The sequence below is a fragment of the Wyeomyia smithii genome, chromosome 3 (genome assembly GCF_029784165.1).
Source record: "Wyeomyia smithii strain HCP4-BCI-WySm-NY-G18 chromosome 3, ASM2978416v1, whole genome shotgun sequence".
Lineage (NCBI taxonomy): Eukaryota > Metazoa > Arthropoda > Insecta > Diptera > Culicidae > Wyeomyia > Wyeomyia smithii.
The window spans coordinates 183575379-183719557 of record NC_073696.1 but is presented as its reverse complement, the minus strand read 5'-3'; the positions used below and the strand labels follow the sequence as shown (position 1 = coordinate 183719557).

The window sequence follows — 144179 nt, the reverse complement described above, 5'->3', positions numbered from 1 at the left end:
TCGATGTAGTGCGGTTAGACGTAGTCCTACGTCAAAAAATATCTTGTATTTTTATTTTTTCAACACATTTTAAAGTGTGTTAGAACTCATTGAACACTATTTTTTTACCAAAAAGATCGCTAAATGGATTCAGAAAAGATCCAGTAGCAATGAAGGATGGGTGGAAATTTCCAAATTCTTCAACGCACAATCTGTTCCCTTTTTTGAGCTCGCACAAGTTTCTGGATGTTTCTTTCTTGAATATGCTGCCTTTAACGAACATTTTCGGAGACGACTAACTGTTGGTAATTAGAGTGTTCTGTTTAAACTTTGAGGGGCCCTGTCACATTTATACATGCACAGAGTTCAATTAGTTTTTGGAGACTCAACCGAATTAATTTTAATTTAGAAAATTGCATCGCAAGAAATGTATTCATCCAAGCAAGAAGCTGAAAAACCTGGCGTAGTCAAGAAACAGGCTTGGGTTTTGATTCCTGTTATTTTGTTTCCGTCAAGCTTTGATGAGAATATGCAGCGTTTGATTAGTTACGGGTGTTATTGACTGACTATCCAATAAAGTCGAGTTTTGAAACATCTCACAGTTTATTTTTTTGGTATACTTAAGTATGGCAACGGTTGACTCAACATTGAATCAAAATAATTTAAAACCTACTTCGAAGTCCTACCTTGATCCAAGTATTACTTGTTTTTGTCAGAGATATAAAATGACATAAAATGTAAAGATTGTATTCAACAAAAAATGCAACACTTTCATTTGTATAAAACATTTTATTAAATAGGTAAAAAATGAAGTAATTCAAGGTTTACCTAGTTTGGAGAGTTATGTTTATCAGCTGAATCGCGGCTCTTTCAACAGAAGTTTGTAGAGAACCGTATTTTGATTAATTCTTCCTTGGATATGAAGTTAGTACGTGATGCATTTTGTGAGAAATTTAGCAAATAATTTAAAAAAACATGATTTACAGCTACTTATAGCATGTCGATGAAGAAAACCCTGAAAAATCTCGAATTTTACGATACAGATATATCAAACAAAGTTGAGGTATGCGTAACGGCTTTTAATAATTAGGTAATTCGAATTTTAATTTTATGGTAAACGCTCTTAGCTAACATTGCTTGCTAAAAAATGGCCGCTGGCGCGTCGCACGCTCGTTTTTGTTTTTGATATTGTTAACGTTTGGGCGAAAATTGCCCATAAAACTGTTTTGTTCCTATCTCTATAAACACGAGGGAACATTTTGGTTTTTGAATGAGCGCGGGTATCGGCAGGGATACCATTTCAAACTCTACATAAAGTTGAAGAGCCAAGTATTTTGTTATACTTATTTTGTGGAGGACTTATTTCCATGAAACATTTCTAAAAAGGAAGTTGAAGTTGTAGAAGTTGAGAAGACATGAAGTTGTAAGGCCATATATGTAATCAATTAGACACTATTGTAACATTCATTACTACTTCTGTTCTGTAATAAATCACTTGGGTAAACAACGTAAAAATAGAGAAGTCGTCAGTCCACAAGAAGCCTACTAAATTAAATGTATGACAACATTAATAATCCTAGCATTCTGGTGATTTTTCACTAGCTTAAACCCTTCAGAAATAATTCCCGAAGAGGGCTTGCTCGATGAATTAAATTGAAAAATTAACTTTTTTCCGACTATATGCAATTCCAGACCACTGTGCAGTCCCACGAAGGTGACGCTGAGTTTGATATCGTGCCATTACGAGATATCAGTGATGGAGTGGTACGATATTATTTATGTGCCGAAGGAGGCAAATCTGCCAGAAAAAAGTTAGTTGATTTTGAAGGGCAAGTTCCGGGAAACAGGAATGCCTCCAGCAACAGCCAGGATCTGGAGAAAGAATGAATCAAAATGTGTAAAAAAGATGGCGCAAGTGTTGCATATGTTGAATAATTCAACTTCGCAACTCTGCTGGGACATTCAATTAGGGGAACTGCTCCATTATTCATCTGATTAAGCCGATATTCACGAAGAATATAAGGATTAAACACCAAATTTTCACGAAATCATCGAACAAATAAACTAAATATGCTTACGTACTCTTATGGAATCGTATAGCATTGTATATTTAGTAAAATTAGCTAGATTTAGACTGAATTTTGTGAAACAAAACCATTTTTCACAACGCTTCCATATCCATCTTAAAACTCGAATCACTGCTCAATTATTCATCTCACGACGCTCCCATATTCATCACACTGTTAATCATGAATGAAACACATTATCATGAATGAACGTAGCCGCAGCCCGTCGTAGTAGGTTACCTAGATATCCGCTGCAGTTGTTTACGTTCAAAATTGGTAACCTAGGTAACCACTACAGTGCTGTAGATTTATGTCAATTATGTCGGAATAATTCAACATTTTCAGTATGATTTTTTCGTGTTAACAGGAACTGATTTGGCAACTCTTGATTTTCTTCAACGCAGTTAAAACAGATGAAAATACATACAGTTGAAATTTAGGAATTGTAGAAATTCAAATCATGTATTTCTGCTAATTCAAGCTTGTTTTAGGAAATTTGAAGTGAACATTTCAAAGATTAAAGTATTCTTAGTGTAGTAAGTGATTCTGTTTAGTGATTAGAATAAAAAGTGGTCCGCTAGTGATGAAAAAAACTTTGGTTGGCTGCTGAACGAGTCCCGTTGTAGCCGTATAGAACGATGCGCGGATTTTGATTTCTGAGGTAGGTGATTTAATTAAATGAGTTTTCGAGTGCATATGCCCGACTATAATATCAAATTTATTGCTTTTAAGTGAGTTTTTGAGGATTATACTTTATGAGGAATGTGAAGTGAACTAAGAAGAATCCATTCCATGGATTGTCAGATTAGTTTAAGAAGAAAATATGCGTTTTTTCCTGTTTTCAATTATGTTTACATGTTGAATGAGATGAATATTCGGGTTGAGATGAATAATGGAGCAGTTCCCTTACCACCGATTACCAGTACATCATACGCGTGTCTGACTTTATTAAAATACCATTTAAGACGCACGAACGAATGGTGATGGCGTTGTTTGTGGGTTATTGTGTGAAACACAATAATGAAGAGCCGCGAGAATCCAGCTTCGCCATTAGCAGCAGTCATAACCTGACCACAGGCCAGAAGCTCGGCTCGATGCATGTCGTTATTCAATTAAATTTTCGATGAGATCAGAAACACCACTCGATATGCCGTCCAGTGTCTGTGTGAGCATATATGCAATCTCCGCGTTTACCGAGTCAGTCTCCCATTTTCAACCTGCTAAAATTCATTATTGTTTCGATTTTGGGGTGATAATGTTTATTTTTGTGCCATAGATAATTTGGTTGAATGGTACATAGTAGCATTTTGCTGCTTTATGTTGAACTCAACAGTGGTCTATCAATTTCTAGTGACTTTGTGTTTATTGTTGTTTCTTTTTTGTTTGTTGAAAAATTAGTGATTATGATACACATATCGAGTTACAAGGTACCATAGTTGGCATGAAATGGCGATAGTGCTACATGTGGCCCAACCGTATACTGCCGTGAGATGACATTGTGACGTAGATCCAAGTGACCAGTTTTTCAGTACGGCCCAAAAACGAAAGAATTCTTCGTCACTTTTGTATGGAAATGTGTGCCAACGTCACTTTGTTTTTTTTTTGATATTATGCAACGTACGAATAAGTAACAACGAAAAGGAAGGTACCAAAAGATAGATCTTCGAATAATGAACAAATTGGCATGAAAAACTCATATTCGAGAAAGTGGCACTTACGTCACTTTGTCATCTCACGGCAGAATAGATGTTGTTCGTTCGCATGTTGATTTTCGATGGATTCACAAAAGTTAAAAAAAAAAGCAAATCCGACACCGACTTCCCAGGCAGGTTAGCACTTCGAGGGCAACTGAGGGAATGTTGCAATGTACAATTTATGCGTTTCATAATAAAAACCCATCTTTTCTAGGAGAGTTACTTTCATAGGGCATCCAATATTACAATTAATTAGCAATCATCAATATAAATGTTGTCCACTGAATGAATTCTGCTTAATCAGTAATTTAAAGGAAGTGATCATTTCATGCACTATTAATTGAAGCAAACATTAGCCATAGCCTTCAATAAATCGTTTCATATGGGGCTTACTCCATACCCAACGTCTTCTGTATTGTACCGAGTAAAACCCACACCATACTCAGCACGAAACGAACATAGTTAACAGGTGCTCATTGAACTTGAAACTCTTCTGTCCCAAGGCTAAGTATGGCCATACCCGCTGTTGATTATTAAACAACTCGCGAGTGCAGTAACCGGCAAGCAAGAACAGATATGCAAATAACGAACAAACTTTAAAGAAAATGCATACTGATATACGCCAGCCGATGGCGCGATGGCTAGCTTTTTGATTTCTAGCTTCACTCAATGCTACTCTACAGTTCTATTAAAAAGTCTGTCAAGGATTATTTGATTAAGAAATCAGAGCTACACGCTGCAAATTAAACCAACCGCATTGAACCAATAAAATGCACCAATTCAATGGTATAGAAATGTCTGACCCCGGTACTCGAGACCTAGTCGATCAACACCATCGGCAAACTAACGAAATTCAGCAGTCTGTTTTACTGATTATGTGCATAATTGGGTGCATTCAAATGGATTCGGTTGAGTAACTAAGACCCAGCACTTTCGTCAGGCCAATTTGCTATGTGTTTACCGTCGAAGATTATATTTACATCCGCCGTACAGAGACTGCAAGTAATATCGGTTTAAATTGTGTCAAATGGATGATCGATGTTTTTATCAATTGAAAACAACTACACAGTAAACTAAAAGGACTTCATTACGATAAGCTTTATTTCAAATCATTGTTAATCTATAATAGTTACGCGAACGTTGCGGGGCGCCACCATAAGATGATATATTTTACGGCTTACCAGTTTGACACATACGCATGAGCTGGCGCTGCTATCGTAATAATAGACGCGACTTACAGACTGCACAAGATGCTCCTCTTGTTGTTATATGCGTAAAGAACTGTTATTCTTTGAAGGTTAATGATTGTTGTGATACGCAGTAACTTACCTGTTAATCTGTAGCATCATAAGCAAAACATGAATAAAACTAAAAATATGTGTTTGAGGGTAAAACAAAAAACTAAATACACTGGGTTCGCTTTTTACGCGGTTGGTTGTACCGCATTTAAAAGATTAGAATAGATATATTCATACTAAACTTATTTCATACCGCGTACAAACAATGTTCCGAATCGAGTAGAAATAATCCGCGTTATTGTAATAATATCCCGTTCAAAATAACGCATATAAACAACCCGCGTAAAAAGCGACCCCAGTGTATTATAGTAGCTTAAGGTAGGAGAAAGGAATAATTATAAGGATGTTGATTTTTACAACAAAAGTTTAAAAACGCTTCCCGATAAACAATTTTGTTGATTTGCAGCTGGTTAAGCTGGTGCAGCTGGTTAAGCTGATTCCGGCTGAACGAAAGCCTAATAAGCTGATACACAAGAAAATTGTTAGCTGGGTTTGACGAACAAAAGGAATTTTGCTAATTCTCTTTTTAAGCAACTTTCAAAGGCTTATATTTTATTACGTTTTATCACTGTTCGTCATATTTTCTACTGTCAACGTCTTATCTGCTTTGTTTCAAAGGTTTTTTCATCATTCGCGATAATAGACATTTTTCAAACTTTCATTCATAATATTTTTATTCGACCCTCATTTTTATATTTTTTTTTATTAATTTTTACATTTTAGAATTGTTATTGTTAATTCAATTTCAACTAGAGTTCTGTTGTGAAGAAATTTCTTCAATATCCTTGTACGGTGCTACCATCTTGTTTAATTTTTTATCTGGCGAGCAGCTTTCAACGATTCCCGACAAACAACGTTGTTGATTTATAGCTTGTGAAGCTGCCATAAAACAAGTTACGGCTGAACAACAGCTTAATAAGTTGTTATATAACACGATTGAACCTTCCAGCTGGTCTTGAGATACGATGCTGGCCTAACAAGCCAGTCGTCGTAGTAACGAGTCCCGGCTCGGGAGAGACTGTTAGTGTCAGTAGGATCGTAGCGCTAGCCCCGCAATTTGGTTGTTTATCAGTATTTTATATCATCTGAAAGAACTGCATTTTCTAAGCAAAACGTGATTTTTGAAAATTTTCTATCGTTTTCCCTCAATTTTTAAATCACGAAATAAAACTGCTCGAAATCTGCTCGAAATCGCTACAATGACAGTTCGCCCATATACCAACTGTCATTGTAGCGATTTGACACGTTTTATTCTTTATTTAAAAATCGAAGGACAATGATATAAAATCTTAAAAAATCACGTTTTGTTCAGAGAATTACACTCTTTTAGCTGATATATAGAAAGCAGTAATCCGTGAATAGCTAAACCCAATTGTCCAGTACACTAAAACAGTTGGCTGTGATGTCTGTGTATGATAAAACAGTAGGTCGAGTTCCTAGTCGGAATGTAGCACCAAGGCTTTGCTTTGCTATAACACGATTGTTTGCCGGGTTGGTATGATCAAATGCTTTGTTGAGAGTATTTCAATAATGAGTCATGAAGTCTACTGATATTTATTCAAAAAAGTAACTCTTCATAAAATAGCCCACATGGATTTGTGCAACTCGAAATTGTTGAACAACACAACTGAAGACGATTTCTCAACAGCCCAATTTGCAAACAAAAGTCACGAATAAACGCTTTTATATTATTAATACGCTTTTTGGTTGGCAATCTATTAAAATTAAGTTTCCATTTGCATCCAGAGATTTCGTATAAGAGGTTGATAAACTCATACAAAAAATTTATAGCAGGCTGCATATTTATTATTGTGCCTTATAGATAGGTATTCACGATGCTTTACGATTGACTTTTTTTAGCATGGTTATTTGAAGAATGGTTGCGTGCGTCGCTTTTTGCTATTGACAGTAATCTCACGTGTATTGTATAGAACTGGGATGCGAAAAATTCATGACCTGCTTCAATTGAAAGCAAGTGATCGTTCCTAAAAGGACGGTTGGTTTAATTTTCTACAAAGCTGGGAATCAATCGAATAATACCTTTCTCCTGTGTTCTTCAAAGGAAGAATAATTAAGATATTCGGAAGAACATTTCCCCGGGCAATTAGTGACGCCGGATAGAAGCTCGTTCAGTTTCTCGTCATTGCGAATTGCTCCTTGCAGGATGTTTTTAGTTCTATTATCGCTAGTAGCGTTCCACACCAGTTCCAGCACTTCCATAGCAAGGTACAATACAGCCGCTAGATCGATAGGTGCTCCTGTACCAACCCGCATAATTTACGGGTATTAACCATGACGTCAGCAGCCTTAGAACTGGCTGTGCGTCTTCTCCTACGTTTACCACCCACGGAATAGGAACGTAATCACGAACGTGAACTAGAAAGAACTGATTTTAAAATATACTCTCGAATCGCACGAAAGTAATGAAACGAACCCGTACGATTGTATCGAATACCTATGGAGAGAACTAAAACGATAAGTGGGCGGGGCCATGCATACGGTATTATGGAAGAAAGTTTAAAAAGATTGGGCTGCGCTGCGCGTTGTTTTTTTAGATATAAGGACGAACGTTGCGCGCTAAGTGCATAAATTTTTCGTCAACTGTTCAACCGTTAACAAGCTCTTCATTAAGATGGCACCGAGGACACAAGCGGGCCACAGACAACCGGCAGGGCAGCCCAGTTGAGCCTCCCGTACTATTGCTGTCAACAGGAGAGCTAGCCAAATACGCTGGGTCCGAAGTTAAAGCTATTACAAAATACACTAGCTTAAAATGAATTCTTTCGTTCCCATTATCCAAAACCAATTACAATTGGTTTTACTCAAGGCCACAAACACATTTTCGAAGCAATGCTGAATTTTCTTACCATACAAATTATGAAATACCATTTTTTTTTTCAAGCGATTAAAAATTGTGTTTCACTAAATGATTTGTGCGATTAAAATTGTGTTTCACTAAATGCGATATTTTTTTGACTATCGAGCTAGTTTGAATTATGTCTGAAATGTGTTTGTTGTTGTTATTGAGTCGTTTAGTATCTGGAACACAAATTAAACAGCTAGATTATTGCAACTAACGTTTGCGGTAAAAAATTGGCCAAAAATTGCCGATTTTTCATGGATTTACCTTTAACCGCACTGACGAAACTACTCATTCCTCATCAATCATAGTAACCCATGAGTTAGCAAAAAACTTTTGACAGCTCTATCAGTCAAACTCTAACTGTGATGGCGAAAAAAGCGAAGCTACTCCGTTCAGAAGTGTGCGCGTTCAAAGAACGGTATCCCGCCGCGTCAAAAATAGACATCGTGCGGCACTTTGTGGACGCCGGGTATGCTCGTTCCGGCATCTACTACATCTTGACACTATTGGACAACAGTCAGAGCATCGAAGGAAAGCCCGGTTCCGGACAGCCAATGACTCTGAGCGACAAGAAACTTCAAAGGATGCTGAAGAGGAAGACCGAAGGAAAAGTGGCTAAATCGCTGCGCGCCCTTGGCCGGGAGGTTGGTGCATGCGGTAAAACTGTGAAAAAGTATCTGGAGAACATGGACATACATGTCAGGAAGCGGCAGTCCCGTCCACTGGTCTCGGAGCTGCAGGCAATGACGCAGCGACAGCGGTTGAGTAAGATGGTCAAGTCGATTTTCCCGGCAGATCGCGACATAGAGATGGACGACGAGACCTATCTCACCCTGGATGGCAACGACTGGCAGGGTACTTCGTATTTCACTTCTCCCACGAAGGAAGTGAGCTCCGAGGTGAAATTTATTTCACACACCAAGTTCCTCAAGAAGGTGCTGTGGCTGACAATCAGCGAGAAGGGGATGTTAAAGCCGCTCTTCTTTCACTCCGGGCTGGGAGTGAACGGGAAAATTTATAGTACGAGGTGCCTGCCAGAAGTTGCGTCGTTCATCAAGAAATACCATAAAGGCTAAGACACTGTGTTCTGGCCAGTGTCTTAGTCTTCTGGATGGAATGGCTGAATATCGATGTGTTACCGAAGTCGGCGAATCTGCGTGATAATTTCTGGGCAAACTTGAAGCGCAAGATCTATTCTTATAATTTTGTCACGAAAAAGGAGGAGGAATTAATGGAAAAATACGAAGAAAGAGCTTAAAAACATGCCTACGCTCATGTTTTCGTCCGCCATGGCGAATGTTCCGGTTAACTGCCGAAAGGCCGTTTGTAAGGGCGTAGAATTTCTCTGCAAATAAGATAATATAATTACCATTAATGGGAAATTTATCATCTGAAAAAAGTTCATTTTTTACCGTAAACGTTACACAACTCGCAAAATATTTGGGAAACAAGTTTTAGAAAAACATTGGTGTGTCATAATATAAACACAGTATAAAGATACAGACGAGAAAATAGTGGAAAAATTATGAAATTTTCGATCATTCACTCCGGGCTGGGAGTGAACGGGAAAATTTATAGTACGAGGTGCCTGCCAGAAGTTGCGTCGTTCATCAAGAAATACCATAAAGGCTAAGACACTGTGTTCTGGCCAGTGTCTTAGTCTTCTGGATGGAATGGCTGAATATCGATGTGTTACCGAAGTCGGCGAATCTGCGTGATAATTTCTGGGCAAACTTGAAGCGCAAGATCTATTCTTATAATTTTATCACGAAAAAGGAGAAGGAATTAATGGAAAAATACGAAGAAAGAGCTTAAAAACATGCCTACGCTCATGTTTTCGTCCGCCATGGCGAATGTTCCGGTTAACTGCCGAAAGGCCGTTTGTAAGGGCGTAGAATTTTTCTGCAAATAAGATAATATAATTACCATTAATGGGAAATTTATCATCTGAAAAAAGTTCATTTTTTACCGCAAACGTTACACAACTCGCAAAATATTTGGGAAACAAGTTTTAGAAAAACATTGGTGTGTCATAATATAAACACAGTATAAAGATACAGACGAGAAAATAGTGGAAAAATTATGAAATTTTCGATCATTGCTTTTACCTTCTACGGTAAAAAATTACCACTGAGAAGAAGAACGAGATTTCAAAGTTTTTATCACTACTAGCAACGTCTATAACGAGTGGTAGAAACATAATAATTACCATGGAACGGGGCGAAATTGATCAATTTTTATAACAATTTCCAATTAACTAGCTTCATGTACATTTTTCCCGAAATAGTATAATTTTAAAACAAGTACTGGTATGTGCTTCAGTAAACCTCTATTGGCTATTGGTGAAATTTCTATCGTCTACTTCATGAAATAAATTCGATAATTTTGTAGATTTATCGGCCAGTGGCAGGTTCTTGGATTTTAACTCGTTCCACCCGCTTCATCAAAAAATAAACATGGCCAAAAATTTCATTCGACGAATTGACAAACTATCCACTCATTTACAAGACGCCGACAAAGCCCGTATCATCCATCAACAATTGAGTCTCAACAACTACCCAAAATCGCTCAGGAACAGCCATACCATACATTCCAGACCTGTCGAACCGAATCGACAAACACCTGAAAAACGAATACAAAAACATACGACTAGCACACCGCAACATAAAAACAGTTGGACAATTACTCACAAAAGTTAAAGACCCCGTCCCCCAGGAGCACCAAAACAACGTCATATACAAGATACCATGCAAAAACTGCGACGCCTGCTACGTCGGAATGACAACAAACATGCTTAAAACAAGAATCAGCGGACACCGAACGTACTACAACACTTGGGACAAACTACTACAGCAAGGCTACAACGCAACAGATCCACAAATTAGTTCACTTAAAGAAAAAAACAGCACTAATGTACCACAGCATCACACAAAATCACAGATTCGATTTTCACCAAACGAAAATTATAGACAGACACGATAAACCACACGCTCTACCGTTTATAGAAGTATGCCATATTGCCAACACAGAAAATAGTATCAACAAACGCACAAACACTGAAGGACTCAACACTGTATATGCTGGTATTATACACACAATAAGAAATATCAATCACAACAAAACCGATAAACACGACATCAAATATGCAACCACAACCCAAAGTTTTTAGCGTAGCTCTCCAACACACTCACAACAAACTGTCAAGAAATAGTAGACTACTGGAAAAGACGCAAAACCTATTGCTCTGAATAATTAAATACCGCTCGAAGTTATATAGTGCTAGAAAAAGCAGTGCTAGAAAAAAGTGATAACTGTTATACAGTATAGTGCACACAAAAATAGAGACATATGCAGTGAGTACAGTTTGTTAAGAAACAGTCGAATTTAAATTTAAGAAAATCTATTTTTACACATAGCCAAATTAAGACGCCATTTGCAATACACACCAGACAACCTATGTTGGACACCAACACACTGAACAATAAAACGATAATCTTTTCTGTAAGTACAAACACATACAAAAAACTCAAAACAGTAACAGAAAAAGGAAAACTACACGTATTGTATATTTTTAGACTCCTTGAAAAAGGTGAAATAAAGTCACCGAAACTGTCGGATTAAGAAACAAAAAAATCGTTTTTGCTTCTGTACACGGACTGATTAGGCCGATAAATCTACAAAATTAACCGCTACAGTCGAACATAATAAATGCATAATTGTTCCATATGCAAGAACTGAAGGTTGAGATACAAGCATTTATAAATTTATTTTGCTTTTTGGCCATTTTGATGAGACAATTTAGTTCAATATTTTTATCGATATTCTCAGAACAAAACATATTATATTGTCAGTCTATTTTGTTTCAATTAAATTTATTAAAGCAAAAAAAAGAGAAAAAAATCAAAACTCCTCCGCAACTTCAACTTCTGGCAGGTCTTGCCAATACGTACGCTTCTCTGCAGGCATCAACGAACACGATTTGCGCAGTATAAAATCTTTTCGGCTTTTTTCGATTCCGGTACACGCTTCGCGGTAATTCAGCGTCAATTTGAAGTCAAAACTGTTCTTTCGAATCTGCTTCAACTGCTTGTTGGTGAAAACAGAGCAATGTTTCCACTCCGTCGAAAAATCGTTCCGATAGTGAAATTCGTACGATCCCCTCGAAAATTTCACTGTTTTTATATTGGCTAGCTTTGGTCGGTCCTTCAATCTGCTAATTACCGACGGCTTAAAATGGAAGGTTGGTTCAAAGAAGTCATTATACTCCATGGATGTAACAATCGGTTCTGGATCACCGTTGGCTTGTTTGATGCAGTTTACGAAATCAGGATATGTATGAATTTCCCCTTTGTTGAACAAGCGCATCCTTCTCTTCACGGCTGCGTGAAATGCATCGGCCGACATAAAAGTATGGCCACTTTCCAAATACTTGAAGGTTACATCTCTAGTCGATATCATCGATGAGTTGACGATCAGAATCATATGGAGCATGAGGTCCCAATTTTTGTTCTGGCTTGAACAATTATCAAGCCAATAAAGAATATGCTTCTGATCCTTGTTAACAAGTAGGTTTTGCGTAAAAGAACTAATAATGTCGCATGCCTTCCGACCACTAATTGTTTCGTTCCAGACGACAGCATGCGTTGGACCATTCTTTTGGCCTCCCAAAGGTGCAAAGGTTTCGTTCATAGCGATGATACGTCTGGAGAATATAACCTCCTTGAAACCTTCCATTCTTGGCAGCTGAATCACCTGAAAATAAGTCAAAATAAAAAAAGGAACAGTTGAAATTATTTTAACATACTTTCTGTAAATCTACAGATACAGCCAGCCCGTTGAACATAGTCTTATCTATGTCATATTCACATCTTGACCGAATCGCCACATTTTTGTGCTCCTGCCACTGCAAACATTTGACACAATCCTCCGGAGGGTTCACACTGCTTTCTTCTTCTTCATCCACACTAGAATCTGCGCAACATCAGGATACCCTTCTTCGAGGAAGTCAGATTCACCGGTGGTTTGAACGACGTGGTTAGCCAATTTCATGTGTATTTCGGCTTCGCGGCATCTTTCGCACAGTTCATGCCACAATTTCGTGAACCTTATATTCATTTTATTTAGCTTCTTATTGTAAAATGAAAAGCTGCACGATTCGAGAGATTGTTTTAATCGTTTGTCATGGAAAGAATCATACATAGCTTGGCAAATTAAATCCGTCGGCAGATACAGAACGTTGGGAGCATGTTCTCTACGATAATGGGATATCGTAGGCGAGTACGACATGATGTCGTTCTTTACAGCTTCATCCATTTGGGTTGATCCTGCTATATTTCCCACGTTTTTCGACATTTGATTGTCGTTGGTCATAATTGTCATGTGTTCTGTAAACGAAGTTGCTAGAAAAGATAAAAATTAGCTCAATTATTCTGAAGAGCTAATCTCAAGATTCAGTAAACACCGATTTTGATTCAAATTACCTGCTAGTGATTGGATATCCCAACGTATTGAGAAAAAATCCCAAACACACCGCTTGGTCTAACCCATGTTCGTTTGCAAGAGTTACGAATACGAATATTTCTGAGAAACCGTACTTGTGTATTTATTACCTCGATGACGATTTACAGAATGTCGACTGGAATGTTTCAAGATGAACGATCGTCTCACTTCCAAAGATGATTTCCAGTAAAAAGAGTTTAATTGATTTTTTCTGTATCGACTTATTTTTTTTTAGCAATCTAGGGCACATTCACAATCCGCTTCAACCAGGCGATGGGTTTTGATTCGTTTTTGCATAGTTCTGATCTGAGCCTTCTTCCTCTTCGTTAGGTTCCACGTACCTGGCAGATCAGTCTCGTTTCCGCTGCTATTACAACTGGAGGTCGGTAGTCCTGCGTTTTCCTCAATTGTTCCAGAAAACTCTTCATCTAAATCTGAACCGTAATCTCTAATCGACGCAAGAGCCGTTTTAGAACTCATGTTTTCAACGATGGAAAAAAAAACAAAACAACTGCTGCAGCGTGTTGACCAATGTTCTCATGGCCTCCTGCGCGCATTCTCAACCGCAACGTCAGGTATGCAGCAAATCGTTGAAAAAAAATCTTGATTTCCATGCAAAAGTGACGTTGAGCATAGAATTTGCTTTTCATGAGAAGTAAAACATTTTTGAATTAGCTGTTTATATCATACTTCTATACGTAGTAGAATGAACAGAGCAGACTTCGACAAGTTCTGCATGATTTGTTTTTACATGAAATATATTTATGTGGCCCGTACTGAAAAACTGATCAAATGGATTTACGTCATAATGTCATCTCACGGCAGTAACGGAATACTGCAATCAGAGTGTGTTGCAAAAACCGCATAAACATAAAATCGTCGCAATGAAGACTTAATTGTTGCATGCCCACTTTAGTATGTGAAAAATGACAGTTATAATTCCGGTGGGCGTGTTTTTGTGCACTCAAACAAAGAAGCGAAATAAGCAACAACAGACAGCAAACAAATCGTTAACAAAGTCAAAATGTTGTTAGATATACTTTAGTGTCGGCTGTACTGGGACTCCATCATTGTGGGCACGCGATTGGTTGAACTATAATCAAATTGACTATGAATTTTAACCTCTTCTGTGAAAAAATGTCTCAAAAATTGATCGCATCAACTAGAGAAATGTTTCACCTATCCAACAAAATCGATGACTGAAATCCGTTCAGCGGTAACAAAAATGTAAGCTTGTGAAAACTTTCATTCTGCCGTTTCACTCTATTTTCGATATTTCGGAATGGCATCCTATTGAAGTAAAATGTATTCTACGTCAAAAACACACAATCAATTTCGAATTCCTCATCCGTAATTTAGTCTACGCAAAAAATAAAAATAACGTGTTCTCAGACGCAATCGGTTGGTTTCAAACATTTTAACCCTTATTCGAATTTTTAAAATAAGTAATAAATATTTTAAAAAGTTAAAAATCAATGAAAAAATAACATTTTCAACCGCGCAAATGAAACAGTGTGTTATTATTATTTACAATTCGCCGAGGTTTCATTGTCTTCTTTAGCTTACAATAGGATAATAGAGGAAGCTAAATTGCTTCTGCTCCATTTTCATCCGGCATAACAATACCGGGATTTATTTGTTTGTGGGTATTCTACTTACACTATGCAAAATAAATTAATTATCAGTAATAGTTGGCATTCAGCTATGCAACAAACTCTCTCTGTGGAAATTAATTAAGTCCCTTCCAGTAATCTAATAAAGATATTTTCTATGTTGGGTATAATTAAAATACGTTGTTGGAATATTAACAATTTTACTAGCAATGCGAGAACTTTTTACAGTGTCTAAAACCTGACACCAATCCAATTAGTGTGAAGAACAAACCACTTCACAGTGAATTTGTAGCAAAAGCTCTCGACCAGTTGGGTAGTCTCTCTCACTCGCCAGCCAGTCGTAAAAATGCACGACGGTTGGGTTGCGGTAGCTTTTATCGGTAGTTTGGAACCCAGGAACGGTGCTGTGAGACTATGCATCTCGTTGTAGTCTAATTTGAGGCGCGAGAACACGGTTTGCGTTTTGTTGGCGAAAAGCTTGTAGGAAAACGAAAACCCCTGCCGTGGTCGTAATCTTCATGATACTTTCGTGACCTAAATGCTTTGCCGTTTATTTTGTTTATCTATACGGGTAATTGTCAAAATTGTTTTATGCAAATTGTGTGGAATTACTCGTCTACGTTATGAGTGTAAAGTAAACTTATGACTTATTGACAAATTAATTTCTGACGGTTGCAGCCCTTTTATGCATTTTTTCAATGTTTTTATTTTATTATCCTTTCCTGATTCTACGCCAATTTTTTTTAAAGTGCGTATATAGATTTTTTAGGATTGTGAACGTTCTTATGAATTTGAAGTGTTCTACCAGGTAACGCTTTGTTACTTTGTTAACCATTGTTTAAACATTATTCAGCATTTCAAATACTATTATCGATCGATATTTGACCACTTGGACGACTAGTGGCCGTTCCTGTCCCAGTTTTTTTGATATGCCACAAGCTAGGCCTCGGAACCATTCCCAGAATTTCCCAGATTTCCGGAACTCGGCCAGTAGTGGCCAAAACACGCCCAAATGGCCAAATACCGATTTCCAATAGTGTTGTTTTGCAAAAACTTGAAATTTGATATGTCGCAAGCAAGGTTTCGCTGCCGTTTTCAATCAAGCCTGTGTCTCTGGCTGGAAAGGTACTTACCCCACGGTTCCCCTCGATAAATCCGGAACGACAGCAAATTTCGAAATGTCCCCTACTGTCTCAAAAACTATGATTAATTTGTGATCTTTAGAAAAAGATTCGATCAAAATCGGTTCAAATCTTGCGGAATGGCAGGTATATCAATTTTTATTTTTTCGGCTCCGGAGGGGTTGGGTGCTTAAGTGTTAATTACACCATTGTCGCATTTTATGATGTATCACGTTCATGAATGTTGCAACAGATTGAATTGACTAACCTGTCAAATGCCAATCGTTGTAACAAGAACAACATGGAATTCGAATCGCCTTTAAACGAACAACTCCAAGCTGCGACATGATCTTTCTATTACTTCCCCTCAAATGAACAGCTGGTGCCTTCGTTTTCTTAAGCGTCATTAGAAACTGCTTCTTACTGCATCAGTATCTTACCTAACTAATATCTATCTAGATCGCAAGACAATATTTGCTTCTTCGCTTGGCCAACCGTACTTGCCAAGCTGGCAATACTTGTTTTGCTCATAAAACTGAACTCAAGAGACCATTCTAGAAATCTTTATTATGGTACACTTTCTTGAGTTGCGTTTGCGTCACTAAAATAAGGTAATAATAGTATGAATTTATAATTATGATGATCATAAAAATTTGAATCAGCTGTAGAGAGGAGACAAAGAGAAATCCAAGTACCTAGCTGAATAAATACGCATATTGATTCAATGAACTGGTCTTCCGCCAGTCACTCAATCACGGCAACATAAACTTTGAAGGTCATTCGGAACAGAACAGGTTCAACAGCAGGAGTGCACTTCCACTCAAAGGTTGTTGACAGTGTCATTTGTAGGAAATAACCGTTCAGTCTGCGGTGGGCACTCCATGGGTAGAATTTTATTATGTTTATTTGCATAATTCATGTTTTGTCAGAAATTTCGCGAAGCGAATCAAATATTCGTTTTATAGTGGAAATTTGCATCTAATGTTTGTGATCAATATTACATAACTGGTTGGTAGGTTTTTTGTTTTCATTCCTCGCATGTTTTTTTCTTTTTGTGATATTATTTCACAGTAGTTTCTTCTATCGTTGTATGATCTACCTATTTTCCTTTAATCTCGATTTGAATGCACATGCAACCGGCCACTAATCGTTTGTACCACGAATTAGGAATTTGTATTAATTTTGAGCAATTCGTGAAAAAGCGTTTTGATTATCTAAACAAAATTTTACACACGATATCGGTGTAAAAGACTTTGTACTTTGCACAGTTGAAAACCTTATTTTCACCAATGAATAGTTTGCGAAAGGTCACATTTTGAATAATTCCAGTTTGACTCTGCTAAGTTGAATCTCTCATTTTCAAACGCACTCCATTCGGGTTGTTTTTCTTACGACACACCAAGAAATTTTTGTTTGTTTTGCCGCGATTTTTTTACCAAGCCGGTTATTTACACCTACCCTCGAATCGCGAGTGCTTAAATAAGAGGTAAAAATACCGTTCGCGATTGAGAAGGTCCTTTCCAGTGGCGCGGCACTGCCAGGAAGGCACAAAATTTACTCCGTAATATTAACAAATTTGTGACAGTTTAGGAAGTTTAGAAAATTTTAAAGGAGTAGCCAACAAATTATACAGAATGGTAAAATAAGAGATGGCGGAAAATGCATGGAAAAACGGAACTGTCCCGTTCATCGTTTACATTTTACGACCGAGCACTTCTGATCTTGGAGAAAGCTAGCTGCTTTCGAGGAGTGATCTGCTACTGCATATTGCGCTGTTCTATAAGGGTATATGAACCAATTTGTTTGCTGGGTGGTGATAAACGACGAGACCTTGGATGGCAACGACTGGCAGGGTACTTCGTATTTTACTTTCCCACGAAGGAAGTGAGCTTCAAGGTAAAGTTCATTTTACACACCAAGTTCCCCAAGAAGGTGTTGCTGTGGATGACCATCAGCGAGAAGGAGATATCAAAGTCGTACCGAAAATTCTTGCACTGTAGATGTGTCTCCACTATTCGTTCAGGTTCTCTCCCACTAGATCATCCATCCACTCATCAACTTTCTGCGAATATTATGCAACCACTCATCCGTAATAAACGCTGGACGGCTTTGGACAACTGGGCGCGGATCTTACAAACCACACAATAACAATCCGAGTCAACGCGCGGTCTCTGGACGACCTTACGTCTGTAACGACTGAGCAATACCGACCGTCGATCAAAACATGTTTAATCTGAGAACTTGCCACCCCATATGGGGGTATCCAGGTGTGCTTTCAAATATTCCTGCGTACAAAATAAGTGCAACAGATAACCATAGCTTTGGCTGCAGTGAAGTATCGTTCGTAGAAGAGTGGAAGCTTTCACTACCAATTACGGAGCGGATGAAGTTTCCTGCTTGGATCTCCGATGACAATTTCGTTATCGTGTCCTGGGCAGGCATGCCAATGGTACATTTTTTTTCACTGTCTTCTAAACATGTGTTTGCTGTTGCACGAACAACGTGATACCTATTCGCGCTGATAGTCCGATAATCACATTGAGAACGTATTGGCAACAGAGCATCACAAAAGGAAACGAAGAATGTACTCCGTGTGTCTATTCGGCATTATTTGGAAGATTGTCTTTGGGATTGCGAATGTAGAAAAGAGAAAAAGCTATTTTTTTATACAGACGTTCGTGTCCGCACTACACAAACAGTGTGTTTTGGTAACAGCCCGAATCCACGGGGACATTTTCTCTTTTTTTTTTATTTGCCTATGGTGGATGTCGGGTGACGGCTGTTAAAAAAGGCTTTTGGAAGCAGAAGCGTTAGGACTGCCCGGCAACTCACCGACAGCCTTCGTGCAAAGAAAAGCAAACTCGGCAATAGAGCGGCTGTGCACTGAAGGATGTGTGTATCGCATACCGAATGTTTTATACAACCACACATGCTATCGTCAACATGGGAATATGGTGAACTAGACGGCAACGTTATAGTCGCAATATATTTTTCTGTCGGCTGTCTTGATTTTGCCAATGCCAACACTGTCATAGAGGGACGCTCTCGGATGTAATCAAAAAACTGTCATCGCTCGGTACATTTTTTTTTCCTGGCCCTGGGCACTTACGGTTCGTTTTTTGAAGAAGACCATGAAACTTCTCCATCGAGTTTATTATTAATTAATGCGTACACTTAGATTAGGGTGTAATTGAAGAATTTGTCCTGAATTCTCATCACGCATATAAGGTCCTGTGCGTGCTGGTTCGAGTAGAGTCCTTACATTGTAAGTACCGAGTTTCCAACAATCGTAGTTCTTTTTCGGTCGGCTATGTTATTCGTACCCCGATCAGCACATCGCACAGTGCGTTGAAAGTAGGGTAAGACGGAACAAAAATCAAAACTACACACTTTTGTTGATAAAATATGTTGATGTAACAAGGAAAGTTGTTCGTTACCTTCAGAGCTACTAAATGCATAAGGGTCTTATGTGATTCACTAAATCACAAAACTGTCCCAAACGCCAACGCACTCATCCTATACCAGAAACCGTTATTCTCTTTGTAAAAGTTGTACATTGTAACGAAAACTGCGGTTTCTATGTTTTACTTACTGTTGAATGATTGCAAAAGTGACTTAAGCGCAATTATAACGAAAAAAAGATTAGTTTAGGTATTCTTTTAGATATTTTTTTATGTATTATTTTTATTATTTTCTATATATTTTATTACCAGAGTTATAAACAATTTTAAAATTCTTTAAGATGCATGTTATATTATCAAGTCAAGTTTTAGGTCATCTTCAGTCCAATTGGAAAAGTTGTTCGAAACGGTAGCAGCAAATACTAGTTCTTCTGGGGAGTTATTTTCAAAGAGCTCTGCAACTCGCCGTGTTTTGATTCTGGTGAGCAGCTTTCAAGAAAGTTTCTGAGGATGCCCACGAGAAGAAATGTGGTTTTATTCATAATTATTATTCTCACCGAATCGAGGAAGAGCAAGCGGTGACTCCAACCAAATTTCATGCTTTTTCATGAAATACTTTTTTATTCTTTTGCATTTCTCCCATTTCGAGTTCAATTTCGAATAATATACAGCAAAAAACTTGTGCAATTTTTTTATTAACATGCTCTACTGTGTCTTCTGGTAGAGACGATGTCAAATATCGAGATGTTCTTTTGCTTACATTGCAGTTCTCAAAAATCTGCCGGTTCACGAGCGATCGGCATTGACATACGAAAAATAAAAAATCTTGCAGAGTTGCAGGAAGTTGCAGCTAATTTTTAAACATTTTGTAGAGGACACTTCAAGCAAACTTTTGATATATGTTTTAGAGAGGAACTCGGTGAAACTTTTTTTAAAACGCTAACGAAAGTTTGAGTTCGCGTTTTTTCAAGGATTAATACCTTCACCAACTCATCCTACCGATTAATCATACACGCAATCGAAACCAAGTCTCTCTACCAATGAAACATATTGCACTAACCTTGATTGTTATTTTCCATTTTATTTTACACGAATACACGAAGTAATTAAGTTTTACCAACGTTCAGAAAACGCGTGACAATTTAGCTCGAAATGTGAAACTAATGATTCCTCTGAACGCTGATGCTTGCTATGCTTGTATTAGTATTTGTGATGCTTCCCAAAGCATACCAATTTTTGTTTACAACCCAAGAGATATCTGTGAACACTTCTGGGTACTTGGTGCATCCAAATAAAAAAGAAAGAAAAACGATTTTTGTCTATGGCTCAACGCACTGTGCATCGTAGAGATTGGAACAGGAGTTGTTGAACAAAAGTGGATGATCACAATAGAGTCTCAAGTGACACGTGTTCAGCCGTTTACAAACCATTCGAAACACATATAACTTCAAAAAGAAAACTGTTGCCCCATACGCAGGGCAAAAGTTCGCATTAGACTAACTGTGTCTAATACTCAGAACCCGATTTTTCATTTTTGTCTGAACAAATCCCTGAAAAGTTCTAGTGACCAGTTCTGAAAATAAGTAGTTCATATATCAAGCGGGTAGCGAGTCCAAATTTTATGATTCGTAACCAATTTTAGGCGCGGTTCTGACCAGGTTTTCCTTTTACATTTACACTTGATGATAAACGAAATGCTTGCTTTGGAATCAAAAGTCTTTAGGGTAAACAGGTATAAAACACCCCCCATAAAGAACAACGTCAATATTGTAGTTATGATCGCAAACAACAAATCTTTTATACAGTTATATACATTTAGATTAGCCCCTACTATAGCTCATTACACAAAGTGAAACAGCACTTGAAGTCTCAAAAGTAAACGCTTATCAGCCTGACTAGAGGTGGGGCATATCGCCCGAATCTGCAATGTAGTAGAAAACATTATATATTTAAACAAATTATTCAATTCTTACCGTTCTTCGCTTGATACAGCTACTTATAGATTCAAACGAGATATACCAAAATCCAGTAAATAAACTTTACAAACTGGTAAAAAACATTTTGTTTTCCTGTTGGATACATTTTCCACTGCGACCAGTTATTTGATCTATTGTGGCGGGGCCCGTTTGTTGTAAGCCTCATCAGGGTGTCCTACCTCTATTAGATTACTGATTTTTTTTTTTATTCTCGCTTATTTTCCGTCGGTCTAGTTCCGCCACTGTTGTGGCCAATCACCGACGCCCAGGGAGACGACTCCACACCCAGGACCCTAACTCACGACCCGTTTGTTAACGGACCGGCGCCAACGGCTTTACTTCCTCATGCGATGGAAGGCGTGATCCCAGAGATTTTTCGCCTCAGAAAATCTCCCGGTGTCGGCTAGGATTGAATCTAGACCAGTTTGGGTTGGTTGTGAGTGGATCACGCCACCTCACAACCATCGACACCTATGTCGGCGGTGGGATTCGAACCCAGGCGTCGAGCGTGGTTGGCGGAGACGTTACCAACCACACTAGGCCCCCGCTCTATTAGATTACTGATTATAGGCATCGTCCCAATACGGTATTACTGAATGAAAAGTTCACTGTCTTATCGGGAGAAGTTATCCGAACATCTAATGGTTGTAATAAGCTTTCATCAAAAAATTGATTCCTCTTTTGGAAGAGTGCTTCGCAGTCACATACACTGTAAAAAATGTCATGGCAAGTAGTGCGAACTCAACAGCAAATCACTTTACTTCGACGTGGTTTTTATTTACAGTGTAGTAAATATTCCGAGGTTTCTCTATGTAGGTTATAGAAACGACAGGCATCATCTTGCAATTTAACCTATCTGCTATAAGTGATATTTGCTTGAGCAGTGACCCGTCACACGGCCACTGAGGGTACGTACAAAGATCTTTTTTGGAGATATTTCTCATCGGTGAGGAGCGTCGTCAGGTGCTCGCGGCGAATGGTCCGGGCAAGATCCGTGCATCGCACGAGCCTTTTCATTGTTTGCGTGTCGGAAAGAACTGGTTTTTTTCTCTGGTATTTGTATGGAAACAGTTGTTGTTGTTTTCAATTGTTTTAACTCAGTAAACTATTTTTATTTCAAAAGTTTTCTCTTACTTCCTGAAACATGGTTAACAGTTTTTGTTCCTTCTGTTGCAAAAATTATGGCGCACCCTGTATAAGGAGCTGTATCGAGTGAAGAAATGGTAAGAATTATATAATTAGCTTCAATGTTTATCCCTTTCTGCTACACTACAGCTCCGGGCGATATGCCCCGCCTCTTCGGGCTGATATGTTTCATTGAATTAGCTATTACTACTGAGACTTCAAGCGCTATTTCGCTTCGCGTGCTGAGCTGTAGTAGGGGCATATGAAGCTTATGTATGGGGCATATTATACTGCATCTGGGGCGTTTTGCTCCGGTAGATTGGAAAGCTTTCAATTTAATCATTTTTGTAACGAAATCATGGCGTTCGTATGTAACAGTTAATGAAAAACAAAATAATAGCATTGCATAACCATCTAAATAGTGTATCCAACAGCATAAAAGATTCGTTGTTTGTGATAAACATAATTACAATATTCACGTTGTTCCTTAGTGAGGGCGCTTTATACATGTTTACCCTACTTTGTGACACCCCATTGAAGTTCTTATTTTTCTGATCCAGCATTAGACCGAGGTGGTTCATGCTGTTCTGTTTATTTGACGCTGACTCCCAGCTCAAAAAAGGGGCAGGATGGACAAAGCTCAAGTCCCATCAGGATCTTAAAAAAAATTGAAATAACACCAGATCTCGATATTTCATGCAATTCTAATACCTTTGGCATAACAAATTTATCCCCCTTCGCACATCCTTCATAGGTTAAAAAAATTAAATCTGACGGCCTTGAGAGCCCACTTAACGAAGCTAGATTGACTTCAAATTTTGCATGCGGATAACAAGAAAACAAAGTTCTGTCTTTTTACATTGAACAGAAAAAAGCTTTTGTAAATAATACCGAATCTAAGAAAAATCGGCTTGATGCAACTGCGGCTTGATGATGCAATATTCTTTTACCTTGACTGGTCAACACAAGTGTGGTCCTCAAGCTAAAATTGGAAAACAAATTAATAGCTTTTTAACCATTCCTGTGAATTTTGGTGCCTCTGGCCTCCAACATTTTTTCAGAGACTTAAATAAGTTTTCTCGTAAACAAAATATTAGAGCGACGAACCCGGGAGCGCCTTAGGGCGCTTTTGTTGACTAGTGGTATATTTCTCGTTGTTTGAAGTTATCTTTTGGGTAAAGTCTCTGGGCTTACAGTCACCACGAAACAAATAAATGTACGATATTGCAATGCCATGTTTCGTATTTCGTATTTCGATACAATTAAAAAAAGGATTACTTCGAAATTCAAAAAAATGTTAGGCAAGTATAAAAGAAATCGAAATATACCTGTGTAAACAAGTTATTTATAAACCCAGTATGTTATCAAGTATACTTATTATGCCTAACGATCGTGTGAAGAGCAGGTGTATGCCTAATAACAAAGATCATAGGTATGCAGCACAACTATGGAATTATGAGTAATTAGTTTTTGCGCTTAGGTGCCAAGAGTAGAAAAATACTTTTGATCAGGGGTAACCAATACCAACAGTAGCTGTATAATTCTGCAAAACTCATCGCTAGCTGAAATGCAACATCATACAGCACGCATATTCTATAGACCCCACTAAGGTGGTATACAGCTGAACTACGTGACTGACCACCACAAGCGCACGTGTACACAGTACTGCCGGGAAAACCAAATAGATCGAGGTGGCAGCTAGCTTGAGACATCCACCAAAAGTACAATTTGTATTTGGCCGCTTTAGTCTGAACGCGGCTCGCGAATGGCACGGTTCGGGTATTAGCATCAGTATCAGTAGTCGTTCTCCAAGCTGCTGAGCCTTGAAATCCATCGCCATTTCCATCAACGAAGAGGTTAATCCAACACATTAGATTGTGAATTAGACGTCATTGTCTAATTGTCAGCACAGCAGTTACCACTGTTCGAGTACCGCACTGTTTGTTTTATCCGCCACCCGGGATTCTCTCAACGCGAAGTGGCGACGGATATAGTCAAAAACTACAATTAAAAAAATGGAATTAGAGAAGGTAGGTAATAAACAACCTCCCCATAGGGATCGCCCAACGTCTCGTGCGTGTAATTAGGAATGTTTGTGTCGCCGTCTATTCTAAAATTAATCCCTGTGATCGTGCAAAGTGCTAGCAATTTGCTGAAACCGAAAGTGAAAGGATGTTGTATAATGTGGTTCAAAGCAAATAGCAAACATACCTCTTCTTGAAACCGGTATTAGACCGAGGCGAACAAATAAAGGCGTGTGAAGTGCGCCAATCAATATACGCTATCGAAAGACGCCATTGATTCAGTCCAAAACCAATGAGGTCGATTAGGCATAGAACAGGTTCTATGGCACCGAAAATGCAATTTGAATGTTTAGAACAAAACAGCACGTTATTGAAACGTGATTTTAGGTTCTCAACTGTTGTAAAACCTAACTGCGACGCGTGTGTCTGAAGTTTATCTTTGTTTTTATTTGCATCATGTCGCTATGTGGATGCTTTCTTTACTGTAATCAAATGTAGGGCACACACAAGTTTAAAAAAAGGATGTTTAAATCAAACAGCTACACAATTATGCAAGAAACCGAATTGCATAATATAGTCAAAAATAAAGTGGGAAAAGCTTTTTAAGTTTAGGTTTTGAAGTCTGAAGCACACTTTTCACACAACAAACGAAATGAATCGTTGAGTAATAATTCAAAGCTTCTCAAGTGGAATTTAAGCCGGCTATATAAAGAAATAGAAATAACTAAAAACGTTCTTTTTGTTTGAAATCGGCAGCATTACGGGTTATTTGTCGAGAAACCCTGCGATTGACCTGTCAACCTTCGATTGAACTATCATCATTCAACCTGTTTCCCAAAGAAGTTGTTTTTGTTTTAACTTATGAGCGCGAGACATGTTTTTTTCGTTATGTGAATAGTTGTTTTTGTCAACTGGAAGCGAAGTCCGTCAGAAAGTTGAAACCTTCAGAGATGCTGCAGCAAATACTTTAGTTTTTTATGACTTTATCTTCCGTCTGCGCTGTAGCCTGTGTGATTGATTATAGATTGTGTTTGCGAATCCGCAACTGCTCTCCGTTCTTTTTGTTAATCGTGTTATGATTCTTCATAACAAGATTTACAACCTGTTCTATTTATAATTCTAGTTTCAGTTCTAGTGTTAGTTCTTTTTCTAGTTTTAGTTATAGTCTTATTTGTAATTCTAGAGTCTAGAGTTTTATTTGTAATTCTACAGTTTTATTCAGTTTCCATTTCTAGTACTAGTTATAGTAGTTACGGTTATAGTTACAGTTAGGTATAATTCCATTTCTAATCCCAGTTGCAGTTGTAGCTCTAGTACTAGTCTTATTTCGAGTTCTACTCCTAGTTCTAGTTCCGATTCTAGTTTTAGTTTCAATTAAAGTTCTACTCCTAGTTTTAGTGCTTGGACTTGTGTTAGCTACTACTAGGACTAATGCTAGTACTATTACTAGTACCACTGCTGCTGCTAGTGATTGGTGATTAATGGTGGATGAATGGGAAGCTAGTATCTATTATATGGACGCATGATCGCGGTGTAAAGCTGCTGATGTTTGATACTTCAATCGACCATCGAATAACTAACAAATTGATAGAAACTGATTTATTATTTGACCGAATAACTCAAGCTTAGGATCGCCCTTGTTTAGCATAATCAACGAATCAGACACGTCCGGAAATCGAACTGTCCGGAGACTATGAAAGTAAATTTCGTCAAAATAACTCAAGGTTAAACTGTTTGTTAGGAGCATTAGCTATTAGCTATCATTTTTAAAAAACATTATCAGCTGTCATTCAAAAACCACGTATCTGGATTACAAACATATTGATTGGAAACAGGAATAATGCTATTGATTTTCAAGACTGTAATAATATTAAAAATGCTAATAATATTGATTTTTATTACAGTCTTAATTCGCTAAACCGCTAACCAAAAAATAAAACGTCGATAACACTGGTCAACAAGGGCGAAAAAAGTAGCTCAAAATAGTTGCCTTAAAAGATTATAACCAGTCCAGTGAATTTTGGTGCTCCTAGTGCGGCAGAGTGATTGCTAGCCGGGTTCGTCACTTCTACGTAGGCTCATGGGAAATTTCAAGTCTCTAATGTCGAATTCGTTTTCTCTGTGTAGCTACACCGTCCCGGACTACACTTCGCGGCTAGAAAAAAAAACATTTTCAGTGTAGTTGCATTGGTATGCGTAATAATAGGGATAGCAGTTAGTTTGTTTTGTATTGGTCATCATCGCCATCAACTTTTTGTCTCGTTTCCATTTATATTTCCATTTCGCAAATGTGCTGAAAAATATTTACCTGACACTTTACCACGTGGAACGAGAACCAAAACAAACCAGTTTCGACACATACGTGTAGATGTGTTGGTATCTCCCAAAAGTACACTCTGCTTCTTTCGGGTGTAGTCCGGAACAGAAAAAGTGTAGTCAGAGACATAAAAAGTGTAGTCCGGAAAGTGGAAAAAAAACATTCACAGGGTAAAAAGTGAAGTCCCAGTGTAGCTACACCGCAAAAATGAATTCGACATAAAAAGGTCATCTTTTTAGGGAGCACCAAAATTCACAGGAACGGTTAAAAATTACATATAATCATTAATTTTTTTTATTCAGATTGAGCTCTAGGGCAAAACATGTGTTTACCAGTGTAATCGATTGTTTCTAATCACTAAACGCGTGTACTTGTCTAACTTGTCTAACAAGAAAAAGCAATAACCGACGGTACCAAGAGAATTTTACTGTGTTCGAATGAAAATCAGAAAACCCAACTAAACTGGTGAACACTACTTACAGATTTTTTTGCCTTCTGCAGTAAACTTAGCAATTTAGCGGTTATTATTTTGAAGTCTTAATTTTAAACGACGCTAACAGTGTCGCTAACCAGAACAAAAATTAGCAAAATCACTTTTTCACTCGTTGGAAATTCGCTAGGCGATAGGTAGTTTCATATTCAGCAACAACGAACGAAAATAGGATTCCAGATAAAAACCGTTTGTTAAACCGTTAGCGTAATTTATTGAAACTGCGTGTGTAACCAGACGTAACTCTGATAGTCATACGGAATAAACACACTTTTCCAAGCCCGAAAGCACTCCCCCGAAACAATACGTAGAACGATTCAGGAACATTCTTCCTGAATCGTTCTACGTATTGTTTACGTAAATTGATTACTACCTCATTTTCATCGAAATAGACACCTACTCGCTAATGAAAATCAAGAAGCCGAACATTTGCTTAGTAAGAATGAAACGGAACACTCAATTCAGTACTATACTGACACTTGTATGCTCATCACTACTGCGAGCAGTGAAACTAGTTAGAAATGCAAATATTATAAGTACCTGTGGGTAATTAAAAATGCTCATTGACCTAGCTACTGGCCTAAGCTTCGATGTAACAGAACTGGGCGTTGATATTATCTCGTTGATGTTGTATTGCTAGTGTAATTAATGAGTACTCCTTTTGTGTTTGGAGGAGTATGGTAATTTTTTAGGTGGATTAGTCAGTCAATAACATTTCATTATTATATTAAATATTAACTCTGCTGTTTACAAAATCTTTTTGGTATACATAAAAGATGATCCAATTATTTTCTCATTAACTTGAAAATTATGTAAATTGTTTTTAGTAAAGCACCTTTGAAATTCTAGACATGTAACTCGTATAGTTCAACTCGCCAAAAATAGTAAAAAAAACTGTTTAAGTCTCAAGTAACTTACGACATAGTATACTTCGACATCACATACTTTGATTTCAAAACATGCAACAGCCTGATGTTTACATGCTTCCACATGGTGGTTTGATCTTTAACAGCATCACGCGAAGCATATAAAACCAACACGAGAACAGGTTTTCTTTTTCTTACCGACTCTAATATTCCGTTAACATTTAAATGCGTTTGAATGCGGCGGCCTATTGACACTAAAAGGTAATACCAACATACCGGTTTAGCTGTTCGTTAGTATCAACGAGAAGTTATTATAAGGTTTTTTTTTCAACCTGTGTCAGCTAAGAGTAGTGAAAAACTAACTGATTCATCAATTGCACCTACACCACCTCCCACTGGGAAGGCTGATGGTTTAAATCACAAAGTTCAACTTGTCAACTCAAATTTTATCAACTTTTTCCTATTCAAATGCATTCAATACCGAGTTTGCTTCTGGTGGTCCAGCGTTAATGCATTCGGTTTAAACTACCTAGTTATGAAATAAAATTGTAACCAAGAAATGTAAATGTTACGAAGCTCAAAAACTTGCTCACATATAATGCTTACAGTTTTGTTTCTTATGTGAAATTTTACAAAGAATATCATGAAACTATCAAATTTAACATTTTTTCTGGATTCTTTGCTCAATTTTCTTTAAAAGTCATCTATCAATATTTTTCGAACATCTTACGTCTATGGATTGTAAGAGAAAGAATAAAGAAATTCTGAACAAAAAAGCCTCATTTTGCAACACAGGTCCTGGTCCAATCGAGAATCGCTTTAAAATTTGGGATCTTTTTAAAGCGAACCTAGATGAATAGTTCCCTCAACTTTGAGCAAAATCCGCAATGGTCGTTTTGAGTGGCATGAACACTTTACATGTAACGAGCACCCTGTTTTTGAAAGATTGAAAATTTCACGAATGTTGAATACATTTTAGATGCACGAATATTTGCTGTTTGTTTTAAAACAAAACGCGCCGAATTCGATGCCGAAGTCGTCGATTTTTGTGACGAATACGGCGCGTATTGTTTTAAAAGTAATAGAAAACAGATTTGACCGTTATAAGATCGAATAACCGGTGAAATATTACGGAGTAAAGTAAAGCACATTTTATTATAAGATCGATAGTTTTAGGTTAGATAAAGGAATATGTTGATAATGACATTGCTCAAAAGGGATTCCGACACAAGGTCGAATAAGGGATAACAAATATATGTCGAATAGAGGAACTGCCATTCTTCAATATCCCTGCTCAACTCAGGTATTCCTCAACCCGAACATCTCTCGCAGCTCAACAAACGTAGAAGTTGGTAAACCCTTCGATAGAATATCTGCCTGCTGATCTACCGAAGGGACGAACTCAATCAAAATGTTTCTCTTGCCCAGAACTCCGGTTGTATAGACACGGATCGTTGTCACTGGGCCTAAATCCAATGCTGGTGACGAATTGACGAAACCGTTCATTCCAGCCCCGCGCAGGTTGCTTGAAGCTATAAATAAAGTGGTTGAGGCGGCACATCTGATCGTCGCCCTGCTGGAATCCGTCCGGTTGGACCATATAGATTTCCTCTTCCAAATTACCATTTAGGAGGACTGCCTTCCTACACAAATAGTCGTTCCAGATTCGCTACTGCCAGTCTGCTCTTAAAGAGTTCAACCTGCCCAGCGGTGCATATATTTCGGTGTAATCATATCCGAAGCGCTGTGTGAATCCACGGGCCACTAATCTTGCCTAGTAACGGAACGGCTCGCCATTTGCCATTTTGGCCAGTCATCACGCTTCCGCATTTCTTCTATAGTGTCCGGAAAGTCCTCTAAAAACCCGATAGCACTCATGTCAAATCCTGCAAAGTCCGTGTCGAAATCCTTCTGCCAGATGGGAGGTTGACAATTACGACAACTCCGACCCCATCGCAATAGGATACACTTTCACGAACCAACTCCAGTTTCCAGAGTGACAGGCCCGCAAACGTCGCTGTCACTTGACTTTGATGTTTTGTTAATTTCGTCGACCATGCTGGTCTAAAAGAGACGCGCAAAGTTCTTCTGGTTCAGGTGGCCATGCCAACGATGCAAGAGTTCATCTCACCTACGCACATCACCACACGAGTACAGTGATTTTATGTTCATTGCCTTTTCGCCCACGTAGAACTCAAGTTCATACAGTAGATCCTCGCTTGCCGATCACGACTGCCTCCGAATCTTTGAAAATCTTTACCGTTCCGCTTTGTAAACTCACCGACATTCCCGCACTTTCAACCTTCCTTACTGGGAATAGAATGCACCTTGCTTCTGGTACGAAGAGTACGTCTTTCACTTCGCAGGCGATCTTTTTCTTCCCAACAACGGAATTCACAACGATAATTTTCGCGTACTTCGCATCGGTACGTTACGAAAGATGGTGATCTTTCACAATAGCAATGGTCATCGGTCGACCAAGTAATTTTAGATTCACGAACAGGTCCCGATTGTTTGCTATGTGTTCAAATGCACCCGAATCTACTAACCACTAGATCTTTTTCATCGTGTTAGGACTTCCGTTATTAACACAAGCCCTTGCTTTGTTCCGAGAAGTGGGCGGCCTCATGATTCTTTTTCTTTTCCGGACACAGCGACGCTTTATGGCCAATTTTTTGGCAGTAAAAACACTTTATTTTCTTCACTTTGTTTTTCGGCGGACTTCCATTAGAAACTACTTGCAAACACCGCCGGGTCCCGTTACGAAATACCACTTGCACCAACGTCTGAACATAGCCTAATTCCCTGGTCTAGTAGCTGAAATTTTGTGGACTCCAGCGTGAGCGTTTCTTCCAGCTGTGAGTTCATCGTAGTAACAATAGTTGTGTAATGGTCACCTAGACTCAGCAGCAATCCACACACAACATTGACGTCGTCCTGCACAGCATCGATGCCACGCAGCTGCCGGACAAACAATTCGTTTCGCAGGAAATGCTGCTGCAATGGTCCGCCTTCGTAACTCAGCTTTTTTAACTACCGACTAAGATGCATTCTTTTCACAACACTTTTGCGCTCGAACATGCGAGAGAGTATTCCAGATGGCCTTTGGAGTGGCATGCCCCTGCACGTACTCGTACACGAACTGGCTGTCACTTATCCGAAAATGATAAGGGATTTACATTTACGTTTCCTCTTTTTCTCCTATTCCAACTCTTTCCTTTTCAATGCCTTCTCCTCTGTCCTTGTCCTTGATGACCAACTCCTACCGTTACCGTACTTCCGTTGTGATGAGATCCAGTAGGTCATATTCTTCCAAAAATACTGTCATCCAATACTACCACGTGGTATAGTTGGTCCCGTCGAAGAGCTGCACACGATGCAGATCTTTTTCCTGCTTAATCCCCCACTTGTTTACCTTTTCTGGCAGACGAAAACAATTCCGAACTTATAAATCGCGTAAACTGATGGGAAACGGATTTTGCCGTGATGAGATCGAATAGTCAGAGAAATATTTCGGATTGAAGTGAAACACGTTTTATTATAAGATCGATAGTTTTAGCACAGACTAACAGACATAACACGTCGAACAAATTTCTAATAAAATCATCGTTTGGATGATTCCAGTACTTACGTTAGTAACACTAGCACCATCTGCTGTCGTGTTCGCGCTGCGTCATGTATTTCGACATCAGCGCCAGCGTTAATGCATGTGTCAAATGGGGAACTACAAAATAAGTATGAGATTGCATGACAGCGCTCCAGGCGACGTTTTCGCGCGATGATTGCTATTCGAATGAAAATTTGAAATGAACGTTATTTGTGGCGATGGAGCTAGGTTTCAGTGTTACGTCTGTTAGTCTGTGGTTTTAGGTTAGATTAAAGAATATGTTAAATTGATATTAATGACTTCAGCGAAAAGAAACAGAAAACATAGTCAAAGGTGGGAAGTAATGACAGTGAAAATCAGTCTAAAGGTGTGGAAGAAGGAAAAACTCATCAGCATAGACAGCAAACCCACAGCAACGATATACTCAAAAACAAATCGGATCGAATAATACGGTTCTTTTTGTGTTTGTGAAGATCACGGCTAAATCTGCTATTATTTTCACAAATTCCATAATGACGAGTTTTCAGTCTGTAACCTGTGCGGTTACAATTTTAGCATCGAGTGGAAAATTTACTTAATTATGTGTAACGCTGCAAGAGCGTGTACGCGTAAAAATAACCCTAACTTTGGGTACTGCTGCGAGAGTGTATAAGTGAAAATTTCCCGCATTTGGGCACTCCCGCAGCAGCGTGTACTTGTTATGACAGTTCTCACCACTTGCGCTGAATATCGTTCACGTAAATTCGTTTAAATTCGTTCGTTTTTTCGTTTGTGAACGATATTGTCGCGTTAGTTAGGTTTGATAATTTTTTATTTATGTTTGTGAATTAATGTTTAGGGTTAGATAGGCCGGAATTTCCCTCTAGCTGTGGAAAAGTGGTGTGCTGAATGCTGACTTCGACGTCACGGCGGGTTTGTTGTGGTCGGCAACAGAGGCATCCATCGCGGGAAGAGATCTAGGGATGGGAAATATCGACTAAAACGGCTATTTATAATTATCGATAAACTCTCTAATACCATCGATAACTATCGATAGTTATCGATAGTTTGACAGCTAGAACCAGATGAAGAAAAACAACAAAGTGTTGCTCCTGTTGTGGACAGGAACAATATTTAAAAGTTTATTCGTACACATCATTCGCACTCAAGCGAAATCTCGTCGTTGTCCGTATAAGGTAGAGTGGTAGATTTTCTAACAATTTTGAAGATGATTTCATGTGAGAGCGAACAATCATCGAATTCTATCGATAGCTGGCAACTATCGATACTATCGATAATTATCGATAGGTTTCCCATCCCTAAAGAGATCAGTTTAGCCTCGACCACGGTAGGACATACACGTCGCGTGTTGTTACTGTTTTCTCAGTGCGCGTTTTTACTGTTTGTTTACAGTTTTGTTCATTCGATTTGTGTCCCATGAAGCGAAGGTTGTTCCGCTTCTTCGTTATAAGACCAGCGAAGGTTGTTCCACTGGCCCGTGAGTGCGAGTGCTACGAGTGGTGTTTGCTCGCCGGATAGGGTAAGCTGCGCTATTAGCTACCCCCGGCTAAGTGCAAAGGAGCAGAGAAGATACCACCCCGCTGATGACCGTTGAAGCAGGAGCTGTTGGATACCGCCAGACCGACAACGAGCGGCAACGTCGCCGCAGCCTCCCCTTCCCACCACAAAACAGCCAGAGAAAAAGGACGGAATAAACGCGGATAAGTTTCTATTTTATTTATTTGTTGTTGTTTTTTCTTTTGTGTTCTAGCAAAAGTTCGAAAGTCCGTTAGAGATATCTGGCCGCACTGTAAGGGTTTTGCCGGGCAAATTTAAGTGTGTACAGGGTGACCCCCTGTTACAATTGGCGCAAAGCGCAAAAACCGCACTAAAAAAAAAAAATATTTTTCTTAGGAAAAGTATTTTTTTTCCTTTTGAGTGTGGGGTACCTCTATCAAAAATTGGATTTTTGCTAGAATTTCTGTTACGCAAGTGGTGAGGTTTCTTCCGCAATATTGTTCGCGGTCGTATTGTTTATTTATTTTTCAGTGTTATTTATATTATTTATTAAATATTTATTGTATATATTTATTTATTTCTGAATCGGTGATTTTGCGTTGGTTTTGGTGGAACTGCCAGACGAGTTGTGGAAAGCTTGAGTTTTTTCCAGTCAAGGTGGTTGCCAACCATAAAATATTTACATTTTTCAATTCCGCTCAAATTCCTGACAAAAAAGGGAATCGTTAGTGGGCGAAATAACAATACAAAGTTTCTTACCGTGTTGATACTGAATGCTTTGTGCTTTCGAGTTCTTTTCCGGAAACATTGAGAAAATGGCAATGATGGTTGAAAAGCTCAACAGAGCTTATTGGTTGATGCGGGTTGACCATTTGCATTTCGACGAGCTAGATTTTGAGTTGAGCTCGCGGAATCTTGTCATCTCGGCTGATTCGGATCCATCTGGGGTTCAGCGGCAGCGTCGTTTACGGGGATTGTTGGCTGAAGAACGGTCTTCTCCGGTGGAACGCTTGCGCGTGTTTCATGGGGATGCTGCGGAAGAAATGGAGATCTGCCTTGGGAAGTTGAGTTCCATTAAGGATCCGTTATAGATGCCCAAACAAGGAGGTTTACCGCACAAGGTTACTCCATCTGGGGTCTAGACTCCAGATAATCCACAAATACACAGCAGGGGAGGTCAACCAGGAAATTTTGGGTTTGTTGGCGGAAGTTGCTGCTACATATCAAGAACATTTTGATTTGGCGGCAGTGCTTCCTCCAATTGAAAATACTGGGGAAGGTGGAGCAGGTTTGGAAGATTTGCTAGACACGAACGTGCCACCAACACAAACGGCACCCATTTCCCCGCAAAGTGTAGGATCTGGTCCGCTCGTAGGAGAAGATGTTGGGTCTGTCTTGAGCGAGTTAAGGGACGAGATTCGACTTTTACGTCAGCAATCCCAACGAGATAAAGCTCTAGCGGCTGAGAGGTCTGATAGCCTTTTCGAAGCTACTCAGACGCTAATGGGCGGGATTGCTTCACTGAACACTATTGCTTCAGTTTTGCGAAAGACGGTTCAAGAAGTTGTCTCACTTCGTGAATCCGTCAGTGAACTTCGGGCGCTGGTACATTCTTAACCAGCTGGCGTTCCCGGGATTGATCTGCAGACCGATCTGGACGAAAGACGTGAGACGGACGAAATCGACGAGCCAGTAGAACCGGAAGTACATGATCCACCACTGGCGCCCACATTGAACCAAACCGTGGTGGAAAAGTTACTCCTGGACTTCCTGAAAGAGCGATGTCCGTCACTTCCGATTAAAAACACGGAACCAGCATTACCAGTCATTCAGTCCCAGGCCCCACAACACCATGTGAATGGAAGGTCAAGCCCGACAGGTGGGCGTTTTCCTTTGTCCAATCGTACGGGTAATGAAATACCATCCTGCTCGGGCTACCATTACAATCGTCGACCACAGCGTGTCTCCGATTGGAAAATTGAGAAATACGCTGGGACAGATGATGGGCTAGGACTGAATGAATTTCTGGACTCCGTTGAAAATTATGCTCATTGCGAGCAAATTTCAGAGGAGGAGCTGTTCAATTCTGCAATGCACCTACTCACTGACAATGCTCTTACTTGGTATCGGGCTATGAGATCGCAGAACAGGCTTTACAACTGGAACCATTTGGTTTGTGAGCTTAAGGCAAATTTCGTTCATCCGGAACTTGACGCCGCTCTCAAATCAAAGGTTTCCCAGCGCCTGCAGATTCGAAACGAGTGTTTCCTGGATTATTTCCAGGAAATGGAAAAAATATTTCGTGCTATGACGGTTCCCATGACACCGAGCCAAAAACTCGACGTGCTCAAGCGGAACCTCAGGCCGGACTATAAGCAAATACTAATTTCGAAGCCAGTGAGTACGCTTGCAGAATTGATGACTTTCGGTAAATTGATTGACACGTACAAAACACCGATTTACCGAAAAGTGTTCGGTTCTCAAAAAGAAGTCGCTGCTTATTCGGTAAATCCGCCGGTTAACCCCTCGAAAAAGGACCAACCAAACAGAAAGGGAGGTGGTTCGAATAACAGCCATGTTGAAACCAAAACATTTTGGAGCAAAAATTTCCAAAAGGATAATTTTGCTTCCAAAACGCCGTCTGAAAACAAGAAGAAAAAGCCAGGTGTTCAGACGGAAAAGAACCTTGTCGAGAGAAATTCGAAACCGGAATCCAAACAAAAACCGGTGACTTGTCTCGACTATCTTGTGGAGCAGCATCGACCTCCTAGTCTCGGAGTCTGTTACAACTGCGGTGGTACTGGACACGAGCATGAGGCGTGTAGAAATCCTAGACGAGTCTTCTGTATTTTGTGTGGATTCAAGGGTTTCGATGTCTCTCGCTGTCCCTACTGCTTAAAAAACGGAATTCGTACCAACTAAAGTCGGAGTTGTGTAAGGATGTGCGCCCCATAGAAAGCCTAAAATTAGACCCCCAAATTTACAACAGTTTTCGACCAGCTCATGATGAGGATTATCGTGATCCGTTGTTTGTTGAAACCATCATCCTCGATGATCCGTCCGATAATCGTCCTTTCGTTTTTGCCGTAGTATATGGCCATTCCTTCAAGGCTTTGCTCGACAGTGGTAGTAATGCCACCATTATCACCGAAAAGTTGTACCGAAAGTTTTCCAAAAGTCCTTTGAAAGGTTTGGAAAGGCCAGTTGAACTTCGTTCAGCAAATGGACAGACCTTACCGATCCTTGGACAAATATATCTTCCGTACACTTTCCAAAACAAGACAAAGGTTATTTGCACCCTTGTAGTGGAGCAATTGACAGTTTCTTCAATACTCGGTATGGACTTTTGGCGCGCCTTTGGAATAACACCCTAGTTGCAAACTTGTGCTCTGTTGAACTCAGGTTCGGAACGGGACGAAGAAGTAGAGATCGTATTCAATTTCAAGCGAGGTCGTATTCAATTTTCCGGGCACTACAGCCTGAAAACAGGTCGTAACCTGTTCGATACAGGCCATTTGTTCCGGAGTAAGTATAGACTCACTCGGAGCTCCGAGTGAGTCTATACTTACTCCGGAACAAATGGCCTGTATCGAACAGGTTACGACCTGTTTTCAGGCTGTAGTGCCCGGAAAATTGAATACGACCTCGCTAACAGAGCACAGGATCGTAATTGAGGAAGAATTTCAAAGTGCCGCGCCTGTTTGTCGATATCCTTATAAAATGAGCCCAAGAAAACTGTCTAAAGTCTGGGAAGAAGTCGACCGTTGGCGTTCTATGGGTATTATTGAGGAGTCAGATTCCGATTGGTCTTTGAATATTGTCGCTGAGACCAAACCAGACGACTCTATTCGGCTTTGTCTAGATGCCCGGCCTCTTAATGAGCGTACAGTACGTGATGCATACCCTCTGCCGCATCCCGGGCGCATTTTAGGAAGCCTGCCTAAAGCCAAGTACCTGTCTACTATAGACTTAAAGGAGGCTTTTCTCCAGGTTCCTTTGGCTAAGGGCAGTCGTAAGTTTACTGCTTTCAGTGTGCCCGGCAGGGGTATGTTCCAATTTACTCGTCTACCCTTCGGTCTCGTTAACAGCCCTGCCACTTTGGCACGTCTGATGGACCAGGTGTTAGGACGAGGAAAACTGGAACCGTACGTCTTCGTTTACCTCGATGATATCATCGTGGTAAGCGAAACGTTCGAGCATCACCTACAGTTACTCAAAGAGGTGACCAAATGTCTAGCCAAAGCCAATCTGACGATAAACCTGGCTAAATCCCGTTTTGGGGTTCCAGAGTTAAAATTTCTTGGCTATTTGTTGAATCAGGAAGGTCTAAAGGTCAACCCTGACAAAATTCAGCCGATACTCGATTACGAGCGGCCGGTGACGGTTACTAAACTGCGCCGATCGGTTTAGTGAGGTAACCGCACCTTTGACCGACCTCTTGAAAACAAAGGCCAAGAATATTGGCTGGAACTCCGAAGCAGAACTCGCGTTCCTGAAGGTAAAGGAACTTTTAGTCACTCCTCCAGTGCTTGTCCCGCCAGATTTTTCGAAGGAATTTATTCTGCAGACAAATGCCAGTGACACTGCTGTCGCGACTGTTCTAGTGCAACAACATCAAGAGGGGGAAAAAGTGGTAGCTTATTTTTCACATAAGCTAACCACTCCCCAACGGAATTACCACGCTACCGAAAAGGAAGGTCTGGCGGTTGAACACTTCAGAGGTTACTTGGAAGGTTATCATTTTCGACTTGTCACTGATTCATCAGCCATTACCTGGATACTGAAGACCAAATGGAAAACCAGTTCGCGCCTGAGTCGGTGGAGTTTGGAACTACAACTCTACGACATGTCCATTGAGCACCGGAAAGGTAAGGACAATGTCGTTCCGGATGCCTTATCCCGTGCTGTAGCTGCCATTTCGGCATTGTCCACTTCAGACTGGTATTGTTCCATGAAGTCTAAAGTTTCAGCTAATCCTGATGATTATCCTGACTTTAAAGTCGAAGATGGTAAACTTTTCAAATACGTGGCCTCGAAAAGTGTACCATTCGACTCTCGGTTTAGTTGGAAATTGGTCCCAACTCCCGAGTGTCGAGAAGAAATCGTGCAACGTACCCACGATGAATTGCTTCATGTGGGTTACGATAAAACGATTCACGAGGTTCAAAAACGCTATTTCTGGCCTCGTATGGGACCAGAAGTTCGCGAATATATTCGCCAATGTGGGGCCTGCAAAGAGATAAAAACACCATTTACCTCAGTCCAACCAGAAATGGGTCAGTCACGCACAACCGGTGCACCGTGGCAGATGATTTCGGTGGACTACATAGGCCCACTTCCTCGAAGCAAACGGGGCAATCAACACTTGCTAGTCGTCCTCGACGTCTTCAGCAAGTACGTAATGTTGACCCCCGTTCACAAAATTTGCAGTGCCTCACTTTGTGCGACCCTTCGCGAACAATGGTTCAACCGCCATGGAAGTCCGGAAATCCTGCTGAGCGATAATGGTTCGACGTTCATCTCCAGAGAATTCAGCCGATTCTTAAAAGAAACAAATGTTACACATTGGCTGAACTCGAGATATCATTCGCAGGCTAACCCGGTAGAACGAACGAATCGTTCTATAAATACGGCAATACGCGCGTACGCCCGCACGGACCAGCGCAACTGGGATGCCCGCATCTCTGATGTGGAGTGCATCCTAAATACTACGGTTCATTCTTCTACCGGGTTTAGTCCTCATTTCGTCGTCCATGGTTGCGAAATGGCATCAGGGGATGACTACTCCAGGATTTCCGGGGAGGGTGATCTAAAATCAAGACAGGACCAATTAGGGACAATTCGGGGTATTGTGGTTAAAAATCTTAGTAAGGCCTCAGAGGGTGCTCGACAGCAATACAACGGGCGACATCGCAAATTTGCGAACTCATTCGCAGTCGGTCAAATCGTTTACCGACGAAACATGAAGTTGTCGAACACTCTCGAGCCTTATAACGCTAAAATTGGACCACAATACTTACCGGCGAAAGTTCTCGCCAAAAAAGGATCTTCGTCTTACGAGCTGGTTGATCCTACCGGGAAAAATCTTGGTGTCTGGCCAGCAAATCTTCTCAAACCAGCATAAACTGGTACAATTTTGTACCGGCGGCCTGCCTTTAAACGGATTGTTCATTTGGGAACATTTCAAAGGCGACCGCCGGATTACATTTGGACTGTAGATCCATTTATGCGTTGCTCTACCTTCTTCTAGTGCATAGTAAAAAGAGAGACTTACACTGCTGTTAGAAGGTTCTTCATTACCTTCGTCAACGTTTTGCGTGCTTTGCACTAGTGGCGGAGTAATAAATCGTTCCGCTGAAGTTTTGCCTTCTGTTCCAAAATCAGTCGTGACGGTGTAAAGTTTAATTTTTGCCGGAATAGAATTCCGCGCCTTTTGGAAAAACACCTACGCACTGGCACTTGGAAACAGAAGGCAAACAACCGAAAACACCTCACTTCGCCTTGTTTGGTGCCATTGACTTAGTTTTCACCCCTCTTCAGCGGGGACTTTTTACAATTTTTTGCCTTGTTTGGGCGATTCTTCTTCGCACAAAACACTTTTCCCCTTTTCTATAGGGATAAACACGCACGCGCAACGTATTTTTGCCGCGAGAAACCGTCGCGAAAACCAAAAAAAAATCACAGGAGGGTTGTGTGCAAAGCCACGACCGCGAGGTTGAAGTAGAATACTTTTACACAGCTCTACTTACGGCTGCACATTAACCTACGGCCGGGCGAAACGGTTCACGCCGCTTTTCGCGTTTAGCCTGGCAGAGGCATAATGTGAACGGCCAACACAATAGAAAGGTGTTTTCACATTGAAAATTAGACACGGTTTTACTGGAGTAAGTGTTGTTAAATGCATCTACCGCTAATACCGCCGCTATCGTACGAAAGCGCTTCGTTTCATGTGGGGAATAATATCAACAACGAAAAATTACACGCGTCTAAGCACACCCGAACTGTTTCGCCATGCCGCTTCCATTTACTTCCTTATAACATCCGCCTCATGGAAGTACCGGCTGCACCTACCGCTGAGGCTGTTACCATACTGCTACTGGTACCCAAAACTATTAACTCTTCAAATTAAGTGTTTTATTTGTCCACAAAAGAACAATTGTTCAATTCCCTATCGGATATAATGCAATCGCAGCTCTGTAATATTACCGACAGTAATATTCTTCTGAACAAAATGATCCAACTTTTCCATTAGAGGAAGTGCCGGCTGATGTACGCCAAAAATCTCGCCCGATCGCTCGCGTTGGCGTTCGTTCTCAGGCAGAGGCCTGAGACGTGGTGACCAACCACAGGGCAAGTGATTTGTTTAATTTGAAGGCAGCTACAGGCGCAACCCGCTGATATATTCTGTTACCGCTGAGTGCTGATATCTGCTGCTGCTGCTGTCAACGTTGTGGACGGTCCATCCAGCTCACCTTCCGACTAATGAATGTAGCTAGTTTTCCCAGAAACACTCTTTTATAGCCGAAGGGTGCTACGTAATAGGCCACGCTCTATCAGTTCAGTTGTTCCATTCCCTAATGTTCTTCAGACAAATTATTCCACAATTCGCATTTGATTTTTGTATCCAGCGAATTAACACCGATGGTGCTCTCACACAGGCAACGATTTTAACTCGTATCTTATTGTGGTTTGTAACATCAAGCGGTTTCGTTTGCACGCTGTTGCGTGTTGCATCATGTTGCAACTTGGCAGCTGGGAGACGACGAAATTCTGTTTATGCTGATTGATTGAGTCGACTTCATATTAGCTCTGCATAGTCGAACTAACTGCTTTTGTGCGCTAACTGCAGTCTTTGCGCTGCCCCTACAGTGGGGGGTTTACTAAATAAAGTGAAAATTAGACAACTACAACAGAATTTGATTGCATCCCGCACAGAATGTCTGCTTGTGTTGATGCCAGAAAATTATTAACCTTCAATTATTTTTTTATTTGCCTTGAAAAAAGCATTTTGCGGTTCAAAATCGGTTGCTAATTACAACCTTTGAGCTGCCCTAACATTGGGGGAATTTAGATACACGGACAACATGCACTGAGGAAGCTATTTTACATTCAGTAAATTCGACGGGTGCGACAAATTTAAATTGCTAGGATGCAACACAGAATGCTTGCTTGTGTTGACAAAAATTATTAATTTTCAATGACTTGTTTATTTGCCTTGAAAAAGGCAATTTGATTTCCAAAATTGGATTTCCTGATGGCAATCTTCATGCTGCCCCAACACGGGGGGAATAATGGCTGTCTGGCGACACACGCTGAGAAAAACCGCGCTGCTCCTGAGACGTGGTGACCAACCACAGGGCTAGTGCTGTTTCTAAGGAAGGACGACTGCTGTTGTCGCTGTCTAGAACTATTATGAGCGGCTCCGGCTGAAACAGGCTCTTATATAGGCCAAATAGCATGTTTTCAACTGCATGGTATATGATCCTGTCGGCCGTGCTTGGGAAGCAAGCATATAACGACCAATCAGAGGTCGAATTTTTCGTTTTGACAAGACTTGGCTATTTTCAATAGTACAATAGTGTGAATAATAAAATTACAATTATCTTATTTTGGGAAGAATCTTAGAAGATTTTCCAATCTATTGCTGCAAGAACGAAGGAAATCCATCGAATACTAACCGATTTATTAGCGTTTGAAATTGGACATATTTTTCACTTTTTTCGGTTTTAGATTTTCATTTCACATCCCTATGTAGCCGAACTTCCTGAGAGAAGTATTCTACTTCAAAATCGCGAAAACCGGAATGTGAACGGCGAGTTTCCATTCTGGCTTGTTTACATAAAAAATTCATTAATCATTCCGCATAGGAATACGTCATCGCCGGTTGACGTCTCCAAACGATGCCGTGCTGCCAGAAACGATAAGATGGATTCGGATTAGAAACTGATCGTTTGTGGTAAGGCAATGTAATGTATGTACGGTGCGTCCGGAGGTGGATATGTATGAATGTGCGTCATCGCAACCGAATGTTGTGTATTCGGAGTCTTGCATAATACTGGGGTTTCAGATTTTAACCACCAGGGTGATAAAATTGAATTCCTTAGGGAATATTTTTATTATTTACCGCATTATGCGAGAGACATTCTTTGGTCCCTCTCAAACGTCTCAGTATGGGAAATGCTTTTGAGATGAACAGGGACAGAAAGACATGGTCCAGAATGTTGACGATGACGTGGGATGGGTGCCAGACGGAGTGCGTGAATGTGTGATTGGATATGCATGAGTGGACGAATAAAAGTTGGTGTGGTTGATTGAGAAGCAATGTTCTAGAGTTAATTGAAAAGGTGAGTCGAATTGCAAATGGCGATTGGAATGAAAGGGTATGTATGAAAGAGAGAATGGAATGAGTGGTTCGGAAATTAACTCTAGCTCAGGTATCGAGTGTCGGCACCGTAAGAACACGAAAGTTGGACAATCGATGAAAAAACCCGACAACCGTTCCCCTGCAAGTCAGAACCGTACAAAATTAGTACTGGGACTTGCAGTATTTCGGGAAGATGAATTGTCTTGAAGAATGGATTAGAATTGGATTTCAAGTTCAGGCCTTGATTGGGTCAGATGATAGCTGACTGCTTCTCGCTTTGCGAATGCTTTCAAAATTAGCACTTCACATCAAGACCAAACAATTTCAACGATTCGGAACTCCGGTCGATTAGTTTTTGGAATTGTTTGCTTGTAAATTACGGAAAGAATGATGGGGATAGTAGATTTTGTACGTATTTATTTATTTTTTTGTTTATTCATTTATTTATTAATTTATTTATTTATTTGTTCATTAACTTATTCATTCCCCGTTTATTATTGTTATCGGTGTTAGGTGTTAGGTTAGTAAAAAAATTGCTGTCAATTTTTTTTCCACTCGGTGTGGGCGAGATTGTAACCTGTGCGGTTACAATTTTAGCATCGAGTGGAAAATTTTCTTAATTATGTGTAACGCTGCAAGAGCGTGTACGCGTAAAAATAACCCTACATTAAGTACTGCTGCGAGTGTGTATAAGAGAAAATTACCCGCATTTGGGCACTCCCGCAGCAGCGTGTACTTGTTATGACAGTTCTCACCACTTGCGCTGAATATCGTTCACGTAAATTCGTTTAAATTCGTTCGTTTTTTCGTTTGTGAACGATATTGTCGCGTTAGTTAGGTTTGATAATTTTTTATTTATGTTTGTGAATTAATTTTTAGGGTTAGATGAGCCGGAATTTCCCTCTAGCTGTGGAAAAGTGGTGTGCTGAATGCTGACTTCGACGCCACGGTGGGTTTGTTGTGATCGGCAACAGAGGCATCCATCGCGGGAAGAGATCAGTTTAGCCTCGACCACGGTAGGACATACACGTCGCGTGTTGTTACTGTTTTCTCAGTGCGCGTTTTTACTGTTTTTTACCGTTTTGTTCATTCGATTTGTGTCCTGTGAAGCGAAGGTTGTTCCGCTTCTTCGTTATAAGACCAGCGAAGGTTGTTCCGCTGGCCCGTGAGTGCGAGTGCTACGAGTGGTGTTTGCTCGCCGGATAGGGTAAGCTGCGCTATTAGCTACCCCCGGCTAAGTGCAAAGGAGCAGAGAAGACACCACCCCGCTGATGACCGTTGAAGCAGGAGCTGTTGGATACCGCCAGACCGACAACGAGCGGCAACGTCGCCGCAGCCTCCCCTTCCCACCACAAAACAGCAAGAGGAAAAGGACGGAATAAACGAAGATACGTTTCTATTTTATTTATTTGTTGTTTTTTTTTCTTTTGTGTTCTAGCAAAAGTCCGAAAGTCCGTTAGAGGTATCGGGCCGCCCTGTAAGGGTTTCGCCGGGCAAATTGAAGTGTGTACAGGATGACCCCCTGTTACAAGTCTTAGCACTATTTTCACGCTATTTCCTCATCTACAGGTTGCAACTCAAATCTGGGAATTTTTTTCAACTGCTGCCAAGATGAACCTACTATAGAATATTGAATAAATTCTCATAAAGGTACATTCATTATCTTCGAAAAAAGTAGGAGGTTGTATCCAAGACACGACCGCATAAATGACGTAGAACTACGTACACTATTAACAAATGCATTAAGTGTTTCATTACCCTAGTAACACAACTGGTTTTATCAAAGTTTCATAGCGCTTTTTTGGCTGTATTGAGCGCTATAAAACTTTGATAAAACCAATATTTTTACTTGGGTAATGAGTTATTATGTCTACTAATGAAGGATTGTGAATTTCGTGAACCGGATTCAGCAGTTAGCAGAACGTGCCGAGTTAAAAACCATACACAGCACACACACAAATCATACCATATCATAGACACACACATCATACCATATCATACAGACACATACACATCTCCCAGCTGGTCTCGAGGTACGATGCTGGCCTAACAAGCCAGTCGTCGTAGGTTCGAGTCTCGGCTCGGGAGAGACTGTTAGTGTCAGTAGGATCGTAGCGCTAGCCCCGCAATTGTCCTGTACACTCAACAGTTGGCTGCGAAGTCTGTGTATAATAAACAGAAGGTCGAGTTCCGATACGGAATGTAGCACCAAGGCTTTGCTTTTTTTACAGACACATACATATCATACCATTTGATACAGACACACACAAACAAATCATATAATATCACACACACACATGATACCATATCATCATACCATACACACATCATACCATATCATACACACATACACACATAACACCATATCATACACACACAGCAAGCAAGCGACCAATCAGAGGACGTTATTTTTATTCCAACAAGGCTTGACAATTTTCAATAGTGCAATAGTTCGTAGATTCAAACAACATTTTTCTGCATTTGGGCAGGTGCGTGTATAATTTTCCAATCGATTGCTGCAAAAATGAAGAAAACCGGTTGAAAACCAACCGACCTATAAGCATTTGAAAAGGGACAAATTTCGTCCCAGTTTTTCAGTTTGCGTCCCTGTGTGGTATGCTAAAGTAAAACGTAGTTCTACGTCAAAAGTTAATGAACATTTGAGACCGGTCCGTACCGGTTTTTTCACGAAGCTCTTTAATGAAGCGGTAACAAGAGTGGAGTACGGTCTTTACGATGACTTTTCTAATGCTAATTATTTCTGTACACCAAGGAATTGAAAATCCCAAAGAAATCTTTGGTTGAACTACACTGAGTCAGATTCATTGGGTCGCACATTTTGGAAACAAATAGGGGTTGAATGGTTGTTCAGGAAAGTTATCTTTTTTGGCGTAATGGGATGATGCTTTATCAGGCTAGAGCATATTCCTTTGTTTTTGCAGAAATGGAATCAAAAGTTTTCAGGAACATGTGTACATATCTCGATTCATAACCAAACTAATGGGCTTGAACCATGATTTAGACAGAAAGTCTTTTTTGTCCATCACTCTGGCCGGTCTTTCCTAAATACATTTATTGAGAATTATTTTCGAGGTTTTCAGGAAACTATACACGGTCAAAACATGAAGATTTTCACTTTTTTAATGGTTAAAAGTGAACTTTTTGCCAAAATTTTGCTTGCTCAATGCTTATCGACGCAATTGTGAACAGATCTGAACGTGTATGAACAAAACAACAAATACTGGCATAAGGAGAAAAAAGCCAGAAAGAGAGATATAATGTTATTTCTGTTGTCTCTGATCGTGTTTGTTGTGAAGTAAGACAGTTTTAGAACAAATCCAAAATTTTAAGTTATTACCCGTTATGTTTACTTCACTGGAAAAATCCATCAGTGACGGCTTTTGAATGGCGAAACTTTGTGAGGAAAAAGTAAAAAACTTACTAATTTTTTGGTTAACACGATGGGGTAAAATATGCATTATTCATTTTATGATTTATTTTAATAGTTACGAGCTTGAAAGGGAGAACAATAAGTACTTCCCTGCTTTTCAAAAACAAAGATGTACCTATCTGTGCTTTCTCTAAATTTTCCATGTTGTGCAGTTTTTGAGCCCTTGGGTTCACACTGACAGCCTTCTTCGAGAATTTCTTCGTCATATTAGCTCTCTGTACATCTCGGTCTTCAATCTTTCTTCAATGTGTAAAGAAATTTCAAAACATATTACTGAATTTTAAAGCTCGTTCCACCTCATACTTATAATATCTTTAACTAAATATTTCAACACATTTCTCCTTTGAAACCCAATACATGTTTCAAAAATTTATATTGATCGTAATACTTATTCTGTGGTACATAAAAAATCTACACATGAGATTGACTTTGCACACTTGGGGCCTCGTTATGACGGATCATTTGGAGTTCTTGGCCTCAGATGAATCTGTCTAAAATTTTAATCAACTGAGCTAATTTGCATGAATACCATGACAAACAAAAAAGCTCAATTAGAACCAAGAAATTGCGATGTGTGCACGGCACAACCGTTATGTTGAAGGTTTATATCTACTTTCAACGTTCGTAGTTTAAGATATTCTAGAATTAAAATATGGTCAGTTCAGCAACTCAACCGCAACGGCAACGCAATAAGAATCGCCAAAACCGGTTTTGTCATCTGGAATGAATAAAAACATTATATTAGCCCGTAACTTAAACAACTCACAATACCTTTTCATGTTCATTTCAAGTCACAAAAAATATTCTTATAAGGTCAATGATGTTCAGTTTTCTTTATTGCACACTCTATTCTAGCAATTTCATAGCCACAGGCGCAGGTTGGAAATAAGATGTAAGGAGATATTACTCAATCATCAATATACACTGTTTTTAACGCTAGACAATTCACCTGCGATTCACTGCCCTAACTAGCTTAGAAACCTGATTTGATAACTGCACTGATGATCATTGCATAATAGTATTAAATTGATTTCATTTACAGATGCCATTCGATCTCGGTTATGATTTAGACGAGGCTCTCAAACGAGAAGAAATCTGCCGAGATGACTTCAAGGCTCTGCGAAACCCGCCAATCGAGGGAGCGCCAACAGATATGACCGATAAGCAACTGGCTTGCTTTTTAAACGCATGCAATAAAAACATCGATCAAACCCGAAAGGTCATTAAAATCTACTATGCAGCCCGACGGGACGCTCCAGAGCTGTTCAATGATACCGACCCACTCAGTCCGAAGATTCGACAGTGCTTCGAAAACCAGTAAATTGCGGAATTGTTTCAAGTCTACCTGATATAAAAGCAATAATCAATATTTCATTTCAGAGACTACTTCATACTACCAACTACACCCGCTGGTTACTCGGTAGTTTACCATCGGTTAAACAACCCGAAAGCATCAAACTACAACTTCGACGAAGCAGTTAAAACATATTTCATGCTACTGGATTCCTGTATCTACAGTGAAGGTCCACGGCCCGGTTTGATTTGTTTGTTTGACATGAGCAACGTTGGCCTGTCACATCTCCTGCGAGTCAAGATCAGCACGGTGCGAAAGTTCTTCCATTACTTGCAGGACGGGCTCCCTGCAAAACTAAAAGCCATTCATGTGTTGAATGCAGTTTCGTTTTTCGATAAAGTTTTATACATGATTAAGCCTTTTATGCACGCTGAAATTTTGAAAATGGTACGTAGTGCCACACGCATTCGAGTGAAAGGATATGTTAATGATTTTTGTTAATATTTTCAGCTATTTCTGTATACCTCCAATGCCAATTTGGATAAATTCTACGAGGAATGGATTCCTCGGGAGTGTCTACCTTCGGATTATGGTGGACACCTGAAATCAGTAGCAGAGCTTCACAAGGAGCACATAAAGACATTCGAATCACTTCGGCCCTACTACTTAGCCGAAGAGCGTCAGAGAAATGGAAAATGCAGCTTAATAGAGGAAACGAATGCAAAAATGAAATCTTTGGAAATTGATTAGTATAATTTTAGTGAATCTGGTGGGTTTGGATCTGATTATTTGTACATTAGATAGTTTGTGCCAATTTTTCCGATGATTTTCTCCCAACAGTATGCGTACACTACAGACACAACATGAGTAAAATTACAATGTGATATTTTTTACTTGCCTTTAAATTTCCACTAATATGAGCATGGGTTCGGTATATGTACAAAGTATTAGGACAACGGATAATAGATTTTATTTTTACAAATACTATAAACATGTTTCGTCTAAGAAAGAAAATATCTCATAATGTACCTAGTTACAGTATCAAAACTTATTGCCACGGCACCACTGAGTGCTCGGTCAAAAAAACAATGACAGCTGTCACATTTTTCGTAAATCTTGGTTCAACCTAACTAAAATTTCCGCATGAAGTATTATCGAGCTATCACTATCGAGATTACGGATATTTTGTGCCAAAACTTCAGTTAGGTGAACGGAGATTTACGAAAAAATGTGACAGCTGTCATTATTTTTTCAACCGAGCAAAGTGTGTAAACCTTAAGATGAGCAAAAATACCATGTTATCTCTCAAATCTTCACCATTTCAAAAATTGTCAGAGTTTCGTTCAGTGAGGTGAACATAGAAAAAAAATACCTTGAGAAAAGTGCCCTCAACTTAATATTCTCATTGGGTTTCGTTGTCATCACTTTCCTTCACATTTACAGCTTTTGACAGAGTAATAAATAGACGAAACACGCGTTTACCAGCTTCTATGTGAATTTATTAGCTATTTTCTTCACCAACGTATGTATTTGTCAATGCTTATGTATTATCGAGCTACTACCACAGCCATTATATATGTCGAAAACGAAAATATTGCTGAAAACTTGGGGTGAAAATATTTCGAAGCAAAAATAGTGAAACGTCAAAAAAATCCTTCAAAACTATTGCGATTTTCAATTAAAATTTAAATAATAATAGTTAATAAAAACTTGCTATGACATTATAGGACCACAGTATGTTCTTCATAGAAACGGAGCCAGAAATAAGTCATATACAAACCCAGTGCAGTACCATAGGCGCGTCTAAGGCCTGAATTTTGTACAATATGTTTGAGATACGGAATGTCGGTCATTTGGATATCATCTGGGAGAAATGGATACGAAGCTGTGGGAGTGTCAAAATAAACCAGAATGAGCTGACATTGACTGTCAATTAGAACCAAGGGAAAAAGAGCATTTTTGCCTTTCTCCTAGGAAGGTATAGCAATCACTTGCAAAACCGAAAGTATAAAAGTGGTCCAAAGGGCCGAATGGCATATATCACTCGACTCAGCTCGACGAGCTGAGCATTTTCTGTATGTGTGTGTGTGTGTGTGTATGTGTGTGTGTATGTGTGTGTGTGTGCAGATTTTTATTCTCACTAACTTTTCTCAGAGATGGCTGGACCGATTTACATGAAATTAATTGCAAATGATAGGTCTTGTTGTCCCATAAGACCCTATTAAATTTTATTGTAATCGGATTTTTAGTTTAGAGGTTATGTATCAAAATGTAAAAATCATGAAACATCATTATCTCGAAAACTACACAACCGATTTGAACAAAATTGGTTTCAAATGAACGGGCTACCTGAAAAACCCTTAACTTTTGAATTTTATAAAGATTGGAATTGTGGTTCAAAAGTTGTGAAAAGAAACGTGTTCTGAAGACTGTTTAATCTCACTCATGTTTCTCAGAGATGGCTGGACCGATTTTCATAAAATCAATGTCAAATGGAAGGTCTAGTTGCCCCATAAGACCCTATTGATTTGTTTTGCAATCGGACTATTACTTTGCCTGTTATGTTTAAAAATGTGAAATCCAGCTATGAAAAGGAACATATTCCGAAGACTACTCAAACTCACTCACTTTTCTCAGAGATGGCTGACCCGATATCCACAAAATTAGTGTCGAATGAAAGGTCTAACTGCCTCATAACACTCTATTGAATTTTACTGTAATCGAACTGTAACTTCGTCTGTAATGTACCGAAATGTGAAAATCACGAAACTCCACAACCGATTTGATCAATATTATTATCAGATGAGCGGGCTAGTTAAAGGTTAACTGATGAATTATGATTGCACACGTGGTTTCAAAGTTTGGCTGCCCTATACGTTCCCATTTCATTTGATTATAATCGAACTTAAGCAACCGTTATGTATTAAATTGTTAATAAAACAACGAAAGTCTATTATCTCAAAGATTACATGACTTATTTGAACATAACTAGTGTCATACGAACGAGTTATCTCTCAAACTTACAAATAACAAAATTCATAACAATTTGATATGTGGCTCAAAAGTTATGGAAGGAAAAGAAATTCAAAGACTATTTGAAACTTTTCTCACTTTGATCGATATATGTGGCCGCAACATAATTTAAATGTGGTGTCGAACTATTTCAACATTCCAAATTCATTGATTCCTTGCGACGTGTTTAAAGTCTGCAAATGCACGACGAATCGATCAAAGTCAAATAACAAATCGTTTGAAATGATTGGTTTTATCGAAATGACAACATCCTCGACTTTTGGCTTCTGTACATCGCCTCAATTCTGAATATATTGGGTGGTATTCGGTCATTTCCAGCAGATTTGGCTTCAACCTGGCACCGGAAATACCCATTTTGGGAGGTATTTAGTTATTTTGGTTGTTTTCCAGAAACTAAACGTGAACGTCTTTAAATTCAAAATGGTGTCCAGGGTCAATGTTTGGTTTCTATGCATAATCTCGATATCCATATTGAGTATTATTCGGTCATTTTCGACTGTTTCCTAGAAGTTGCCATTAAGCAATTCAAAATGGTGCCTGATTGGTTATTTTAGGCTCTTTTTCACAAACCGGAAGTCGTCGTCTTGGATTTCAAAATGGTATTTTCAATGGATTTCAAATGGTAGCGTCATTCTGGTTGAAGAAACACCCATATAGGGTGTTATTCGATCATTTTCGGCTCTTTCCCAGGAACCGAAAGTCGCCAACCTAGAATCCAAAATAGGGTCTGTGGTCGATTTCAGTTGCTGTGTATCATTCTATTTCCGGAGATGCTCATGTTAGGCGGAAATCGGCCATTTTTGGCTGTTTTCCAGAAACCAGAAATTCATTATGGTGTCTGAAGTCAATTTTTAGCTTGCAACATTCTGGCTCCGGAGATACTCATATTGGGTGGTATTTGGTCATTTTAGGCTGTTTTCCAGGAACCGAAAGTCGCCATCTTAGAATTCAAAATGGCATCTGTGGTCGATTCGAGCTCCTGTGTATCATTCTAGATCCTGATATTATTATATTGGGTGGAAATCGGCCATTTTTGGCTGTTCTCCAGAAACCGGATGTTGCCATCTTATAATCAAAAATGTTGCCTGAGGTCGATTATGGAACATATTCGTTACCACTAAAAACTTTCAACTACCAAATATGGTTCCATTTAGTTGATTAGTTCGCGAGATGTGCAGAAATTTGTGCAGAAACATGTGCTTCCAGAAGAGGGAGGGGAGTCGAACCATTATGGACATATCTGTTACCTCTAAAACCATTCTCATACCAAATTTGGTTGTATTTTCTTGATTAGCTCTTGAGCTGTGCGAAATTTGTGTTTCATTTGTATGGGACCCTCATAGAAAAGGGTGGGGTGTCAAACCATTATGCACATATTTGTTACCTCTAAAAATATTCACCTGCCAAATTTAGTTCCATTCAGTTGGTTACGTCTCAGAATGTGCAGAAATCTGTGTTTCATTTGTATGGCACCCCTCTCTTCCGAAAGAAGGAGGGGTGTCAAAACATTATGGACATATTTTTTTTTACCACTAAAAACATTCACCTGCCAAATTTGGTTTCATTTAGTTGATTAGTTCTCGAGATGTGCAGAAAATTGTGTTTCATTTGTATAGGACCCCTCCCTTCCAGGAGAAGGAGGGGTCTCAATCTATCATAGGAACCTTTATCGGAATCAAAAACCCCTACATACAAATTTTCACGTCGATCGGTTCGGTAGTTTTCGAGCCTATATGGATCAGACAGACAGACAGACCGGACTGCATTTTTTATGCATAGATTACAACATCATTTTTTAAGAACCTTAAGAATGAATATACATTTATTGGATTGAAGCGTTCATGTAAATCTATTTTTACAAATAATAAGTTTGAATGAGAAAGGCTGGGTCTGACCGCTAGGTGGATTAATTTAGGTTTTTTGTAATAAGTATTGTTATAACTAAAAGGTATCGCATTGCTTGAAAAAACATTCATCGCAAACAGTTGTTAAATTCATTGAATATATTTGTACGTAAAATAATAAATTTCATAAGCTTTCAGTAATAATCATGATAGAATACTTCGATTATTAAACTTACGCTTTTTTAGATTGGATCAGGGTCGAATGTTGATTTTCGTTTCACAAAATTTTTACAACTGCATGAAACCCCGAAAAAGCTGGCTCACAGTTACGCTCTTGCACACATTTTCAGAGAGTCTGCGCAAATATATATAAACTCAAAACTCCGAAGAAACTTTTATACAACGTCAAATGAAAAAAACACAGACTCGAAAAATTTGTGTTTTACAGACAAATTTGCACGCTCATTATTCCTGATGTTACTATTTCATCAGCCAAAAACAATAAATTTGAAAGATTTCTTCTATTTTAGATATTACAATTTTATTTGAATTTAGATTTTTAATTTCATTACAAGATGATCCCTGTCACCGTATCGATACAATAAGTTTCAGGATCTGTAAAAGAGTTGTTTTATTGTTATTTTAATATTAAATATTCAATAATACTTACTCTCAAATAAATTGGTAATCTCTGAGGAAAATGTGCTGCTTGCGTCGTTCACCACCATTACTATTTTTGTTTCGTTTCATGTTTTTGACGTTTACTTTACTTTACTTTACTTTGTTGGCTAACGGACCGTTCACCGGTCTAGGGCCGAACGAGTTAGAGACGTCCAGCTTCTTCTGTCTTAGGCAGCCGTTCTCCAGTCTTCTCGTACACCAGCAGGTCGTGCAGCTTTTTCCACCGCTCACAGCCACCGTGTGCGAGGCCTACCACGGAGTCGACGGCCTCTTCTTGGTTCTCTACTGAAGATAGTTTTGGCGGCTCTCTCGTCAGGCATTCTTGCTACTGCCGTTCTAAGCATAGTTGTCTCAGCGTGCATAAGATTTGTGTAGAACATGGGACTACTATGATTGGAACGGCAGGCTACATGTCCAGCCCACTGAAGCCTGCCCCGTTGTATTACCTTCACTATATCAGCATGTTTGTATACCTTGTACAACTCGTGATTCATGCGTCTGCGCCACACTCCATCTTTTAGTTTACCGCCAGGTATCGATCGCAGAACTTTACGCTCAAAAACTCCGAGCACTCGTCGATCAGCTTCTTTCAGCGTCCATGCTTCATGTCATCAAGAAGACTGGGAACTATGGGAAGACTGGGAACTCTGCCTGAGATTGAGCGACAGTTTTGGCAGTGCAGTCTGTTGAGTAAAAGTGGAGCTGACGCATGCTAGGTGTGTGCTGGTGATGCGAGCGCAAGCTGAACCCACAGACTAGACCACCACATACGCACACTCGGTCTTCGCAGCGATGTAATTACCAGCACTTTCATAGCAACCTTCCACCTTTAATAGATGGAGTGCGCTGTTTGATTTGACGCTTGTCATTTATATGGGATAGATCCAAAGATGCCAGTCTTCTTGATATGATGTTGTTGGTCCTATACAGCGCTAGTTTGGTGCGAGTTTGCAAACTACGGTACCTTAGCTGGTTACGTAGTTCGTAGCAGGCCCTGTTCGTTATTGCAAATCGTCGTTTCACTTCACGGCTCATATCGATGTTACATGTCACAAGCGTACCAAGATAAACGAATTCGTCAACCACTTCAAACCGTTCCCCATCTATCTCTACCTCATCACCAACACCACGGGGACTCCCACACTCTCTGCCAGCTACCATGTTCTTTGTTTTGGCAGAGTTAATGACAAGTCCCAATCTTGCTGCTTCTCTCTTAAAAGGTACGAAAGCCTCCTTCACGGCCTTACGGTTGATACCGATAATATCGATGTCGTGCGCAAAACCAAGAAGCATGTGAGATTTCGTGATGATTGTACCGTTTCTTTCCACGTTTGCGATGTTGAATAGTAAGATGGAGAACGCATCCCCCTGCTTCAGTCCATCCAACGTTACGAACGCGGCTGATGTTTCGCCAGCTATCCGCACGCTTGATTTTGATCCCTCCAGCGTCATACGACTCAGCTTAATTAGTTTCGTAGGGAAACCGTGTTCCAGCACGATCTGCCACAGATCGTTTCTTTTCACTGAGTCGTATGCCACCCTGAAGCCCACAAATAGATGGTGAGTCGGTAAGTTGTACTCCCGGAACTTATCGAGGATCTGTCGCAGGGTGAAGATTTGATCCGTCGTGGAACGCCCCTGTCGAAAACCAGCCTGGTATTCGCCAACAAAGGATTCCGTTAACGGTCTCAATCTGAAGAACAGGATACGGGAGAGCACTTTATATGCGGAGTTGAGCAATGTAAAATTGCGAACCGTCCTCTTTCGTGTCTGCTTCTCTAATCCCCGATCAGAGCCGAACGTCCCCGCTGACGCGTTCACCAAAACTCTCCCACTCCCAAGGTGGTTACTTTTTAGTTCGTACACCGTATCAAAGAATAAATAATATTAGGTGAACGGGAATCATCTTTCATAAGAGCGCAATACACTACAACCTCTCTTCTGGTTTAGAAAATGAATGCATTTATTTGTACTCAACAAATTTGAATGTAATCTGATACTGTCATGTTATGGTATGTGTTGATAAATATTTGAATAAATCAATGTGGCATGTAATCACGGAATTTAACCGGTTACTGTCTGATCCGCTTCATTGCTATAGGAGAAGTAGTTGCTTTGTGCCCAGTAGTGTTTGGTTCTGTAACAGGGACTTCGGAACCATCGACATTCTCCAATAGTTCACCTGAATCGCTATTTCTGTCAGACTCCGGTTGCACACCAATTTTCTTCAAGTGTGCCGAACTACGTCTGTATTCTTTGCCTGTTCGTTTAGATTTGATCACTGTATCTGCGCCTTTTTTCTGACAAACGACAAATTCCTCATTCGCGAATTGTGCATCAAGCTTATTAGATTTCCTCATTCTTTTTACTAAAACATTATCTCCTTCTTTTATATCACTTTCCTTCACCCCACGTCGCTTATCTGCATACTCCTTACCTTTTTGTTTTACTACAGCATCTCTTTCCCACACTTCTACAGCTTCCTGAAAAGTCGAAATAGTTGGTAGCTTGCTCTTAATGCGACGCCCGAACATTATTTCAGCAGGCGATTTCCCCGTTGTAGGATGCTTAGAAGAATGGTACGCCAGTAAGAAATTGTACAATTCCTCCATCCAGTTCCGTCCGAGTTCATGTGCAATGCGAAGTCGTTTGAGAATCGAGCGGTTTTGGCGCTCGACCTCCTCATTTGATTGAGGCCAATAAGGTATCGTGTTTAGAAGCTTCACACCATGCGAATCGCAGAATTCTTTGAATTCGAGGCAGTCTGAGCTAAACTGCGGTGCATTGTCGGCTTTTAACAATGTTGGAATTCCATACCTGCTTAACGTGAAGTAAATGACTTGTATATTAGAATCTCAATGAAATCAATCAAATCAAATACCTGCTGAACATGACTGACAGCTCTCTTATGACGTCACTGGCAGTTGTTTTATCCATTTCGCATATCTCCATGAAACGACTATAGCAGTCGATAACAACTAATAGAGATTGTCCTTCAGGAAGAGGGCCAAGAAAATCCAATGCCACCGTATGCCCAGGAAAACTGGGAAGCTGGCTTCTTTGCATCGGTTCTGGAGGCACAGGAGCCGCCACCAACGTGCATCCTCTACAGTTTTTCACTAGATTCTCAACCTGCTAGCCAAAAGGTTCAAAATTTCCTGAATTTCCGGATCATCTCTCGACGCATTCTCGATCTCTTTCCACTGTAGAGCAGACGAGCTTATGGCATGAGTAGCAACTTGTCGAACTAAGATTTTTTCTGCCGTGTTGAAAGGTGTGGGTTTTAACACAGGCAAGCGTGACAAACAATCAGCTATATTATCTTTGCCTGACATGAAAACAACCTTGTAATCAAAGGCCTGCAACCGCAACACCCATCGTTCGATGCGAGCGCACGGTCTGGATCGCGCCGAGAAAAGGAAGCTTAATGCCTTACAGTCGGTAAAAATGTCGAAAGATCTTCCCAATAAATAGTAATGGAAACGCTCGACCGCCCATACCAATGCCAGCGCCTCCTTCTCTGTCTGGCAGTACGGCGCTCTGTCTCTGACAGTGATTTGGATGCAAAACTGATGATTCTATGCTGATTATTGCTATCGAATTGTATCAAGATTGCACCAAGTCCACATGGGCTGGTATCGGCGATAACTGCCGCGCGGTCTTCCACTTTATAGAAACCAAGACATTTGACGTTTGCCATAGCCTCCTTGATAGTTTGAAATGATTTGGATTGTTCCTCAGTCCATTCAAACCTAACGTCTCTATGCAGAAGTTTACGCAGAGGTTCATCGATCGAGGACAGCATCGGGATGAACTTGTTCATATGATTCGCGAGCCCAAGGAAGCAACGAACTTCCGCCACGTTTCGAGGTTAGCTGAATGACAGTATAGCACTTCCCGTCTGGACGAGGGAAAAATTTTTTCTAAGCCTAAAAGTCACACCTTCTATTCCCGATCATTTTCGCATTCTCGCAAACTGCATACATTGCCCGCTTTACTAAACTTAAAATGTAAGTCATATGACAAAAATGAAATTAGTTCGTAAAGTGTAGCACTTATCTTCACTCTGGAAGGTGTGATACCATCTTGAGAAATTCTGTGCCCCAGAAAGTCGAGTTCACCTACCCTCAGTTGGCATTTCTCCCAGTTAAGCTCTACTCTCCTATCGTTCAATCGGGATATAACCATATTTAGACGTTCATCATGCTGTTTCAAATCTTCCCCCTCGACGATCACATCGTCAAGGTACCAATAAGTTCCATCGCAGCCGCTGAGAATTTCGCCCATGGACTTCTGAAATAACTCAGGTGCCGTCACCAGACCAAACGGCAAACGCTTGAAGCGGTAAAGTCCTCGCGCCGTGATGAAAGTAGTTGCATCCCGAGACTCCTCATCTAGTTCGACTTGAAGGAATGCCTCCTTGATGTCGAGTTTGCTCCACAAACGTCCTCTTCCAAGTTTCGCAAAGTAATCTCCGATGACGGGCATGGGGTGATGCTCACGCATAACTGACTCGTTTACTCGACGCAAATCGAGACATAAACGGGGCTCTCCATTAGCCTTACCCACTATCACTAATGGTGATACCCATGACGTTGGGCCTGTTTTCATTTCAATTATATCACCTCATCTAGTTTTCTTCCAACGGCTTCTTCAAGTGGTATCGGAATTCTTCGCATTGGTTGAAAAACTGGCACAGCCTGAGGATCGATACGAATATGTGCTTTGATACCCTTGATTTTGGTGAAAGGCTGTATCATTATGCTATCGATGTTCGTGCCAACTTTGAGTACTCCCAACCTTTTCGCGGTATCATCGCCTAATAGACATCGCTGGCCTCCCGCCACAACGAAGAATTCTGCTTGAACGGTATTTCTGCCAGCAACTATGTCTGCCACGAATGATCCTCGAATTGTCAGTGCATTCTGGCTGCCATAAGCACGAAGAATCCGAGAGCTGCCTTTTTTAGACGATACTATTGTTATTCATTGGCTCTTCAATGCCTCCCAAGCTTCCTCGGTAACAAGATTGGCATCCGCCCCAGAGTCGAAAAGCATTTCAACACGGACTCCACCGACCATGCAAACGATTACGTTTGATTCATTGCCTGAATAGAAGGCATAGTAAACTTTTGTTTCTCTCTCGTCTTCGGGTGCAGATGTCGTGTCTTCCGTTCGTAAAACCTCATCTATCATTTGACGCGTCTGTCTGGTTCACGACCCATCGAATGTCGTCTCGTCTTGCGACATAGCATCACGAAATGGCCGTAGCTTTTACAATTTCTACATTGCTTTCCACGAGCAGGACATGCAGCTGAAATAGCAATGTGTCCTGGCCGACCACAATTATAGCACGACTTCTCAGATGATTTTACATATTGCGATACGGGTTGTCCTTTCTTATGCTTTACCTGCTCTACTTTGAAAACTTTTTCCGGAGGCTGAGAGGGAGACATGTCCTCGACTTGTTTATCTACACTTTCTTGCGCGATGCCCAGCGCTTCAATTTCAGGAAAACTCAACTCTTTCATCAAAAATATTCTGCGTACTTCGTTCGAAGAGCATCCCTCAACAACGGCGTCCGTAAGATAAATCTCGCATAGTATTTGGCTGCTTTCCCAGCCATACTTCTCAAAACCGCACTCTGCGACCTGTTGCTTCAGCCGAATGATAAAGTCGGCGAAACGTTCCCCCGACTTTTGTTTGATCGACCGAAGCTTGCGGCGCTCCGACGTACTTTGGTGACGCGGCTCGAAAAATTCATTTAATCTTTTAACCGCCAGATCGTACCACTTTGGTTGCAGCGTCACCAGCGGAACGTGATCATGACCTTTCAAATTTTTAAAAATCAACTGCAGTGCCGGGCCGCCGAAATGCAAAAGTTTTGCCCGCATGGCATGCTGGTCGGTTATATCGTAAGCCGCAAAATAGCACTCTAGTGATTCCTTCCACGACTTCCATTCTCGTCCCAGTTTACTCGCTTCGATTTGGTCACATCGGAAAGGCGGAATCGGTCGTGAGTCTTGCATCTGCAAATGGAAGTGTGATACAAGTTGATTATTTCACTCTACACACGTAGGCCAAATCTTAGGTACGACGTGTTGTGCGTGTTGCACACCAAATCACATTCTATTCAGGTGAATTCTACCAATTCACGCTAGCAGGAGAATTCTGCAAATTCTCGCAATTCGTTTTCAAAACGCTCACTTTATACTCAGGGAGATTCTTCTAAACTCCGCCATTATTGAAATTATTAACTGGAGGATTCTGCTAATTCTCGCAAACCGTCCCGGAAATTCAATTATCTCCGCTACTACTCACTGGAGAAACCTATCGATTCTCGCTATAATACTCGTGCCATTTTCATGGGATATTTTTGTTTTCTTCATAATTTGCAATGTGTACCAAATTGTCGGCGTCGTTCTATTAGAAAACTGAACGCTGACGACCCGAAAATCACACTTTGTTGTATTTCCCATTTTTTCAACAACGCTTTCTGCCATTACTTTTGAAGGAGAAAGAACTGTGTATTTGATATTTTCGATTAATTACCTTTTCTGCTATATCCTCGACGCCAGATTGTAAAATTACGAGCCGTCCTCTTTCGTGTCTGCTTCACTAATCCCCGATCAGAGCCGAACGTCCCCGCTTACACGTTCACCAAAACTTTCCCACTCCCAAGGTGGTTACTTTTTAGTTCGTACACCATAATTAAAGAATAAATAATATTAGGTGAACGGGAATCATCTTCCAGAAGGGCGCAATACACTATACAAGAAATGTTATGCCCCAATAGTTGCCACAATCGAATTTGACGTTTGTCAAATGAAATTTCAGCATAGGTTGCTTCTGTAAATCAATGGATTTAAACAGTGGTGCAAATACAAGAGATATACATTATAATATGATGGTGATTTCCATTAAACAGTTTTCAAACCAAGATCATTTCGTTGGAAAGTGTTAATCATTATGAAATCAACACTAAATCACTTTAATTTGCACTGTGATGTGATGAATTGAGTCAAGTGCAAAAATATTTGAAGTAATCGTGACATTTTGTTACAGTGTAAGAAACTTTTACTCTGCTCGCTCACTGCTGATAACCCAAAACTGAGTCAAAACCTAATCAGTTTGGCTAAAACCGTATCATAGACCAAAGAGACATACACGCTGCTTTATTTTAATTCTAATTTGATTAGGATCTACTCAGTTTGGTAATTTTATGCAAAATGTCAAAAAGTGAGTTATCGGGTACTGGATAATTGAGTAACATTTACCCAAATTTTCATAATTACCATGTTAACTCAGTTTTGAGTTATTATCCATGATGTTTACTCACCCCTGAGTATATGTATATGTCAAAAGTTTTCAACAGCGATATTATCTGTTTCCGAAGAACAATTGGTGTCGCTTTTTATTCGTTTGCTAGCAGTAAGTATTTGATCTTTCATCAAATCAATAATTTCCTAATCAATTACATTACAAACAACATGTAACAATATTCCATAACAATTTCAGCCCAACATCATAATTGCAGAGGATTTGAAAACATAAAAAACATCTCTTCAAAATGAACAACCGCATGTTGTGTGTCCTGCGATGCCGTTTTAAGTCGGGCTTTTATTCGTGATAATGAACGGAAACATTTGTATCGATGTACAGTGCCCAATACATGCAATCGATACAATTTAAATCCTTCGCAGTGTTTGGTGACGGATGATGACGGATTTTCTGCTGTGCGTACTGTACAAAAACATGAGCCACAGTTCACGGGCAACTGTGAACCGGTTGGTTGCCGCATTATATAAAGACACGTGAATGATTTAAAACTTTTATAATATTTCGATGAAAAATAAATATATGATTTTGATTGTTCTGAATTTATTTTATTTATTGAGTCAGATTTACAAAAACCAGAAATCATCAAATTTCCAAATTCAGGCAAACTGGGTAACTTGTACTCACTTTCGTTAATTCCTGGTTTGCATAAACAGAGTAGATTCTAATCAGTTTTTGACGTATGACGCCCTTACTCAGAAGTGAGTAACCGTAAAAGTACTCAAATTAGGGTACCTCCACTTTTTTCAAAAATAGGTCATATCTAACTCACTTTAGAGTAACAAATAATGAGCATGTAGATGAGTTGCAATTTCAATTTATTACAACAACACTGCAAAGAAACCCCGCGTAATTCTACAAATTGGCATGAGTCACAAAATGTAAACATCTCATAGATACGCTCATCGAATTGTCGAAGGTGACGAAAGCTTCACATTCACTTAATTTTTTTTAACATTGTTTATGTTGTACTTGACGTTCGTGAATTTTGACGAAATTAGTTATGCTATGCTTTGCTACTCGTTGTAAGTGAATTTTGAGGATATCAGGAGACGTATACAACAACGATTTTCAACGCAGTAATGTAAACCTCAGTTAAAAATAGCGTTTAGCGGTATTCACCAAAATAAATATTGTATCGTTTTTAAATAGAACTTAAATGGATGAGTGAAAATTTTCAAATTTGATTTTCTCAGTTCTTTACAAATATTAATAAATCAATTTAAACATTTAAGCAAACAATAGTGAAATTGATAATGAATGAGATCACAAACAATAATCTGCAACGGAAGCTACAAACCGAATAGGAGAACATTCTACAGCATTATTTGACGGCTGAGGCAGAATTATTAACCCAACCAGTTCCGCAAAGGGATTAAAGCTGTATAGTGGTTCTCAATCGACTATTAAAATTGGTACAAACAACAAATGAGTTGTGCTAATGATGACTAGAGTCAATACCTGACTTTATACATTTTGCTCGTAACACCTTTATAACGGTGCCATCTGATGACCTTAAAACTGTGATTATTAGCAAAATCGATTTATCATGCTCAATCCGCTAGATGAAAACGAAAACAAGATGGCAATACCGTTTAAGGATATTGAAAATTAGATGATAGTACCATACAATGATATTGAAAAACATGCTTCACCTTTCACCACCTTGTCGTCATCACCAAATTAACAGTATACAAATTAGTACACGCGTAGCGAAACTCGTGTCCGCTGCCTACTGCAAGAGTAACGTATTGTGTACTAGTCATCTTTGGTTATGCTTAAAAACATATTGTTGAAACGACTATGAACGATTAGTCATACTATCATCAAAATAAATAATTTATATCATGGTCATCTCACACATTGACATTTATTTTAGTCCTGTTGTAATAAATTATTGTTATTATCTAGACCATATAGATTAGTCTGTTAAAAACACCGCACAAATCTGACCAAGCCTAAAAAGATAGCAATTACCTTAATATTTTTCTGTGTGTGCTCATTAAATGTAGTTCACCCAACCGCCATCATACTCGAAGGGGCGCCACATTTTTGTTGCCCGTATTGTTGGTTGAGTTGGATATCTATGTTTCAATAATCTAAGACCGTATGTATTCAAAATTGAGTAGAAGTTGTTTTACTCATTTTTGAGTACCACCGAATGTTATAAAAATTGAGTAAACATTACCCATATTATACCTGATGCGCGATGCGTAAAAGTTACTCATTTTCGACTTCAATGAGGGAATTTCGGAAAAATTTCATTATTGACTCGAAATTATTATACTTTGTATTTTGAATGAATTTTATTTTAAAAAAGGCTTATTTCAAGAAATTTACCTTTATTCGCCGGGACACGGGAGATTTTTGAATTTATTCGCCGTATATCCAACCAACGAGTCCTGGTGAAAAAGAAAAATTGGCATTAGTTGCAGTCAATTATTTCAAATTATGAATTACCTACCGATAACAACTAATTTCAAACATTTCTTTTCCTTCGTTTTTCAGACGGTTTGCTTGATTTACTGTTTGCTTTTAATTGCAAAAAATGTTATTACAAGCACCAGTTACCCAATTATGAGTAACTTTGCCGCCTTGATCAATTTAATTCTACTCATTTTTGACGTCTTCGAACAACTGAAAAAAATGATTAAAATTCAACTCAGCCGCTGAGTAGCCCAGAGTAAGCGTGTGTACAGAGAATGACAATAACAAGTAAATTTTACTGTTTAAAGAATGTCAAATGCAGAGCGTGTGAATCAGAGATGCCAGACTTTTCTTTGGCAAGTCTGTATAATCCATAAAAATGTCTGTATAAGTCTGTATACCGCTGCGAAAAAAAGTTACCGATACATTGATACCTAATTATTTGTCGACCTGTCAGATTGTTTTGTTTTATTGCTTGTTTTGATTGTTCTTTTTCGAGTCTATCATAGTTGGTCGATTAATCGATAACTAATTTATCTTTTAAATCTAAGTAACACATAGAAGTAAGAGTCTTTCCCGTGATAAAAATCGTCGTTCGTCGTAATGTAGCTAAACTGATACATGATGGCAGAAGTCTCGCGGTTATAAAAATGGTACCTTCAAGGTTTGGGACATTTTAAGCAATTCTTCAACGTTGGATATTGCTCCGAATAGAACAAACGGTCTTTTCACCAATATAACCTGCATGGCAATCGATCGAGACAATCAGCTGTTTGTTACTGGGGGCGAAACAGGCAGATTAGTGCCCACAGGGCCGATGAAAACCCCGATAGCCTGACTCGATTCCCGTTGTCATGATTTCACTCTCAAAAACGCAAGATTAATATGTTCAGCAAAGTGTTCAGTTCCTAGTTCACTTTTTCCAGCAACGGCCACAGTGACTTTTGGTTTTTGTGTTCGTTTTTTTGTGTATACTGGTAAAACCATTATGCAGAATATCAGATATCTGTGTAATATCTGTATTATACTAAATGTCTGTATAAAATCTGTAGTTTGAATCTTGTTTTCATCACCGTTTGTTTTATTTTGCGGGTTTAAATTGATGCTTTTCGGTGAAACTAAACAACCTTTTTCTTATTTCTTTACGTTTCGACCTACTTGATTTCTTTCGGCCATCTTCAGAAACTTTATTGAATGAACAGAAAAACAGACAAAAAAAAACCAAAAAAAAACAATTACAACAAATTTTAAAAATTTTATAAAGGTACACTGACTAGTTCGCTGCCTTGCGTTAATCCATCAAAGCGCGCAATTTAAATCTAAATTATTTTCCCCCCCGGGGTGGTCATCAGCTGTTACTTATGTCACTCCTTTGCGTTCGTTTCTCATCCGTCGTCGTTGTGTGCGTTGTTGCTCGTTTTTTAGTTTGTATGCCAGGTTGTTGTATGTATTGGAGAAACCGTCCACTTCACGTTGTAGGTTCACTGTCGTTTTGCTGTTCATTTTTATGTGGAGCATTTCAGCAGATAGCCTGCTCGCATTGTTGTTGATTCTCTCTAGAATTCTCGTTCGAGAGAAGTCAAAACTGTGGCCATGCTCCAGAGTGTGCTGCGTGAGTCCCGTTGCTGATGTGTTAGTACGAATGGAGTTTTTATGTTGTCCAATGCGTTTTTCCAATGTTTGTGATGTTTGTCCTATGTAATGTTTGTCGTCACATGCGCCACATGGGATGCTGTACACAACATTTATTTGTTTCATTTTTGGTACAGCGTCCTTCAGTTTGGTGAAAACCACATTTTTCACCTTATCCGACGGCTTGAAAGACGCCGTGATATCAAAATTTTTCAGCATATTCCCCACCTTTTCACTGAGTCCCGGTACATACGGGAGCGAAACGTATTTCTTCGGTTGTTCGGTTTTTTGGTTGCCTTGGAGCGTGTTGTAGAGTAAGTGAACCCTTCTCTCCAGAGTACGTTGAATTAGCGCCTCCGGGTAGTTGTTGTTACGCAGAATTTTTCTCGCGGTCTTTATGCTCTCTATCCTACTCTCCACATCCGCGAGTTTCAGTGCGCGATCGACGAGTGCAATGGCAGTGTTAACCTTGTGAGTATGTGGACTCGCCGAATTATAGTCCAGATACCGACCTTATTGCTGGTTCGGGAACCAGATCTTTGCTATTTTTCCTCCCTTTCTAATGAGCGTGAGATCTAAGAACCGAAGGGTGCCTTCGATCTCATTCTCTATTGTAAAATTAATTTTCTCGTGTCCCTCATTAAACTCTTTCACCACTTTTTCGATCTCTTCTTTCTTCCCCACGACAAAACAGTCCACGTACCGTCGATAGGTTCTGAGCGATATATTCTGCTGTTTCAGACGTGCTATTGCTTCATTTTCTAGTTTTTCCATGATGATGTTCGCAACTACGGGTGATAAAGGAGATCCGGATAGACCATTAAGGCCAGTAGTATCCACTGTAGGGTCTGCAACTTACCGGATGGCACAATATTTAGCGGCTATTCTTGGTAAACTCGTTGGAAAACCCGAATTTCATGTTCGCAACAGCTTTGATTTTGCCGAAGAAATTTCACGAGTGCAAGTACCCGATGGATATGTCATGTATTCGTTAGACGTGGTATCTCTCTACACAAATGTGCCCGTAGAGGAGGTGTACGAATGTGTTGAGGAACGATGGGGAGAACTACAGGAACACACCACCATTCCTTGGAACAGCTTCAAAGAAGCAATGAAAACGGTCCTCGATGCATCTTTCTTCCAATATGAAGGAAAATTCTATGGGCAGAAAGCGGGGGTGCCCATGGGATCTCCTTTATCATCGGTAGTTGCGAACATCATCATGGAAAAACTAGAAAATGAAGCAATAGCACGTCTGAAACAGCAGAATATATCGCTCAGAACCTATCGACGGTACGTGGATGACTGTTTTGTCGTGGGGAAGAAAGCAGAGATCGAAAAAGTGGTGAAAGAGTTTAATGAGGGACACGAGAAAATTAATTTTACAATAGAGAATGAGATCGAAGGCACCCTTCGGTTCTTAGATCTCACGCTCATTAGAAAGGGAGGAAAAATAGCAAAGATCTGGTTCCCGAAGCAGCAATACGGTCGGTATCTGGACTATAACTCGGAGAGTCCACATACTCACAAGGTTAACACTGCCATTGCGCTCGTCGATCGCGCACTGAAACTCGCGGATGTGGAGAGTAGGATAGAGAGCATAAAGACCGCGAGAAAAATTCTGCGTAACAACAACTACCCGGAGGCGCTAATTCAACGTACTCTGGAGAGAAGGGTTCACTTACTCTACAACACGCTCCAAGGCAACCAAAAAACCGAACAACCGAAGAAATACGTTTCGCTCCCGTATGTACCGGGACTCAGTGAAAAGGTGGGGAATATGCTGAAAAATTTTGATATCACGGCGTCTTTCAAGCCGTCGGATAAGGTGAAAAATGTGGTTTTCACCAAACTGAAGGACGCTGTACCAAAAATGAAACAAATAAATGTTGTGTACAGCATCCCATGTGGCGCATGTGACGACAAACATTATATAGGACAAACATCACAAACATTGGAAAAACGCATTGGACAACATAAAAACTCCATTCGTACTAACACATCAGCAACGGGACTCACGCAGCACACTCTGGAGCATGGCCACAGTTTTGACTTCTCTCGAACGAGAATTCTAGAGAGAATCAACAACAATGCGAGCAGGCTATCTGCTTAAATGCTCCACATAAAAATGAACAGCAAAACGACAGTGAACCTACAACGTGAAGTGGACGGTTTCTCCAATACATACAACAACTTGGCATACAAACTAAAAAACGAGCAACAACGCACACAACGACGACGGAAGAGAAACGAACGCAAAGGAGTGACATAAGTAACAGCTGATGACCACCCCGGGGGGGGGAAATAATTTAGATTTAAATTGCGCGCTTTGATGGATTAACGCAAGGCAGCGAACTAGTCAGTGTACCTTTATAAAATTTTTAAAATTTGTTGTAATTGTTTTTTTTTTGGTTTTTTTTCTCTGTTTTTCTGTTCATTCAATAAAGTTTCTGAAGATGGCCGAAAGAAATCAAGTAGGTCGAAACGTAAAGAAATAAGAAAAAGGTTGTTTAGTTTCACCGAAAAGCATCAATTTAAACCCGCAAAATAAAATCTGTAGGCTTATGCGTGTCTGTATCGCAACACAGAAAGTCTGTATAATACAGATTTGTCTGTATATCTGGCATCTCTGGTGTGAATCATGTTATCCTGTGAATGACGTTTAAATTTCAGTGTGTAGATTGTCATTAAGGTTTCCACAACGTACTTTGTTAATGGCACCTCATTGACAATTTAAAGAAACAAAAAGTAAAGGACTCAAAGTGTAACACGTGAAAATCTTCTAGTTTTGCGATTCCTGTTTTGAGCCTGAAATTAGCTCGATTAAATCATATAATTAGTCAACAACGATGAGCACCAAACGAGGTGATGGTGGGCGTCGTACCCGCGCTCAGAAACACCAAAATACATTTGGTTTCAAAAATGATCTGCATGACAAGCACACGCCACTAATAAAACTTATCAATACGTTGAATGTCTGCGAAGTTTGCGAACGCTGTAAGGAAGTGATCGAATGGAAAATCAAGTACAGAAAATACAAACCTTTAACACAACCTAAATGTTGCAACAAATGCAACGAACGAAAGGTAAAACGGGCTTATCACGTACTCTGCCGAGACTGCCCTTTCCAATAAATGTTGCGCAAAATGTTTGGCGCCAGCTGATAAGACAACAATTGTTCCCCCGGAACCAACGGAGGAAGAAAAATTGAAGCTCAAAGTTGAGATGGATCAATTAATTAAGTCTTTACCAGAACGAAAGAGACGAACTTTCTTACGCTACATGAACAAAGGTAAAAAACAGGAAGAGAAGTATTCCGATGAAGAGGATGATGTACAACAACGAGGAAAGAAAAAACCGGAAACTGCGGTACGCACGAGAGAAGAATTGATGGAAAAATTCGAACAATTGAAATTAACAGCAAATGGAGATGATTCTTATTCCGATAATGATTCGGTTGATTACCCAGAGTCTAGTGACGACGATCTTTGTAGTTAAAATTATTTGTTATCAATACATGAATAGAACAATCCAAGTTATCAAAATTTATTTTTCTAATACATTAGTTTAAAGGCCCAAATCAAATGATTAACCGGTTCTATAAAATATGCACAACGCATCTATTTTTACGTTGAAAGATTTCAAAACAGAAAGTTGAATATTTTGCAGTAATCTTTCATATTTAGTAGTGCAGTTTGGGTATGAATTAAATTTAGTTTTGTTTATTTAAATGGCTTCTTTAAAAAAACTCAATCACTAAAGATGCTTACTCTAGATTTATCTGTAACATATAATAGGCTTATCACTATTGATGCAAACATTGTTTTGTTGACTTATTGTTGTAAACAGTGAACATGTCATTCTAATTTCCTATCAATACGGCGAACGAAACATACCCGGCATGGGCATTCCAATCGGACCCAGCGGATATGGCACTGCCCCGGTCGCTGTGGGTGGATAAAATCCACTCGTTCGAGTTGGGTTAGGTCCCATTCCAAAAGTAGGAGTTCCATGCAGACCATGTGCCGCCGATTGATTCAGCCCATTCCGAACTAATTCGGTCATTTTCTCCGCTTTTAGCTTACGACTGTGCATCGCTTTACGTGAGCTCATAAATTGTTCCAAGTACACGTCGATTGTGATATCGTTGTCGAGAAACTGTTTCACGATTTTCTCGGACTCTTCTTCGCTTTCTGCGGCAGCCGCGTGCAGTAAAGCTAGAACAGTATCAGGATTTATGCTGCTGGATTTCTCTTCTGCAAAACAGTTTTCTTTAGTAGCTGAGTGATGATAGAATAGTGCTATAAAATCTTACTTAAATCACCGGATTTTTCCTTTACTGAGGCTGCTAGAACACGCCCTTGATCTGAAAGATCATTAACCCGTGCGCGGAGCTCAATTAATTTTGGTTCTTTGTTCAGGTTGCTTTCAGCTAGGCTACGATTTTCGCCAAGAACAATTTCTTTTTCAGATTCGAGTGTTTCAACCTGAATAAAAAAAAACAAATCGAATACGCCATAAACACAAGTGACTCATACATTTTTTTAAAACTTACTGCTTGATTAACTCTTTCGTCTAATTTTCCATCATCGTTAAGTAGATCCTTCAGCTCGTCAGAGCTAAGATTATGCAGTGTACGCACTGCTTGGTTTAAATACTGCTGATACATTGATATATTTAATTTGTCAACTTAACAGTAATCTTTTTAACAGTATAGATTAGAAAAGTACACAATTTAACAATTCTAGTAACGTAGATTAGCAACTTTGTGTTTTTAACTTTACTGTCAAGTGTCAATCTAGTGTATTTTAATCAGGGATGCCAGGTCATTTTTTCAAATGTCTTCACGTTCCAATAAAAAATGTCTTCACATGTCTTCCAACCCGAGATGGCTCGTTAGGACCGAAAAAAGGTTACCACCTCTGCCAAAATGCGGGTCATATCACATATTTTGGAATGTCTTCACATATTTTTGAATGTCTTCCATTTGTCTTCACAAACAAAGATGTCTTCACCGCAGGGTAAATGTCTTCCATTTGAAGACATGTCTTCCAATCTGGCATCGCTGATTTTAATATTTTTGATAAATTCGGGTTATTCGCGTTGAAAGAGATTTCGAAGGCTGTTCGCACCTACGTGAACTCTCATATGCAATTGTCAAAATGTGCGTGATGACAAAAGCAAAAATATTTCCTTCCTTTTTTTTCGCATGCAAAAACCAAACAAATATCAGCAACACCGTCAACGCGAATGATAACAGTAGATTACACTCAGAACTGAAAAGGACTGCATTTAGGTTTCATTCAACTCAGGTATCCTGAGAGGTACACGGTAAGAGTCGAAAACTCAATAATGGATAATACTGTACCCATTTTTTACTGTCATTTGCGGCTGTCAAAAATATGGGTAAATTTAAAAATGTGAAATGGGTAAAATTGTACGGATTAGAAAGACATGTTCTTAGAAAAAAAGTCATTGTTTACCCAGTAATGGGTAAACAATGAGCAATTGCTGAATTCGAAAAGCACATCTATTTTGTAGTATTTTCTATAGATTCGTGGTCAAGGGTCATCTAAAATTACTGGTATTTTCTACCTTCTTTGGCTTGACTACTATTTTTTACTATGCAAATTTTCAAACTTTTATGGTTCGATGCCAGAAATTTAATAAGTGTATACAAATAAAAGAAGTGTGTTTTTCGATATGTATTTGAAAACTAGGGATATGTTTGGCTCACAACATTTATTTGATATGGTAATACATATTAAGGAAATTACAATGAAAAAAAAAATATAATTCACATAATGTCATAAAAAGTGACAAAATAAAAATCTTTCTGCGTTCTCGGCTGACCACGAAAAAAAACTGTTCTACTTCGATAATTAAAAGATAGATCTGCTCTATTCCATTCAACCATGTGGCATATCTTTTTATGCAGTTGCTCTTTGTTCTATTACATTATTTCAAAGGAACTGGTAATCGTGTGCAACTGTAATGTATTCGAGCTTACTATTCATCTAGCTTCCAGTTATAACAATCCCATAGTGATGAGTGTATAGATTCTGAAACATTTTGTATCTTCTAATGAATTCTTCCAGATTTTTCAGCTCAAATTTTAAAGATATGCATTTTGGGAAATGTACATCTAAGCAATGAACCTAGAAACATATTTACGTTGAAAGGTATTCGTCGAAAAGGGGTTGTCAAATATAACCGCCGAAAAAACCCTCAAAAACAAAATAAAAACAAAGAATACATCCCAAAAGTGACCATTTTGTATTCACTTCTCACAAACCAATGGGCAGGTCTCGGCGGCCAAACTGTGTTTTGGACATATATACGATACCTAACGAACATTTTGATGTATTGCTCTTACGTAAATTCGCCTAAGAACATTGTTGAACTGACGAACGAAAATACATTGGTGATATCGATTTATATCAAAATGTACCTATTTTACCGTTGACTCAGTCGTTAACAACACAATACAACATTCTTAAAACCACTAAAAAAGGCTCAAAATTCCTTGTTTTTGGACCTCCATATCAAAAAACCACTTTGGAATTCTTAAATTCACTTAAAAGTGGTGAAATTGCACTTAACCTAATAGCATACTTCTAACAGCTGTTTAAAAGTGTAAACTATGTGCACTTCCAAGTCCCACAGTAAACAATTCCTTCGTAATACAACACAATAATTGATGCCACTGTTAGCTTCAGACTACAAAGGATGCTGAGAGGTAAAGAAATACCAAAATAATGAAATTTGATTTTTGGCTTTATGACCTATGGGGGAACCACTGTGCGTCGATCGGTGCACCTGTGTAGGTTATAACCTACCAGGGAATTCTTCTACTAAATATCCCTGTACGCGCTTTTGGCGCGGAATTAATACACAAGATAACGGTGGACTAACTGACTTTATTTTCGTACATCACTACTTAAATATACCCTACCGGTAACTCAGAGAGAGAGACTTTCTCCACTCTCTGTTTACCTTACTAATCTCTTAACCTATAATCTAGTACCGCATGTACGATAGAACGCATGCGAGAGCATCAACACCGTTGAACCGGCGACTTCTGTTTTGTTTACAACAGTTTTGTGTTTATTTTATTCGAGTTTGTTTGCCTGTAGCACAGCAGAAGGCTGCGCGAAGTTCTTTGCCGCCTATTGCATAATCTGTTGATACCTAGTATGTTGACAGAGCCGTACGCGGTCCTTTGTCAAGGAAACCAAATGTTTCGCCAACGTTTGCTTAGCAGAACCGTTCGCGGTCTTTCTTCAAGATTTTTCCTGCTTTCTTTACAAATGATCTTGTTTTTAGGGGACAACGGCAGGCGGCCGTGTCCTGGTTCTACACTCTACCTGTTTTTCATTTCTTTCAACGGAAGGTTTACTGTTTTTCGGACTAAGCTAAAATGTACCGTATCACAAAATTCTGCGTGACGGAACATAAAGTATTTTCTGCGCGGGGTGTGACGTCACACACCAACAAACAGGGCCAGTAGCAGACAGCAGAACAGCAACTAACAGCAACCAGCAACACGCAGCAGATGATCCAGAGGGGCACTTTCTTCAGGTAAGTAATTACACCGGTAAGTGATTAAGGTTCACTAGATTTTAACTTTGACTTTATTAGTCTGACAATTTTATTGCAAATAAAACTACTGCTAGCGAAACCACTCTATAACTTACTTACTTCAGCAGCCTAGAGCCGGGGTGGCTCGTGCCGTATCAAGAATTTTCCTCCATTTTACTCGCTCCTGGGCTACTCGTCGCCAATTTCCTAGACGTCTCGATACTCGCAGATCCGCTTCAACCTGGTCAAGCCATCTAGCACGTTGGGCCTCTCTATTCCTGGTGCCGGTGGGGTCCTTGAAGAGAACCGATTTTACCGCGCAGTCATCCGGCATCCTCACGACATGCCGACCCATCGTAGCCTCCCGACCTTCATCAGGTGTGCAATGGGAATCTCTCCAAGTAGTGTCTGAAGCTCGTGGTTCATACGCCTACGCCACTCTCCGCTTTCGGTTTGTACTCCACCAAATAATGTCCGCAACACTTTCCGTTCGAATACGGCCAGTGCGCGTATGTCCTCTGTGAGCAGCGTCACGGTTTCGAGTCCATAGAGAACTACGGGTCTAATTAAGGTTTTGTACATCGTCAGTTTCGTGCGGCGGCGTATGCTCCTGGATCGAAGCGTCCTGCGAAGGGCAAAGTAGGCTCGATTTCCAGCTTGAATACGTCGTTGGACCTCCTTACTTGTGTTATTGTCGGCGGTTACCAGAGATCCCAAGTATACGAACTCCTCTACCACTTCGAGTTCGTCGCCGTCCATGACCACCGTCCGTGGGAGGCGAATGTTAGTTTCTTTCGAGCCTCTTCCTATCATATACTTGGTTTTCGACGCATTTATTTCTAGTCCAACTCTTCTAGCTTCCACTTTTAGTCTGGCGTAGATTGCCTCCGCCGTCGCTGAGTTTCTTGTAATAATGTCCAGGTCGTCTGCGAAGCCTATGAGTTAACTACTTTTGCTGAAAATCGTGCCACTCGTTTCGATGCCCGCCCGTCGGATTACACCCTCAAGAGCGATGTTGAACAGTGTGCAGGATAATCCATCTCCTTGTCTCAACCCTCTATAAATATTGCTCAATTCATATCAGTGTGTGTGCAAAGTGTAGTCTACACAAAAATGGGCCTCAACTCAAAGTGCGTTCACTGCCGAATTCTAAACAATTCTAAACATTTTATGCCTAACCTGAACAAAGGGTTTTCTTTTTTCACCGTGTAAGTCCCACGTCACCATTTCATACAACCCTACACTCTGAAAAAAATGCACGTAAAATTTACAGGGAAAAGTGGCTGATTCTCATCCACCTTTTTTTCACGTAACTTTTGCCGATTTCTCGTCGCCGTTCATGTGTTAGTGTGTTAGTGTCAACTTCAGTTTCAATCGTCTACGTGTTGGTCAGGTAATAATAACCTGATTTTCACGTACCTTTTTACGTTATATTTAGGTGAAACCAAAAACAGAACGCATAAACCTCACATGATTTTCACGTACTTTTTACGTGTTATTCAGATGGAATCTACGTGAATTTTAAGTAAATAGACTAGACAACGCATATAAAAAATATAATTTATTTTCAAATACTAAAAAATAATTACTTATTTAAAATCGAGATTCCAACCGAAAAAAAAACAGGGATGACCTGAAAGATGTCGACCGTCCAACCGGCAGGAGGTGTTCCGCTCAAAAATGAACATATTTTTTTCGATATTATACACGATATGGTAAAATAATAATTCAAAATTTTTTACTAAAACTATTCTTATAGTATAAATATGTTATTTTGCAGTAGTTTCCAGTTGTTCAGGTATCATTTCATGAATGGTATATCTATAATGATTTATATTCTGATAATCGTTCGTGGAATATTCGTGATATTGTTTTGAATATAAAGATCCCAAGAAACAATTTTTGTTTTGAAAACGTTTGTCCAATTGCTTTTAATCAGCACATGCTGTATAGCTGTTCCCGAAGATCATCAAGAAATTTCTGTTCGATGCTAAATCAGTGGATTTCGGAGAATTTAACCAACACCATGCTGCTTGCCAACGCTGAATATGCGTTTATTTGGTTATTGCCAAGGAAACTTATCAACGTGTATTCGACTTGCAGTTACATGAATAGCACACATACGTTTATTTAACCATTATTCAACGTTTAGAAAACATTATCCAGCTTAAAAATCGTTGATTATGCGTTTTTGCGACAAGTATGGAAAGCCTTGTTGATCATTTGCTGAATAATGTTATTTGAAAAACGTTTATTCAATTCATTAACACAATGTTGTATAAGCTATTAAAGATATGTTTATTTTGCCATGTATAAAAAATATTTTTACACAAAAAGATTAATTTATGCTTCAGATTATCACCATTTTAACGAGTTTGGGTATTTTAACTTTTGTTAGTCTGGTTGAAGTGTTGTATTTGTTTTATTATAATCAACTATATACAATCGAATTTATTTACCCCGCCTGGACTTGAACTCCTGACGCGTTGAACGAGAGCCATCGACGAATGCATCTGAGCTAATCTGGAATATGACGTTGGCAGTTCTTTTGGTGTATGTAGTTTTACAAATCGAAATCTGTTGAACGTGGAACAACTGTTGCTCAGATATTGCATAAGTGGCGAATAGCAGTTTCTTATACGCTACTTTGCCTAACGATAGTATTGTACGAGATGAAAAAAAAATTTAAAAGACTTCTGTTTGAGTTGTTGACTTTATATGGAACGAGCATTACAGTAATATAATTACATAATTACGGAAGAAATAAATTATCTCCGAATGCGCGTACCCCTCGACACTGAATTGAAAATACTGGACACTGTACGTTCGTCGACGTTTTTGTTTTCCAATAATTTCAGCTTTCGTTGCCGTGAGTGTAGTCAGCCTTCTTAAGCGGCTTTGTGTACGAAAATTCTTATTACTATGCAAGGTGAGTTGTTCAACTGCAATAATTTGAAATATTTACTAAATTCAATACCCTTCAACATCAACTACAGATTACTACTGCATTGTGCAGACCCTAGAGGCCAGTCGACCAGTCATTACCGTAGTTCCCCATAAATGGATTAATGGTCAATATTTACTGTGGCCCCCAAAGAAAGCTGAAGAGCTGATGAAAAATCCTTCAAGTAAACCCCAGCAAAATTGGACTAAAATTCCTTGTACAGTAAAAAGAAAATTCATTCCATCACTTGCGGAAGCCGAAATCGAATTTGAATACTTATCCGGATACACAACCGACACATCTGACATACCAGTACTCCCGAGAAAGAGAAGTAAGAACAAGGCAGAGAAAAAGGTGCAAGGCTTGGATCTCAACTACCTTCTCGAAAATAATGGTTGGTTCCACTATAAATTTGGTTAAAAATGAAAAATTTCTAAAACGCCATTCGACTATTATCTAAACCTATCCTATTTTGTAGAAGCATCAGAATTTTTGGTGGTTGGTAATATACCGACACTTAATGCTAATAATGATCAAAAGATATTATCGCCCACACTGTCCAACGATAATACTGAAAATGTTGCCTTTGGACGAGAAGATGTTTCTCCGATTGATGAAATTGAAACAGTGCAAATAGTGACAACCCCTAGCATAATTCCTGAACCTGTTCAAACAGTTACGCAGCATAACGGAGACAGTATTACCTTTGAACAACCAACTTTATTTACCCATCACATCGATCAGGTAAGTGTATTGCAGATTACATCCGTTTATTTTAAGCAATTCTGATTGGTTTGTATTTTTTAAATACCATAGGTGACAAATACTGAAATATTGGAAAAGATTGATGAGGCCAAAGCTGAAATTGTTTCCACCGTGTTACATGCAATGGAGAACATTGTAACAAAAACCATCTCCGTTCTGAAAAGCGATTTTGATACGAAAATGCAGTATTTACAGAGCGCTAGTTCTTCTCAGGCAGTGGAGAACAGTTTTGTCTTTACACCTGTTTCAACCGTCGAGCAGCTACTCGAGCTCGAATGTAAGCTAGAAGATTCGGTATATTCAAAAAATGTGGTATGTTTACCTTGCTTCGCTCTGTCACAAGATAATTGATCAAAGGGATATTATAAAATAACTAGATACAAAATATTTGAGATATTTTTTTTTGCATAAGAATCACAGCAATGCTGAAATATTCAATGTTTCAATTGAAAAATGTAATTTTTTTACTCACACTATTTACCTTTACGAATGGATCAATTACGCTTCATGGGGATATAAGTTAAAAATGCCAAAGGAAATATTAGGATTTCCAAAATTGGACCATAAATATTTTAAGCCCTTACATAAAATTACATGCGAAGGTCCAAAATATGTAAGGGACCAATTTAAATATGTTACCCTAAAAATAATTACAAAGATAATTAAAACTATTTTTCTACTGTTTTATAGAAAACTTTCATGCTAAACCACATCGGCAACACAGCAGATACCGTGAACGGGCAAAATTCTTGCTATGAGCTCGTCGACAAATTTTTTTAAAGAAAATTGATGCTGCTGTGCTCGTGGACGGGAGCAAGCAAGACGGAAACAAATAAGTGCGCACTACGGGTACACAAGAACGTACTAAACACTTTTTACAATATTATCAAAGATATAAATGCGAGCTTTACTGTCAAATTAATGGAGGAATTCTTCAAGTCTGTCACAAGAAACTCAAGAAAGCGCAGCGAAGCAAAGGGGTTGAGATGCTCCACCATTCACCGCAGATCAAAAATGCAAGCTGTTTCAGCTGTAATCAATGGTAAAAAACAAAATGAATATTGAACAATGAGAATCTGATGATCTCTTATTTTTATTTTAGCTAATGAAGACAGTACACTTACACCGACTGGAACTGAAACTGGCACAGATGAGGAAAATGAATACATCGTAACATAAAAACTAAAAAAGTAAGAGAAATAGGAGAAACCAAAAATTGATAATTTTTCTTTATCCGATGTTAAAATGGTATATTGTTTCAAATAAATGATAAAACTACAATGTAGAGTTTTTATTTATTTAACAGTTTCAATCATTTTACCTTGGGTAAAGTATGTTGAAGTGGAGTGAACTCAAACTCGTTACCTTTGTATCTAATAGCTACTAGTTTACAAAATACATCGTCGAGTTTATAGGAGTTTTCAGAATTAAAATACAATTTATTTACTTTATATATATGCAAGTATGATGAACGTATAGGTTTAGGAAAAAATAATTCTGGTTTTTGAACCAGTCTAGCCGTTATTATAATTTTTCTATTTTCATCCATGCATGCCGATGTCATTCGAGCTATTTCTTTTGTTTTTGTCAAGAACCAAGAATTTTTAAAGTTTGTGCTAAGAAAAAAATCACTTTTAATATAACACTGAACAATATTGCCTATCCTCTTGATCGCTGGATATTCAGCATGTTGTATCTTTAGAGGTAAACTGCTCTTTTCGGTGATTCGATTAGCAACTTGTTCCAAACTGTTTTGTCCATGTCGCAGCTGCCTCTTAATTTGGAATAACGCGTTTTCGAAAGGATATGACGATATAGATGGTAGTGGTCCAAATCGTATTACATCGCCAACGATGTGCTCCAAGTTATGAACATTGCTAGTAACACATTCTGCACCATAAATATTTTTAAACTCTATGATGTAACACTCGAACATGTGTTGAGCGAGTGATAAATATTCCGTATAAATGCTACATGAGCATATGGTTACGGCAACGAAAAGTACCAAGAAGTGGTTATAGACATGGCTGCTAAGATAATCTTTCAATACAACAATGCCTACATAGTTCAAAAAGGCCCTCCATTCCGAACCTTTCCAAAACGCTAAGCAGTCCATGCCTCGCAAGGAACGGTGTATCTCCGATGGTAGTTTTGTTCTTAATATCGCATTTGTCAGTTTTGCTATATCACTGGCACACATTTTAGCTTTAAAACCAAGAGTTCCATCTCGCCATCCTACAAGACATCGTTTCATTATGCCTAGGTCTAATAAATGAAGTGAGTCAGCCACCACAAAATCTTTAATCATGTCTAACCCAGGTATCTTAAGAAGTGGAGAATCCTCCTTGTGATGTCTTCCGTATTCTTTCCGACGGAACTTCTCATCTGTTCTGAGCACGCAGTTGAGTTTGGAAAATGTAACTGTACGGGATACATAGGAATATTCGCCTTCAATGGTACACTTCAAGCATCCGTTAATTCCATTGAAATTTGTAGTTCCTGCAATTTTACCCATAATTAGAAATAGTAATAGCTAAATGTTTTGAGATAACATAATAGTAACAATTTCAAGGTTTTTAAAATATATGATGACAATTCAATCTTCCCTACTGTGAGAAGCAAACATTGTTGTTGATTTACAGCTATTATTAGGCGGATTTCAGCTGAACTATAGCCTAATAAGCTGTTATTCATCAAAAATGTTTTGGGGTATCATTTCCCCTTTTTTTTGTTTGAATACAATGTTACCAACATTCAATTCCTTTGCTCTTTCTGCTTTCTCAATTCTTTTTCTATTTTCACTTCTCTTTCCTATTTACTATCTTTCTGGTGTATGTATGCGTGTGGCGGAGGGGGGAGATTGAGGGTGTGTGTGTATAATCAGGGTGTCGACTGCCCAGCGAAAATAAAATTCCCTGACTTTTCGAGGTTTTTCCTGATTTTCCAGGAAATTGATACCCTGATAATACTCCTTCTTTGAACAATATTCTGGAAATTTTCAATGTGTGGTCTCTCATATATGTCTCCGAATTTCGACTAATTACCTTTTATGAATGCACGAGCAGGCGAATCGCATACAATACATCTGATTTTTACTCCAACAGCATGATTGTTTACTTTCACGCCTTTCGACAGAACAGAAATCAATTCTTCGACAAATGGTGTTAAGTATTCTGTGATGTTTTGTGGCTTTATTTTACCTAAAAATATTCCAACTGTCATTGGTGGGATATGAGGCATTTGATGTACATTGCACAGAATAGGCCAGAATTGATATTTCGAACTCCTGTGAATTGGCAGACCATCTATATTAACGTTCAGTTCAATTTGTATGTCCTCTGTTAGATGTTCGAAACTCTTTTTCAAACAGATTTCAAGTCCTTGGTGCCAGTATTGACCGCCTGATATTGATTTGAATGTCATGCCAGTTCTCTGGGGGGTTCTCATCAACGTTCGTGGATCCATAGGGAGGTCTTTGTCTCCATAATCGTGACGGATAATTGATAAAATTTCCTTTAGTGCGCGATGTGTGATATTGAAGTCACAGGCCCAGGAGCGAATAGCATTAGTAGTATCACGAGGACTGATTTCTTTCACAGTTGTGTCGAGTGGTTCAACGATCACTGAACTTGTGGACATTCGGAGCGTACTGTTAACCAACTGATTATCTGCAGAATCAGGTGATGAACCAATAGATTGTGCTACCAACATAGAATATCCGTTAAAAACAGTTAGAATTTGAGCACTGTCATGACTCACCATTGGAATCGATCGAAAAAGTGGGAAATTCTGAACTCGGCACGTAATCCGCTACGTAAGAAGAATAGGAAATAATTGCACAAAAATTACCTTATGAAACAAACATACTCACCCCGGACAGGATGCACCTTATTCTCAATGGGGGAAGAATCATGAGTTTGTTTTGATTCAATCCCATTTTTCACTGCTGTGTTAAGCAGTGCCTCATATTCAATGCGCTTTTTTTTGCATGCTCTATGAAACGATCCACTCTTTTTATACCTTTTAAATGATTTTCCATTCATATTCACTAGTCAAAAATCGTACAGAATTTTATCTACTGGCGAATCAAAAACAAAATGTTTGACAGAAGATTGTAGCATTTAGATTACTTTTATAAAACGGTTAATCAAAGAGTTCAATTTTTCTTGTACAACTGTAATATTATTGTATGAAACGTTTTGCCAACGTTGATGAACTTATTATTATTATTCATTGATTTTTTTTTCCATATGCATATGTTTATTCATTTAGATATCCCTATATCTATCTTCCGAGATATCCCTATATCTATCTTCCGACACATGTTCTTTTTCTAAAAAACGTTTAAAAAGCCACAATTTATCTATAACATAACTATGCTGACTTGAAGAGTTCAGTATTAGTAGTCGAAACGTTTGTACAATTTATATTTCTGCGCATTTGTCTCACCAGCACCGGCTACTACTGCACTACACTTTTTCCACTCTTATTTTATTTAATATTGCCGAATTGTACCTTGAAACGTTTGAAGCGCTTTATTTTAACACTTAGTTATTAGTGTTACTAAAGCTGTGCTGTAAACGTTCGAACAACACTAGTTGAGCTAGAGTTTTGTTATCGAATAAATGCTCATATAAAAAATGATATAATGTTTATACAACATATAATTCAACGTTTGTGTTTATTCAGCACCGGTTGCTTCTATACAGCATTTATTCAACTCTTCATTTGATAAAGGCCTCCGAATTGTTCCTTGGGATTGTTAGTGGCGATTTCTTTATTTTTTGCAAAATCATGTTTTTGTTTTTCAGCTGCAGATATCATCACTTGCCAGCCATCTTGCACATTTCTTTTTGTGACTGGTCATATTTGTATTCTTCCAGGCTGCGAGGGGCGCTGTTCTGCTTTTGTCGTCGTGCAATGTGGACTTCAACATCGTTCTGCTCGGAGATACTGGATAGAAAAAAGGATTGTATAAATACTAAAGCCGAAAGATTTGTGACCAATTTGATTACCTTTCATTATAGTTTGACAAACACCTGCGACTACAGCGTTTACTCGAAGATATCTCTTCGTTTTTCGTGGTGGACAAACAGTGCTCACTATCCTATTTGGGGATACTGAATATAAATAGTTTAAGTCATTCAGTTTAGTACAGTTATAACTGATGAAAGACATTATCACGAACAGTTACCATACTTCATTAAGTACAGTTAAAATCCTTACCGCTTCAGCAATGGTTTTTGATTATGCGGGTTGACGATTCCTATTGTCCGGAAAGAATTCACCAACTGAAGACTTGAAAAATGTATATGTTACCTGTGTTAATCTAAATATTATTCTGGCTACTTACATTGCGTGTTTTCCAATATAAAATTAGCTGAAGCAGCTTAGGAGTTTTTTGGACGCCATATTGACTTTTTTGCATACTAAAAATTCACGTAAATTCCGCTGTCGGAAACGTCACACCACAGTCGCACTAACACTAACAAAGTAAAAACACACAAATACCAACGCACTCAAAATATTTACATTATAATTTAACCGATTTACGTGAATTGACAGTGAATTGTATTGTGCTTTTATATAAAACTTATCAAAACGTCGCTGATAAACTGGCAGTCAGGCACACTTCCGATGCTGATTTTTGTTGTTCTCGCAACACTGCAACCATCTCAGCCGCCACTGCGCTGTCAGTCCGACTTACAAAAACAAATACATTGAAATCATTCCCGCAGTTCATGTTGTGTGAACACGCAGTTGCTCTATGTGTTTGTAAAGTCGGAAGAAAGTTCGGAAGTCGGAAGTCCGACTTCCGAACTTTAATTTAGTGCTGGCGCCACAATAAGTGAAATTTAGGTGAAAGTTACTAATGTCTCGTGAAATCAGAGATGCCAGATGTTTTTGAAAAATGTCTGCAACTGCTCGAAAAACCGAAAAAATGTGCTCGAAATCTGAAAAATTTCTACCCGTGATCCGAAAAAATTTCACTCACGCGGGCAAAAGTTTGTAAAAATCTGCACACATTTTAAGAAAATCTGCGCAAATATAAGAAGACTCTGACAAAAATCTGCAGAAATCGTGGAAAAACTGCAAATATCTGCAAATCACTAGAAATCTGCACACGGACTCCAAAAATCTGCGTTTTGCCGACAAACCTGCACATTTGGTATCCCTGCGTAAAATGGCAGATTTTCTGAAGATCAGTCACTTACGTGATTTTTCAGGTGGATTTTACGTGCCTATTTTTTTGAGTGTAGGGGAGGGTGAATCCTCGCAGTATATTTACTCGAATGACATTATTTCTACTCAAAATAGTGTTCAATGTTTTATCGCTGTGTATATTGTTAAAGTTGAGTAAAAATTAGTAAGGCTTACTCAGTCAATGAGTGTGCGTGTTTTTTTCGTTCTGTCATATTATATAAACATGACATAATCAGGATGTTGTTTTGGTTTGCGATTTTGTAGTGTATCGGTGAAAAGTTCTGAGATTTTTCAAATTAAAAATCTTCTCACCATTCCAATCTTTCAGATAAGATTTTTCAACATCCAAGAGATAAATCAACGATATGCTGCAACGTAGCAAACTGAACGCAGGTATTTTAGGTAAAGTCGCCACCTACACTAGAATACAGCGGTGCATTAGTCTGTACAGAATTCTAAATCGATCGCACTACGATGTGCTTGGTATCACTCCCAATGCAACACAGAATGACATAAAACAAGCGTATTACAGCCTCTCAAAAGAGTATCATCCAGATAGGAACGAAGGCTGCAAATTTGCTGCGGACAAGTTTCGAGCTATTTCAGAGGCTTATGAAGTGCTAGGAAATTATCGTCTTCGAAGATTATACGATAAAGGTATATTACATACGGCTGGTAAACAATATGCCCAATCGGAATCAACAATGGCCAGCGAGCCTGTGGAAGACGATGCTCAAACCCGTTTCTATAAAAAACGTATGACTCGAACACACGTTCCGACAGCTTCGGGCCGTACCCCAATCTACAACTTTGACGAATGGGCTCGAAACCATTATGCTCATAGTTTTGAACGTAAGAAATCCGCCGAACAAAAGTTTAAAGCCAAATCGGAACGAGAAACTCTTATCAACGCTCATAATACGCATGGATATGTCGTATGGGGAGTCGTTGCACTGGTAGTAGGATACGTGATAATATTCCTGCAGGAGCAGTCTTACGATACTCCAAAGATTCAGGAAACGAAACACAAAAAAAGTATTTCTGAGAACTAGGATCAGAAAATCACTACTCGGGTCTTGATTGAAGGAGACGTGGTGATAGTTCGTATAAATAGAAGACCCGTCTTCGCTAAGATTTCCTCGGAAGAAAAATAGTTTTTTATTCATATGGACTATTACTTTTTTGTTTAGTGAGAATCGATCATGCGGTTGTAAATAGTAATTGCTTTAATTGAAATGTGATTCTATGAAAATGTTATGTAATAAACTATGAATAAAACATTTAAGAAATGTTTTAGTTTAAGGAATAGATATTTTCCAAAAACTACAAACCATTTTATTAAAATTTCCCGCTTCGTTTCCGTGCCGTGTATTTTGAATCGTTTCGGGTTTCGCTACCTTGTTGCCTTCGTCGTTCTTTTTTCTGCATTATCCAATCGCGGGATTTTTTCAGTGGTTTTCCTCGGGAATTTTTTGCCAACTCGCGCTTTTGACTATAGGGAACATGATTGGAATCTTCACCGGTTCCTAAAGCAGCTGGCAGTTTCACCGATCCGCCAGTCATCAGAACTAGAAAATATTTTTTGGCTTTCGCAGAATTCGGATAGTCAACCACTAAACCTCCATAGAATCCAGCTTTCATTGCCTGTGTTGTAATTAAAGTTACTTGTTCTGCGTTTTCAGGGTAAAACTGAAACACTGCCCGAGCGTTGCGAGTCTATAAACGAATCTCAATAAAAATAAAGCATTCATTTGATGTTAACATTTTACCAAAGAGGCAAATAGTGTGCTGAAAAATTGGTATAATCGCTTTTGTGGTACGTGCGATTTTTTATCAGCATTACAAAGCCACTGCAACGCCGAAATGGAGACAGCTCCATCAAATGTTCCAGCTTTGAAAGGCATTCCCTGGCCCATATCTCCCAGCAGAAGATCACCTTCAACTTCTCTCTCTACTGCTACATCTAACATAGCTTTAGCAATATCAACACCAATCCAAACGTGCCCCTGGTCTTCTAGAACGCTTCCCGATAATCCTGAGCCACATCCGATATCCAGTATAAGATGATTATCATCCTCCGGCAGAGCAAGCAATTCAATAGCTCGCTCACACATCTGTACTTGGATATCGATAATGCGACTGTTGTTAGTGTATTTCCGCGCCTCATCTTCACTGTAGAACTAAAAGCGAGATATGTGCAGAGAACTTAGAATGGCATATATTGTATTTCATATTTACTATTTCTGGTGGCGCAGAATGTTCTGGGCGACGTGCCATGTTTCTCGGATAACGATTTTTATAATATAGAAAATAATAATATTTATTTTCAACTTAGAGCCGCTAGCACATGGCTGTATTGCTTTCAATGTTAAAAGTAAGTATATTGACCAGAGATGCCAGATGTTTTTGAAAAATGTCTGCGACTGCTCGAAAAACCGGAAAAATCTGCTCGAAATCTGAAAAAAATCTATTCGTGATTCGAAAATATTTCGTTCGCGAAGGCAAAAGTCTGCCAAAATCTGCACACATTTCGAGAAAATCTGCGCAAATATAAGGAGACTGTGACAAAAATCTGCATAAATATAGAAAATCTGCAAATATCTGCAAATCAACAAAAATCTGCACACGGACTTTAAAAATCCGCGTTTTGCAGACAAATCTGCACATCTGGTATCCCTGATTTTGACTAAATATTTGACATTTAGACAGAGTTGCCAGATGTCTTTTACACTTGGGTGAATTCACCAAGGGACTGGCACGGTATCTTTCTGGCACAACGTACATCTATTTATGAACCATTAATTAGAAAACCATTTGATCTGCCGCCAAAATTTGCTTCATTTAATTTCAGAAGAAACTGAATATACTAACTATCGCATAGAATATCAAATAATATACATAACATTGTGGAAATTGCTTAAAATTATCAGAATTGAAAACAATAATTACAGACAACATTTGATTGTTTTGCCCGAATCAACACAAAAAAGAGTACACGCTCACTCTGGGCTACTCAGCGGCTGAGTTGAATTTAATCATTTTTTCAGTTGTTCGAAGACGTCAAAAAATGAGTAGAATTAAATTGATCATGGCGGCAAATTTACTCAAAATTGGGTAACTGGTGCTTGCGTGTTGTTAATAACTTTTTTTGCAATTAAAAGCAAACAGCAAACCAAGCAAACCGTCTGAAAAGCGGAGGAAATAGAAATGTTTGAAATTAGTTGTTATCGGTAGGTAATTCATAATTTGAAATAATTGACTGCAACTAATGCCAATTATTTTTCACCAGGACTCATTGGTTGGATATACGGCGAATAAATTCAAAGATCTCCCGTGTTCCGGCAAACAAAGGTAAATTTCTTGAAATAGACCTTTTTTAAAATAAAATTCATTCAAAATGCAAAGTATAATAATATCGAGTCAATAATGATAATTTTTCCGAAATTCCATCATTGAAGCTTAAAGTACTCATTTTTGAGTCGAAAATGAGTAACTTTTACGCATCGCGCATCAGGTATAATATGGGTAATATTTACTCAATTTTTAGAACATTCGGTGGAACTCAAAAATGAGTAAAACAACTTCTACTCAATTTTGAATACATACGGTTTCAGCGAAACTGATTAGGTTTCGACTCAGTTTTGGGTTATCCAGAGTGAGCGTGTAAACTGTTCATTTTTCGGATTTTTCGCGTCAAATTAATGGTAGCTGACAGCGATGCCATTCCTGTGGAATTCACAAAAACTAAAGTTTCTATTTTGAGAATAGGCTTTTTTAGATATTGATACAGTCGCCGTTCGATAACTGCAGGTATTTTAACTGCAACGCTTTTTAACTGCAAGACCGATAACTGCAACAACTTTGCAGTTATCGGACCGCAATCCGTCAAATCTGAAGTCAAAGTCATATTTGACATTGAAGTGACAAATCTCGCGGGGGGATTCTAAATGCATTCGAAAATAAAAATTGTTGAATCTCTAGAAACATTTCAAAAGGACTTTTCATTTTTCTCGATTTTTTTCGATTCCGTTTACTTGTTGTCTCTTCATTCTAGATGGGAGATTATAGATCTCTACTATTAATCAATGAAGCCAAATCACCATGTTATGTGGTTCACTTTCCGTAATTATTATAAGAGAAAAAAAATCCTTGTGCATTGTTTGGCTAGCTTTCACGTCACGGATCCTGCTGACATTGATGTTGCTTTTACTTGCGTTATGTCAGCGGTCCCGAGCTTTCTGTCAAAATTTCGTTCATGAATTGAGTTCAGAAACGTCTCGTAAAATGGTCTTCTGTAGTGATGAACTTTATCTTCGCCACCATATTGGTTATGTAAAGTAGTTACTAAAACGCAATTAATTTTGATGCGAAAATATGACTATCAAATTGATTAATCGAAAAGCTTACCTATTTTAGTTTTCTGCTATTTTTGCTACTATGTACTTCATTAAAAAAATACATTTCGACATCATTGAAAACAAAAATTGTAATTTCGGCATGTGTCAAGTGTTGCAGTTATCGAACGGCATTCGATAACTGCAATGTAAACATGTTGCAGTTAGCGAACGACGACTGTATCACTGTCTGGTACAAACATAAAAAATATCTTTTGGCACCATTTGAATGAAGAAATATTGTACTCTATTGTGAAAAAATACTGGAGATATACTATTTTCTAAAACACTATAGTAATCATTTGAAATTGTTCACTTTTCATTATTTTTTGATAAAATTATGCACGAAGAGAGTTTTGTTTTATTAATTCCTGAAATTTCTGTCAATAACCTTTTTTTTCTCTCTCCTTTTTTATAGCTTAGACCTATCGGTCCATAAAGCCATATCGGTAAACTTGTAGATCTGCTATTTTCATGTAATTTTATGTCACGAACGTGTAGATGTAAAATGTAAGCAGTTTGACAGCTACACCAGTTCCCTGGTTTCGATGCTTGTTATTCTCCAGCGATGCCAAATTGTGAGACATGTCTTCAAATCGGAGACATTTACCCTGCGGTGATCTTGTTTCATCTTTGTTTGTGTAGACAAATGGTAGGGTTAGCATTTGGTCGGAGTTAAAAATCAGGACAACTTTTGACGTAGGGCTACGCCTAACCGCACTATATCGACACACATTCTGCGGAAACTAAAACCAAGGTGTAACGTTGGAATGAAAGATTTCAAACGGTAATACTGATGTAACCACATGATGGATTTCAATAATCAACATGTCATTGGATTGATAAAATGATGGACAATTTTGTGATTCCTCAGTTATCATTATCATTTCATTGTGAAACAGTGAAAATTTCATAAAAGTTTCAAGGTCGAATTTTTACGAACATTGTACCAATCACATGCGAGCACGCCTGGCACAGACTTCATGAGTAGACACCAACTACCTGATGTGATATCCTGTAAAGCAGTATCCAAAAAAAAAAAAATGACAGAATCTCCCCGTCCCAATAGGTCAACTATAATGTTCGCTTCCATGAGCCTAGACCATTTTGATGTCTTGAAGGTGAAGCTTTTTCGGAAAGTTCGTAACCACCTCCACTATCAGACAGTTTTACGTTCTGCTGTTAGAATGTTATTAAAACTGATGTCTTGAAGGGAAACATGCTGGCACAGACAACAGTACTGCACCGAGCAATGTATGAATAGAGTGCTGGTCACTCGTCGTCTATCAGTGCAGTAGAACTCGCTTTTCATTTGTGTGCAGCCAAGCCAAGTGAAGACTACATAGCCGCTGTCGACGCACAGTGGGGCGTGTTGGGTTAACGCGTAGGTATCGTTTTGCGATCTGGAACACAATCGAATTGCCGTTTGAATTGTCTTCTTCTTCTTCTTGTTTCGTATACAGGTCGGACTCGATTATCCGGAACATCAAAACATTTTTTATTCCGGATAATCGAGTTTTCTGGATAATCGAATCACACAAAATATACTGAAATTTTGCGATTAACGAACATAAAATAAATATCTCTTTTTTTTATTTTACTTGTATGATGCAGTGGCGTAACCAGAAGTTAGTTTCTGAGGCGAAAAGGGGTAAAATCTTCAGAAGCAAAAAAAATAAATTGGACATTGGATATTTTCACTTAATTCTAACAGGTCCCAAACATGCCGAAAGTGACTTAAATGGTAACAAATATGCCAGAAGGGATGGTAAGGGCAAAATTTCGGAATACAAATTGAAAACGGACACCAAAAAAAATAAAATTCCGGATAATCGAGTCTAAAATTCCGGATATTCGAATTCCGGATAATCGAGTTTCCGGATAATCGAGTCTCCGGATAATCGAGTCCGACCTGTAGTAGCAAATATCAGATTTCAACATGATTATTCGGGTGCCGCAAAATACGTTCCGCCACCGGGGACAAAAAATTTTGTACGTGTCGATAGAGGCAGATAGCAGGGTATATAAATTAGGTTTATTGTACAGATAAAATGCGTTGTTTATTTTTGAACTCCACACTCTGTTCTCCTCATGCCCATAAATAAATAGTTTAAATTTTCTGTAAACATACATTTTTGTTTTAAAACTGTAATTCTTTATCGTTATTTCTTCCACGAACTTGTGAGTGCGGGAAAATTTTATTATGTGACATCTTTGCCGCTTGGTGATCGGAGAGTAAGCCATCTTTCACACGACAAATAAATATTGTTTGATTTCTACTAAATAGTACTTAATTTAGAATTTAGATTTTATAGAAGCTTGCCTTTTCACGTATTGAAGAAAATTGACTGTATTAGAATGAAAGGTATTCATCAATGTTAAAGAGAATATTTTTTTTCTAAAATGCATTCTATTTAAATAAATAATCAAAATACAGACCCCGTTCGATCTTGCCAAACACGGCACGGCATAATTTCCCTGTTGCCAAGATTGAACCATGCCAAATATGAACGGTTCTCTTTTCATGACCTACTTCATAGATATTTCCATTGATGAACTAGTTTTAGTTCCAAGTCGTTTGAGGTGTCGCTTGATGAATTGAGGCTGACGACCTAGATACTTGATATTACTACCTGAGTAATTAGAGGCTTAGTACTGCTTAGACCATGATCATTATATTACCGGCACATGTTCTCGTCATATTCCAGGAACCGTTTTACCGATTCAAGTCATTCGCTTCGGCAATATAAAGAACCAAAATACCCTTTTTTGGAGGATGTGGAGCTTATATTGGTTGACATAATCAAGAAAACTAAGAAATGTTATTAGACATAATCGTTCGTTTTTGGCACATGTGTGTCCAAATCGAACCGTGCCAAAAGTAAAACGAGCTGGAATCAAACAGAGCTTCAAAGGGAAATATAAAACTATTGTAGTCCTACGTCAACTATGCGGTCGTGTCTTGGATACCACCCTCCTACTATTTTTTCCGGTACAAATTTGATATGCGGTGTTTCCTTTTTTGAGGTATTAATAAATAAAACACGTAATTTGAGATTTACACTTCAAAATGCGCCACTCATTTATTTATTTTGAATTAATTATAAAAATTAAATATTATTTTCTTTTTTAATTGAACATTTTTTAAAAATCACTTTTTTTCAATCGCGGCTTTTTCAAATGATATATTGATATAATATTGATATATTGATATGTTATAGTTGAGGGTTACAAGAACTAGACAATTACTTTCGACAAAGTTCAACCAATGAAAAAAAATCGTTTAAAATGAGTCCGTTTCGTTCACGAGTCAAAGTGAAAGTACTGAACAATCTTCAACATTTTTTAACGTCCGGCATCATTCAGAAAAATCAGGACAAATGCTAAAATATGAAAAATAAATCAGAACGCACCAAACGGATCTCAAAATCGGGACATGTCCTGCTAAATCAGGACGGATGGTATCCCTAACAAATGGAAGACATTGAAAAATATGTGAAGACATTAGAAAATATGTGATTAGGACCCGCATTTTGCAGAGGTGGTGACCTTTTTCATTTGGTTGGCAGTTTTCGATTTGCCGGTAACTTTCTGTCGGTTTTAACAAGCCATTTCGGGTTGGAAGACATGTGGAGACATTTTTCCTCAGAATCGGAACGTGAAGACATTTGAAAAAAAAAATGACCTGCCATCCAGCGTTGCCAGGTATCCAGATTTAGCTGGATTATCCAGACTTTTGAACATATATCCAGGTAGACAGCTTTGATGTCCAATTATCCAGATTTTTCATGGATGATCCAGATTTTATCCAGATTTTATTTTCTCTGTTCCGCAAAAAGGTCATCACTTCAATTTCGGCGCGAAATTTTGCAATTTTGTCACCTCAAATTTTGCGTACCCCAAGACTTTTATTCGAAAAATTAACCTTTCATCCCACTGCCAGATTTTTTCCAGATTTTTATTTTGCCTTTTCCAGATTTTTGAAAAAATGACCTGGCAACGCTGCTGCCATCTCTGATCCTCATTCCTCTGTTATCGAAGAATCTCAGCATTGAACATCCCTATGTATTCTTTTTTGACAGTTCGTGAATTGTTACGAATAGTTCTCGTATCTCAAAATAAATATAATCTTGCTAATTAGAAGCAGATAAACTTCAAAATTTTGATTTTAGTATAACCACTTGTAAGTTAATTTTATTAAAAATAAACAATAATAACTAATCTATAGGAATATACATACTTCACTCGTATATTTGTTTCTAGAAACATAACACAGCCGGATCGCAAGTTCTGTGTATGTCAAGTATTATCTACAGCAATGACTTCACACACGTAAAAGTTCATTTTGGTAAGTCGAATTCTAAAAATATCTTGCTTCATTCAAATTTTCTATTTCATACTCTCTTTCGGTATCGCATAGAGGCAGCGGTCAGTCGTACGTTTTTATGTTGAAGTCTATTAGTCCAGATCCGTCGAGAACCATCGAGAATAGTGTTGAATTTCGTCATACTGATCGTTTCCTAATTTTGGCAAGATCGTCTTTATAAAAGCAACTGGTAGTCACTGGATACACATCAGTTTAACGATAATAATCAAAGATAAAATATCTAATAAAGGTTAAAAAAATGGTTAGTGAAAATATGTCAACCCAACCAGAGGATCCTAATACGTGCAAAGAACGTGGAAATGAAGAATTCAAAGCCGGTTACTGGGAATCGGCTGTTACGTGGTACTCCAAGGCAATCAAGCTAGGCCAAAAGCATAAGGACTTGCCTGTTTACTACAAAAATCGAGCGGCAGCCTATCTAAAGTTGGAAAAGTTTGAGGAAGCTTCAGAAGATTGCAGCAAATCGTTGGAAGGCAGCCCCAACGATCCAAAGGCATTGTTCAGACGCTTTCAGGCTTACGAAGGCTTGGAAAAGTATGAGGAAGCTTATAAAGATCTGCGAACGATTCACACCTACGATCCTAATAACAAAACAATTCAACCACACCTAGAAAGGTTACATGAGATTGTACAGGATAGAGCAAGACAACGAGCGCAGACTTCGAACAAAGTAACGCAGATGTTCCAGATTGCCTTTGATTTGACTGCGTCCCCTGAGAAGCGAGAGCAAGCGATGAATAACATAGTTGTATTAGCTCGTGAATCTGCTGGGGCAGAAGTTATGTTGAAAGAAGGCCTAATTACTCGTATTGGAAAATTACTTAAAGTAGAAAAGAATAATAATATTTACATGAATGCGATTCGTGCTATTGATACAGTGTGCACCAAAAGCGCGGATCGGACCAAGACTGTAATAAAAGAGCTCGGGATTCCTTGGTTCCTGCAAATACTTGACAGCAATATAGAGGACCGTGTGGCGGCATCTCAACATTGTATGCAAACTGTTTTGAATTCGCTTAGCGGAATGGAAAACAAGGATGAAACAAAACCGATTGCAGATCTTGTGGAATCCAATAAGCAACTTATCGATACGCTTCTCAGTTGTCTTGTATACTCTGTAACAGAACGAACAATCACGGGACTGGCGAGAGATGCCATCATGGAACTGTTGATAAGAAATGTGCATTATAAAACTATCGATTGGGCTGATAAGTTAGTGGAAATGAAAGGATTGTTGCGTCTGATGGAAGTTTGCTCTGAACTAGAGGAATACAAGTATGAAAGCGCTATGAATATCACACCTTCCTCCAGAACGATTGCTGCAGTTTGCTTAGCACGCATTTATGAGAACATGTACTACGATGCAGCACGCGAAAAGTTTACGGAGCAGATTGCGGATTTTGTTAAGGATAAATTGTTGACACCAGATCATGAGTCTAAAGTGCGTGTAACAGTAGCCCTTACTTCATTATTGATGGGTCCGCTGGACGTCGGCAATACAATGATTTCTAGGGAGGGAATAATGCAAATGATCTTAATAATGGCTCAATCTGAAGATCTGCTAGAACAGAAGGTAAATTTTTTAAACCCAAGTTGAGCTTTTGAATGGCTTTATCATTTTATTTCCATAATATTTTTACTTTTCAGGTTGCATGTGAATGTATTATTGCAGCTGCGTCGAAAAAAGATAAAGCCAAAAGTCTTGTTCAGTCTGGTGCTGAGATTCTGAAAAAACTTTACACTTCGAAGAATGAAGAAATTCGGGTCCGTGCGCTTGTTGGTCTTTGCAAATTGGGTAGCTCAGGTGGCCTGGACGCTTCCATTCGTCCTTTCGCTGATGGTTCTACTAAAAAGTTAGCAGAAGCTTGTCGTAGGTTTTTAGTAAAACCTGGCAAGGATAAGGATATTCGCAAGTTTGCTGCTGAAGGTTTAGCTTATTTAACACTTGATGCCGATGTGAAGGAAAAGCTTGTAGAGGATCGGGCCGCTATACAAGGTTTGATAGAGTTGGCTAAAACTGGAGACCAGTCTGCAATTTATGGTGTAGTAACTACGCTGGTCAACCTAGTGAATGCATATGAAAAGCAAGAGATAGTTCCGGAGTTGGTGGAACTAGCGAAGTTCGCAAAACACCATATTCCTGAGGAACATGAGCTCGACGATCCGGATTTTGTGAGTGGAAGAATTATAGTTCTAGCGAATGAAGGAGTTACCACCGGTCTTGTGGCATTATCAAAAACCGAAAGTGATAACAGTAGGGAAATGATTGCACGTGTTTTCAACGCTCTTTGTAGCGAGCAAGATGTTCGAGGCAAAGTTGTTCAACAAGGAGGAGCGAAGGTGTTGCTTCCGTTGTCTTTAAAAGGAACTCCTAACGGAAAACGTCATGCAGCACAGGCTCTCTCGCGTATTGGAATAACTATCAATCCTGAGGTAGCATTTCCTGGTCAGCGAAACTTGGAAGTTATCCGACCTCTGCTGAATCAACTTCATCCAGATTGCAGCTCGTTGGAGAATTTCGAAGCTTTGATGGCCCTTTGCAATTTAGCAGCCATGAATGAGACTACTCGGCAGCGCATTTTAAAAGAAAATGGTTTGAGTAAGATTGAATCGTACATGGCCGAAGATCATCTGATGTTACAGCGGGCTGCTTCTCAGGTTATGTGTAACCTTGTTCAATCTCCGGAAGTCATAGAACTCCATGAAAAAGAGAATGACCGGGTAAAATTGTTAGCTCTGCTCACGCAAGAAGAAGACGAGGAAACGGCAAAAGCCGCAACTGGAGCTTTGGCGTTGCTTACAAGTGTCAGTGAAAAGTGCTGTGAAAAAATGTTTTCACCCGCTTCGTGGTTTGAAATCTTTCAAACTATGGTGGCGAACCCAAGCCCAGATGTGCAACATCGTGGGCTTGTAATTATTTACAATATTGTCAAAGCAAACAAGACTTTAGCAGAGAAAATTTTCGATACAGAACTGTTACGACTGTTATACGGTGCTACGCAGCTTAACGACGAGAGGCGAGCTAAAGCAATAGAAATGGCAGAGAAGTGCCTTAAGGTGGCTGAAGAGTACCGATTGATTGAAGAAAACAAGGATGCCGATTTGGCTCCCGATGTCTTCCAGCAGTCGCAAGAGGCGACTATCGAGGAGCTCGACGATTAATTCAAATGACTACATTATATTTTGTACTTAAACAAAATAGATTTTCATAACTATTAAAACACAGTTCATTTATGCTTTTTATTATCGATAAAGTTTTTATATTATGCATTCATGTAGTCATTTATGTAACAATTCCTCAATAAATGAGTTTTTCGATTTTTATCAATTCATTTAATATCTGTTAGCTTTATCTCAAACATAAACATGTCTAAAGAAAATCTAAACAATTACACTGGTAAACATAGTTTTTGCCCTATACTCAAACAACAAATGAAAGATCATAGGTTTTTAACCATTCCTGCTAATTTGTGTGCCCCTTGCAAAGATAACTTTTCCACAGTTGAAGCGACGAACCCAGTGAGCAATTACTCTCTCACAGGAAAGGAACGGATATAATCTTATTGGGGCAACTGTTTTCAGCGTTAGGGCAACTTTTTCTCGCTTTTGTCGATCAGTGCTATTGACAACCTTTAGTTTATACACGAAGAACAGATATTTTACGTACACCGTTAGGCACGGGTAGTGTACACAGTACTTATCAGAGTGGAGCGTCGTTATATGGAAAAAACGAAACTTGTGTAAGCCAGAAGCAAGTTATTTTGTTCCATTTGGGGCCTCAAACAATCCTAAATTTATCGGAAGTCGATTTGTTTTGTCTCCGCTTGGCACATTGCATTTCAAATGTGTAATGGAAAACTCACTTTTTTGTATTTTCCTTTTTTTTTCACACAACATTTATTTGACACGGCACAATACAAATTAATATGGGTATTCATGTCGAGCTCGTAAACAAATACCCAGCCGTAAAAATACTCACCTCCATTGACGAGTAATGGAAGATACACAGTTTACGGCTGGGTATTCGTATACGAGCTCGATGTGAAAACCCCTAATGTTTTACGGAGCCAATTAAGTCTAATGCATTATGGTCTAGAATATCTTATGAGCTAAAGGCAAATTTTTTATCCTCGCTGCCGATTACGAGCTGGAACTAAATCTATTACTAAAACTAACATGGTTTTATTTTTTATCCGAGATTCGTTTCGTTGTTAAATGGGCACCTTGGTGCTCTTCAAATAGCTGTAAACAAGTAGCATGTATGGCAAGTTTCGCTGAGCGAGGATATCACGAACTAGCACATAGGGCTGTATTCCTCGGGCCCTGAGGGTATCCAAAAGTAGAGATCTGGCGCCGCGGAATTCAGCACACACCCAAACCACGTGTTCAATGTCTTGATACCCCGATCCACAAACGCAATGATTACTGCTCGCCAGCCCAATACGCAGGAGATGTGCATCTAACCCGTAGTGGTTGGGCATAATCCGAGACAAGTATTTTCCTTTCTTAAGAGCTCAGAATGGCTTAAACCATACAACTCAACCTAACAAATTTGCCATGAACGCTACAGAGCTAGGTTGTCCCTAGAAAATGCTTTAACTGAAAATCATTTTTCTGCCAACCCTACCCGCGTATCGGCGCACAGTGGGGAATCGCTATCGCGGTTAAATGCGCTAGATCTTGAATGCGAGAAATGCGCAAAATCTTGCATGCAAGTTAGCTTTCAAGTTACGCAGAGAAAATAATATTTAATTTTTCCTGAAACAAAAATTATACTTAAAACGTTCAAAAACTGATAGAAAAGATCAATTTCACCCTCATTTAGAAGTATTATTAAGCAGCGACCAAAACCCTTGAAGCGATATATGTACTATTGGAGAAAATAACATTGATGGTTATATAACGAGATCGAAGAAAACTCGAATTTTCCCAGTTCGGCCGGCCTAGCGGAAAATTGTGAGTATGAGCGATTGATTGTCTACTAGTGGGTCACCATTCCTGAAAATATTATTTTTGGGAATTTTCCTATAGTGGAGTAGTAGTCAAATAAGTGATCAACACACGTATATAAGGCAAATTATTGAAAAAATCGAATTTTCCCAGTTCGGCCGGCCTAGTCCTTTATTGCTTAGTATGTGTCCCAAGTAAGGCAACTCATTTTTGCCAGTTGACTTTAATGTTAGCCTCTGACAATTTCGTCAAAACTAGTTTCTCATAGCAGTCCTGTAAATTTTTACCTGCTACTAAAACATCATCCAAATAACAAGAAACGTTTTCTATGCCCTGTAAAACCTGATCCATCACTTGTTGAAAGAGGAGGCTCCCTGTGGAAACCTATTATACGTGTATAATCCTTTAATTGTATTGATTACTAAGAACTTCTTTGACCTCTCCGACAAGGATAATTGTGTATATGCACCTTCTAGATCAAGTGCACAAAACACATTACAACCTGCCAAACTGGCAAACAAGTCTTGGGCTATGAGTAACGGGTAGGTATTTGGGATTAAAATTTTATTAAGAAGAAAGGAAGAGAAGAAACAATTCAAATAAACTGTTATATTGTTATAAATAATTAAGTATAAGATAAACCTATTTAAAAGGAGAAGTTCTATGGCATACGCCCCTCGATAAATATCTAATTACGTGAAATGCTAACAGCACTTTATAGCACACGGAGAGTAATGCACTTTGCGGATATAAATCTAATAAACTGTCAGCCGTGCTGACATTCTAATTTCGCAACTTGAAGAGTAAACAGGGTCTTTTTTTAACTAAAGTGATTCGAAAATCCCACAGTTTCGGTGCTGTGTAGGAGACCTGTAAGTAGTTGGCTTCTCCGTTGGATTTCTCCATCTTGGCCTAAATTTGTGTCTTATCAGATTAGACTAGAGGTGTGCTGTGGTGGCTTAGGGCAGAGCACCTTGATTAGTAGTATTAGTAGAAAAGTTATAAAAGAACGCGTTGTCATTGTTTCATTCTTATTATATCTTACAATGATTGATGGAGATGCGTCAATTCCTTAACAAATACAACTTCTGCTCAACACTGTTATACTTGTAAAGCTAAAAGCTTGGAGTTTAACAACATTGGAAAACCTAAATTAATCCACTTTGCGGTCAGACCCAGCCTTTCTCATTCAAACTTTTATTTGTAAAAATAGATTTACATGAACGCTTCAATCCAATAAATGTATATTCACTCTTTAGGTTCTAAAATATTGATGTTGTAATCTATACATAGAAAAATGCAGTCCGGTCTGTCCGTCTGTCTGTCTGATCTTTATAGGCTCGAAAACTACCGAACCGATCGACGTTAAAATTTGTATGTAGGGGTTTTTGCTGTCGATAAAGGTTCCTATGATAGTTTGAGACCCTCCCTCCTTTGGAAGGGAGGGGTCTCATACAAATGAAATATAAATTTCTGCACAACTCAGAGCAAACCAAGCAAATGGAACCGAATTTGGCATGTGGATGTTTTAAGGGGTAACAAATATGTCCAATATAGTTGGACGCCCCTCCCTTTTCTGGAAGGAAGGGGTTCCATACGAATGAAACACAAGTTTCTGCACATCTCGAGAGCTAACCAACTAAATGGAACCAAATTTGGTAGGAATGTTTTTAGAGGTAACAAATATGTGCATAATGGTTCGACGACCCTCCCTCTTCTGGAAGCACATGTTTTTGCACAAATTTCTGCACATTTTGCGAACTAATCAACTGAATGGAACCATACTTGGCAGGTGAATGTTTTTAGTGGTAACAAATATGTTCCATAATCGACCTCAGGCAACATTTTGGATTGTAAAATGGCAACTTCCAGTTTCTGGAAAACAGCCAAAAATGGCCGATTTCCGTCTAACATGAGTATCTCCGGATCTAGAATGATACACAGCAGCTGTAATCGACAACAGACCCCATTTTAGGTTCTAGGTTGGCGACTTCCGATTCCTGGGAAACAGCCGGAATAATCGAATAACACCCAATATGGGTGTTTCTTCAACCAGAATGACGGTCAGAGGCCAGAAATTATCCTAAATACCATTCTGAAATCCAAGATGGCGACTTCCGATTTGTGAACAGCCTAAAATAACCAAATACTAAATAATAACTGAATACCTCCCAATATAGTCAGATTGATGCCAGAAAATCTGCTGAAAATGATCGGATACCTCCCAATATGAATATATTTAGAATTAAGGCGATGTACAGAAGCCGAAAGTCGAGGATGTTGTTATTTTGATAAAACCAATCATTTCAAACGATGTGTTATTTGACATTGATCATATTCTATGGCCAATTCGTAGTACATTTGCAGTCTCCAAACACATCGCAAAGAATCAATGAATTCAAAACGTTCAATTAGTACGACACCCAGTGGTGGGCACCGCTAACTGAAAATTTAGCGACGCTAATCGCTAATCCGCTAACTGTAAATTTTAGCTCGATAATCGCTAATCGCTAAACCCATATTAGCGGAACTTGCGCTAATTGCTAATCGCTAACTTATTATATGGATTGTCATACGGATGTGGTTATTCTCATAAAAACAAACGAAAATAATTACTTTCGACTGCTATTTACAATATGAGGCTCAAAATTCACAAAACAGTCATACCTAACGATTTTGTGAAAATAAGAAGCAACAAAAGTGATGTAATATAAATGCTCTTAGGAATGTTTTCAAAAACTCAAATATTATCTGAATCTAAAAAATAGAACCGAAGTTGCCGTAACTTCTAGCGCATTGCAATATGCAGAAACGAAAGCAATTTGATAGAATTTAATGTCACTCGATCCAAGCTAAATTTTGATGAAGGAACGGTTATGGCATGGGGAGGATTTTCTTATTTTTTTTCTTCATCTATAGTTTATTTGACACGGCACAAATACAATTCAATATTTAACGGCGCCAATTATATCTGGTAGCTTACTTTCTAAAGTATCTTAATAACTAAAAGCAAATTTTTTATCCTCGCTGCCGACTACGAGTTGAAACTAAATCTAACTTAAAGCTAGAATATTTTGCATTAAAAGCACAAGTTTGCTGTTTGATGGTTTTCATTGCCATAGGTAACCAGCATTTTAAATTTGTTCCGCTGCTGGGCCAAGATATTACGGACTGGCATATTGGGTTGTTTCCATCGGGCCTTGAGAGTATCGTGCGGGTCTGATTGCTGTTTCCGGATCCGGGGTCTTAACGTGTTCTTGTCGTTTGGTTGGATGTAGGCGGAAGGGGTAGGACTAAACTGGGGCGTGGATGGCTTTCAGGAAAACGTATATAAGGGACATGTAGGATAGGTCACGGCTCGCCAAGACATCACGAACAGGAACAGCCGGCTGCCTACTTTCGGCCTGCAGGGAAGCTATTAATTTAGACCTGGCGTCACGGTGTACAGGGCATGACCAAACCACATGCTCTATGTCGTGATAACCTTCACCACAGGCACAGATACCACTCTCCCCGAGCCCAACACGACGGAGATGCGCGTCAAATCTATAGTGATTGGACATAAGCCGGGACATCACGCAAATAAAATCCCGACCTACATCCAACCTCTTGAACCACGGGTTCGTCGACACCTTGGGGATTATTGAATGTAACCTCCTTCCCAGTTCCCCCTTGGTCCAAGAATTTTGCCAACTGATGATCGTATTCTGACGTACAAATGCGCAAAATTCATTAAAGGCAATTGGTCTTTCATAAATATCACCGTTTGTTGCGCCCACCTTAGCCAAAGAGTCCGCTTTCTTATTACCCGGTATCGAACAGTGGGTATCGGGGAGCCTCAATGGAACTGAGACTGTCCGTAAAGATGAAATAATGGTCCGTGAGCATTTTTTCGATAATCCCTAGGGTGTACTGAATTGCAGCCAATTCTGCGACGTAAACAGAAGCAGGATTATCGAGCTTATGGGAGACGGTTAAATTGTTATTGAAAATACCGAAGCCAGTGGACCCATCAAGAAGTGATCCGTCAGTGTAGTACATATTGTCGCAGTTGATGTTTCGATATTTATTGGAAAAATTTTAGGGATCTGCTGCACGCGTAAATGATCCGGGATTCCACGAGTTTCTTCTATCATGGATGTATCGAAAAACACAGTAGAATCAGAAGTATTTGATAAGTCGACACGATTTGGAATATTCGAAGAAGGGTTAATATTTTGGGACATGTGATTGAAATACAATGTCATAAAACGGATTTGAGAATTAAGTTCGATTAACCTTTCAAAATTTTCAATCACGGGACGGTTCAAGACCTCACATTTGATAAGAATACGAGAAGACAGGCTCCAGAAGCGGTTTTTCAATGGTAGTACTCCAGCTAAGACCTCCAAACTCATCGTATGGGTCGATTGCATGCAACCCAAGGCGATACGCAAACAACGATATTGTATTCGCTCCAGTTTGATCAAATGTGTGTTTGCTGCGGAGCGGAAGCAGAAACACCCGTACTCAATAACAGACAGTATCGTTGTTTGGTAAAGCCTTATAAGGTCTCCTGGGTGGGCTCCCCACCATTGTCCGGTTATTGTACGAAGAAAACTCACTCTTTGTTGACATTTTTTTATCAGATACCTCACGTGACAACCCCAGGTGCCTTTAGAGTCGAACCAGACACCAAGATATTTGTGTACCAAAACCTGAGAAATCGTTTTACCCATTAATTGAGTTTGAAGCTTAGCAGGTTCATGCTTCCTAGAAAAAACTACTATCTCAGTCTTCTCCGGAGAGAATTCGATACCTAGCTGTAAAGCCCAAGCAGACAAATTGTCCAAGGTATCTTGCAATGGTCCTTGCAAATCGGCAGCTTTGGCTCCTGTAACAGAGATTACACTTTAGTCTGCAAGTTGTCTTATCGTGCATGAATTTGCCAGACATTCGTGGATGTCATTTACATAAAAGTTGTAAAGAAGGGGGCTTAAACATGAGCCCTGGGGAAGACCCATGTAGCTAATGCGAAAAGTTGCCAAATCGCCGTGCGTAAAATGCATGTGCTTTTCGGACAACAAATTGTGCAAAAAATTGTTCAAAATTGGAGAAAATCCTTGTCGGTGAAGTTTACCCGAAAGAATGTCAATAGAAACGGAATCAAAAGCCCCCTTAATGTCCAAGAACGCAGACGCCATTTGTTCTTTGCGAGCATACGCCAGCTGCTCTGTTGAAAGCAACGCAAGACAATCATTCGTCCCTTTGGCACGGCGAAGGCCAAATTGAGTATCTGAAAGCAGACCATTTGATTCGACCCAATGGTCTAAACGACGGAGTATCATTTTTTCCATCAATTTCCGGATACAGGATAGCATTGCAATCGGCCTATAAGAGTTGCGATCAGAAGCTGGTTTCCCTGGTTTTTGGATGGCGATCACCTTCACTTGCCTCCAATCCTGCGGTACAATGTTTTGCTCCAGGAACTTATTGAACAAGTTCAACAAGCGCCTCTTGGCATTGCCGGGTAGATTCTTCAACAAGTTGAATTTGATTCTATCTAACCCAGGCGCGTTATTGTTACAGGACAGGAGGGCAACTGAAAATTCTGCCATCGTAAAAGGTGATTCTATCGCGTCGTGGCCCGGAGACGCATCGCGAACAATGTTTTGCTCAGGAACAGAGTCCGGACATACTTTCCAGGCAAGATCAAATATCCACCGACTTGAAGACTTCTCGCTTTCGTTGACCGTTAAGCGATTCCGCATTCTTCGGGCTGTGTTCCAAAGAGTGCTCATCGATATCTCCCTCGACGTCTCGTTCACGAACCGACGCCAATATCCGCGTTTCTTTGCTTTAGCCAAACTTTAAAGCTTGGTATCAAGCTCCGAATACCGTAAATAGTCGCCAGGTATACCTCCCTTCTGGAAGGCTACAAACGCGTCGGATCTTTGCGTGTAGACATCGGAGCACTCTTGGTCCCACCACGGAGTGGGAGGCCGTTCTTTGATCGTTACGCCGGGATATTTCTTCGTTTGGGCTTGCAACGCGGCGTCGAGAATCAAGCCCGCGAGGAGGTTGTATTCTTCAAGTGGTGGATGATGTTGAATCGACTCGACCGCTTTTGAAATCATTACCTCGTATGACTTCCAATCGACATTCCGTGTGAGGTCATACGGAATGTCAATTGGTCGCATGCGAGTTGACCCGTTATTAATTGAAATAAGAATAGGCAAATGGTCGCTACCGTGAGGATCGAGGATTACCTTCCATGTGCAATCCAACCGTAGCGACGTCGAACATAAGGATAGATCCAAAGCGCTTGGGCGCGCTGGAGGTTTCGGGATACGTGTCATTTCGCCGTTGTTTAAAATAGTCATGTCGAAGTCATCGCAAAGGTTATAGATTAAAGAGGAGCGGTTATCATTGTAAGGGGAACCCCAAGCCACACCATGAGAGTTGAGGTCTCCCAAAATCAAACGTGGCGAGGGAAGAAGTTCTATTAAATCAAAGAGCAGCCGTTGCCCAACCTGTGCTCTGGGAGGAATATATATATTGAGGCAATACAAAGCTCTTTACCTTGTATTGTCATTTGACATGCGACAACTTCGATGCCTGGAATCAAGGGGAGGTTAATACGATAGAAAGAATAGCACTTTTTAATCCCTAAAAGTACTTCTCCATATGGGGTGTCTCGATCAAGGCGAATAATATTAAAATCATGGAAGTTGAGATCAATATTTGAAGTAAGCCAAGTTTCACAAAGGGAAAATGCATCGCATTTGTTTTTATTTATCAAAACTTTAAACGAATCAATTTTTGGTAAAATACTTCTACAATTCCACTGTAAGACAGAGATAGAATCCTTCATATACGCAGTTGAATTAGGCATCGAAGGATACAATCGCTGCAAGAAGGGGCCATTGGGCAGTCAACTGCTTCAAAAATGATCTAACTGTTGGGAGGAATGCTGTAAGAAAAATTTTAATTGGATCGGGTACATTGAAATTTTCAAAAATCCAGTCCACAATGTCAGAAAATTTCACTAATCCAGAGTTTGTTTCATCAACTGGATGTGCAAAAGGAACAACTGGGGTTTTAGATGTTCCTGGCAGTGCTGGGAACTCCTTCTGGGACTTTAAATTTGCAAGCCCAGGAGGAGTTTGCTTCGGTTTTTCCGCAGCACTGTTTGGTTTGTTCGTACTTTTCATTACACTTTGGGAAATCTTAGGACCTTTACGGGGAAGTTTAGGAGAAGAAACATTTTTCCTCTTCCTAGACTCCCCAGGATTGGCATAAGATGTTCCCGCTGATGAATCGTCAGAATCGGTTTCATCAGAGGACAACAGATCAAAGGGGTTCGATGTTATGGTAGAAGTGGTCACGGTCTTCTTCAGCATCTCAGCGTAAGAACGCTTTAAACGCTCCTTAAGTGACCGCTTGATTTTATCTCTGCGCTGCATGAACACCGGGCATGTGGAGAGCTCATGCTGGTTTTCCCCACAGTGAATACATTTTTCAGCATCAACACTGCAAGAATCTTCCGCATGAGTCTCCCCACACTTGCTACATCGTACCTTATTGCAGCAGTAGGAGGCTGTGTGGCCTAACTGCTTGCAATTGGTGCAATTCATAACACGGGGTACATACAACCGCACAGGCAGACGAACCCGGTCGATCGAGACGTGGCTAGGGAGTGCAGATCCGGCAAACGTAACGCGAAACGAGTCTGACGGAGTGTAAACTTTTTTACCGCCGACGAGAGACATGGGCCGCAATTGCTTACAATCCAAAATCTTCGCCTGTGTTTCGGTATTTTTGAAGCAACCGGTTGCGCTTTTTAGAATACACTCGACAGACATACTCGAATCGGTTATGACACCGTCGATCTCCACGTCTCGTGCGGGTATGTAAACGCGATACTCGCGTGTGAAGAGCTCAGAGCAAGCGATAGCATTGGCCTGTGCCAGATCACTGACCACGACACGGAGCTTGTTAGGTCGGACCTTGGAAATTTCGGTCACGGCCTTGTATTCCTTCGTCAGGTCTTTAGAAATTTGCAGTATGTTTACTCGCTTTGAATTCACTCCTGCCTTTGGACGAAAATTAACAGTATAGCTGCCCTGTTGAGATCCGTCCGGGTAAAGCCTGGGGCGAGGGGGGACTGGAGAATGAACAGGGGAGGGGGTAACAGAAGGGTCAGGGTCAGGGGGGCTCGGGGATGGTGGCACGGGAGGCGAGGGATCTATATCCATCGCGCTAAATGTAGTGCACTAGTGCACTAGCGCCGACAAGAACACATACCTATTTACTTCTTCCTTCCAGCAGTGGTTGTCCGATCGTTCGAAGCTGCACCCAAAGCAGCCAGCAGCACCAGTACAGCAGCACCAATACAGCCACCAGCAGTGAGCCGGGTGTGAGATCACTCAGCACAGCGACACGACTCGACTGTCAACTGATGGCCTTGAACTCGAAAGATCTATTCACTGTGCACAGATCAAAACTGCAGCTGGTATTTTGCACCAATACAGCCAAAGTTGCGAGCCGGGTACAGAACGTAGCGACACAACTCACAATCTAGTTGGCCTTTTGAGGATTTTCTTATGTCGAAAAGCTTTCTATCTGCTGGATCACAACAAAAATGAATTCTTCTAACTACTGTGAGCATCTGGAAGACGTTTTGGTTCCATACTTGGAGATCATATGAATAAACTTGTATTTCAGCAGGACAACGCTTCTATTCATGTTTCCCGGTGCGTCTAAACGAATGCATCAGCTTATTTTTGATTTTTCGCTTTTTTTTATCTTATCAAGTGCACTTTTTTAAAAGAATTTGATGCTGTTTGTTTTAGTTTATGATAACAAATAAAAATAAGTGATAACATTCAAAATCCAAATAGTTTTGAGAGAAAAACCTATGAAAAACATGGTGCATCTAAACGAACGCATGTCTCTGTATAATCAATATGAATAAACAGTCCAACATCGAAAATAACAACGAAAACAAAAGGCACGTGCAAATTCGTCATGGTGATGTTAATTTTGGCCTGCAAGAAATCATCAAGGGTTTGATTTTTTTATAAATTAAAATATTCTTAATGATAGGGTAACGGGGGTATTTTGGCCAGCTTTGGGAAGTGTTCGCACAGTTCATTAAAAACAAACACAATTTTTCAACATAAATACCTACTCTATTATACCATTGTTAAAAGCTAAGTGTCTATTTTAATATCCACCGTTCAAAAATGCAATATATTGAAAAATATCCTAGAAATATCAAAATTTCTTCGAAGTACTAAAAACATATTTTGGTCCACCAAATTTTTACTTTGGCCCACCTTTATTTCTACAGACGTGTATGGAAACAGTTCGGACTAATTATATTTAAGACCATCATCGGTATTTTGAGAGCAAAAATAGTGGGTTTGAGGAGAACATCCTTCTGCTGTGAATTTTTGTAAATTTTAGGCATCTAAAAATGAAATGATTTGGCTTATAGCAGTTTGACAGGCATTCTCATCTAATTTCATATAGTTAAATGTGATAAATTAAGAAGTAATTACCTGTAAATTGTCACAAGCTGCTTCTTTGTTCACGTGCAACGGCCGAACGGTAATCAAAGAGATGTCAAAACTTGGCATGGCCAAAATATGTTTGCTTCAGAAAGAGGCAAACATATTTCGGCCATGCGTTAAATCACTTTCTCAACTATTTCCAACGTGTGAGAGTATAAAAACTGTTTCTATGACATTTCATTGATGTTACTACAACAACGAATTGTTTCAAAAACATACATATTTGTTACAATAGCTTCCGGACGTTGACTTGTATGTTACCACTTCCTCTTGACTTTGGGTTGACTCAGCCATGACTTTGAATATGTATGAACTAATTCCAAAATAACACTACCTAGAGCCAGTCTTTCGCCGAAAATTATAGTGTAGTATGATTCTTAGGTGTGTTATTCAATGTTGCATGCATAGTTTTCTAATATTCATTGAATTTATCAGATAAAATGCGTAAATTGTTACCGGGTGGGCCAAAATATGCATGTGGGCCAAAATACCCCCGTTACCCTACATACTGTACGGGTAAAATGAACAGCGGGTAAATTGGGCGAATTTCTGTTTGAAATTCTAGACGCTTTGTGTTTTTATCAGAAAAACGCAAAGGTAAACCTAGACCGATGAACAGATGACCACGTGCCGTTGAATGCAGAATGGTCGTAAACTAAGTTTACACCATTTTTCAGTTTCTTGCGGATAAGGTGATTCTACGACAAAAGGTGATAATTAAAGTAATAGTGAATGCATAACTGTGTCTCGTGTTATGGAACAATATTTTACAAACAGTAAAGCGATAATTAATTTTCACACTCGAGATGTTCATATAACAATTTTATCACCCACCCCCAGGCTAAAAACTCTCTTGAAAAAAGTTCAAGAAAATTTTGAAAATTTTATGTTTGAGTATTTCTACTAATTTTTTGTATCAACTGAGCCCCGCGGTGCGCGGTCAACTTTTGGTTTCAGTGTTTAATTATGGAGAAAACAATAACAAATATAATATTGCTACATATCTTTCTTTATATCTAAAACATTTACTTTCGCAGACATTTCTTCTCCTCGTGAGGAGGGATACGTAAACAAACACGAAAAACTTTTTTAGTGGTTATCAGTCTCCAAACCCCAAAAAGAAATTGTCCTGTTCATCTAACAGTTGGACACGAAGTCCATGTCCACTAAACAGCTTGTTAAATTTCGAATGCGGAACGATAGCCCTAGGCTTTGCTTTTATTAATGTAATATTTATGTAAATCCTAATCAACGGTTTCATTGATATATGCACATAGTACAGTAAACAATATCGAATATGCATTAGAATGAATAAATGAGTGAGGCGACGTAATTCAAATAGAACAAATCCAGCGTTGTTTAAACATTTTCCCCATGTATTCATGCAACAATTTTATATTCTCTCTTCGGGTAAACTATTCATCTTTCTTCGATTGTGAGAATGCAAAGATAATGTGAAAAGTGAGCCACCTCACCATTCACTTCGGTTTTCCCATCCTACCGCCCGACCTTAGCACGTGTTTATGCAAGTATGCGGGAGAAAATTTGCTCAGAGCGAGAAAACCTACGGTTGCGTAGGATGCGCTGCGTTGCGACACGGATGCAGAGAGCAGAGAGTGGAAAATAAACATTTCAGATGGGATGGGTATGCGATAATTTCCCTGAAACATCCTTCGGCGATACGCTTGCTTCTAGCGGACTAGCCTAGTCTTATTTATGTTTTGCTTTATTCGCAGTCGCGTTCCATCACGAGTGCAACGTGGAACCTGAATTGCAAGCCAAGGTGTAATATTTCATACGGGATGAGAATCTTATGATCAATCGGACTTCGCTAGCTTTCTTCAGCTTGTTAGCGCTAATGATGTCTCTTGCCCAGGAGATAAAAAATACACTTAATTTTCTTTTTCGCTTTTAAAAAACGGAAAAGTGATACATTTTCCAGTCGGGCTAACAAAACCAATTTATATTCTGATAGGGCGGTTAAAACGATTAAGAACCATGACTGTTTGTTGCTGACTTTGGCGCCTTTGTCACTTTTTTATAGGTAGGAGCATTCATTTTAATCAATAAAAATTGACAAATCAATCATTCGTTATTTTTAGAAGTACACTAGAGCCACTTCCTACGTGCAACGATTTTTTTATCTGCGTTAAAAATATGCGTATGTTTCGTAATCCATGGAAAGAAATGCGTAAATCCACTAAATAAATTTTAAATCCGTGTAGAAAAGCGATTGCAGTGTAAGCCGAACTTTTGCGATAGGTTTATCTTAAATCCTCCTGTAAAATAATGTGCTACTCAAAACTATAATTTGAAATAATCTATTGTACTGCCTTATTACTCAGAGTAGCTCCGAAAACATGGATGATATTGTAATGATTTGAATTTAAGCTTAATAATTGTTAAAATGCTTACTTGGAATTCAATACGTCTAAACATAATTCAAATTCAGTGGAGACGCATTGTAATGATTCACTTTCATTTGAGATTTGCAAATACATAAGCTCAAAAATTAAAAACAAATGCCGACTCGTGACATTTGTCAGTTATTCAAGACTTGGTGGTAATTATAATTTAGGAGTTTGCCCGACAGTTCGCGTTCAACGTGCAAGGTTGCAGTGATTGTTTCAGCTTAATTCAATTTATTCAGGCATGATGACTCAGGGAAATAAAACCTAAGAAAAAACATCTATGTCTATATGAATGTATGAATTGGTATAACAAACTTCTCTAGCGCTTATTTCAGTTCAGCGTTTATGGTTTAATATATTATCAGTTTAGTCAGCCGGTATGAGTCACGGCTAAATTGAATGTGTTACAATTCCTATTTGATGTAGATAGTTGCGAATTATCTAATAAAAGAAAAAATAATACATCGTGAACTAGTATACTTCTTATAGTAACATATGCTTTCATATGTCCTCTAAACATATTTGAAATCAAATTTTTCAAGCATATCTTAATGATCACTTAACTATACGATTTACTTTGACGTTTTCCACTAATCTAGAATTAAAAAAACGAAAACGACTATAATTTAAATGGTAATTTTAAAACTAATTAAAGATAATTGAAGCACACTTCATCAACTGTGCCACTATCGTAAAATTACACTATTACTCGTATAGCCTTTAAATACGCCTAGCGGAAATCTTGCAGAATAAGTGTACAGTAGTAAAGAGTATTAGTTTTTCGGTTTCTTTGCTCTCTACGTCATTATTTACGGGTTAAGCCTCAATTCCGTCTGCAGGGAAAGGCCACGAAAACGAGCTCTCCCCAATTATGTGATTAATCCTACGTCACGCAGCTCGTTTCGGTCCCACACGAAAAAGTTTGTCTGTCTGTTAATTTAATTTCGTAAAGGAATCTTTTGTCCTAGTAGAAGTTACAAGGAAGATGAAAATGAACGTTATAAAAGAAATGAACAATTTTCGCCAGGGAATATCGGAAACTAGAAAAGGATGTCGTCAATCAGGACCGGAAAATAGACCAAGTGTAATTTGATTTTTCCTTTTTTCCAAATGGAATTATAAACGTCTTTGATGTTATATTCATCCGAAAAAGCACTGTTTGTCGATCATCGGTGTTGTGCTGTGCCGTCTTTTTTGTGCGGTTGGTTGGCTTGTTTGTTCATATTAATGGAGTCCATTTTTCCGGCAAACGCATGTCATGATAATCCCTTGTGACATATGAGGGCTAATTGAAACATATACGCATTGGTCACCAACACTGCTCTTTTCCTGGGATTTAATATGAATTGAGTCGAACTCGGTTTGTGTCTTTCATAAGGTCAGATTGTAACCTTTCGGTTGGGAAAGTCGCGGGTAATTATTTCGTGGTGACGTTTTTCTGCTTACCTATATTTGATTCTAATACGGTTGTTGCTCTTTCATTGAAAAGCTCCCTGATTGAACAATTCAATTCTAATGAAATTGTTACCAGTCGATTCCCGAATGTTTAGAAATGAATATGGATTCTAAGATTTGATGGTCCGCATGCCTATTAACAAATGATGGTCATCGATCGGAATAATCGACGCTATTTGATTGAAATGAAGTAAAATACACGGTATTCCTCTGAATTTTATCATGAAAAATACGCTTTCAAAACAGTACATGCCAGTTTGTTTGTATTGCCATCCTTCGCTTTTGAGCCATATCTCAAAAACATTGTTGGATTTTTTAGAATTTAAAATCTTTGCTGAAATTTTCATGCAATTAAAACTATACTAGACCAAATTGCATATAGCATTCTGTTTAATTGATAAATTTTTAAATGTGGCTCGGTTGACAAGAAAATTTAGAAAAAAATTAGGACTGGTGTTCCGTGTTTGCCACTGGTTTTGTAGTTCTTCAACACTTTACAATACTTTTTCACCTTATACAAGGTTGGCGATTCCACTGCCTTTCCATATTCTCTTATATCTCTCCTGTATCTAGTCGACTCTTCTACATTCATTACCTTTCAACACTACTTCAAAGTATTGTTTCCATCACCTGGCCACTTGCCACTTGTCGGTAATCAGATTCCCCTTCCTGTCATTATACATGGTAGGAATTGGCACGGTCCGGTGTCTGATTCCGTTATTTGCTCTATAGAAGCCTCCGTGAGGACGCGATTGCAGTGTTTTCGTTTCCTACGGCGGTGAAGCCTCTAGCTTCCCGGTACCTTTTCCCATCTGACGTGTACCATACTTTGTAGCTTCTAGCGTGTTACCGTAGGTCCATTTTTTCCATGCCAATCACTCCCCGCGCTGCTCTGCTGACCGCGTCCTGGATGTACTACAGGTCCACGTCAACAGGTTCGTCGATCCGTCCATAAACTTTTTGGTTGTATCAACTCCGTACGTTGATTTTGATTTAAATATGTTGGACAGCCGGGTGCGAATTTTGTCTATCTCGAGTTAGTGCACTTAATCGACGTTTGGTCTCGAAAAAACCGCACATCGATAACGTCTGAAAAGTGTCGGCCGTCGATCATGGAGCGAGCATTTCATAATTCAGCCGTGTGCTCCACATCAGCCCCTTCGATGCCCTCCAAGGAGAACAGCTTCCGTTTCCTTGTGAGCAAACGAGCTCAGCTGCTGGGAAGCAGTTCTCCGATCTTCGCTCGGTTGCTCGTGTCTCAGCATCCCTCAAGCTTTCATCTGCGTTACAGTAATACGCCAACGCGCTTGGCCCATGGCAGCTTGTCTCAAATTTCTTAAGCGTCATACATTTTCGAGATCTTTCGCCAGTTGGTTCAACCACCTATCTTATAGCGCGCCTCTACGTTTTGTACCGGTCGGTTTCAAGACGAACACCATTTTTGCAGGATTGTTGTCCAGCATTCTTACATGTCCCGCCTATTGTACCCTTCCAACTTTGGCGACTTTTTGGATACTGGGCCCGTCGTAGAGTTGCACCAGCTCGTGGTTCATTTTTCGCCTCCATACGCCATCCTCACATACTCCGCTGGTGATGGACCTAAGTACACGTCGTTCGAAAACGACTAGTGCTTGCAAGTTCTCCTCGAGTATCGTCTATGTATCGTGCCCGTAGAGAACTACCGGTCTTATGGTGCACTTGGTACGGGGCGAAGTTTAACAGACACCAAGGTATTGTGAAGTCCCTAGTAAGCACGACTTCCAGCTACAATACGTCTGCGGAGTTGTTGGCTGAAGTTATCAATGATTTTAGGTACACAAATTCGTCAGTAACCTCGAACTTATCTCCGTCGATCACTAAGCTACTGCCTATGCGAGTTCTTTGGCGCTCGGTTCCTCCTGCTAGCAGTTACTTGATCTTCGACGTATTCACCTTCAATCCAACAACTCGTTTCAGCTTGGCGTATTGTTCAGCAACCGCCTGGAACGAGCTTCTGACAAGGTCCACATCGTCAGCGAAGCTTGTGAACTGGCAAGACTTATTATAGATCGTGCCCCGCATGTTACAGGCTGCACGTTTCATAACACCTTCAAGCGCAATGTTGAACAGAAGGCAGCCTTGTTGAAATCCCTTTGCGTGTTTCACACGGGCTCAATACTGCACTCGAATTCTTCACACAGCACGGTACACCATGCCTCGTGGTCTCAATTAGTCTTGTTAGTTTCGCAGGAAAGCCATTCGATACTGTCATAAGCGGCCTTAAAATCGATGAATAGGCGGTGCGTGGGAACTTGATATTCGCGATCAGCCGCAGCGTAAAGATTTAGTCCGTTCTCGATCGCCCATCCACAAAACTGGTTTGATAACTTCCCACAAACCTTCGTGCTAGCGGCGAGAGACGGCGAAAGATAAACTGTATATTGAGTATATTACTCTCTGATGCAGACAAAAAGTCAATCTATCCGAGCACAGCTTGATAAACTACACTGCGATGCCATCATTTCCGGTTCATTTGTTGTTCTTGAGATGCTTGATAGCATCCATAACTTCACTCGCGGCACAAAGCCTGCTCGAAATGCGTTTAGTGTGTTGTAGGATCTACGTGTTTCCTGAGAACGATAGAGCTGCTTTATTTTCTCACACTTCAGCTCTTCCAGGCGGCACTATTCGTCCCGGAAAAGATGGTCTGCTGTCTTCGTTTCTGTTTGTATCGTTATAACGGGTTCTTTGCTGTAGCATCAATGACGCAGTACATTCTTCTCGTCTAGAATCGTTTGACACTCCTCTTCGAATCAGCCGTTGAGCCGGTTCCTCTCGACGAATTGAGCAGCACCTACCACTGCGTTGTTAATTAGTGCTTTTACAGTACGCCAGCAGTCCTCCAGATGGTCTTCGGTAAAGACTTCCTCATCCGGCAACGCTACCTCAAAGTTTTGCGCGAACTCAGTAGCTGATTCGGAGAGTTTAAGTCGCTCCAGATCATTCCGTAACGGGCTCCGGTAGCGGATGTTGTGGACAACCGAAAGTCTTTGGCGCATTCAAGTATCGTTTGCGCCACGCTAGGCTCGTACGTTGATAATATCCGAGCAGTGCCTTCCGTCAATCAAAACGTGATCGATTTATGTTTTAGTCCGTTGTGTTGATCTCCAGGTGTACCGATATGGGAAGCTATGTTGGGAGTAGGTACTACATATGGCCATGTTCTTGGAGGCGGTGAAATCAATGAGTCGAAGGCAGTTAACGTTCGTGAGCCGGTGTGCACTGAACTTTTCAATAACCGATCTGAATTCCTCCTCCTGGCCAACCTGAGCGTTGAGATCTCCAATAACGAGTTTGACGCTATGTGTTGCACGCTCCAACTGCGGAGAAAAGGCATTCTTATCAGCATCGTTACTTCCTAGGTGAGGGCTGTGCACATTAATGATGCTAACGTTGATAAAACGGCCTCTGTTCCTCAACTCGCACATTCTGTTGTCGATTGGCCACCACCCAATCAGGCGCTTGTGCCCAGCTTGTGTGTGTTGCTGCAGGTCTGGTAGATGGTGTAACCATCTCTGCACGTATGTACCGATACTCCTTTCCTGCATACCTGCATGCAGCGCCACAGTGTCGAACTTGCGGACCCTCAGTAAGGCGCAAAGAATGTGGGTACTTCGTAAAAAAATAATAGATTCGCAGTTCTATGATCCGAGTTTTCCAAACTGCTTGTCCGCTTTCGTTGCCTAGGTCTATGCTGATTGTATCGATCCGTATTAACATTATTTGCTTCCTGTACTAATTGTTTTTACGCCTGGCCTGTAAGGCCTGCACCAATCCCCAGTCTCGCCGGAGGACTATAGTGACAAAAAATCTTACGATGTCTTACAAGGGAGGGAGGGGGGTTGAAAAAGTGGAAAAGTCCACTTTGACAAGCCGGTGATCGTGGGTTCGAATTTTAGCAGAACCAGGCCAATTGCTTGTCAAAGGACTTTAACATACACGCAAAAGTGGACTGTGCGTAACCATATCAATATTGCGTCTTTTTAGAGCAGCTGTTACCAAGGAAGCAAAGGAACTGGCAACTTTGCTCGCCGTTAATAAACGGCTAATGCCGTGATCGCTGATCGAGGATCAGCTTATCTCTTTGGCCTTTGAGAAGACAACGTCAGATGTGAAAGTAGAGTAGGTTAGCTTAGAGAAATTATTCGAGATTTCGTGTAGTGAAATATATTTGAATAACTAAGAATTTATTCTGCAGGTAAATGAATGATTAATTTACCATCCTTATTAATGAATAACGTATATTTCCATAAAGATAGCGCAGATAAGTCATATAAAATCAATACAGTTTCTCGGATACACGTGTGTAGGGCTCACTGATTTGTAAGTACTCACTTCCACTCGACACAGCACACAACATTTATAAATTTATATTTATAGCTTTGAAGCTTTTTCTATAATTAAACTGCTACAAACGTCAGTGTGGGCTCTTACTCTACAATCCGAAACAACATTCTTCAAAGAAATCACTATGGCCAGTGAACCTAACCTCAAGACGGCTCCGGATCAGGGAGGTAATTCGAGTTGCAGGGCATGTAAGAGAACCGATTCTGCAGAAACGATGGTGGCATGTGATCGATGCGACTTTTGGTGGCACTATTCGTGTGCTGGAGTTACCCCGTCTGTTCAGACAAAGGAATGGTTGTGTTCATTGTGCACTCGCCCTCGTGCCAGTTCCCTGTCTGGGCTTTCGGCTACATCATCTCGTGCGGCTTTATACGAACTAAATCTAAAGCGTATCGAGGAACAAAAACGACTGGAGATGAAGCGTCTGGACATCGAAGAAAAACATCTAAATGAAAAGTATCGTCTTCTAGAGTACACATTACAGGAAGAAAATCGTAGTGTTCACAGTCAAAAAAGTATTGGCCATTCAAAGGTTGCAGAGTGGATGGCAAATTTGCCGATTTCGACGAATGAATCAAACGCAGCAAAAAATAAAACGGTTATCGAAGAGGAAGGCGCAGTGGGACGTGTTGATATACATGAGCGACAGTCCCAGCAAGACGCTCCATCGAAACAGCCGTATCCTGATAATAAAAAAGTGCGAAACGAAAATCATTCGTTGATAAACTTACCACATCCCGGAGGTAAAAAAAATCCCAGTACGAGTAATGTCAAAAACGAATTTCAGCTGATCAAGGCACTCTCACAGCAGCTGCACGAGTTTCAGACGGAACCGTCAGGTGATGATGAAGAGAAGATGAGAAGGTTGATAGAACGGAATAGAAACTGTCAGCTACAAGCAAATTCTAAAGGACAGCCACACGAGCAGTCAACTGCTAGAGTTTCGACTGGCGCTGTTCCTAAAAATGCGCCCACTAAATACACAGTCGACGATCGCCCCGATAGGACAAACAGACAACCGCTTGCTCGTGCATCTCACCCCGCCACTCCTAATAACAGGATAGGAGGTGATATATTTTCTGATTCAAACGAAACTGACGGGACAGAAGTAGATGAGGAAAGGTCAGATGCCAGTGAAACTGGCATGATGAGTACGCTATCGAAGCAAAGGTTTCCGTTGGATAAAATGCGACAGAGTAAGGCCTCCGGTCAAGCACTGGTTCCCCCGCAGTTGTACTCTCCTGAAGCTGAACAGCGACTGACACATCAGCAATTGGCAGCCAGGCAGGTTCTACCACGCAGCTTACCGGTGTTTTCCGGCAATCCGGCGGATTGGCCGGTTTTCATTAGCAACTACAATTACACCACCGAGGCTTGTGGCTATAGCGAAGTTGAAAACATGATTCGTTTGCAACAGTGTCTCAAAGGACCTGCATGGGAATCAGTACGAAGCAGACTAATACTGCCAGCGTCCGTGCCACATGTCGTCGAGGCACTTCGAATGCGATACGGGAGATCGGAGATGTTAATTGAATCATTAATAATAAAAGTAAAAAATGCTCCTTCTCCTAGGTCTGATAAGTTAGAAACTATCATAGAATTTGGTATGCTCGTTCAGACGTTGCATGACCATATCGTTGCTTCCAACTTATTGGACCACATTGCCAATCCGACTTTGCTGAAAGATTTAGTAATAAAATTACCTGCCGAATACAAAATGCGGTGGGCCGCGTACCGAAGAAACTTTGTTACGGCTAACATAGAAACGTTTAGCCAATTTATGGATGAGATCGTTAACGATGCTTATAGTGTATCCTGTCCGACGAGTTTTGATAAATCTGAGAAGCGGAATTTGACACATGCAGAAACCGGGGGGAGCGCGATCAATTGGAAAGTTCAACCGGTAATTCAATCAACAGCGGGAAGCATCGAGTGTGCTGTTTGTAAAAAGGAAGGCTACCGCGCTCGAGATTGTCGGTTCTTTCAGTCCCTGTCCATTGATGAACGCTGGAGAAAAGTCCAAAGTAGTGGACTGTGTAGGACATGCTTGTACGGACATGGACGAAGATCATGCCGTAGCACCAAACGGTGCGAAATTGATGGGTGTAAATCACGCCATCATCCTCTGCTTCACTCTACATACAAATCTGGAGCCGCATTCAAGGCACAACCGCAGGCTGAGCATTATACTCACCGGTCTGAAATTCCGTCATTATTTTTTCGTATAGTTCCAGTAACTGTTTACAACGGAGAGCATTCGATAGACACCTACGCGTTTGTAGACGAAGGTTCGTCGTTGACCATGATAGAAGAAAGTTTAGCTGATAGGTTGGGAGTTGAGGGATATGACCATCCCTTATGTTTAAAGTGGACTGGTAACATGCAAAGAAATGAAAAGGACTCTCGCCGAGTGAGGTTGCAAATCTCTGGTAGGGGAAACTACAAAAAATATTTGATGACGGAAGTCTGTACAGTTAAATCTTTAGATTTGCCTATGCAAAGCCTGCCCTTTGATAGTATGGTTGATAAATATGCTTACTTGAAGGGGCTTCCAATCCGAAGCTATCGCAACGCGATTCCACAGTTGTTAATCGGACTAGATAACCTTAACGTGGCACTTCCCTTGAAAATGCGTGAAGGAGTTGAAGGCGAACCGGTGGCGGTGAAAACAAGATTGGGTTGGTGCATTTATGGAAGCACCAGCAAAGAGAATACATCGTCATACAATTATCATGTTTGTGAATGCGGCAACGATCGTTCACTAGATGAAGCTATGAAGATTTATTTCAAGTTAGAAGATGCTGGCGGAAGGCCATCGGCGAGTATGGCATCGGCAGAAGATAGGCGAGCATACCACATTCTTGAGAGCACAACGGTTCTTACCAAGGATCGATATGAGTCGGGATTACTTTGGAAATGCGATGTTGTTGAGTTTCCAGACAGCTTTCCAATGGCCTTACAGAGGCTAAAGTGCTTAGAGAGACGAATGGCGCGTAATCCTCCATTGAGCGTGAATGTCCGTAATCAGATCAAAGAATATGAAGACAAAGGTTATGCACATCGTACGACACCAGAAGAGTTAAAAAATGCTGATCCTCGTCGAACCTGGTTTCTGCCATTAGGAGTGGTAATTAATGCAAAGAAGCCAGGTAAAGTGAGACTGATTTGGGATGCGTCCGCGAAAGTAGACGGTGTATCACTAAATTCGTGGCTACTCAAAGGTCCCGACGAGAATACATTGCTTCCGGCTGTGCTGTTCCTCTTTCGACAGTATCCAGTGGCGGTGAGTAGTGATATAAAGGAGATGTACCATCAAATTGGTATACGAGAGCAGGATCGTAGTGCGCAGCGATTCTTGTGGCGGGACGATCCCACTAAGCAGCCAGAAATTTACACTATGGACGTGGCAACGTTCGGCTCGGCCTGTTCACCGGCAACAGCGCTCTGCGTTAAAAATGTTAACGCTAAACGATTCATTGAAAAGTTTCCGAGAGCGGTTGAAGGAATCGTCCACCGATACTACGTGGATGATTACCTTGATAGTTTTCAAACTGCTGAGGAGGCATATCAAACGGCTTTGGAAATCAAGGCGATCCATCAACACGGTGGCTTCAACATACGCAATTGGTGTTCGAACGAGCCGTCGGTTTTGGAACAGCTTGGAGAAAAGAGAGACAATGCAATCAAGCACTTGCATCCGGAAAAGAATAGCCAGTCGGAACGAGTATTAGGAATATTGTGGGCAACCGACACTGACGAGTTCAAGTTCCCAACTACAATGAGGAGCGACATTATGATGATGATCGAAAACAACACGAAGCCCACTAAACGACAAATTTTACGCTGCGTGATGACTCTATTTGATCCACTAGGCTTATTAGCACCATACATTGTGTTAGGAAAAATGTTAGTTCAAGAAACCTGGTGCGCGCGGATCGGCTGGGACGAATGCGTGACCGATGATATTTTCGAACATTGGAAAACATGGGTTGCAACGTTAAAGCATATCGACACGGTTCGAATTCCCAGGTGCTATTTTAGAAACACTAACTCTTTCGAAAAAGTTCAACTTCATACATTCACAGATGCTAGCCAATTAGCGTACTGCAGCGTATCGTATTTGCGAGTCGTGAATTTAGAAGGAAATGTCGAAGTGGCGTTGGTCATGGCCAAATCCAGGGTTGCGCCTTTAAAACCAGTCACGATACCGAGATTAGAACTTCAGGCGTGCACACAAGGAGCACGTCTAAATCAGTTTGTGAAGGATGGGCATTCCCTAAAGATATCCAAACATTTCCTTTGGACTGACTCGAGCACCGCACTGAGTTGGATAAATTCAGACCCTCGACGATTCCGACCGTATGTGTCTTTCCGAGTTGCAGAAATTTTGGAGTTGACTGATAGAAATGAATGGCGCTGGGTCCCTTCTAAACAAAATCCCGCCGATGAAGCGACAAAGTGGGGATCTGGTCCTTACTTCAAGGCTAACAGCATTTGGTACTCTGGCCCAGAATTCCTGTACAAACATGAAGCAGAATGGCCACAACTAAGGCAACCCGTTCCAATTGAGGAGGAGCTTAGAGCGTGCTACGCTCATAGAAGATTGATCGGACGGGTGTCAGTAATAGACTTTCAACGTTTTTCTAAATACAATCGTTTGCTCAGGGCAATGGCATATGTGCACCGGTTCATAAATTATACTCGAAGACAGAAGCCATCAGAGAGCCAACGATCGATACACCTGTCCTCAGCAGAATTACGACAAGCCGAGCAATCTTTATTTGCAATGTCCCAGTGGCAATCATACCCAGACGAAGTTGCAACGTTGAAACACAACATGACTCTTCCAGCAACTCAACGGAAGCCGATCGAAAAGTCCAGCAGCATATATACGCTGACTCCAATGATGGATAAGAATGGTGTCCTGAGAGTTGATGGTCGAACTGGAGCGGCTCGACGAGCACCATCTACCGTTAAGTATCCTATCATTCTTTCCTACCACAACCGGTTAACAGCTCTGATCGTAGATGAACAACACAAAAAATTACACCACGGTAACAACGAGACGGTAGTGAACGAACTACGTCAACGTTACTACATTCCGAAGCTTCGGACCTTAGTTAAGAAGAGAAGTACAAGTTGTCAACTTTGTCGAATACGCAAAGCGAAACCAAAAGTTCCGCTGATGTCGCCCCTGCCAGAAGCTAGATTGTCTTCATTCGCCCGACCCTTTAGCTACGTTGGGCTTGATTATTTCGGCCCCATCACTGTCAAGCTTGGACGCAGCCATGTAAAACGCTGGATTGCGTTATTTACGTGCTTAACTATTCGTGCGGTACACGTCGAAGTAGCAAGCAACTTAAGCACGGAATCGTGTATTTTGGCTGTTCGCAGATTCGTTTGTCGCAGAGGGTTCCCGGTCGTAATTTACAGCGACAACGGAACTAATTTTCAAGGCGCAGAAAGATTACTGCGAGAACAAATTGAACAGGGCCTGGAAGCAACGTTCACCAGTACGACAACAAATTGGAAATTCAATCCTCCCTCAGCCCCCCATATGGGGGGATCCTGGGAACGATTGGTTCGTTCCGTCAAAACAGCACTTGGCGCTACGTGTGATAATGACAATATTTCTGATGAAGACCTTTTAACCATAGTCATCGAGGCAGAATCCATAGTAAACAGCCGTCCGCTGACGTATTTACCCATAGATTCGGCAGAACAAGAATCCCTTACGCCAAATCACTTTCTGCTCGGTAGCTCATCAGGAATACGCCAGCCGATAGCAGCTGCAGCGAATGAATGTTCTCTATTGAAACGATCGTGGGGTCGAATCCAAAAGCTTTTGGACCGATTTTGGAAACGGTGGGTCCTAGAATACTTACCAACTCTAACTAAACGGACGAAGTGGTTTGAGGAAAGTAGAGCCACACAACCGGGCGAACTAGTTCTTATCATCGACGATACGACACGTAATAAATGGACGCGAGGACGCATTCTGAAAGTGATCACCGCTGCAGATGGAAGAGCAAGGCAAGCGGAGATTATGACTACCAAAGGTATTTTGCGTCGGCCTGTGGCAAAGTTGGCTATTTTGGATGTGTCTGATGAAACCGGGAATGCTCGCCAGTTCCATCGGGGGGAGAATTTTACCAAGGAAGCAAAGGAACTGGCAACTTTGCTCGCCGTTAATAAACGGCTAATGCCGTGATCGCTGATCGAGGATCAGCTTATCTCTTTGGCCTTTGAGAAGACAACGTCAGATGTGAAAGTAGAGTAGGTTAGCTTAGAGAAATTATTCGAGATTTCGTGTAGTGAAATATATTTGAATAACTAAGAATTTATTCTGCAGGTAAATGAATGATTAATTTACCATCCTTATTAATGAATAACGTATATTTCCATAAAGATAGCGCAGATAAGTCATATAAAATCAATACAGTTTCTCGGATACACGTGTGTAGGGCTCACTGATTTGTAAGTACTCACTTCCACTCGACACAGCACACAACATTTATAAATTTATATTTATAGCTTTGAAGCTTTTTCTATAATTAAACTGCTACAAACGTCAGTGTGGGCTCTTACTCTACAATCCGAAACAACAGCAGCTTTTGTACTGTTTCGAAACCAGTACAGCGAATGTGTATTGTTCATAACGCATTTGGTGCTCTAGCGAATGTTCAATGTATTGGACGGCTCAAAATCAAAACACTTTTGAAGTATTAACCGGTGCTACACTGAAAATAAATCTCACGCTAATCCCTAATGCTCTTTACATATGAATGTCAATAAACGAATCATTCTATTATGTCGACCCATGACATGGCAAACCAAAGTGTAAGACACTTGATTTTGTGTAGTGAAATGAAACGCAAGTGTATTCCACGTAGATATGAAAAGTTTCATCTATTAGCACAGAAGTAAGAGGAATCCACTTGGCAGTAACGTGTCGATTCGAAATGGTCACGGTAAAATTATTTTTCACTGCGATAATCGTCTTCTTCTTCCTCTGACGCTATCAAGGCTCGCTGTCTTACTACATTCTTGAACAAACATGTCAAACGAGTTCCGCCACCATGACGTTTATTTTCCTCAAACGTATTTTGACATTTTTTTCTAGAAATGAGAATTACGCACGTTGAGTGCATATATTTTGAAAATTATTCATATCATTGATATTGTAAAAATTCTCAACATAAATAGAACGAAGTAGACAGAAATAGGCCAAAATAACATCACAAAACAAAGGACAGTGTTAATCTCTTTGACACGCGAGTGTCAAATGACCATCCTTTTCTTTGTTTGAGAGGCGACGGTTGTTTTATATTAACGAGCGAAAGCCTACTGTAAAAAAACGCTAAGAAAGCGAGATCAAATGAAAATACTGACCGTTTCGAAGCCTGACTATAACTTTCCTTTTAGGAAAAATAAATCTCTCTTATAATAAAACCGGCCAAAGCAACGTATACAGGGTGCACCATAATAATTGCAACAAGAAACAGAGGACCGTTAACCATGTTTTTGGCAAGTAAGAGAAAACATTCGAAATTAAAATAATTTATTGAGTGTGTCCTCTAGACTGGGTCACGTTTATATGGGAAAAAGCGATGGTGTTATTTTTTCGCTCTCACCAATTCAACAACTGTGTAACTTTTCAGATCGATCGGTGGAATTATATTTTTGCGCCCGATTTTTAAAGTTTCCATACGATTTCATTTGGAAAAATTTACTATTTCAAAACTTATTCTCTAGAGATGTCCAGTTGGCTCCTAAAAATATAGCGATACATGTTAATTGTAGGAAATTTTTCTGGGAAAAACTCTTCTGAAGATCGTAAAGCGCTACGATGCTTATAGAAAAAGTTATTTCCCTCAAACTGATTGAATTTCTGACGAACGGCTCACCATTCAATTTTTCTAGCAATACTGCTGCAGCATGGAAATTTCCTAGGAAAATTTCCTACAAATATCATGTATTGATATATTTTTAGGAGCCAACTCGACATCTCTGGAGAACAGTGAAAAGTGGATTTTTCTTTAAAAATCGGGCGCAAAAATATAGTTCCACTATATTTTTTACACACAGAAAAGTTACACAGTTGTTATAGGACAGGAACACAAAAAGTGCCTGGGAGCTAACATTTATTTTTTGTCCCACCCTAGTGTCCTCCTTTAGCTCTGATGACAGTTCAGAGACGCTTAGGATAAGACTCATAAGAGTGTCATTTTGAGGAATTACCTTCCAGTAAATCGAGCAAACACTTCAATTTGTCCAATGCTGGGTGTTTCCGTGAACAGGCCTTTGCTTCTATAATACACAATATCGCACGCTAGCCTGGGGGCTAATGCGATCTCGATCAACTAGATTAGTTGCGAGAATTCGTTATTGATATTGTTTTCGGCACATTTTGCATGTTTTAGGATAAGTACAACGATACACCGTGCCCCAGTCGAGAAAATTTCCAGCTCAAAATGATCCTCGAGAGCAAGCCGACTGACATCGCTAATTACAGAACCACGGGGCCCGCCTTTGCCTCTAACATATCCGAAATCGAGAAGCCTATCACGTTGAGATCTGGCGATTTTGGAGGCCACTCATCCTTGGTGATGACAGAGAGAAAGTTGGACTTGCACCAGCCTTGAACGGTCTTCTTTGTATGAGCTGGGGCACCTTTTTGCATGAAGGTCCAGTTTTGATTGTTATTCGTTTTCTGGGCCCAACAAATGTCGACCCGCGAACCAGATCTTACATTTTTGTTGCAATAATTATGGCGCACCCTGTGATAGTACTATTCAGGGAACTGTAATTATGGCGTGATATTAGCTGGTGCAATGATGTTTCGGTATGATTCCTTCCTCTTAACGAAATATAAGTCTCTCTAGAAATAAAACTGGCCAGAGGTTTAGCATCCTTTCTTCTTCGAGGAATTGCGATCGTGACGCGGTACTGGCAGGAGGAACGGGGTTTCGATAAGACTTCTCTTTGTTAAAATGAGTCCTTTTTATAGTAAAACTGACCAGAGGAATAAAAATCCTCTCAAGAGAATTTTAAATGGCGATATTGGCGCGAAAATATTTATCCGTAAAGAAAAAAATTAGAAGGATATGATCATGTGCATATTTTTGCAAAATTTCAAGCCTCTTTGGTTAAAAATTATTAAGGTATCTGGAAGTTGGCATGTTTGAGAAAAATTGTATTTTATGTTCTATGTTTTTATTATGAATAGTTTCATTTTTCATTGTTTTGTTTTCAAAAATGCATTTTTTTACAATTTTTGCTCTATCGTTTTTTGAATGAATGAGTAGTTTTTGAATTACTTTTACCGTCTTTTCTCTAACCTTTGCCAACAGAGCAGCATTGTTTGTTCAATTTCCCTACGATATTGGCATCAATGTAAACATTTTGTCGTAACCTCAAGTGAGTTGTTACCTTCGCATAGGCGACTGTAAAGGACAGCATTACTGGTTGATCTTACATAAGCCCATTATAATATCAATTATAACTGGATCAAACCCGCGGGACGATTACCTAGCCGTCAAATGTCCTGGCACTGCCTGTCAAGTTTCATATCCGCCTTGCTTTCTGTGCAGCGACGGTTCTTAATACGATGATGGCATTCTACGGGGGTAAGCAGATTGTGCTGATGGGATCACTCAGTATGTTCTACGGGATCGTAAAACCGGTATCGCTGAAAGGGAAAGGGAAATATGATGACAAGGGTTATTAAAATTTATCAAAACTGCGCCATTGGCCATCGCCCATTTAGCTGCAATCAATACTCGTTGCTGAGTAATGAATTTCAACCGTTTCTAGCCAGCACGGGATAGGAAGTAAATTGCTAATGAAGGCCAGCGAGAAGAACAACAACATAAAAGATTTTTAGAATTTTCAAGTTGGGTTATTAATCAAGTTGGAGTGGAAATTTTTAATTCATATTGTTGTGAGTGGCTGGGATCGGACTGTGAAATAATCCGTGGTAAGCTTGTTTTTGTCTTACTAATTGAGCAGACTTTCATAACAAGAATCAAACACCATCTGAGTTCCAATCGGGTAACACACTCTTCGGCTTTATTGTTTCGGTGTCCAATAAAAGATTTTATTTTTCAGTTATTTATTATACATTTTGTTTTTCGGGAGAAGTGAAACTTGAATACGCTACAAGATTCGCTAGATCTCTTATGTCGTTTTTGTTTTCGCGGTGTACTACACTTTTTTCGTACTATACTTTGCAGCTTCAAATAAAACATTTTCAGTGTCATTGCATTGGTATGCGTGAAAATGGGATAGCTGTCAATTCGTTTTGTTTTGGTCATAATCGCATTCGTCATTTTGTCTCGTTTCCATTTCATATGTCCATCTCGCAAATGTGCTGAGAAAAAATTTACCTGACACTTTACCACGTGGAACGAAAACCAAAACAAACCAGTTTTGACACATACGTGTGAATGTGTTGGTAACTTCCTACAGCACACTCTGCTTTTTTCGGGTGTCATCAGTGACAGAAAAAGTGTAGGCAGAGACAGAAAAAGGGTAACACGAAAAATCAAATAAAACATTTTTCGTGTCAAAAGTGTCATTTGAGTGTCATTTGAGTGTAGTACACCGCGAAAACGAAAACGACATTAGTTCGATTGAAAAACTTGTTTGAGAAGGATGGTCTAAAAATTTACCATAACGTTCGGCAAAATAAAGCTGTTGTGGAGCTTAAGGTGATGATTAGGATGACATGTTATAGAGTCAACCCTATTTGCATCGGGCTTCGCTTGTCAACGCTTGTTGTGTAATTAGAAAAAAACGTCAAAGTAAAACAGCAAAAGCACAAAGTTGGTATTATTAGCTGTTTCCGGCAGATAAATTGAAAAATGAGTTTCCTTTGATTTACGAAGCATGCTCGGCCAGGAGTGGTTAATTTGGATATATTCTTCACCGGTAATTAATTGTTAATGTGTATAAAGGAGAAGATTATAGCCGCTACAGCCAGCTAGCGTTCTGACATGAAGCTTTGGATGAGTAAAATTAGCGCAGTTTCCGACAAGTCTAACGATAAAGTCAAGATATTTACTCCGTAAAGCAAGTTTCGCCTCTACAACCGCGTCGCAAAATGTACAGGGAAAAAAAAAGGAGAAAAGTTTTATTATTTATTGTTTAATAAACGCTATTCACTAGCCAAACCTAGGCTGGTCATCTGACGATACAGCGGTAAAGTTTGAGGAAATGCGGGGTCACGGATGAGCGAGCAGGAATTTCCAGGACCTGACGGCATTTACGCCAAACATCGTCTCGTCCCACAATAATAACATAAGCAGCAAGCAAAGCTCAACCAACTTGAAAACAATACGGGGCGTGCAGGTTCCCCAGCAAGACTTGGAGTGGGGTTGTTCGTTTTGTTTCCTATTCCTTCCCCAAGCCCAAGACCACTAGCGTGCTCGCAACCATCAGCGGCTTTTTCGTAGCTTTCGTCTTATTTCCTATAGCATGCAACGAAGCAAACGAGCACATAATTTCAGGTCTGATAATGAAAAATAAACAAACGAATGGCGGGAAATAGATGAAAGGAGTTTTAGAAAGGACAGCATTTTTTCTGAGCGGGCTCGCAAAAGTGTTGAAAGTTATTCAGTACCGGTGTTAAAATGCCAAAACTATTCGCTGCTTTGCAGAGGCGAGATTTTTCGAGTCAGGATCAGTTACTAAAACGAATGCATCGCATTGAGAAATGACTAAGTATTTGCATATATTATGCTATATTATTTTACCGAGATTAGTTACGTAATGGTAGACAATACATACTAAAGATACACTATATTATTGACCAGGAAAAAAGGAAGATGAAAGAAAAAATATTGTTTCATCTTTTTAGAAGATTGAAAATAACAGATTAAACATTAACCCGTAAAGACCCGGGACGGAACTTGTTTTTTGAAAATGCTCGTTCTCAGCACTGGAACGGCCTATTTGGGAAAACTTGGAATTTTATTCAAGGGGAATAGTTGCTCTAAGTTTTGGTAAAGGTGCCACCCCTCTGGACCCCTCCCCGCTTTCGTGAGATGCAAATATGTCTGTGTTTTTTTTTCTAATTTTTCAAACAAATTGAGCAAACACTAGGAATTTTCATACGTATCAATTGCTCCATGTATCAAATCATGTCAGGTGGATGAAATATGGTATGTAAGAGTGAATTTTGGAGTTTCCAAATTATTTCAGTACTAAATCACAAAACTACGTATTTTTATAAGAATTCAAACAACAAAACCGTTCTTCAAATTTTAGGCTCTACATTTTTGCGGTAAAGTCCCCTGAATCGATACGCGATGAAATATTTATTTTAGCATGCAAACATTTTGAGAAAAACCAGTTTAAATGCACCAAAGTACGTATTTTCATGGAAACCTGATTTTCTCAGTCCCCCACAGTAGATTTCAATTTAGCTCTTCAATTTTCAAGCTCTATATTTCTAGAGTAACATCTTATGAATCCGAAGATGCTGAAAGATTCATTCTAGCATGCACAGATTTGAAGAAAATCAAGTTTTCATAAGAACTCGTACTTTAGTGAATTTTAACACGTTTTTCTCTAAATCTGTGCATGCTAGAATGAATCTTTCAGCATCTTTGGATTCAGAAGACGTTACTCTAGAAATATAGAGCTTGAAAATTTAAGAGCTAAGTTGAAACCTACTGTGGGAGACTGAGAAAATCAGGTTTCCATGAAAATACGTACTTTAGTGAATTTAAACTCGTTTTTCTCAAAATATTTGCATGCTAAAATAAATATTTCATCGCGTATGGATTCAGGAGACCTTACTTCAAAAATGTAGAGCTTAAAATTTGAAGAACGGTTTTGTTGTTTGAATTTTTATAAAAATACATAGTTTTGTGATTTTGTACTGAAATATTTTGGAAACTCCAAAATTCACTCTTACATACCATATTTCATCTACCTGGCATGATTTGATACATGGAGCAGTTGATACGTATGAAAATTCCCAGTGCAAGCTCCTTTTGTTCGAAAAATTAGAAAAAAACACAGACATATTTGCATCTCACGAAAACGGGGAGGGGTCCAGAGGGGTGGCACCTTTACCAAAACTTAGAGCAACTATTCCCCTTGAATAAAATTCCAAGTTTTCCCAAATCAGCCGTTCCAGTGCTGAGAACGAGCATTTTAAAAAAACAAGTTCCGTCCCGGGTCTTTACGGGTTAAGAAGAGTTAATTACCAGAGTACCTAATTCACTTCAGCACTGAATTAAAACTAGAATCAGAGAAAACGATACAAACTACATGGTATAAAGTGCTGTTCTTTAAGTGCATTCTCATACAAATATATGGTGTGAAATAGTCGAGACAGATTCTTGTTCATACCGACCCCCTCCCGATTGTAAAAAACAATTTCGTTTTGCATTCGTTGAGTATTTTGTTGACGATAGTGAGGTACGACCGTAATTCTCGTTTGATTTTCAGCATAACCTTTAGACCGCAGATGAGGCTTGCCATTATTTTTGGCAATATGTGGAATATAACATCAATTGAACTTTCGCTATTTTACATTCATATTCATCTCCGGTTGGCTAGCCATTTTTGACCTGACCGTGTTGTGTGTCGATTCCAATGGGTTTAATTCTTGGTTTCCCATATTGCCGTTGATCCAGATTTATATTGCGCCCTGTAGTGCGGGATCCTGACACTGACAACATCGTTCGCCTACATTACCGAAATGTATGAAAATCATAGTAAAACCACGCGTTCGTAGCCGCTCAATGCAACCAGGGCCAGCCCCCGACAAATGTCTGTCATGCAGCCCTTGCCTGACTGCAACGTGAAGGGTGTACTCATCATCAGCATGATATGGACCAGTAACCGAGCAGCAACGGTGCAATTTATAGGTGGTTGTCGGTGCTGGATGTGACCAAATTTCGTCACCATCATTCTTGGGAAATTTTATAACATGAGGTAGTCAGGGTTAAATTTGAAAGCTCGATTTACGGAGGACTTATTTAGAAATATTCGTTAGTGCAGATTTGTTCTTAATATTTTTCGTTCTACTGACGATGAGTAAGGCTCATCAGAATCCTTTTTGAAAAGGACACGAACGCGTTTAAACGCACCAGTGCTTGTCTATATACATAACCCAAATTCATTTGAAGTTTCTCTCGTTAAACTGTAGCTCAATCAACATAGTTTCAACAATCTTTCGAACCACTTCGTAAACTTCATCCCTGATGCCCGAAAAGTTTCAGTGGCATTCCAGGCAGTGTTATAACTTCCTTCCATCGTGGTTGGTTTCGTCAGCAGGCATTGGAGGAAACTTTGTTTTTTGTTTCTATACGACAAGGCAGTACGCCAATTTGCGCACGGAGACTACAGTTTGCATTCCGTTAGAAGTAGAAGGTGACGGAAAGGGGAAATTTAATATATTTCATTTCATATGCGCTTCATAATTTACCAAATAAAATATTTTATTTCATGCGAAAGCTTCGGGAACAATTTGCATCAGGAGAGAACGACAAGTTAGCAGCTTGATCCATCTGGCGTTACGGAGTGGAGGAAAGGCTGTTGATGAGATGATGTTCTCTAGTTTCAGTGGCCTATTCGAGCTATTGCTTCGGTATGCTAACAAACGACAGATGCTGTTGCGAGATACTCCGCTCCCTGTGCTAGGAATCCCTCAAAATAAGGTTATGGCAGGAGAACTGACTTTGCGGTTTTAGATATGACTGTGCGGTTACAATTTAATCCTTTTTCGTTACACCTCCGGCTGCCCCAAGCCGAGCAGGATCCGTTGGAGAGTGAAATAGCACTGTAACCATTCAGTGTCGGTTTTCACTAGCACCATTGAGAGGAGCTGGCTTCTAGATGGTCGACCGGTTAGCTGATGGACTGCGATTGGGGGTAGAAGTGTTTGCAAAATTATGGCTTCATGGTCACAGCTTGATATCGGAACGAAGCCGCCAGCCAGGGACGTAGGAGAGTTAGGATTCACCAATCGGAGGGGAAAATAACTGCTGGCGGTCTGAGGCTGCTGGAAATTTATATATAAATGTACATTCCTGTCCTCGATATCAGGTGCCCGAGGCTCCAGCCTTTCGTGCGTCGCTGGTGCATCGGTTACATGAATAGATATTTGATGGGCGATGAAATTATCATACCGACAGATGGTTGTACTAGTACTAGTACGAATGGCAATTGGCCGTCGGAACTGCTGAGATACAATTTGGTTTATTTATAGTGAAATCAGAGGTTTCATTCCGTGCACTGGAATCGGAAATCGATCATCGTTTACTTGAATTACGACGGGATGATTGGTATGAAGCGTAATCGATTGATTGGATGCAGGAATTGTGCTGAAATGAAGCTAATCTCAAATAAACGTTTGAAATTGCTGTTCAGTTACTGGAAATTGGAGCATATAAAAGTAGAATCTCTCTCAGCTGTGGGTGAGAGTTAGTTAGGTATGCACTTCAATATGCTGGCGTTTTCTCGTAAGATTGATGGATTGAATGGATGATCGTAATTTTTTTTTTATTGAACGTTGTTAGATCTTCAAATGTGATTTTAAGTAGCCAAATAAAATTTATTATTCATAATCACAGCATTTTCATTATTAGAGGCCCTATTTTTAAAACCTATGAAAATTACTCCTAAATTTTTCAAATCTAATCGTATTTGAATTGAATAAATAAAAGTAAAAATGTTAATGATCGAAACCATTATATAAAATAGCTCACTCAGACAGTTGCGTTTATTAAAAGTAAAAGAAATTCTAAATTCACATTTTAATCAAATGAAAGAAAATTTTCAATACTCTAAAGCTATTGGAACAGAGAGGTATAATATTAAAAAAAACCTAAATTAATCCACCTAGCGGTTAGACTCAGCCTTTCTCATTCAAACTTATCATTTGTGAAAATAGATTCACATGAATGCTTAAATCCCAAAAGGTATATTCACTCTTTGGGTTTTAAAATATTGATGTTGTAATTGAAGTATAAAATATGAAATTTGAAGTAATGTTAGTGTTTCAGAAATAGCGAAATATAAGAAATGACTCTTAATTTCGAACAATTTAATCACGAGCGATACCGGGAACGTTCAAATAGTACGATACCACATTTAAATCATGTTGAGGCCATATATATTGATCAAAGCAGCTATTGTGTTGAATAGTGTTTGAATTTCTTTTCTTTACAAAACTTTTGAACAGTATAGCAAATTTTTATGAAGTTTGTTATTTGTAAGTTTGAGAGATGACTCGTTTGTATGACACTAGTTATGTTCAAATAAGTCGTGTAATACTTGAGATAATAGACTTCGGTTGTTTTACAAATTAAAACATAACGGTTGCTTAAGTTTGATTACAATCAAATGAAAAGGGAACGTATGGGGGAGCCAAACTTTGGAACCACGTGTTCAATCATAATTCATCAGTTAACCCTTAACTATCCCGTTCATTCGATATCAATATTGTTCAAATCTGTTGTGTAGTTTCTAAGATAATGAAGTTTAGTGATTTTCACATTTCGATACATTACAGACGAAGTTACATTCCGATTACAGTAAAATTCAATAGAGTGTTACGAGGCAGCTAGACTTTTCATTTGATACTGATTTTGTGGAAATCGTGTCAACCATCTCTGAGAAAAGTGAGTGAGCCCAAGTAGTCATCAGAATATGTTTCTTTTCATAGCTGGATATCACATTTTTAAACATAACAGGAAAAGTAATAATCCGTTCGCAAAAAAAAAAAAAAAATCATTAGAGTCTTAGGGGGCAACAAGACTTTCCATATGACACTGATTTTATGAAAATCGGTCCAGCCATCTCTGAGAAACATGAGTGAGATTAAACAGTCTCCAGAACACGTTTCTTTCTGTAACTTCTGAACCATATGTTCAATCTTCATAAAATTCAAAAGTTGAGGTAGCCCGTTCATTTGAAACCAACTTTGTTCAAATCGGTTGTGTATTTTCTGAGATATTGATGTTTCGTGATTTTTACATTTTGATACTTAACCTATAAACTAGAAATCAGATTACAATAAAATTCAATAGGGTCTTATAGGGCAACTAGACCTTTCATTTGCAATTAATTTCATTGAAATCGATTCAGCCATCTCTGAGAAAATCGAGTGAGATTGGGAGAGCGTTACACATACACACATGCAGAAAATGCTCAGCTCGTCGAACTGAGTCGAGAGGTATACGACATTCGGCCCTGTTGAGCACTTTTATCCCTTTAGTTTTGGCAGTGATTGCTATAGCTATCTAGGAGAAAGGCAAAAAGTGAAATGTTAGAAATGACTTTTTATTTCAACTTCAATCCCGAGCAAGGCCGCAAACATTGAAATAGTGCAATATTAAATTCAAATGATGTTGAGGCCACATATTTTGATCGTAGCTATAGTTTTAAACAGTCTGCGGGCTTCGTTTCTTTCTATAACTTTCAAACCACACGTTTAAACATTATGAAATTCATTGTTTAAGGGTTTGAAAGCCCATTTATTTGAATTCAACTATGTTCATAGCTTCTGAGATATAAGAGCGTTTTTCACATTCTGACGCAGCGCCAAAACTAAAAGTTTGATTACAATGAAATTCAATAGCAATCTAAGCGGCAAACAGACCCTTCATTTGACACCAAGATAGAAAGAATCGGTCAGACCATCTCTGAGAAAAGAGTGCGAAAGAAAGGTGCACATACACGTACACACCCACACACAAACATATACACTTATACATGCATATATGCAGAAAATGCTCAATTCGTCGAACTGAGTTGATACTACTCAACTTGACATTCGGCCATTTCAATCATTTTTCTACCTTTTAATTAGCCAGTGATCGTTAGGAGAAAGTCAATATGTTTACTTTCATTATGTGATTCCATATTTTTATGAACAACGGGCACAGTTACAATCCGATTGCAATGAAATTCAATAGCAACCTATGGGGCAACTAGACCTTTCATTTGACACTAATTTTGTGAAAATCGGTTCAGCCATCACTGAGAAAAATGAGTGAGTTTAAACAACCTCAGGATAACTTTTCTTTACATAACTTTTGAACCATATGTTCAATCATAACGAAATTCAAAAGTTAAGAGTTCTGGAGACAGCCCAATCATTTGAAACCAATTTTATTGAAATCGGTTGTGTGGTTTCTGAGATATTGATGTTTCGTGATTTTTACATTTTGATACATAACCTCTATACTAAAAATCCGATTACAATGAAATTCAATAGCAACCTATGGCGCAACGAGACCATTCATTTGCAATCAATTTTATGAAAATCGGTCCAGCCATCTCTGAGAAAAGTGAGTGAGAAAAAAAGTTGCACATACATACACACACACACACATACACACATACATACATACATACAGAAAATGCTCAGTTCGTCGAAAGGGGTCGAGTGGTATATGACATTCGGCCATTGGGACCACTTTTATACCTTCGGTTTTTCCAGTGATTGCTATACCTTTCTAGGAGAAAGGCAAAAAGGTGACTGGTTGATACTGCTAAAAGTCAGAAAAGTCCAACCCCGTCAACGGAACGAGTGAACCAAATGCTCAAGATTGCCTCTCGCTGAAACCGGAAAAACTCCGAAATTCTCGATGCTTGCTATCCGAAAGCAGATTGTCAGCAATTATCAGTGCAAAGTTGGCTACCAACCAGCATTATTAATGTCTTAATAGCGGTTGTTCAGAAGGAAAGGTTTCTTTGAACGAAGGAAATTGTGAGCTCTACATCAAAGGCCTGCTGCTTTGGAATGGAAACGTGAAGGGTCTACAGTTCTCTCGCGTTCCACGCTAAACGGAGAGCAATAATGGCAACAACTTTGTCGAAATTATGAAAATATTTCTTAAATGTTTTTCTTTTTGAATTTGTGGCGATGCTTGGTTCAATCAATGTAATCGGCATTTTAATTAATCTGTCGAAAAAGTAGCAAAGCAGCATCCAACATCTATTGTAAAGCATGTCCATTGTTGAAAAAAAAAATGCTGCACTCCATAAGCTCGTTACAAATTTGGCGCCTGGCATTTCGAAGGCTTAATTTTAAACGAGATAGTCTCGAGATACGATGCTGGCCTAACAAGCCAGTCGTCGTAGGTTTGAGTCCTGATTCGGGAGAGACTGTTAGTGTCAGTAGGATCGTAGCGCTAGCCCCGCAATTGTCCAGCTGGCTGCGAAGTCTGTGTACAATAAATAGAAGGTCAAGTTCTGATACGGGATGTAGCACCAAGGAAAAAAAACAAGGTTTTTAGGTCCTATCGACCAAATTCAAGTAGCTCCGAATAAAACAAAACTTTGCAGGCGAACGTGGCTTTTCAAACTGAGTATTTTCCACGGAAATACGAATCAAATACGAATTAAACAGATATGTCACTCAATTTTTCCGGAAACCAGCTTAAAATGACCGCGATGATGCACAGGAGCCAAAAATCGACGTCAAATGTAATTTATAAATTCAAGATGGAAACTTCTGGTATATGAAGAACACCAAACAACAGCTTAATATCACCCAATATTGTTATTTCCAAACCAGAACGATATGAGGAGGCCGAAAATTGACTCCGGGCGCCATTTTGAAAGACAAGACGGTGACTTCCGGTTTCTAAAAAAATAACCAAGATGAAAAAATACAATTTGATATGTGTATTTCGAAATCTGGGTGATGTATACAAACCAAAAATTGACCCCAGACACTATTAAAAATTTTTAGATGGTGACTTTTGGTTTCAAAAATAACTGCCAAAATTGCAGAGTATTCTTCAATATGGGTATTTCTGGAACCAGAATGATGCCTAGAGGCTATAAATTGACTACTCATGCAATTTTGAAATTGGTTTCTGAAAAACAGCCAAAAAGCCAAAAGTTGACCCAGAATGCAATTTAAATCTATTCAAAGCCACCCTATTATTTTCAGACATTAATTTTAATAGTTTTTAGATGAAAGTTATTGATATGAACATATTCAGGCAAGATAGTCTATCGTATCATACCGGATAATCGCATAATTCGTATTTGTATCATATAATACAAAGTAATTTACTAAAGGAGAAATTTTTTGTTCGAACAAGATTTTTTGACACGGCGCAAACGTTTCGTTCTGTTAAGGAATTTTTCATAATGCGTCAAAATCGGAATTAATTCTATTTCCTGAAAACCAAATCTCTCGAATCCAACAATGATATACAGTAAGGTCTTTACGCGGGTTGCTTTCCTCCATTACTCGAAAACGGTACAACATATCGACCTGATTTAAATCACGTTTTTTGTTTTGGGCCACGAGTGATAATATATCAGTTTTCAAACAAAAAACACATTTTTTGGTGTAAATACTTAAAATTTAAAATATTACATTTTGGTCTCAAAATGACCACTATAATATTCAAACGCGGTTCAAACATTTCAGGACGGTTTGTTTTGTTATATTTGCAACTCAAAAAAGTCGTCTTTAACGCGGGCCCATACAAATTTTGAACGCATTCCCCGCGTAAAAAAGACCTCAGTGTATAACGTAATAGCATAAGTATTGAAATGGTATATTATGAAACGGTTTTGTCTTATTTCCCCCTGAATAAATCAAAATTATGAAATGAAAATTACTCTGGAAATAATTTCGAAACCGTTACAACATAGGCTCATTAAAAGGGAAATAATAGAAGTTATGTCAAGCTAAATTAATCAAAAAACATCGTAGAAATCAATGTAACGATTTATTTTTATTTTTGTTTTAGAAGCTTTCTCATTTTCCAACAATTACTTTCACTGTATTACAAATACAGCTAATATACGTGTATTATGTGTTAGGTTAAAAATTAAAAAAATATCAACTAACTATGTTGAAATGTAAAAAAAGATTCTGAATAAATCTTAATTAAGTAAATGGACAAAAATTGACTAGCATTCGCCTGCTTTTATTCTTCTATAAAATTGTATTTTTAGGATCTCACTCTTTCGATATCATGCCGGTCACGAATATTTATTCGTTATAGGAGATAAAATGAAATAAAATAACTTATAACTGTTGCAAACATACTCAATTCTTGTTGAGTAATTCCTGGTAACCATATTCATGAGTTCTTGATTGCATACGAATAGAAATCGTGTACCGTTGCTTTGATAGACCAGCGGCGTTCTGCTCCACCTGTACTGTACGGTAGTGTTGCATGTACCGGCATGTTTTTTTTAAGACATTAGTTTTTATTAGGTTCTAACAGCAGAGTAACATATTGTTTGAGAGAAAGGGTTGTTTGGCGTCGTACACAAATTACGTAACCCTAAAAGTCTACACTCAAAATATTTTTCACGTTATTGTTACGTTTTTAATTTTAATTTAAAGAGTAAATGTAGTAATGAAGATAGAAAATTATTGTTACGGGAAATTTCCTGTACTTATTCATTTTCTGTCATTTTTAATGATTTACGAGACAAACATAACATCTACGTGAAAATCACATGCATACTATTTTTTATCACGTAGTATCTACGTGAACTTGGCAACGTCAAACAGAATGAACTCTCTGTACGAAAATATACAAGAATCAAAATGGCGAGGCTGTTGTGTAATTCGGTCTCTGAACATAAAATTGATTTAGTCGATGGCTTGCCAATGAGTGAGATTTAGAAAAACCATAAGAATTCGACATGCAATCTTTAGCTTACAGATTTTGCACAGATTGTTCAAAGATCCAGGAGTTACCTGAACCTAAACAGCAGCAGCTAACAGTAATTATCGACGGTGAATGTCTTAATATTTGTCAGTTTTTATGTCGTTCAACCCATTTTCGAATTGGAAATTTTGCATGCCCGTGTTATTTATCTAGCAACATATTTCGAAAAATTCTTTAATCTAATTTCTCTCTTAAGAATTTGGGAAACCACAATCGAAATTTATACGTTTTGTAAAACGTAGTAGCTATCCGTTAATCAAATGCTTTTCACTTTACCGGTGGTTAAATTCTACGTGAAAATCACATGAAACGCATATGTCTACTGAATAATATTCACAGGATAAATCATCTCACCAGATCATGATGAACTCAAATGACAATCACGTAAAATCTACGTGAAAATGACAGAGGAAAATATTCACATAACTTTTCCGGTAATTATAACATGAAAATTATTTTGAGTGTAGATTTTTGACCCCCCCCCCCTCCTATGTAACGATAAGTAACGTTCGATATGACTTCCTCCCCCTCAAATTACGTAACGCTGAACAACATGACCCCCCTCAAAATTTGCAATTTCGAGCCAACATCGTAGTTACGTAACTGTCCCTACTACTCTCATTCCCCCTTTGTAACAATAAATCACGCAGACTCAACCCCCCCCCCCCCCTTCATGCGTTTCGTAATTTGTGTACGACGCCTTTCGAACTTTTTGAAAAACTTTTACCTTCAGGACATCTGATTGGTCTAAGTTCGAAAAAGCAAACATAAAGTGACCTGCTGGGACGGGGAGATTGTCAAGTTATTATATTGATACAAAGAATATCACAGGTAATGCTTGGTGTCTATTCATGTCGTCTGTGCTAGGAATGCTCGCATGTGATTGGTTCATTGTTCGCGTGAATTTGGCGTCGAAACTTTTTATCAATTTTTACCGCTTAGCGTGAAAAAATCTTTATAACTAGTTTTACAAAATTGTCGAACATTTTACCTATCCAACAATATATCGGTTATTGTTATTCATCATGTGGTTACAATGTTATTATCGTTTGAAATCCGTTTTCCAGTTTAATTTCCAATTTATATATAATTTATATAATTTAGTATAGAAAACAAGGACGTGGTCCCACCTCAAAACGCATAATTGAAATGTGAGCATGTAGGGTAGGGAACGGCTTAAGCAGTAGCACCTGTTTTAATCAGTCGAAGAAAACAGGCCTCAAACTCCTGCATTTTGATCAATATCGACAATTTCAATGATGGAAACGAGAACTTCGATTGTCTAGCTGTCTTACGAATATAAGAAATACCGTTAATCACAAAGAACTCTGTGAACAATTGTAATTGAAACAAATCGACCTATATTGCAGCCATTCAGGAGCCACTTCGGGTGCCGAAAAAAAAAACGCCTGCAAAACAGATGCAAACTGCTTAAAATAGGTTCGGGGTGATTGGAATAGTGTCCCTCGATTGGTAGCTTTGATTGATGATTGTTAAAGTTTGCTCACTTAGTTTTACAATCTGAAAACAAGTTCTGACAGAGAAAACGATAGCGAACAGATTAATATACTACTGTTTGAGTTTCACCCAACACATTTCGAGAATTTCGTCTGAATACACAGGCGGTTCCTCAAGCTGCTTAGAATATGTTTCCTACCCTATTTCAGAATTATATCGTCGAAACCTGGCAAGAGGGTTCGAGAGTTCCAACGTTCACCACAAAAATGCTTAGAAAACTTCCAAATACAGCAAGAAATTGAAAGCGAGAACGATAAATTCATTACTAAACTTTTCGTTGGTTCTACAGTAAAAGAATTACCTAATTTCTACAGTGAGTAATTTGATGCAGCAGTTGAAATCTTTAGAAGTAGAAAAAAGAAGACCATTGGATTTTGATGTTTGGCATTATTGGACAGAACTGAAAGGGACACACCCGGAACTGAGCGCTGTGGCCGAAGTTGTACTAGCCACTTCATCGAACAAAGTATCCGTGGAGTGTGTTTTCAGTGATTTGGCTTTGGTGCTTTCCAATGCGAGGTCAACACTAAGCGAGGAAACACTTTCCAATAATTTGCTTATCAAGTTCAACCTAATTCCTAATTCAAACCTAATTCAAACTATCATTCCAACATTATATAATTGGAAAGTAAAACAGGAAGAAGCCGATGTACAATGTATGTTGAGGTTGCATACATAATTACACTATTCAATATAATTTATACGTTTCCTTTTTCAGTGAACTGATAGAGTCCCGGAAAGAAAATATTCGCATCAACATCGTTTTACGTTTCTTATGTATGTCATTTTTTATTTCACGTGGGACTACGTCTTTGTTTTCTTTACTGGGATCAGGCCCGGATTTGAGGGGGGGGGGGCAAAGGGGGCAAAAGCCTCGGGCCTCCCGATTGAAGGGGTCCCCTAGTCACAAACAAGTTTGTCTCGGGCCCCCCAGCTTCTAAATCCGGCCCTGACTGGGATGCATTCTGTAAAACTGGAAATGACACTGGTAAATGTACCGTCAGACTTTAAATGATAACATATCGTTGGAAAGATAGAATGTGGGACAGTTTTGTAACATGCTAGTTATCATTGTTGTTTCATTGGTAAGCGGTTAAAATTGATGAAAAATTTCAGTAACAAATTTACGCGAACAATGAACCAATCACATGCACGCATTCGTAGCGCAGATATTATGAATAGACACCAACCATATTCTCTGTATCAATATACAAAAAAATTTACAGAGTCCCCGTTCCAACAGGTCGATTTGGGCCTGTATCAGACTAACCGTTGCAGCGGTCAACCGCTACCGTTCCGTTCTTTTTCGACCAATCAGAACACAGCGGTCGACCGTCGCTTGTTGTTGTTGCAAAAAATAGAATCTTTTCTATTTTTGCCGCCGACCGTTCCCAACGGTTGCTGGCTGCTATCCTTGACATGGCAAAGGCAAACAAATCTCTTCACACCTACACAAGATCACATATAGAGACTTGACAAATGAAAATGTGTGCTTCTCTTTTTGGCACACACGACAGCCAGTCAAAACATTGATAGCACCGGCAACGCTGGTTGGCGATATCAATTTTCGTCCAACGCACACTGCCAAAAATGAATCCAAATTCCCACTAATTAAAAGCCGCTGGGCTGGATATCTTAAATATAGCATATACAAGTAAAATAGTAAAGTAAAATATACAAATATACATATAAAATATACAAATAATATACAGTAAAATATACAAATATACAAATATACAAATCGCTAAATTCACAATATTTCCTGCTAGACTTATAGGTTTTGCTACAAATTTGGATAATCACTCTACCTTACCAGAACTACCTACTTTTAGTGAAGCAGTCGAAATCTGGGTTTTGTTAGTATTTTTAGATTCCTGAATCTTTTGAGAAGAATTGCCTCTATACCAAATCTGATATATCTACGGTCTCATAACTTACCAAAAATTTTCTTGGCTGCCAAATTTTCTTCGCTATCGAGGCGTTACAAACAGTGAGATCTGAGACTCCTGGCATACAGTATTGACGAAAGTGCATTTACTAACGAGGTTGGAAGTAAATCACCATTTTCTCTTAACTATTGGTCGTTGAACTTTTGTCGATACTTACTTTACTGGTGATGATGGGGTTTCGCCTTCATCGATAGGCTTCTGTTGCAGCAGGCAGCAGGTGACAGAAGCTCGCTCGTTTTGCTGAATAGCGGTTTTGAGAGTTGCGACAGGTCAAATGCTCACACGCTCACATTTCGCCTGCCATTAGGTTTCTGCCTACCTGTCGCATGCGTGCTTTACCGAACTTGTAGTTCAGCAGGAAATTCTGTGTCGCTATTTGGTTAGCATACTATTGGTCCAGCTCCACCACCCGCTCGATAGATTTTTCTGTGACGTTACAATGGCAGATACAGTCACCTCGCACATGTTGTGAAGCTGTCGTTCTGGTTTTGGACCAGACGGAGAATTGTCTCATTTGTCGTACTCGCACTGTCCTGATAGTATACTGTGATTCTTTGGGCTTTTGTCAGGTTCCTCGAATGAAAGACACGATGTTGTGCTTCCATCCACCGTTTTAAAAGAAGACGCCGTAGTCTTTAGTCATCTAGTTGAGTCGTTGCCGACTCAGTCAAGTTGTAGGAGACCGGTTTTTAGTCGTCAGATCCTAAATTTAGGCTTGATGGCAATTTGAGATATTTTCTTATTTTACCAGAAGCAAATTTTGACAAATAATATAAAAGTTTGTTGGATTTTTTTTGCAGAAAAATTTTTTCGTAGGCACAACTTCTTTCAGGAAACCCCTGGTGATTTTAAAGGGGAATCACAAGGAACAATCGCAAAATGCTGGAAAATAAATAATTAGAAGTTCTTGTGAGTGTCGCCATAACAAAGCATCACAATGTAAATAAACAGTTTCTTTAAGAACTTTAAACTGCAGAAAAAGAATATAAGATTGCTATTGTAGTGTTTCAATTTTACTGCTCAGGATGTGATTCGTGGATAATAATGTCAATAAAACGAAAAGAACTCTCGCTACGAGAGAATGCTAAGAAGCTTTTACAAAAAAAGTCCTTTTTTTCCAGTTTTCAGTAACTTCATCAAACAACTTCAGTTGGTTTGTGTTGTCGTTTTTCTAATTGTGATTCGGTTTGAATAAAAAGAAAAAGACTTGCCGTGCCCATCGAGCAGCCAAGTTTTTTCTGCAGTAATGCGGTAGAAGGAGGAAGGCAAAAAAGTGGCAAGGAAAAGTTTCTCTGGAAAGGAAAAGGCATCCCATCGCAATGCAAGAACTGTGCATGGTGTTGCACGTTATAGAGGGATATAGTTAACCGTATTATCGTTCAAGTTTTCAGCAATTATACATCGTCTTAGATTCGGCATATGACGTGACGTTGCTGGAAAGTGCACGTGGGGGCTTCAACGCTGCAACAGGGGAAAACTCTTTTGCACTTCTTTCTTTTCATTTCCAGTCGGTGTTTTCTTCACGCTCCCTGTGGCTATGCAAAATTTAATTCACTCTTCAATACTTTACTGCTCGGTGCAGTGCAATGTATGTTCATATCTCCACTGCGCTGTGCAAACGGTACATTGCAAATGCAAAAAGGGAAATCCTGTTTCGAAAGTTTCTTGAAGATTACTATGCAGTTGTTCAGTCCAATAGTTTGAAGACTACATCAGTGAAGAACGGTATAGCGCTCGACTGTGCTAGTTTTGCGATGATAAAGTACGTTTACGTGAGTTCTTATATAATGGGATTATTATTTTGACGAGATTATGTATGATTTTCTTATCTGAACGCATTAGTTGAAGTATAACACCGTTCGATGATCCTTTCAATTTTAAATAAAAGCTCTCCGAGTTGTAGAGTAAGTCGGAAAACAAAATTTACGTTGATTCGCTCAAACCAGGTTTTGTATAAGTAACAGAATCTTAACAAGTGGATTATTTTGTTTCCTATTTACAGGGCATTCTCTGCTGCCTTTGATATGTGTTGGTGTGCCGCTTGAACAACAGGCCCCGAGAGCATTTTACCATGCGACATCTTTTCCAAAACATGGTTTTATACAATGAGGCCCAGCTTCTCGTCGAAGCTCATGTGCTAGGTTTCGCGGCTTCGCGCCTGATGGTTGTTGGGTGTCACTCTGCTTTGATTTATAGTCTTCGATGTTTGCACAAATTTTATGCGAATAGTGCAATAAATCCTTTGCTCATAGTTTGCAATAACAATCGTTCACATTTCGCCTGCCATGAAGAAGGACGTATAGCGGAACCGATGCACAGTGACAGTGAGGTACACAAAGCACGGCTCGTTCACACATGCTACAATCCTTTCGCCACAGCTTTCTGCTGTAGTGCTATATAGGCGAGGATTCTTTTCTATTGCACAACAAAAGAAAATCATAAAACACATCCCTGCGATGTAAGAATGTGGTCGCACGTAGCTCCCATTTGAATACAAGCGAAATCTGTGAACAAACTTTGGTTCAATAGAACTCTATTGAAGAGACGTATTCCGAAGCCCTCTGATTGCGTACGCGAAATTCTGCTCTATTTGTTTTAGGGTTATGAATGATGACGCTTTTACGTGTTCTGCTGCTACATTTTGTTTAGAAGTAGTCGTTTGAACGGCTTACTGCCGGTTCAGAAACTATTGAATGCAGCTGCTCGATAGGCACAATAATGCAAAATTACCACTCGGTGCACAACAAGGACGAAATTAATTACTGGGTACAGTTTTCCGCGCTCTTTTATGATAGGTTTCGAATTTCGGCAGAATTTTGGGTGCTGGCTGAAAGTAAGTCACAAAAAAGTTACACAATTCAAAAGTTCCGAATCCGTAACAGTGTAATGAGTGCAATATTGGTTACAATATTGGTTATAAGTTGAATATCTTTTTTTTTGTATTTTTCATTACATGTGTTCATGTTTCAATAGTAAAAACTATAATATATATTTATAATTTAAAACCGACACGAATAACGCGATGGCATAGTTGCTTGAAAATTCCACTTTTCTACGTTATGCATTCCAATGCAGAAACGTTTTGTGCGTGTCTCGAAGACTAACTTTCAAAACACGGCGTCTCGTCTGTTACATTCAAAAAAGTAACCTTTTCGTGAGTCGGGCCATCACTGTTTTATTAAGACAGCATGCGAAAATGAAATATTGTGGAAAATATACAAGGTTTGGAATGAAAAGGCATTTGAGTAAACAAAAAAGAATATGAATTACTGTGGATCTGGTACGTGGGATATGCTAACATTTGGAGGCAGCTGTGAAACGTGGATTGGTAATTCCGAAAAGAATTCCTTTTCAAGCGGCGACTTGTTCTGGCTTTGGTTTCTCAAATGTTAATTTAATAAAATTATCAGCAGATGAGAGCGATTCCATTGAAAATGCCCCAAATTTGATACTTTCCTAATTGACAATGTTGCAGATAATAATTTTGTCATTTCTTAAATAAAAAAGCGCCGTAAAAATGTAAAAAAGGGATGTTTTCAAAGCTCTGATTTTCTTGTTGCCTCATATACATTTGTTGAAGTGTAAATATCTGAAAATAGAGTGTGGTCCAAAGCAGAATGCCCAGCAACTCCTATCCCTACCTCCACGTAGTACCGAAGGGAAGATCGGTCAATCGGTGGGAACTTGGTTTTATGCTGACAGGGAAGGGGGAGCTGTTCTCCTAAGAGAGCGTCTGTCCTCCATGTTAGAGGCAACTGAAACAGCGTCTGATCCGAAGCGGCTGAACAATAAAATGAGGTGTCTCGCCAGGTACACCCAAGCCGGCAGCCCCGTCGCGAGACTAGGCATTTGCAGCCCTAATAAGGCAGCATGTCGAAAAATTAAAATGCTACGAACAATCAAGAATTGAATACGAACCGGAACAATCGGCAACGACCTAGGCGACGAAATAAGGACGACGATTAGAAGCTCGATACATGGAACATTAGATCGCTGATCACCCTGGGTGGCGACCGGATTCTGCTAGATCAGCTAGAACCCCCCCACTTGGACATCGTTGCATTCCAGGAGCTTTGCTGGAAAGGAGAGAAGGTACGGATGATTTGTGGTCGCAGGGCACGGTACTACCAGAGTGGTGGCACAACCAGTGAGCAGGGTACCGGTTTTATAGTGCTGGGCAGGATGCAGAGTCGTGTGATCAAGTGGCAGGCGATCAAATTGTGTTTATCTATCTATCTATTTATATAAAAGAGAAGTTTTGTATGTATGTATGTATGTATGTTCCAGCATAACTCTCGAAGGCCTGAACCGATTTCAACCAAACTTGGCATACGTGTTCTTTGTACAAAGGAAGTGGTCATAGAAATATTGGATAGGGGGAGGGGTCACCCTTAAAGAAGAGGGGGTCAAAAGTAATGAATTTTCATACATAAAGGAAACCTTTCATTGAAATTTGATGATTTTCGGGCTCTTGGTTATATTCGGAAACCGGAAGTTGATGTCCAGAGACCGGAACATGATGTTTGATGCTATATTCAATCCAAGATGGCAACTTCCGGTTTCTGGGAAGCCGTTCAAAACTGTGGAAAACGCTCACAAACCCCAATGTTGGTAATTTCGGAGCAAAAATGACTCCTAAGAACCGGTTCTCGGTCATTTTGTGCCGAACACGCATCAGTATCGGATGTGTTTGGTGATCGCTCCGATAGAATATAAAACAAAAGACGCGCGAGCAAGTGTTGGCATTGTTTGCCTGGTCGAGTGAAGGTTCAAGGTCGCCCGCCTTTGTGCAACTGTTTCGCATCGTGGCTGTTTGCTGGTGCGTAAGCTGATTTGGCTGCTAAGTGATTTGTGCTACAGCAGTGGACGAGAATCTCAACACAAAGGAGGAAAAAGAAGAAGCCAACAGTTGACAGCGAGTTGTGTCGCTGTGCTGAGTGATCACACACCCGGCTCGCTGCTGGTGGCTGTTTGGAGCTGCTGTATTGGTGCTGGCTGTAACGGCTGCAGCTTCGACCGTTCGGACAACCAACCCTGCTGAAAGGAGAAGTAAAGAGGTACGTGTTTGTCGGCGCTAGTGCGCTAGATTTAGCGCGATGGATGTAGATCCCCCGCCTCCCGTGCCACCATCCCCGAACCCCTCCGACCCTGTCCCTCCGGCCAACCCTCCTCTGTTAATTTTCCAGTCCCCCCTCGCCCCAGGCTTTACCCGGACGGATCTCAGGGCAGCTTTACTGTTTTCTTTCGGCCAAAAGCAGGACCGAAATCGAAACCGTTAAACATCCTGCAGATTTCGAAAGATCTGACGGAGGGGTACAAGGCCGTGACCGAAATCTCCAAGGTCAGACCCAACAAGCTCCGTGTCGTGGTCAGCGACCTGGAACAGGCCAACGCTATTGCTCGCTCCGAGCTTTTCACACGCGAGTATCGCGTTTATATACCCGCACGAGACGTGGAAATCGACGGTGTCATAACCGATTCGAGTCTGTCTGTCGAGTGTATCTT

General features: G+C 39.4%; 11 protein-coding genes and 2 long non-coding RNA genes across 15 annotated transcripts; 8 read left to right on the top strand and 5 right to left on the bottom strand.

The window, feature by feature from the left end:
• Positions 1-24361: 24361 nt before the first annotated feature.
• On the top strand, positions 24362-48529 carry LOC129730034 (alpha-tocopherol transfer protein-like). 2 transcript variants are annotated; one of them, XM_055689006.1, is made up of 5 exons: positions 24362-24665; positions 43680-44450; positions 47294-47568; positions 47632-47992; positions 48056-48529. In XM_055689006.1, the coding sequence occupies exons 3-5, from the start codon at positions 47294-47296 to the stop codon at positions 48293-48295; spliced, it is 876 nt and encodes a 291-aa protein (XP_055544981.1). In that variant the 5' UTR covers positions 24362-24665; positions 43680-44450; the 3' UTR covers positions 48296-48529. The 2 variants fall into 2 exon arrangements, with proteins under 2 accessions (XP_055544981.1, XP_055544980.1); XM_055689005.1 differs by lacking the exon at positions 43680-44450 and having other exon boundaries at positions 24365-24665.
• Positions 48530-58294: 9765 nt separating this feature from the next.
• Positions 58295-59131, bottom strand: LOC129728908 (uncharacterized). The gene has a single exon (XM_055687382.1). The coding sequence runs from the start codon at positions 59129-59131 to the stop codon at positions 58295-58297; it is 837 nt and encodes a 278-aa protein (XP_055543357.1).
• A 6143-nt stretch (positions 59132-65274) lies between these two features.
• Positions 65275-66612, top strand: LOC129728907 (uncharacterized). Its single transcript, XM_055687381.1, has one exon. It carries the CDS (start codon positions 65275-65277, stop codon positions 66610-66612), a length of 1338 nt encoding a protein of 445 aa, XP_055543356.1.
• A 597-nt stretch (positions 66613-67209) lies between these two features.
• LOC129727829 (uncharacterized protein C9orf85 homolog) lies at positions 67210-68034 on the top strand. Its single transcript, XM_055686042.1, is given in 2 exon segments — positions 67210-67620; positions 67622-68034. Coding segments are annotated over 2 exon segments (648 nt in total). The 5' UTR covers positions 67210-67348; the 3' UTR covers positions 67998-68034.
• A 170-nt stretch (positions 68035-68204) lies between these two features.
• Positions 68205-69299, bottom strand: LOC129727828 (uncharacterized). Its single transcript, XM_055686041.1, has 3 exons — positions 69055-69299; positions 68815-68986; positions 68205-68755 (listed from the first exon to the last, which is right to left on the bottom strand). The coding sequence occupies exons 1-3, from the start codon at positions 69166-69168 to the stop codon at positions 68373-68375; spliced, it is 669 nt and encodes a 222-aa protein (XP_055542016.1). The 5' UTR covers positions 69169-69299; the 3' UTR covers positions 68205-68372.
• A 6080-nt stretch (positions 69300-75379) lies between these two features.
• Positions 75380-75903, top strand: LOC129732936 (uncharacterized). Its single transcript, XR_008729390.1, has 3 exons — positions 75380-75418; positions 75503-75768; positions 75841-75903. It is a non-coding gene; the product is annotated as an uncharacterized LOC129732936 (long non-coding RNA).
• A 209-nt stretch (positions 75904-76112) lies between these two features.
• Positions 76113-77070, top strand: LOC129732116 (uncharacterized). The gene is made up of 2 exons (XR_008729179.1): positions 76113-76831; positions 76892-77070. It is a non-coding gene; the product is annotated as an uncharacterized LOC129732116 (long non-coding RNA).
• A 31-nt stretch (positions 77071-77101) lies between these two features.
• Positions 77102-78148, bottom strand: LOC129728906 (uncharacterized). Its single transcript, XM_055687380.1, has 2 exons — positions 78105-78148; positions 77102-78054 (listed from the first exon to the last, which is right to left on the bottom strand). The coding sequence occupies exon 2, from the start codon at positions 78041-78043 to the stop codon at positions 77102-77104; it is 942 nt and encodes a 313-aa protein (XP_055543355.1). The 5' UTR covers positions 78044-78054; positions 78105-78148.
• A 22-nt stretch (positions 78149-78170) lies between these two features.
• On the bottom strand, positions 78171-80537 carry LOC129728905 (uncharacterized). The gene is made up of 5 exons (XM_055687379.1): positions 79661-80537; positions 79549-79599; positions 78834-79490; positions 78224-78288; positions 78171-78179 (listed from the first exon to the last, which is right to left on the bottom strand). The coding sequence occupies exons 1-5, from the start codon at positions 79830-79832 to the stop codon at positions 78171-78173; spliced, it is 954 nt and encodes a 317-aa protein (XP_055543354.1). The 5' UTR covers positions 79833-80537.
• A 1613-nt stretch (positions 80538-82150) lies between these two features.
• LOC129727752 (dnaJ homolog subfamily C member 30, mitochondrial) lies at positions 82151-83323 on the top strand. Of its 2 annotated transcripts, none has more exons than XM_055685887.1 (2): positions 82151-82264; positions 82322-83323. In XM_055685887.1, exon 2 carries the CDS (start codon positions 82359-82361, stop codon positions 83043-83045), a length of 687 nt encoding a protein of 228 aa, XP_055541862.1. In that variant the 5' UTR covers positions 82151-82264; positions 82322-82358; the 3' UTR covers positions 83046-83323. The 2 variants fall into 2 exon arrangements, with proteins under 2 accessions (XP_055541862.1, XP_055541863.1); XM_055685888.1 differs by having other exon boundaries at positions 82157-82253.
• LOC129727751 (probable 18S rRNA (guanine-N(7))-methyltransferase) lies at positions 83197-84365 on the bottom strand. The gene is made up of 3 exons (XM_055685886.1): positions 84232-84365; positions 83763-84173; positions 83197-83709 (listed from the first exon to the last, which is right to left on the bottom strand). The coding sequence occupies exons 1-3, from the start codon at positions 84268-84270 to the stop codon at positions 83332-83334; spliced, it is 828 nt and encodes a 275-aa protein (XP_055541861.1). The 5' UTR covers positions 84271-84365; the 3' UTR covers positions 83197-83331.
• Positions 84366-90447: 6082 nt separating this feature from the next.
• On the top strand, positions 90448-94106 carry LOC129727221 (protein unc-45 homolog B). Its single transcript, XM_055684807.1, has 4 exons — positions 90448-90570; positions 90651-90735; positions 90808-92347; positions 92422-94106. Exons 3-4 carry the CDS (start codon positions 91013-91015, stop codon positions 93934-93936), a joined length of 2850 nt encoding a protein of 949 aa, XP_055540782.1. The 5' UTR covers positions 90448-90570; positions 90651-90735; positions 90808-91012; the 3' UTR covers positions 93937-94106.
• A 19551-nt stretch (positions 94107-113657) lies between these two features.
• LOC129728904 (uncharacterized) lies at positions 113658-119744 on the top strand. The gene has a single exon (XM_055687378.1). It carries the CDS (start codon positions 113658-113660, stop codon positions 119742-119744), a length of 6087 nt encoding a protein of 2028 aa, XP_055543353.1.
• The last annotated feature ends 24435 nt before the right edge of the window (positions 119745-144179 follow it).

Coding starts and splice junctions, on each gene's coding strand:
- LOC129730034 (XM_055689005.1), top strand. Junction 47,569..47,631: donor CGACAGTGCTTCGAAAACCA/GTAAATTGCGGA, acceptor ATTTCATTTCAG/AGACTACTTCATACTACCAA. Junction 47,993..48,055: donor ACGCTGAAATTTTGAAAATG/GTACGTAGTGCC, acceptor TAATATTTTCAG/CTATTTCTGTATACCTCCAA.
- LOC129728908 (XM_055687382.1), bottom strand. CDS start 59,131: ATGCAAGACTCACGACCGATTCCGCCTTTCCGATGTGACCAAATCGAA.
- LOC129728907 (XM_055687381.1), top strand. CDS start 65,275: ATGATGTTCGCAACTACGGGTGATAAAGGAGATCCGGATAGACCATTA.
- LOC129727828 (XM_055686041.1), bottom strand. CDS start 69,168: ATGTATCAGCAGTATTTAAACCAAGCAGTGCGTACACTGCATAATCTT. Junction 68,987..69,054: donor ACGAAAGAGTTAATCAAGCA/GTAAGTTTTAAA, acceptor TTTTTTATTCAG/GTTGAAACACTCGAATCTGA. Junction 68,756..68,814: donor GGAAAAATCCGGTGATTTAA/GTAAGATTTTAT, acceptor ACTGTTTTGCAG/AAGAGAAATCCAGCAGCATA.
- LOC129728906 (XM_055687380.1), bottom strand. CDS start 78,043: ATGAAACGATGTCTTGTAGGATGGCGAGATGGAACTCTTGGTTTTAAA.
- LOC129728905 (XM_055687379.1), bottom strand. CDS start 79,832: ATGAATGGAAAATCATTTAAAAGGTATAAAAAGAGTGGATCGTTTCAT. Junction 79,491..79,548: donor TTTTTCGATCGATTCCAATG/GTGAGTCATGAC, acceptor CTATGTTGGTAG/CACAATCTATTGGTTCATCA. Junction 78,289..78,833: donor TGCTCGTGCATTCATAAAAG/GTAATTAGTCGA, acceptor GTAAAATTGCAG/GAACTACAAATTTCAATGGA.
- LOC129727752 (XM_055685887.1), top strand. CDS start 82,359: ATGCTGCAACGTAGCAAACTGAACGCAGGTATTTTAGGTAAAGTCGCC.
- LOC129727751 (XM_055685886.1), bottom strand. CDS start 84,270: ATGGCACGTCGCCCAGAACATTCTGCGCCACCAGAAATA. Junction 84,174..84,231: donor ATTCTGCGCCACCAGAAATA/GTAAATATGAAA, acceptor TCTCGCTTTTAG/TTCTACAGTGAAGATGAGGC. Junction 83,710..83,762: donor GCACACTATTTGCCTCTTTG/GTAAAATGTTAA, acceptor ATTCGTTTATAG/ACTCGCAACGCTCGGGCAGT.
- LOC129727221 (XM_055684807.1), top strand. CDS start 91,013: ATGGTTAGTGAAAATATGTCAACCCAACCAGAGGATCCTAATACGTGC. Junction 92,348..92,421: donor AAGATCTGCTAGAACAGAAG/GTAAATTTTTTA, acceptor TTTACTTTTCAG/GTTGCATGTGAATGTATTAT.
- LOC129728904 (XM_055687378.1), top strand. CDS start 113,658: ATGGCCAGTGAACCTAACCTCAAGACGGCTCCGGATCAGGGAGGTAAT.